A 131366-nucleotide genomic window follows, 5' to 3' on the forward strand; every position below is an offset into this window, starting at 1 on the left:
TTGATTGCATCATTTGTTCTTTGGATGTTGAGTTTGATAAGTTCTTTATAGATTTTGAATACTAGCCCTTTATCTAATATGTCATTTGCAAATATCTTCTCCCATTCTGTCAGTTGTCTTTCGGTTTTGTTGACTGTTTCCTTTGCTGTGCAAAAGCTTTTTATCTTGATGAAGTCCCAAGAGTTCATTTTTGCCCTTGCTTCCCTTACCTTTGGCAATGTTTCTAGGAAGAAGTTGCTGCGACTGAGGTCGAAGAGGATGCTGCCTGTGTTCTCCTCTAGGATTTTGATGGATTCCTGTCTCACATTTAGGTCTTTCATCCACTTGAGTCTATTTTTGTGTGTGGTGTAAGGAAATGGTCCAGTTTCCTTCTTCTGCATGTGGCTGTCCAATTTTCCCAGCACCATTTGTTGAAGAGACTGTCTTTTTTCCACTGGACATTCTTTCCTGCTTTGTCTGGGCTCTCTATTCTGTTCCACTGATCTATGTGTCTGTTTTTGTGCCAGTACCATACTGTCTTGATGATGACAGCTTTGTAATAGAGGTTGAATTCCGGAATTGTGATGCCGCCAGCTTTGCTTTTCTTTTTCAACATTCCTCTGGCTATTCAGGGTCTTTTCTGGATCCATAGAAATTTTAGGATTATTTGTTCCATTTCTTTGAAAAAAGTGGGTGGTATTTTGATAGGGATTGCATTGAATGTGTAGATTACTCTAGGTAGCATTGACATCTTCACAATATTTGTTCTTCCAATCCATGAGCATGGAACGTTTTTCCATTTCTTTGTGTCTTCCTCAATTTCTTTCATGAGTATTTTAGAGTTTTCTGAGTACAGATTCTTTGCCTCTTTGATTAGATTTATTCCTAGGTATCTATGGTTTGGGTGCAATTGTAAACGGGACTGACTCCTTAATTTCTCTATCTTCTGTCTTGTTGTTGGTGTATAGGAATGCCACTGACTTCTGTGCATTGATTTCATATCCTGCCACTTGACTGAATTCCTGTATGAGTTCTAGCAGTTTTGGGGTGGAGTCTTTTGGGTTTTCCACATAAAGTATCATATCATCTGCAAAGAGTGAGAGTTTGACTTCTTCCTTGCTGATTCAGATGCCTTTGATTTCTTTTTGTTGTCTGATTGCTGTGGCTTAGGACTTCTAATAGTATGTTGATAGCAGTGGTGATAGTGGACATCCCTGCTGTGTTCCTGACCTTAGGGGGAAAGCTCTCAGTTTTTCCCCATTGAGAATGATATTTGCTGTGGGTTTTTCATAGATGGCTTTTATGATATTGAGGTATGTACTCTCTATCCCTACACTCTGAAGAGCTTTAATCAAGAAAGGATGCTGTACTTTGTCAAATGTTTTTTCTGTGTCTATTGAGAGGATCATATGGTTCTTGTTCTTTCTTTTATTAATGTATTGTATCACACTGATTGATTTGCAGATGTTGAACCAATCTTGCAGCCCCAGAATAAATCCCACTTGGTCATGGTGAATAATCCTTTTAATGTACTGTTGGATCCTATTGGCTAGTATTTTGGTGAGAATTTTTGCATCCCTGTTCATCAGAGATATTGGTCTGTAATTCTCCTTTTTGATGGGGTCTTTGTCTGATTTTGGGATCAAGGTCATGGTGGCCCCATACAATGAGTTTAGAAGTTTTCCTTCCCTTTTTTTTTTTTTTTCAGAATAGTTTCAGAAGAATAGGTATTAATTCTTCTTTAAATGTTTGGTAGAATTCCCCTGGGAAGCCATCTGGCCCTGGGCTCTTGTTTGTTGGGAGACTTTTGATTACTACTTCAATTTCCTTACTGGTTATGGGTCTGTTCAGGTTTTCTATTTCTTCCTGGTTCAGTTTTGGTAGTTGATACATTTCTAGGAATGCCTCCATTTCTTCCAGATTATCTAATTTGCTGGCATAGAGTTGCTCATAATATGTTCTTAGAATTGTTTGTACTTCTTTGACGTTGGTTGTGATCTCTCCTGTTTCATTCATGATTTTATTTATTTGGGTCATTTCTCTTTTCTTTTTGATAAGTCTGGCCAGGGGTTTATCAATCTTGTTAATTCTTTCAAAGAACCAGCTCCTAGTTTCGTTGATCTGTTCTACTGTTCTTTTGGTTTCTATTTCATTGAATTCTGCTCTGATCTTTATTATTTCTCTTCTCCTGCTGGGTTTAGGCTTTATTTGCTGTTCTTTCTCCAGCTCCTTTAGGTGTAGGGTTAGGTTGTGTATTTGAGACCTTTCTTGTTTCTTGAGAAAGGCTTGTATTGCTATATACTTTCCTCTTAGGACTGTCGTTGCTGCATCCCAAAGATTTTGAACAGGTGTTTTCATTTTCATTTGTTTCCATGAATTTTTTAAATTCTTCTTTAATTTCCTGGTTGACCCATTCATTCATTAGTAGGATGCTCTTTAGCTTCCATGTATTTGAGTTCTTTCTGACTTTCCTCTTGTGATTGAGTTCTAGTTTGCACTGTGGTCCAAAAATATGCAGAGATGATCCCAATCTTTTGGTAGTGGTTGAGACCCGATTTGTGACCCAGGATATGATCTACTCTGGAGAATGTTCCATGGGCACTAGAGAAGAATGTGTATTCTGTTGCTTTGGGATGGACTGTTCTGAATAGATCTGTGAAGTCCATTTGGTCCAGTGTGTCATTTAAAGTCTTTATTTCCTTGTTGATCTTTTGCTTAGATGGTCTGTCCATTTCAGTAGGGGGGGGGCTGTTAAAGTCCCCCACTATTATTGTATTTTTGTCGATGTGTTTCTTTGCTTTTATTATTAATTGGCTTATATAATTGGCTGCTCCCATGTTAGGGTTATAGATATTTACAATTGTTAGATCTTCTTGTTGGATAGACCCTTGAAGTAGGATATAGTGTCCTTCGTCATCTCCTATTATGGTCTTTGGTTTAAAATCTAATTTGTGTGATATAAAGATTGCTACCCCAGCTTTCTTTATTTTATAATTTTATTATAAAAATGGTAAATGGTTTTCCACCCCCTCTTTCAATCTGGGAGTGTCTTTGGGTCTAAAATGAGTCTCTTGCAGACAGCATATCAGTGGGTCTTGTTTTTTTATCCAATCTGATAGCCTGTGTCTTTTGATTGGGGCATTTAGCCCATTCCCATTCAGGGTAACTATTGAAAGATATGAATTTAGTGTAACTGTATTGCCTGTAAGGTGACTGTTACTGTATATTGTCTGTGTTCCTTTCTGGTCTATATTGCTTTTAGGCTCTCTCTTTGCTTAGAGGACCCCTTTCAATATTTCTTGTAGGGCTGGTTTCGTGTTTGCAAATTCTTTTAGTTTTTGTTTGTCCTGGAAGCTTTTTATCTCTCCTTCTATTTTCAATGGCAGCCTAGCTCGATATAGTATTCTTGGCTGCATATTTTTCTTGTTTAGTGCTCTGAATATTTCATGCCAGTCCTTTCTGGCCTGCCAGGTCTCTGTGGATAGTTCTGCTGCCACATAATGTTTCTACCATTGCAGGTTACAGACCTCTTCTCCTGAGCTGCTTTCAGGATTTTCTCTTTGTCTCTGAGACTCATTAGTTTTACTATTAGATGTTCGGTTGTTGACCTATTTTTATTGATTTTGAGGGGGGTTCTCTGTGCCTCCTGGATTTTGATGCCTGTTTCTTCTCCAAATTAGGGAAGTTCTCTGCTATAATTTGATCCAATATACCTTCTGCCCCTCTGTCTCTTTCTTCTTCTTCTGGGATCCCAATTATTCTAATATTGTTTCATCTTATGGTATCACTTATCTCTCGAATTCTGCACTCATGATCCAGTAGTTGTTTATCTCTCTTTTTCTCAGCTTTTTTATTTTCCATCATTTCGTCTTCTATATCACTAATTTTCTCTTCTGCCTCATTTATCCTAGCAGTTAGAGCCTCCATTTTTCATTGCACCTCATTAATAGCTTTTTTTATTTCAACTTGGTTATATTTTAGTTCTTTTATTTCTCCGGAAAGGGTTTCTCTAGTATCTCCATGCTTTTTTCAAGCCCAGGTAGTATCTTTATAATCGTCATTCTGAATTCTATTTCTGACATCTTACTAATGTCCATATTGATTAGGTCCCTGGCAGTCAGTACTGCCTCTTGTTGTTTTTTTGTTTGTTTGTTTGTTTTTTTTTGAGGTGAGTTTTTCCATCTTGTCATTTTGTCCAGAGGAGAATAGATGAATGAGAGAACAAAATGCCAACAGGGTAACAATGACCCCAGAACAATATACACTAAACAAATCAGAAGAGACCTGAAACTGAAGGGAAAAGAAAGGGAAAGAAAGAAAAAAGAAAAGAATATGATCAAATATGATCAGAGTGGTGAATAGATCAATGCCACACACTAGATTTTGGGTGTATTTTGGTCTGTTAGAAGAAAGTGCCTCCCAAAATTTTAAGGAAAGAAAAACTTATGTATGTACAAAAATAAGGGTTAATATGATGAAGGGATGGAATATGACTGTAAACGTGAAAATTATAAAAGATTTTATAAAAGGAATTGATAAGATAAGAAGTTGGTTGAAAAAAGAAAGAAGAGGAATTTTTTAAAAATGGAGAGAATGTGATCAGGCAGGAGACTAGAACAAAGCCATACACTAGAGATTTAGGCTATATTTTGGTCTGTTAGAAGAAACTGTATCCCAAAATTTTAAAGAGAGAACAACTCATATATATATATATATATACACAAAAATAAGGTTAACTACAGTGAAGGGATAGAATATGACTCTAAAAATGAAAGATAAAAAGGATTTAAAAAAAGGATTGATACGATGTTGGTTGAAAAAGGGAAAAAGAAAAATTCAAAAAAAATAGAAAAAGAAAAAAAAAGAAAATTAAAATTAACTTTGAAAGACTAAAGAATCATGGGGAAAAAAGCCATGAATTCTATGTGCTGTATTCCCCTAGTGCTGGACTTCTGCTGTTCTCATTGATCGGTAAACTTGGTCTTGGCTGGCTGTTCTTGCTGATCTTCTGGGGGCGGGGCCTGTTGCTGTGGTTCTCAGATATCTTTGCCGGAGGCGGAATTGCCCCACCGTTGCCAGGGGCTGCGCTATGTAATCCGCTTGGGTTTGCTCTCGGGAGCTTTTGTTCCCTGCAAGCTTTCCGCACAGCTTTGGAGGCCGAGAATGAAAATGGCGGCCTCCCAATCTCTGCCCCGGAGGAGCCGAGAACTCAGGGCCCCACTCCTCAGTGAGTCCCCAGAGAAAAGCAGTCAGTCACTCCTCTCTCCCTGGTCTCCAGCCGCACTCCGTGCTCACCTGGCCTGTGACCAAGCGTTTCTATCTCTGGCACACGACCCCTTGTGGAGTCTCCAAACCCAGCAGGTTCCTGTGGTGTGCTCTCGCATGGCTCCTCCTAGGGGAGGAAGGGGAGTCTCCCCGGATCTGCCACTTATTGGGTCCCTGCTAGAAGAGCAGTGGCCTGACTGAGCTGCAGATCACGGTTTATGGCAACCCCAAGCTGAGAGCCCACGCCTCAGCTCCGTCTCTGCAGCCAGCTTCCCCGCTCCAATACCTGGGAGCTCTGCCACACTCAGGCACCCCTGGTCTTTCTGTGACCCCGAGGGTCCTGAGACCACACTGTCCCGTGAGGGTTCCACCCCCAGCTTAGCCACTGGAGTGACATCCCTCAGCAGAGCCAACTTCTAAATTCCGATTTTGTGCTCTGCTACTCTATCACTTGCCCGAAGTGGCCGATGGAGGCCTCCTCCCCCGCCGTCTATCCTCCTGAATATCGCCTCAGATTCACTTCTCTGCACATCCTACCCCCCAGAACATGGTCTCTTTTCTGTTGAGAGAGTTGCTGCTATTCTTTTCTTCGATCTCTTGTTGTGTTCATAGGTGTTCAGAATTGTTTGATCCCTATCTAGCTGAATTCTTGGGACCAGACGAAATTTAGGTCTCTGACTCCTCAGCCATCTTGCTCCTCCTCCCACGATGCCATTCTTTATTTACTATGTCATTTTTATATAATTGTATTCAAATAATTTTGTGCCCTAAATATTGATGCAAAAGAGTAGGTGGATTTAGTCCACAGTCTTTATAAAATCCAAAATCAAATCATACATTTCCCTATTTGTTTTGCTTCTGTACTTTCTTTGTTCCAAACAATAAATGTGAGGAGTAATTATAGCAGTGATAGGTATATTCTTCATCCTACAATAGAATAACTTGTGACAGTGGTACTCATAAATTGCCCCCAAATTCTCATTCTCCTACATTATTTATTCCTTATTTTTCCACCTCAATTTGCATGGAAATTTAGAAACATAGAATACTAACTATTAGAATTAAATTCCTAGATAGGTACAAATAATCCAAGTAAACTCAAGAAGGGATAGAATACGTGAATAGTCCTATAGCAAGTAGAGATTAAAGAAGTATTTTCCTACAAAGAAAAGCCCAGACCCCTATGGGTTCACTGACAAAGTTATCAAGCATATAATAAAGAATAATTACCAGTCCTTCAGAAACACTTCCAAAATTGGGGAAGAACTAGGAAATTTACCAATTCATATACCAATTTATTTTATGAGGGATGTTATTATCCAGATAATAGAATAAGCAACACCATCACAAGGAATCTATAGACCATGTATCTCATGAATATAGATACATACATTTTAAAAAAAAGTGCAAACTTCTCAGTGTATGAGAAGAATTACACATTATGAATAAGTAGAATTATCTTTCAAATGCAAACTTGCCTTAACATCCAAAAATCAATGTAATGCATCATATTAGGAAGTTATAGGACTAGAAATAATTATTTCAATAAATATAAAAAGCATTTGACAAAACAAAGACCCAATGATTTTATTTTTATTTCATATTTTCCCCAAGTTTTTTTTTTTAATTCCAGTAAGTTAACATAAAGTGTAATTTTAGTTTCAGGTGTATAATTTGGTGATTCATAATTTACAAACAACACCCTAAGACCTGATAATTTAAAAACCCTCAGATAACTAAATTTATAAGGGAACCTTTTGGATCTACCAAAACACATCTAAAAAAACACAGAGCTATTATAATATTTAATCATGAGTAAACAGGTATTTTATTATTTTTTATTATTATTAAAGTTTTTTTAATTTGAATTTAGTTAACAGACAATGTTACATTATTTTCAGGTGTATAATATAGTGATTCAACAACTATATGTTATTATGCTATGCTTACCGCAAGTGTAGATACCATCTGTCACCATACAACACTATTAAAATACAATTGACTAGGGGTGCCTGGGTGGCTCAGTCGTTAAGCGTCTGCCTTCGGCTCAGGTCATGATCCCGGGGTCCTGGGATCAAGCCCCGCATCGGGCTCCTTGCTCGGCGGGAAGCCTGCTTCTCCCTCTCCCACTCCCTCTGCTTGTGTTCCTTCTCTCGCTGTGTCTCTCTCTGTCAAATAAATGAATAAAAAAATCTTTAAAAATAAAAATAAAAAATAAAATAAAATATAATTGACTATATTCCTTATGATGTAAATTTTATTCTCATGACATTAATTTTGTAACTAGGAGTTAATTTCTCCCACTCCCCTTCACCCATTTTGCCCATCCCTCAACCATCTCCCTACTGGCAACTATCACTTTTTTCTGTGTATTTATAGGTGTGCTTCTATTTTTTGATGGTTATTTATTTGTTGCTTTATAGATTCCCCATATAAATGAAATTATATGGTATTTGTCTTTGTCTGACTTATTACACTAGCATAATACCATCTTGGTCCATCCATGTTGTTACAAATGGAAAAATTTCATCCTTTTTTTTTTTTTTTTAAAGTGTTTTTTTGTTTTTGTTTTTTTAATTTTATTTATTTATTTTGAGAGAGAGAGAATGAGAGAGAACACATGAAAGGGGATAGGGTCAGAGGGCAAAGCAGACTCCCCGCCGAGCAGGGAGCCCGATGCGGGACTCGATCCAGGGACTCCAGGATCATGACCTGAGCCGAAGGCAGTCGCTTAACCAACTGAGCCACCCAGGCGCCCTTCATCCTTTTTTTTAAGACCGAGTGATTTGTATTTGACGTGATATGAAGATCCATATTACATCTTCTTTATTCTGTTGATGGACACTGGGGCTGTTTCCATTAAAAAGATCCCTCACCATGATCAAGTGGGATTTATTCCACAGATCCAAGGATGACACAACATTCACAAATCAATCACCGTAATAGAGCATATTAACAAAACAAAGCATAAAAATCATATGGTCATTTCAATAGATGCAAGAAAAGCATTTGATTAAATTCAACATCTATTTGATGAAACTCTCAACAACGTAGGCTTGGAGGGAACATACTTCAAAATAATAAAGGCCATATACAAAAAACCCACAGCAAACATGATCCTCAATGGGGAATAATAGAGACCTTTCTCTGTAAGGTCAGGAATAAGACTAGGGAGGTCTACTCTCACCATTTTTATTCAACATAGTACAGAAAGTTCTAGCCACAGCAATAACACAATTAAAAGAAATAAAAGGCACCCATATTGGAAAGGAAGTGGTCAAACTGTCACTATTTGCAGATGCCATGATACTATGAAACCATTAAAAGTAATGAGTGCAAGCAAAGGAAACAGTCAACAAAACTAAATGGCAATCTCCAGAATGGGAGAGAATATTGCAAGTGACATACCAGATAAAGGACTAGTATCCAAGATCTACAAAGAGCTTATCAAACTCAACACCCCAGAACAAAACAATCCAGTCAAGAAATGGGCAGAAGACATGAACAGACATTTTAACAAAGGGAAGACATACAAATGGTCAACACACACATGAAAAAATGATCCACATCACTTGTCATCAGGGAAATACAAATCAAAACTAAAATGCAGCCAATACAATGGCACTATATTTATATCTTTCAATAGTTCCTCTGAAAGTAAATGGGCTGAATGCTCCTATCAAAAGACACAGGGTATCAGACTGGATAAAAAAGCAGGACCCATCCATATGCTATCTATCAGAGACTCATTTTGAACCTAAAGACACCTCCAGATTGAAAGTGAAGGGATGGAGAACCATTTATGATGAAATGGACCTCAAAAGAAAACTGGGGTAGCAATCCTCATATCAGAAAAATTAGATTTTAAACCAAAGGCTGTAGTAAGAGATGTAAAGGAACACTATATCATACTTAAAGGGTCTATCCAATAAGATCTAACAACTGTAAATATCTATGCCCCCAACATGGGAGCAGCCAATTATGTAAACCAATTAATAACCAAAGTAAAGAAACATATTGAAAATAATACATTAATTGTAGGAGACTTAGGAACACTCCACTCACAGCAATACACAGATCATCTAAGCAGAGATCAACAAAGAAACAAGAGCTTAGAATGACACATTGGACCAGATGGACTTCAGAGATATATACAGAACATTCCATCCTAAAACAACAGGACATTCACTCTTCTCCAGTGTACATGATCCAGAATAGATCACATACTGGGTCACAAATCAGGTCTCAACCAATACCAAAAGACTGAGAATATTCCCTACATATTTTCAGACCACATTGCACTGAAACTGGAATTCAATCACAAGAAGAAATTTGGAAGGAACACAAACACTTGGAGGTTAAAGAGCATCCTGCTAAAGGATGAATGGGTCAACCAGGAAATTAAAGAGGAACTTAAACAGTTCATGCAAACCAATGAAAATGAAAACACATTTGTTCAGAACCTATGGGATACTGGAAAGGCAGTCCTTAGAGGGGAGTACAAAGTAATACAAGCCTCTCTCAAAAGATCAGAAAAATCCCAAATGCACAAGCTAACTTTACACCTAAAGGAGCTGGAGAAAGAACAGCAAATAAAGCCTAAACCAAGCAGGAGAAAAAAATTCATAAAGATTAGAGCAGAAATCAAGGAAATAGAAACCAGAAGAACAGTAGAACAGATCAAAAAAACCAGAAGCTGGTTCATTGAAAGAATTATTAAGATCAATAAACCTCTGGCCAGACTTATCCAAAAGAAAAGAGAAAGGACCCAAATTAATAAAATCATGAATGAAAGGGGAGAAATCATGACCAATACCAAAGAAATAGAAACAATTGTTAGAAATTATTATCAGCAACTATATACCAACAAACCAGGGAATCTGGAAGAAATGGATACATTCCTGGAAACTTATAAACTACCAAGACTGAAACAGGAAGAGGTAGAAAATCTGCACAGACCAATAACCAGCAAGGAAATTGAAGCAGTAATCAAAAACCTCCCCAAAAACAAGAGTTCAGGGCCAGATGGTTTCCTGGGGGGAATTCTAACACACACTTAAAGAAGACATCATATTTACTCTACTGAAGCTGTTCCAAAAAATAGAAAGAGAAGGAAAACTCCCAAACTCATTCTATGAGGCCAGCATTACCCTGATCCCAAAAGCAGACAAAGACCTCATCAAAAAGGAGAATTATAGACCAATATCCCTGATGAACATGGATGCCAAAATTCTCACTAAGATCCTAGCCAATAGGATCCAGCAGTACATTAAACCAGGTGGGATTTATTCTTGAGCTCCACGAGTTTCAGTTTCAATGCACTGTGGTCTGAAAATATGTAAGGAATATTCTCAGTCTTTTGGTATTGGTTGAGGCCATATGGTTATGGAGGTTCCTCAGGAAGTTAAAAATAGAGCTACCCTACAACCCAGCAAATTGCACGGCTGAGTATTTACCCCAAAGACACAGATGTAGTGATCCAAAGGGTCACCTACACCCCAATGTTTATAGCAGCAATGTCGACAATAGCCAAACTGTGGAAGGAGCCAAGATGCCCTTCAACAGATGAATGGATAAAGAAGATGTGGTTCATACATGCAATGGAATATTACTCAGCCATCTGAAAGGATGAATACCTATTATTTACATCAACATGAATGGAAAAATATTTTGCTAAGTGAAATAAGTCAATCAGAGAAAGACATTTATCATATGGTTTCACTCATATGTGGATTATAAGGAATAGTGCTGAGGATCATTGGGGACGGGAGGGAAAACTGAATGGGAAGAAATCAAAGGGGGAGACAAACCATGAGAGACTCTTGACTCTGGGAAAAAAAACTGAGGGTTGTGGAAAGGGAGGTTGGTGGGGAGATAGGGTAACTGGGTGATGGGCATTAAGGGCACGTGATGTGATGAGCACTGAGTGTTAGACGCAAGTAATGAATCATTGAACTCTGTACCAAAAACTAATAATATACTATATATTGCCTAATTGAATTTAAATAAAGTACAGTAAAATTTAATTTAAAAAGAATATATGCATGGTATGAATGCAAGCATTTTTTCTTTGTTGAGGCCTATTTTGTGACTTAACATGTGATCTATTCTGGAAACTGTTCCTTGTGTACTTGAAAAGAATGTGTATTCTGCTGTTTTCAGATGAATGTTCTGAATTTGTTATGTCCATCAGGTCCAGTGTGTCATTCAAAGCTATTGTTTCTTTATATATTTTCTGCTTAGATGATGTGTTCATTGATGTAATTGGGGTGTTAAATTCTTCTACTATTATTATTTTATAATCAATTAGTTCCTTTATGTTTGTTATTAATTGTTTTATATATTTGGTTGTTCCCCTTTTGTGTACATATTTACAATTGTATCTTTTTCCTGGTTTGTCCCTTTTATTATTTTATAGTGCTCTTCTTCATCTTGTTAGAGTATTTGGTTTAAAATCTAGTTTGTCACTGAGGGTTTCAGGAAGGGAGGTAGGTTGGGGGATGGGGTAACTGGGTGATGGGCATTCAGGAGGGCACTTGATGTAATAAGCACTGGATGTTATATGCAACTGATGAATCACTAAACTCTACCTCTGAAACTAACAGTACACTATAAGTTAATTAATTGAATTTAAGTAAAAATAATAAAAAACCAAAAAATAATAAAGTTGTTTGTCAGATATGTGTCACTACTCTGGCTTTCTTGTGACATTCCTTTGTTTGATAATTATTTTTCCATCTCCTCACTTTCAATATGCAGGTGAACTTAAGGCTAAAATGAATCTCTTGTAGGCAGAATATATGTGGGTCTTGTTTTTTTATTCACTCTGACACTGTATATCTTTTATTGGAGCCTTAAGTCCATTTATATTCAAAGTAATTTTTGATAGATATGTATTTATTGCCATTTTATTACCTATTTTGCCAGTGTTTTTGTAGATTTTCTCTGATCCTTTCTTGTCTTTGTCACTCTTGGTCTCTTGATCACTCAGAGTGTCCCCTTAATATTTCTTGCAGGACTGGTTGAGTGGTCATGAACTCCTTTAGTTTTTGTTTGCCTGAGAAACTCTTTTTCTCTCCTATTCTGAATGATAGCCTCGCTGGATAGAATCATTTTAAAGATATAAAGCATTGGGCGCCTGGGTGGCTCAGTTGGTTGGGCGACTGCCTTCGGCTCAGGTCATGATCCTGGAGTCCCGGGATCGAGTCCCGCATCGGGCTCCCTGCTCGGCGGGGAGTCTGCTTCTCCCTCTGACCCTCCTCTCTCATGTGCTCGCTCTCTCTCATTCTCTCTCTCAAATAAATAAATAAAATCTTAAAAAAAAAAGATATAAAGCATGTATCACAAGCCATATCCCAAAAAGAGATGATAAAATGTATTAAATAAAATGACATAGATAAAAATTTTAATATTTTATTTTATCAGTTCATGAGCTGTATGGCTGGCCACCTCTAATTCATGCCTGCTTTCTGTAAATAGCTATCACATACTGAAAAAGTGTATTCCTGCTGGATATATAAAAAAAATTTTCCAATGACAGTCTTGAGGGTGCTGAGCCTGGACAGAAAAGCACCATGTTTCTCATAGGATTCAAGTTGAACAATAAAATGTAAAACACTCAGTTAAATTTAATTATAAGGCAAATAATAAAAAATCATTTTAGTATTTTTATGTTCTAACTATTGCTTAAACATATTATATGCAAGTAAGTAAATATTGTATAGTGGTACAAAAAAGTCATTGTTGTCTTTCTGAATTTCAAACTGATCTGCACCTTGTGTTTATATTCAGTAAATCTGGCAATCCTACCATGGAAAAAAATCATAGGATTTGGAAAACATAGGGTATATCTGTAGAAATGAAATATTTTAAAAATCTATAAAATTGATAGGCTGATGAGAATGTAAAGGGGAACTTGGTACCAGCTCAAATCTTGAAAAGTTAAAAATCTAAATGCACATCTCAGCACTCACTCTGAGAAGAGAAAGCTAGTTTTTCCTGGGGTCAAGGGTGAAGCCCATGAGCAGTCCCAGAAGACAAATAATGCAGTTGAAGTTCCTTCTCATTACTATACCTTCACTTGAAGCTATTCTCAATATTTTAAACCCAAATTATATACATAATCATAGATAAAGGTGGGTAAATATCACCAATAAACAAACCTGGGATGAAACACTCATCATAAATTCTTTGGACTGACATTAAATGTCCAAAATAATGAGGTGTAATGAAAGGAAGAAGTCATTCACAAGAACTCAAGTAATATTTCTCATTAGACTATGTTTTACTGGAGAAAATATAGTTTGATAAAATTATTTCCTCATCTTTAGAAAAAATCTTGCATTTAGAGTTGTATTTTTAATAAGTTATATAATAGTTACACAGTTGTTCGCAGACTGTCACACACACATATATAATATATAATATTTATATTATTGTAAATATATAAAAAGCATAATCTATATGGCAAAGTCACATCTTCTTTTCTGTTTTATTATGTTACTCGATAACATTATATTCTTCATTAATTTTACCATATTCTATAAAAACATTGTAAAACCCCTGATTAGTCATTGACAGCATAAAGTCATTATGAGAATTTCAAGTGACAAGGTCCAGGTAAGTTTGTTGGTTCAGTGGCAATAGTGATACCATGAGAAATAGAGCTGGCAATTTCAAGAAGGAAAAAAAAACTTTTTACATAGATCAGTTGCACAAAAATATTTTTGTAAAAGGTACAAATGCCTAAAGAATAAGTATGTTAAGTATTAGATACCACTGAATAACTGAAAAGCATCTATTATTCTGTGGCAACTGAAATTAGTGCAGAGAGCAGTTTATTTCTTTACCCTTTGTTCTATGTTTTTTTTATTTTTAATTTAAATTTTAAGTAGTTAACATACAGTGCAATACTGGTTTCTGGAGTAGAATTCAGTGATTCATCACTTACATACAATACCCAGTGCTTATTACCTGCCTTCTTTAATACCCATCACCCATCTCCCTCCATCAACCTTCAGTCTGTTTTCTATTCTTAAGAGTCTATGGTTTGTTTCCCTCTCTCCTTTTTCCCCCCTTCCTGTATGTTCATCTGTTTTCTTTCTTAAATTCCACACAAGTGAGATCATATGGAATTTGTCTTTCTCTGACTAACTTAAAACACAATGCTCATTGACAAAGATATCATTCTTTTAAGGCACTATATTCTCAGCAATTTTGGGGAAAAGCATAGGCAGAGAAATCGAGAAAAAGTAAAAAGCATTCAAATTCAAATAGAACATCACAAATATTCCATAAATCTACAAATTTATGTCCTAATAACATTAAATAAATTTACCTTAATATGGTAATGTCAACTAATGGTAGTTATAATTCAATAAGATAGAAGACTGAAAGTATGAGAAGTGAATTCTAATACTTTGACAAAAACTCCCATCTAACTCTTGAACACTCACTGTTAATAAAACTGAGAAATGGTCACTTAACCAAGTGAGACTTTAGAGTGAGTTTGTGTGAAATGAGACTGTAAGTAGTTATAGGGATGTCCTCAGCTCATCTCCTGGTGCCCATTAGTGTCATGTTGCCTGTAGAAGCAGGACAGCCCTAGCTTTGGGATTTGTAGGAAGGAGACAACCACAGGAAAAACTGAAATTACCTGATACCTGGATAACAATAGATGAGGGACACCTGGATGCCAAACTTTTCTATGTGAATGATCATTTTCCTAGGTAATCTTTCTGGTGAGTTGTATAGTCTCAGTACCTGTCAACAAACCAAAAACTACCAATAACCCTACCTTCAAATGAATAGTACACCATGTCAGATTGCCCAATGTATCTCCAGTGGTTCAAGAACTCATTGGCAGAGGGAGGCAAGATGGTGGAGGAGTAGGGGATCCTGTTTCAATTGGTCTCCTGAATTTAGCTGGATATCTATCAAACCATTTTGAACACCCACAAAATCAGCCTGAGATGTAAAAATATATATCTGGATCTCTACAGTCAGAAAAGCGACTGTTTTTTGCAAAGTAGGACATGCGGAGTCCTCAATCTGAGGGGAGATATTGGAACATAAACAGAAGGGGGAGGGAGCCTCCATAAGCTGGCTCCTGGAAAGTGATATAACACCGGAGGGCAAATTTGGAACCCTTAGTGATCTGCTCTAGTGCTCTCCGTCTGAAAGGGGCTTCTGGAAATGAAAAGGCAGAATTCTAGGTGGGGCACTGTGGTCTCAGGGTATGAGGAGTCAGAATGAATGGGGGTGCCTGAACCAGTAGAGGGCTCAAGCAGTGGAGCAGGGAAGCAGGTTATGTTCAGTGAGCCCCTGAGGGGACTCTCAGCTCGGGTCGCCATAAACTTCGAGCTGGGCCAGTTGGTAATCGATCTTTTCCTGAGCAGCCTGAAAAGGACTGGAACCTGGGGGCCGTTTACCATCCCTCAGGAGGGGTGAAACAGCTGTGCCCATGACTGGGCAAAAACTCGCAGGGCGGTAGTGTCCTGGAAAGGACATTTGGGCAACACCCAAACATGATCCAGGAGCTTTGGGTGTGCATGCGAGCCCTCAGCCATTTACAGTTTTAGAATCACAAAGGGCAGTGGCACTCCTGGGCCCCTGGGACGACCTCTGAGAGAGTTCCTGTGGGTGCACACCAAGAGAGGCTGCACTTTTGGCACATACAGAAGTGGAGACTGTTTGTCCCGGGGTGGGTGGTTATTAAAGAGGGCAAACTGTGATCTTTCTGCTCTGGGCCAGAGGTTTGGGCATGGCCATTTTTGTTCTGACCCTCTGAAGAGGCATGGAAAGCCTCCAGGGAACAAAAGCCACACAGAGGACAGTTTGCACTGAGCCCATCCCCTTAGGACAACTCCGCCCGGGCAGGGGTACTTGAGAGACAGTACAACAGGCCCCTCCCCCAGAAGACAGACTGGAAGAACAGGGGGACGACAAGCCTATGGGTCCCACAAGATTGTAAAATTCCAACGCCAGGGGAAAATAGTATATTGAGCTCCAGGTGTTGCCTCATGTCTCATTTATTTTTCAGATAAAATTCTCCTTTTCTTTTTTCTTTTTCTTATGATTTTTCTCTTTTTTTATCTTTTTACCTTTTTCCCATTTCAACTAGATGTTTATTATACCAACTTATATTTCATAGTCACTTTTTAACTTGTATTTTTTCACATCTACGTTTTATAGATATATGCCTCATTTTACTTCTTTTTTCACTCTATTCAGTTATATGTGTGTGTGTGTGTGTGTGTGTGTGTATAAAGTTTTGCTTTCCTCCAATTTTGGGATGTAGTGTCTTCTAAAACACAGACCATAATTCACCCAGGAACAAGTGGATCACTGTGATTTGTCCACATTGTGAGATTATAGTCTCTCTTCCCCTGCCCCTTTTTTTCAATTTTATTCTTGTGTTTCCTTTTGGCTTTGTTTTTCTGTGGTAGCTTCTGACCATTCCGGGTTTTTCTAGGGTGCATCTTGCTTGGGTTCTATTGATATTTTGGACTCTATTCATTTGCCCACCCATCATTCTCTGGGCAGAATGACTAGAAGGAGGAACTCACAAATAAAAAGGACCAGAGGCAGTGTTCTCTATCACAGAGCTAATTGATATGGATATAAGTAAGATGTCAGAGAGAGAATTCAAGATAGCAATCATAAAGTTAATAGCTAGGCATGAAAAAAGCATAAGTGACAATAAGGAATCTCTAAGGGCAGAAATGAGATCTAGTCAGGCCACTCTTAAAAATGCTATGAATGAGATGCAGTCGAAACTGGATACTCTAACAGCCAGGCTAAATGAGGCAGAAGAGAGAATAAGTGATCTATAGGATAGGCTGATGGAAAAGAAGGATTTGGAGAAAAACAGAGATAGTCAACTAATAGCCCATAAAAAAGGCTTGGAGAGATTAATGATGCCATGAAACATTCCAATGTCAGAATTATTGGGATCCCTGAGGGGCTGGAGAGAGAGAGAGGACTAGAAGGTGTATTTGAGAAAATCATAGCTGAGAACTTCCCTAATCTGGTAAAGGAAACAAGCATTTCTGTCCAAGAGGCAGAGAGGACCCCTCCCAAAATCAATAAAAATAGACCAACACCCCAGCATATAATAGTGAAGCCTGCAAATCTTAGAGACAAAAAAAACTATCCTGAGAGTAGCTAGGGAGAGGAGGTTCCTTATGTATGAAGGGAGGAACATCAGAATAACATCAGACCTGTCCACAGAAACCTGGCAGGCCAGAAAGGGCTGACAAGACATATTCAGGGCACTAAAGGAGAGGACTTGTAGCCAAGAATACTTTATTCTGCAAGGCTGTCATTCAGAATGGATGAAGAGACAAAGAGCTTCCAGGAGAGGCAGAAACTGAAAGAATATGTGACCACCAACACAACCCTACAAGAAAAATTAAGGGGAATTCTGTAAGCGAAGAGAGACCCCAAGAGTAATATAGACCAGAAAGTAAGAGACAACCCACAGAAACAGGGACTTTACTGGCAATACAGTGGCACTAAATTCATGTCTTTCAATAGTTACTCGAAATGTAAATGGGCTGAATGCTCCCATCAAAAGACACAGGGTATCAAATTGGACAAAAAAAGCAGGATTCATCCATATGCTGTCTACAAGAGACTCATTTTGAGCTGGTTTTTAAAAAGAATTAATAAGATCAATAAACCTCTGGCCAGACTTACCCAAAAGAAAAGAGAAAGGACCCAAATTAATACAATCATGAATGAAAGGGGAGAAATCATGACTAACACCAAGAAAATAGACACAATTCTTAGAAATTATTACCAGCAGCTATATGGCAACAAATTAAGCAATCTGGAAGATAGGGATGCATTTCTGGAAACTTATAAACTACCAAGACTGAAACAGGAAGAAATAGAAATCCAACAGACCAATAACCAGTAAAGAATTGAAGCAGTCATCAAAAACCTCCCAAAAAAAACAGATGGCTTCCCAGGGGAATTCTACCACACATTTATTTTTTATTTTTTATTTTTTTTAAAGATTTTATTTATTTATTTGAGACAGGGAGAATGAGAGAGAGAGAGCACATGAGAGGGGGGAGGGTCAGAGGGAGAAGCAGACTCCCCGCCGAGCAGGGAGCCCGATGCGGGACTTGATCCAGGGACTCCAGGATCATGACCCACGCTGAAGGCAGTCGCTTAACCAACTGAGCCACCCAGGTGCCCCTCTACCACACATTTAAAGAAGAAATAATACCTATTCTTCTGAAGCTCTTTCAAAAAATCGAAATGGAAGGAAAACTTCCAAACTCGTTCTATGAGGCCAGCATTACTTCGATCCCCAAACCAGACAAAGACCCCATCAAAAAGGAGAATTACAGACCAACATCCCTGATGAACATGGGTTCCAAAACACCCATCAAGATCCTAGCCAATAGGATCCAACAGCACATTAAAAGGATTATTCACCATGACCCGGTGGGATTTACTCCTGGGATGCAAAGGTGGTTCAACATTTGCAAATCAATCAATGTAATAGAGCACATTAATAAAAGAAAAGACAAGAACCATATGATCCTCTTAATTGATGCAGAAGAAGCATTTGACAAAATACAGCATCCTTTCCTGGTTAAAACTCTTCAAAGTACAGGGATAGACGGAACATACCTTGATATCATAAAAGCCATCTATGAAAAGCCCACAGCAAATAGCATTCTCAATGGGGAAAAACTGAGAGCTTTTCCCTTAAGATCAGGAACAAGACAGGGATGCCCACTCTCACCACTTTTGTTCAACATAGTTCTAGAAGTCCTAGCCTCAGCAATCAGACAACAATAAGAAATAAAAGGCATTCAAATTGGCAAAGAAGAAGTCAAACTCTCTCTCTTTGCAGATGACATGATACTTTATGTGGAAACCCCAAAACACTCCACCCCCAAATTACTAGAACTCATACAGCAATTCAGCCACATGGCAGTATACCAAATCGATGCACAGAAATCAGTTGCATTTCTATACACTAACAATGTGACAGAACTAAGAGAAATTAAGGAATCAATTCCATTTACAACAGCACCAGAAACCATAAGATACCTAGGAAGAAACCTAACTAAAGAGGTAAGGGATCTGCACTCTAGAAACTACAGAACACTTATGAAAGAAATTGAGGAAGACACAAAGAGATTGAAAAATATTCCATGCTCATGGATTGGAAGAATAAACATTGTGAAAATGTCTATGCTGCCCAGAGCAATCAACACATTCAAGGTAATCCGTATCAATATACCATTGATATTTTTCACAGAGCTGGAACAAACAATCCTAAAATCTGTGTGGAACCAGAAAAGACCCCAAATCACCAGGGGAATGTTGAAAAAGAAAACTAAAGCTGGGGGCATCACAGTGCCTGACTTCAAGCTATATTACAAAACAATATGGAGGTTCCTCAAGATGTTAAAAACAGAGCTACCTTACAACCCAGCAATTGCACTACTAGGTATTTACCCCAAAGATAACAGATGTAGTGAAAAGAAGGGACACATGCACCCCAATGTTCATGGCAGCAATGTCCACAATAGCCAAACTGTGGATGGAGCTGAGATGCCCTTCAACAGACGAATGGATAAAGAAGCTGTGGTTCATATATACAATGGAATATTACTCAGCCATCAGAAAGGATGAATACCTGCCATTTGTATCGACATGGATGGAACTGGAGGGTATTTTGCTAAATGAAATAAGGTAATCAGAGAAAGGCAATTATTATATGGTTTCACTCATATGTGGAATATAAGGAATAGTACAGAAAGAGAAATCATGGATCGATTCCATTTACAATTCCAACAAAAACCGTAAGATACCTAGGAATAAACCTAACCAAAAAAGTAAAAGATCTATACTCTGAAAACAATAAAAAATTTATGAAGGAAATTGAAGAGGACACAAAGAAATGGAAAAAAATTCCATGCTCATGGATTGGAAGAACAAACATTGTTAAAATGTCTATAATACCCAAAGCAATCTACACATTTAAGGCAATCCCTATCAAAATACCACCAGCATTTTTCACAGAGCTAGAACAAACAATCCTAAAATTGGTATAGAACCATAAACAACACTGAAAAGCCAACGCAATCTTGAAAAAGAAAAGCAAAGCTGGAGGCATCACGATTCTGGACTTCAAGCTATACTACAAAGCTGTAATGATCAAGACAGCATGGTACTGACACAAAAACAGACACATAGATCAATGGAACAGAATAGAGAACCCAGAAATGGAGCCTCAACTCTATGGTCAACTAATCTTCGACAAAGCAGGAAAGAATGTCCAATGGAAAAAAGACAGTCTCTTTAACAAATGCTGTTGGGAAAACTGGACAGCCACCTGCAGAAGAATAAAACTGGACCACTTTCCTACACCATACACAAAAATAAAATCAAAATGGATGAAAGACCTAAACGTGAGACAGGAAACCATCAAAATCCTAAAGGAGAACACAGGAAGCAACCTCTTTGACCTTCACCGGTACAACTTCTTACTAGACACATCTCCAAAGGCAAGGGAAAGAAAAGCAAAAATGCACTATTGGGCCTTCATCAAGATAAAAAGCTTCTGCACAGTGAAGGAAACTATCAACAAAACTAAAAGGCAGATAATGGAATGGGAGAATATATTTGCAAATGACATATCTGATAAAGGGTTAGCACCAAAATCTGTGAAGAACTTATCAAATTCAACACCAGGGGAAAGGACGCAGGGTTTAAAACATGGTGGATGACATGGACTGGCAACAATCTACCAACACTGCAGAAGAGTCCCTGGATCTCATCGGGCTCAGCCTGGATGAGCAAATTTATGTGAAAATGAGAAATGACCGAGAGCTTCAAAGCAGATTATGTGTTATGATCAGCATTTAAATATCATGTGGAGGAAACGGTGACCACTATAGAAATTGATGAGGAAACATACTAAGAGATATAGAAATCAACAAAATGGACTATTCTGATGCTTGTTGTCTGAGGACATGGCGTTGTATTAGTTGTCCCACCATTAAGGGTTGGCTGAAACAAAGAATTTATTGTGTATAGAGTATAGAAGACTTTGTGTGACTGCCTCTTTAAATGTAGAAGACATTCAAAATAGAAACCTGTGTAAATTTTGATATAAGAAATGATCAAGGATTCTTCTAACTACTGAAATGAGTTAATTCGCAGATAACTCAAAAATTCTTAATCTAAAGGGCTTTTTAATTTTTTTCCAACTGTTTCAATAAATGTGATCACCAAGATGCAGAACTCTTTTTTCAGGAATTGATTTGCTCTGTTGTTTTCTCAGACAACTTCTGATTTTTTTTCCTTTAAATTAAATTCGATGTTTCCTTTTTTGAAAAAACAAGCAAACAAACTCAATACCCAAAAAACAAAGAATCCAGTTAAGAAAGGGGCAGAAGTCATGAATAGACATTTTTCCAAAGAAGACATCCAGGTGGCTGACAGACACATGAAAAGGTGCTCAACATCACTCATCATGAGGGGAATACAAATCAAAACCACGATGAGATAGCATCTCACACCAGTCAGAATGACTAAAATTAACAACACAGGAAACAACAGGTGTTGGCGAGGATGCTGAGAAAGGGGAACCCTCTTGCAGTGTTGGTGGGAATGCAAGCTGGTGTAGCCACTCTGGAAAACAGTATCGAGGTTCCTCACAAAGTTAAAAATAGAGCTACACTATGACCCAGAAATTGCACTACTAGGTATTTACCCAAAGGATACAAAAATACAGATTTGAAGGAGTACATGCACCCCGATGTTTACAGCAACATTATTAATAATAGCCAAATTATGGAAAGAGTCCAGATGTCCCTCAGTGGATGAATGGATGGGGAAAATGTGGTAGATATATACAATGGAATATTACTCAGCCATCAGAAAGAATGAAATCTCTCCATTTTCAATGACGTGGATGGAGCTAGAGAGTATTATGCTAAGCAAAATAAGTCAGTCAGAGAAAGACAAATACCATATGACTTCACTAATATGTGGAATTTAAGAAAGAAAACAGATGAACATATGGGAAATGGGAAAAAGAAAAAAGAGAGGAAAACAAACCGTAAGTGACTCAACAATAGAGAACAATCTGAGGGTTGATGGAGCAAGATAAGTGAGGGATCGGCTAGATGGGCAAGGGGGGAACTTGTTGTGATGAGCACTGGGTGTTGTATGTAAGTGATGAATCACTGAATTCTACTCTTGAAACCAATAATGCACTATATGTTACCTTCCTAGGATTTAAAGAAAAACTTGAAGAGAAAAAAAAGAACATTTGCTTATCAAAAAACACCACTGAGAATAAAAAGGAAGGCACAGACTGAGAAAAATATATGTGCAGTAGATACAAACAAAAAGACGTTATACCCGGAGTATGTTTTTTAAAGATTTACAAATCAAAAGACAGACAACCCATTCTTAAAATGGGCAAATACTTGAGAACAATTTCCAAAAGAGGATATCCAAATGGCCAATCATTGTATGAAAAAGCTTGCCTGGCTTCATCCATGTCTGAGTTCTAAACATTGCAACCAGAACCCCCACCTCTCATGGTTTTGACCTATAAATTTATTTTTCCATCCTAGACCTCTCCTCTAAGATCTTGACCCACAGATTAGATTACTCACTGGATGTCACATGGACAGCTCAAAATAAAAGTGTTCAAAGGTGAATTCATTATCCTCACACTCACAGTTCATTTCTCAATTTATTTCTGTAACTCTAAATGGCACCTCCTTCTGTTCTGTTACTCCTGCAAGAAATCCAAGAGTCACCTCCGGGTTCACCTCCTATATCCATTCTCCTCTTCATCTTTAACAATAGAATCCCACATCATGTTTTATTTATGCATGAATTAGTTTATTTATAATATAACGAACACTCTGACACAAGAACTACATATTTCTAATAATTTATATCTCTCTATTGCACCCTGTTCCTATTTTCTGCACCATTCTGTCCCCATACCACCCCACTGGTGGTAAGTGCTATTCTACATTTGTGTTTTTAATTCCTTTGCATCACAGATAAGTAGGGAGGGAGGTACACAGAGATGTATGCCTAATCAACATTGTTTAGCTTTGCTTGTGTATAGTCCTTCTACAAATGGTATTATACTGTACATATTTTTCTAGGACTTGTTTTTTTTCACTCACCATTGTTACAAAGACTCAACAAGGTTGCCACCATTAATTGTGGGGCACTTCCTTTCACTGGCACTACCATTTCATGGTGCAGCTATACCATAATGTATGTTATCTGCTCCCACAAGTGGGCATCGCAGTGTTTTCAATTTTTTGCTACCGTGAACAGTGTTGATATAGACATCCTTGCACACATCTCCTGAGGCTCACGTGCAAAAATTTTCTAGGCTCTATTCATAAGTGTTAAAGTATGCAAGTATTCAACCATCCAAAGTCATCTCAAATTGTTTTCCAAGTAGTCGTTCTAAATCACATTCCCTTGACCCCCAACAATGGATCCACTTCTGTGTTTGGTAATGTCAAATATCTCAATTTTGATCAATGAAGTGTCTATAAAATTATCTTAATGTGGTTTTGGTTTTCATTTCCCTGATTAATAGAAATTAGGGATCGCTTCATATATTTATAGGCTAAAAGCTTTTCCTCTTTTCAGAATTGCCTATCATATCAAAGGGGGGTTAGATGGAGTGAGGTCATATTCTTTTTATAAATCTGATAGAGACCTTGTTATGTAAATGTGAATACTTGAATGTGCTGATTTTCAATGAGGCATAAGTTGGTGGAAAAAAGAAGAAAAGTGAAATGAATTCATGCCAGTGGTCCCAAAAGGTGGGAAGGGTAAACAAGACGTGCTTGGAGAAAAAGGGATGAGAAGGATGAACCAAAGGAAGAAACGGAAAAAGAATCAGAAAAATCAGGGTCATTACTTCAGTGGGGTAAGATGGGTGTTTGCAGCTGCACGTCTGTGTCATCCTGGGGGGGAGAACGGCTAGGACCCGGATCGGAGCCTGTGTCCATCATTCATTCACAGGAGCAGCATAACCAGATCAAGCAAGTCCGACTAGCTGTTTGAGGTCAGGCCTCGCCCAAGACCCTGGTAAAATCCCCAGATAGGGGTCCCTAAGGATCTGTTCTGTGGTTTCAAAAACTCAACTTTCTTGATTCATCCACGAATTAGGAATCTGAGGAATCAATTCCAGCAAAACCCGCAAGAGACCGTGTGAGTGAAAATCCCACCCCTTGACAATTCACCCTGCTGTCGGTAGAGGGCACCCTTGCCCAAGGAAGACCGAATTCAGATGCTCAACTTGTCCAGCAAACCAAGAAATCAAGTCAGCTGGATTATGGGTAAACTATTTTCTTTCCTTTTTTCTTTCTTTTTCAGATCTAGAAGAGTTTATTTTGGAGAAGGTCTGTTTTATTTTCTCTTTATCTTTCTACATTTTACAAGAGCGATACTATGAGCATATATGACTTAAATGATCGGGGGGAAAAAGGTTATTTGAAAATAAAATTCATTCTTCAGCTTTCTAGTCAAATAGTACAAAAACTCATAGGTATTTGCCATATGGCAAATATTAATTGTTGTATCATCTCAGTAGAAGAAATATGAGTCTTCTTGGCAACTAGTCTTTCTTTTTTTTAGATTTTATTTATTTATCTGAGAGAGAGAGAATGAGAGAGAGAACACGAGAGGAGAGAGGTTCAGAAGCAGAAGCAGACTCCCCGCTGAGCGGGGAGCCTGATGCGGGACTCGATCCTGGGACTCCAGGATCATGACCTGAGCTGAAGGCAGTCGCTTAACCAACTGAGCCACCCAGGTGCCCCGGCAACTAGTCTTTCAACTTCTCTGTGGGTTTGAGACTTAATGTAATAAAACTCTGGGGAATATCTTGAATATAAAATTGAGAAAAGTTTTGGGAGAAAAAAAGAGATTCACGTCTATGAATTCAAGGACCACTTCTGCCTACATATTAAAACCAGTCTCTTAGGGCGCCTGGGTGGCTCAGTTGGTTAAGCGACTGCCTTCGGCTCAGGTCATGATCCCGGGGTCCCGGGATCGAGTCCCGCATCGGGCTCCCTGCTCAGCAGGGAATCTGCTTCTCCCTCTGACCCTCCCCCCTCTCATGTGCTCTCTCTCATTCTCTCTCAAATAAATAAATAAAATCTTTAAAAAAAAAAAAGTCTCTTAGATACCCTCCCTCCTAGGTATTGATGAGTAAATGTTGAAAAATTCTTATTCTCAAAGTATTTGTTCAAACATTACCTTCTGATTACTAAAATCTTCTAACATTTCCATAACAGAACATAGACTACCAGGCACTATTGTCACTTAACAAATTACCCCAAAACTTAGCATCATAAAACAACCATTTGAGTTTGCTCATTGTTTGTGGGTCGTTAATTCAGGAGGGGCTTGCCTGGGCAGTTGTCCCTTCGGATGTCCCATGCAGGTGCACCTAGATGTTGGCCAGCTGCAGATGCAAGATGGCTCGCTCACATGGCTGTGGTCTCTCCAGCAAGACAGTCTCAGGGTCATGAGACTTCGGACATGGCAGCTCTGCACAAGACGCCAAGCTGGAGCAGCCCAGCAAACCAGGCAGAAGCTGGGTCCCTTTTCATGATCTAACCTCAGTCCCGCTGCATGGCTTCATGGAGCTGGCTGAGCTGGTTGGTCCCACGGTGTGTTGCTCCTGTTGTCTTCATCAGGAGGGCATCGAGCGCTCTGGTGAGGCCTGATCACCACTCACCTACCCCATTTGGGGCTGATCACCACTCACCTAGCCATTTGGGGCTGAGGGGCTGCTCTCTTTTCCTAAATAGAAGCTTTTAAAAAAAAAAAAAAAAGCAAACATGATCTTCAAGGAGATATTTATTTAATTAATTAATTTTTAAAATTATTATGTTATGTTAATCACCATACATTACATCATTAGTTTTTGATGTGGTGATCCACGATCCATTGTTTGTGCATAACACCCAGTGCTCCATTCAGTACATGCCCTCCTTAATACCCATCACCAGGCTAACCCATCCCCCGCCACCCTCCCCTCTAGAACCCTCAGTTTGTTTCTCAGAGTCCACAGTCTCTCATGGTTCGTCTTCCCCTCCGATTTCCACCCCCGCTTCATTCTTCACCTCCTGCTATCTTCTTTTTTTTGCTATCAGGTCTGTGATTCAACAGTTGTGCACAATTCACAGTGTTCACCATAGCACATACCCTCCCCAATGTCTATCACACAGCCACCCATCCCTCCCACCCCCCCCAATCCAGCAACTCTCAGTTTGTTTCCTGAGATTAAGAATTCCACATACCAGTGAGGTCATATGATACATGTCTTTCTCTGATTGACTTATTTTGCTCAGCATAATACCCTCCAGTTCGTTCATCCACGTCGTTGAAAATGCAAGATTTCATTCCTTTTGATGGTTGCATAATATTCCATTGTATATATATACCACTTCTTCTTTATCCATTCATCTGTTGATAGACATCTTGGCTCTTTCCACAGTTTGGCTATTGTGGACATTGCTGCTATAAACATCAGGGTGCACTTATCCCTTTGGATCCCTACATTTGTATCTTTGGGGTAAATACCCAGTAGTGCAATTGCTGGGTCATAGGGTAGCTCTATTTTCAACTTTTTGAGGAACATCCATACTGTTTTCCAGAGTGGCTGCACCAGCTTGCATTCCCACCAACAGTGTGGGAGGGTTCCCCTTTCTCCGCCAACATCCTGATCCCCACCAACATCTGTCATTTCCTGACTTACTAATTTTAGCCATTCTGACTGGTGTGAGGTGATATCTCACTGAGGTTTTGATTTGGATTTCCCTGATGCCAGGCGATATTGAACACCTTTTCATGTGTCTGTTGGCCATTTGGATGTCTTCTTTGGAAAAATGTCTGTTCATGTCTTCTGCCCATTTCTTGATTGGATCATTTGTTCTTTGGATGTTGAGTTTGATAAGTTCTTTATAGATTTTGGATACTAGCCTGATATGTCATTTGCAAATATCTTCTCCCATTCTGTCAGTTTTCTTTTGGTTTTGTTGACTGTTTCCTTTGCTGTGCAAAAGCTTTTTATCTTGATGAAGTCCCAATAGTTCATTTTTGCCCTTGCTTCCCTTGCCTTTGGCGATGTCTCTAGGAAGAAGTTGCTGCGGCTGAGGTCAAAAAGGTCGCTGCCTGTGTTCTCCTTTAGGATTTTGATGGACTCCTGTCTCACATTGAGGTCTTTCAACCATTTGGAGTCTATTCTTGTGTGTGGTGTAAGGAAATGGTCCAGTTTCATTCTTCTGCATGTGGCTATCCAATTTTCCCAACACCATTTGTTGAAGAGACTGTCTTTGTTCCATTGGACATTCTTTCCTGCTTTGTCGAACATTAGTTGACCATAGAGTTGAGGGTCCATTTCTGGGCTCTCTATTCTGTTCCATTGATCTATGTGTCTGTTTTTGTGCCAGTACCATGCTGTCTTGATGATGACAGCTTTGTAATAGAGCTGGAAGTCCGGAATTGTGATGCCACCAGCTTTGCTTTTCTTGTTCAACATTCCTCTGGCTATTCGGGGTCTTTTCTGGTTCCATACAAATTTTAGGATTATTCGTTCCATTTCTTTGAAAAAAGTGGATGGTGTTTTGATTGGGATTGCATTAAATGTGTAGATTGCTCTAGGTAGCATTGACATCTTCACAATATTTGTTCTTCCAACCCATGAGCATGGAACGTTTTTCCATTTCTTTGTGTCTTCCTCAATTTCTTTCATGAGTATTTTATAGTTTTCCGAGTACAGATTCTTTGCCTCTTTGGTTAGATTGATGCCTAGTTATCTTATGGTTTTGGGTGCAATTGTAAATGGGATCGACTCCTTAATTTCTCTTTCTTCTGTCTTGTTGTTGGTGTATAGGAATGCCACTGACTTCTGTGCATTGATTTTGTATCCTGCCACTTTACTGAATTCCTGTATGAGTTCTAGCAGTTTTGGGGTGGAGTCTTTGGGGTTTTCCACATAAAGTATCATATCATCTGCAAAGAGTGAGAGTTTGACTTCTTCTTTGCCGATTTGGATGCCTTTTATTTCTTTTTGTTGTCTGATTGCTGTGGCTAGGACTTCCAATACTATGTTGAATAGCAGTGGTGATAGTGGACATCCCTGCCGCGTTCCTGACCTTAGGGGGAAAGCTCTCAGTTTTTCCCCATTGAGAATGATATTCGCTGTAGGTTTTTCATAGATGGCTTTTATGATATTGAGGTATATACCCTCTATCCCTATACTCTGAAGAGTTTTGATCAAGAAAGGATGCTGTACTTTGTCAAATGCTTTTTCTGCATCTATTGAGAGGATCATATGGTTCTTGTTCTTTCTTTTATTAATGTACTGTATCACAGTGATTGATTTGTGGATGTTGAACCAACCTTGCAGGCCAGGGATAAATCCCACTTGGTCATGGTGAATAATCCTTTTAATGTACTGTTGGATCCTATTGGCTAGTATTTTGGTGAGAATTTTTGCATCCATGTTCATCAGGGATATTGGTCTGTAATTCTCCTTTTTGATGGGGTCTTTGTCTGGTTTTGGGATCAAGGTAATGCTGACGTCATAAAATGAGTCTGGAAGTTTTCCTTCCATTTCTAATTTTTGGAACAGTTTCAGAAGAATAGGTATTAATTCTTCTTTAAATGTGTGGTAGAATTCCCCTGGGAAGCCATCTGGCCCTGGGCTTTTGTTTTTTGGGAGATTTCTGATGACTGCTTCAATTTCCTTAGTGGTTATAGGTCTGTTCAGGTTTTCTATTTCTTCCTGGTTCAGTTTTGGTAGTTGATACATCTCTAGGAATGCATCCATTTCTTCCAGATTATCTAATTTGCTGGCATAGAGTTGCTCATAATATGTTCTTAGAATTGTTTGTATTTGGTGTTGGTTGTGATCTCTCCTGTTTCATTCATGATTTTATTTATTTGGGTCATTTCTCTTTTCTTTTTGATAAGTGTGGCCAGGGGTTTATCAATCTTGTTAATTCTTTCAAAGAATCAGCTCCCAGTTTCTTTGATCTGTTCTGCTTTTCTTTTGGTTTCTATTTCATTGAATTCTGCTCTGATCTTTATGATTTCTCTTCTCCTGCTGGATTTAGGCTTTATTTGCTGTTCTTTCTCCAGCTCCTTTAGGTGTAGGGTGAGGTTGTGTATTTGAGACCTTTCTGGTTTCTAGAGAAAGGCTTGTATTGCTATAGGAAAGTATTGTATACTTTCCTCTTAGGACTGCCTTTGCTGCATCCCAAAGATTTTGAACAATTGTGTTTTCATTTTCATTTGTTTCCATGAACGTTTTTAATTCTTCTTTAATTTTCTGCTTGACCCATTCATTCTTTAGTAGGATACTCTTTAGCCTCCATGTATTTGAGTTCTTTCTGACTTTCCTCTTGTGATTGAGCTATAGTTTCAAAGCATTGTGGTCTGAAAATATGCAGGGAATGATCCCAATCTTTTGGTACTGGTTGAGACCTGATTTGTGACGTAAGATGTGATCTATTCTGGAGAATGTTCCATGGGCACTAGAGAAGAATGTGTATTCTGTTGCTTTGGGATGGAATGTTCTGAATATATCTGTGAAGTCCATTTGGTCCAGTGTGTCATTTAAAGTCTTTATTTCCTTGTTGATCTTTTGCTTAGATCATCTGTTCATTTCAGTGAGGGGGGTGTGAAAGTCTCCCTACTATTATTGTGTTGTTGTCAGTGTGTTTCTTTGCTTTTGTTATTAATTGGCTGCTCCTGTGTTAGGGGCATAGATATTTACAATTGTTAGATCTACTTGTTGGATAGACCCTTTAAGTAGGATATAGTGTCCTTCCTCATCTCTTATTACAGTCTTTGGTTTAAAATCTAATTTGTCTGATATAAGGATTGCCACCCCAGCTTTCTTTTGGTGTCCATTAGCGTGGTAAATGGTTTTCCACCCCCTCACTTTCCATCTGGGGGTGTCTTTGGTTCTAAAATGAGTCTCTTGCAGACAGCATATTGATGGGTCTTGTTTTTTTATCCAATCTGATAGCTTGTGTCTTTTGATTGGGGCATTTAGCCCATTTACATTCAGGGTAACTATTGAAAGATATGAATTTAGTGCCATTGTATTGCCAGTAAGGTGATTGTTACTGTGTATTGTCTCTGTTCCTTTATGGTCTATGTTACATCTAGGCTCTCTCTTGGCTTAGAGGACCCCTTTCAACATTTCTTGTAGGGCTGGTTTCATGTTTGCAAATTCAAGGAGAAGTTTTTTTGACAGGTTTTGCCATATTGCTTGTACCCAGAGAAGGCTGACCTGTCTTACGGGGTGAGAGAAATTTTAGCTGAATATATGGCTGACACTCCATTTCCTTAGTCTCCCCTGAAAGTTGGGGAGCAAGAACAAGTTCTTGTGAGTGGGAGGTGAGGGAAGGTCTTCTGTACAAATTCTGGGTTCTGTTCTAAAACAAAAGAGGCTTGTCCTCTCCTCTTCTCCTCTTTCCTGACGGGAGCCAGGACACCATCTTTGACTGGGGTCTGGGATCCATGTGTTGAAGATACTAGGATGACAAATGAAAGACAGCCCTGGTGGGTGTGGATGCACTGTAGCAGCCCAGAAACACCACCCACGTGGATCCTTGAGCAAGTGAGAAACAGACCATCTTATTTAGGCCAGGATCATGCTGGGTCTCTATTCCAGCTGCCAGACTGACCCCCTATCAGATAAAGGACCTCTGCTTTTTAATACAGCTGTGCAGGGCATCTCCTGGGAAAAGGCACACAGCTCCATGGGTACATGGCTTGGGCAATGGTCACAAGAATGTAAATCCCTTCTTCTTCCCTTAGAAAGAAAAAGCAGTAGGAATAATAACATCAAAAAAAAAAAAAAAGGAATAAAAACATCAAACATGGAGATCAGTCAGAAGGTACCAGGCCCTGACTTTTCCTGGAAGTTTTCCCACAATAGTGCACCTGCAGGCAGAAGGTCCAGGAAGGATGTGGGGTATAAGGACGGGCGCCTGGGTGGCTCAGTCAGTCAGGGGTTGGGCAGCTGACTCTTGGTTTCAGCTCAGGTCATGATCTCAGGGTCCTGGGATCGAGCCCCACATCGGGCTCCATGCTCAGTGGGGGGATATGCTTGTGGATTCTCTCTCTCCCTCTGCCCCTCTCCCCCCCACACCCCCCGTTTGTGCTCTCTCTCTCTCAAATAAGTCTTTTAAAAAAAAAAACACCTACGGGAAAATAATCTGCTCCCTTGTCAATAAGCATTTCTGGGGCTAAGTGGCCTTTAAGAATTTCAGTTGTCATGTGTGACCCTGGGAAAGCCTTGCCCCCGTAAGCACATTGGCCATGCTTCTCACACAGTCCACTAGGATTAGGGCCATAGGAGGCTTAAAGTCGGCCCCTCTCCAGGTCAAGGTTCCTAACGCACTCCTCAAAATCTCCCCACCATCCTGCCCTCTCAAATCCTCTCTGTCATTGTCCCAAGTTCAGTCTCCCAGGCCAGCGTGTGCCAGAAGTCCCGAAACTTCCCACACAATCACTGCCTTCTTCCTTAGCAAGAGGAATCATAATCTGATTCTGCTGAACAGTTACTTTTTGCAGCAGACTGGTATGTCTGTGTGATCCGATTCCGGCCCAGGAGCTATAATCAGGCTGTTTGCTGGCTTCCAAGAAAGGGGCACTGGCTGCAGGGATTCCCCTTTTGCCCTCCTTCCTTCCTCTTTCTTCCTGCCTAAAACGTGAGCATGATGGCCAGGGCTCCCACAGCCAGAGTGACACCTAGGATGGAAACCTCCTGCTAAGGGGCGAGACGAGAGACAGAAGACAGCTGGGCCCCTGGTGACACAGGAGTTGTTACACAGCCCTCTCCCACCTGACTCTCACTTATATAAGACACCGTGACGAGCCGTTTCTGCTGTATGCGGCTGAACCTAATTCAACATCCTGTCTCAGCATTTTACTATAAAGAGCCAGATTTCAAGTAAGCTGAAGGGACAGTGGGAGAGGGAGTAACAGCCTCAGGACCACCTAGGCCCCTTCCTCTCAACAGCTAAGCCTGTACCCACTCTGCTCCCTCCCACCATAAATAAGGTGGGATCAAAAATGAAACGGGAAAGACAGCACCAGAGACAGAGATTTCCCGAGGACACACACGGTTGCTTTCACACATAATCTTCGCAGTCACCCCAAAGGGAGGCACTACTGTCCCTGCCTCACAGGACGAGGTTCTGGCAGGACAGACGGCTGGTCCAGGGTCAGACATTCAGACAGACAGGCAGTGAGCTAGAGCTGGGTCTCGAGTGGTTCCTTCACATGATGGGACCTAACCACTGGCCTGGTCTCCATGCCTCGGAACGAAAGAGGGGGTGCTCCTCCCCTCCCCTCTGCTCTGCTCCAAGTATAAATTCTCTATGACTTGCCCAGGTGAGCCCAGAAGGTGGATGGGACAAGGTTCAAGGGCCTTGCAGATTCAAGGGCCCCACTGGAGGCAAACCACTGATCTCTACAGAAATCCCGTCAGGAAGCCTGAAATCCAGCATTTGTTGAAGATTATCAAGAAAGAGGGTAAATGAGGAAAATTATGGGGCAGGTAAATATTTGACATGGTTAGGAAACAATGTATAGGGTATATGTAAGTGTTCAACTCATCTAAAGCCAAATAAATATTTCTGTAACTTTGTGGGTTTTATTGATGAATAGATGTTTTATTTATTTATGCAAGAAAGAAACCTGGTAGGTATAAACAGAGATGAGGGGGAATGTGGAAGTGTGAATGTTTTTATTATTATCCACTTCCTGATTTTCTACAATGAACATGTATTGCTTTTGTAATAAGAAAAAAGTAAGTTACACTTTTCATTTTTTTAATTATTTTTTTAAGATTTTATTTATTTTTTTGACAGAGAGAGAGAAAGAGAGAGGGAGAGAGCACAAGCAGGGGGAGAGGCAGGCAGAGGGAGAAGCAGGCTCCCTGCGGAGCAAGGAGCCCAATGTGGGACTCGATCCCAGGACTCTGGGATCATGACCTGAGCCGAAGGCAGCCGCCCAACCGACTGAGCCACCCAGGTGCCCCTACTTTTCATTTTAAAAGGGCATTGTATCTAACATTAAACACAGACCCCTCCAGCCCAGCCAGGGCCCCAGCCTCAGCCCCTGCTCCCATCCTCGGTCCCCCCTGTCCCACTCCTAGCCCTGGCCCCTCAGCCCTGGTGGGATTCTGAACACACCCGGGGGGCGTCAGCTCAGGGACAGCACAGTCAGGGACTCCACCCATGTGTCCACACCGAAGGTGACTCACCTCACAAATGAGATTCCACCAAGATGACCCAGAAAAGAGAGAAGACTGTTAAAAAGAAACAAGAGATCCAAAATGGAGTCCCTTGTGCTAAACCCACGCCACTAAACGGGGCTTCATACCTAACCTGATTGCAGTTTCAATCTTCCCCAGGAATATAGTTTTAACCGATTTGGAATTTCCTGGTCAGCACTGACGGGGTAATCCACCGAAGACCCTTTTGTTCCCCGAAGGGAGGGGACCTTGCCCAAAATAACTTTTTTGTTTGTTTACGACTTCCTTGTCCTGCCTTCAAAAACCTTACCTTCCTGTAGCGCTTTAGAACTCCTTTCTGCTTGCCAGATGGGATGCTGCCTGATCATGAGTCGTTCAATAAGGCCAATCAGACCTTTAAAATTTACTTGAGAATTTGTTAACGACAGCAAAGGACAAGAGACTGGTGGAGGGAAGACTCACGGAGGGACGGCAGACACAGAGGTTCTTGGGAACCAGGAGAAGAAGGGGGCTGGCAGGAAGTGAAGGAGGGGCTGGGGGACACAGGTAGGGGCAGAAGTGCCAAGGCCAAGCCAGACAAGTGGTGGCCTGGCCTGAGGAGCTGCTGGACCCACAACCACACGGCATCCCTGCAAGGCCTTCCATAGGCAGCTGAGACCCTCCACCTATGGGAACTTGCAACGGGCACCAGCCACGCCAGTCGGTCACCAGCTATTTCGGGGAAGGCCCACCTGGCATGGGAGCTGCAGGGAGCTGGGTGAACTCTTTGGATTTACCTTTAAATCTCTGAACTCAAGGTTCATCCTGAAATCTTTAGTACGTGGTGCTTTTGCATTTGGTGTTTGTACATGCTCTGCGTCCACAGGAGGATCATGGTTCTTAAGGGAGAGGAGCTGAGTACACATGAACCGCACCTGAAGATGACAGGGCAAATGTGGCCTGAGGACCTACATGGGAAGGAAGAGAAACGGGACCCAGAGACCCCTGAAGGTTCTCCTTGCTTCAGGAGAACTGAGAAACCAGCAGGTATCTTCGAAGGGTGGCATCTCCTCTCAAATCTCTCCCGGGGGGCTGCCCCTGCCCAGCCCACCACCTCAGGCAGACCATGTGCTGCTTGGCCAGGAAGTCAGGCCCCATCCACGACCCTGGGGCTTGATGGAGGGGAGACCGGAGACTGAGGAGGCCTCCCTGGCGGAAGGCAGTAAAGGACAGAAAGTGAACGGTCCAGTATCAGGTGGTAGTTAACAGCATGCGCCCCTTTCAAACCCCCAGTCCACCCCAACTAGGTGTGTGACCTCGGGCAAAGGAACCTCTATGTGCCCGTCTCCTCACCTCTAAAACAGGAGTTCTTGCCGCCCACAATTGCTCTGAGGATTAAATGAGTTCATGTTAACCACGGAGCACTCAGACCAGTGTGCTTGGTGAGCAATCGTTCAGTGCACTGAGTGTGAAGAACATGGAGTTTGGCAGCCAGAGTAGTCCTGCCCAGTGTGTCACTGGGCCTTTCCCTGCCTGCAAATCATGGGTAACGACCACCTCCCTACCCCCAAACAGGGTTAAACGATCCATCGAGGAGCACATGGGAAGACAAAACTAGCTGTACAGAAATCTGAAAGACTGAACTGAACGTCCGGCCCCGCTCCCCTTAGCACACCCAGCATTCCTAAGCCCAGGAGAAGGGAGGCCGGAGCTACTCCCTTTGGGACCAGGTGACCCCACTCCTCCCCAGCTCACACGTGTGAAGCTCCAGAACGGTATCTGTGAACAAAGTCACCTACCCAGGGGTTTCAAACCCACTAATGAATCATCAAAAAAAAAGAACAGAGAACAGAGACTCTCAGCGTGTGTTTCACGTGCTGTACGTCTCAGAGGACGCTTGCCGCTCTGCGTGTGTCCTAGGCGGCCGTGGGTCGTGGTCAGCACTCTGGGTGCCACTCCCTGACAGAGCTTACCCTGGTATCAGCTCTGCACCCCGGAGCTCAGGGGCAGGCCCAAGAGGCCCAGGCACAGAGCAGCCACTTTGTCAGGGACTGCCTGGGTCCCCACCGACCAGGCCTTCAGGCTTACAGCAAGCTCAAGTCCACCGAGGGTTCACAGCCCAGCTCCAGAGATTAGCAGCAGGGGACTGCAGCCGTGGACCACCCCCCTCCCCCACTTCCACGCCTGGCCCTTCTTTCACACCCAGCCCCCCCAGCTCCCGTCTTCCGGTCATCTGCTTTCCTTCCTTTAGCTGATCCACTTCCTCTTGCCATCCAGGCCTCTCCCTCAGCCCTTGTTCTCCCTTCCTTTTTCTTCTTCCTCTACCCTTCACCTCCTTCTCCAGCCCCTCGTCCTGTTCCAGGATACATAAACACACACACACATACACAGTTTTTCAGACAATTCAGCCTTTATTTTTGAAAATAATTCTATAGCTTCAACTTTCTTCCATGAACTGAGGTCAGGCCAGAAGCAAAAACACACACACTGCTCCCCAACCTGCCATCCTCATCCTGATCTGAGCAGACAGGGGAATGCCTGGGGGGCTGGGGAGGGAGGCAGGAGCCATCCGGTCTCGGCTGCCCACCTACCCTGCCAGGGCCGCCAGAAGCCTCAACCTTCCGGGCGGAGTCTGTGCACCAAACCCCAGGGGAGCAGGGACACAAGGAGCTAACTGCTCTCCCACGAGGCCAGCATGAAACCTCCTACAGCAACAGGGAAGGGATCAGTTTTTAGAAAGGCTGGGGCCCGGGAACAGTCTGTTTCTTTGAGGCAGGGTGAGGGATGCACGTCCCCGCACACCAAGGCTTTCTCCCTACCATGCCTCCCCCGCCCCTTCCCGCTTCTGGGGATAAGCTGACGAGAAGTCTTGCTTTTCCCCTTCAACTTTTCATCTTAGAATCACAAACTGCTAAGCTGCAAGGAAAGAAGAGCAGAGAGGAGGTGAGGGATAAGGACGGGGTAGCAGAGAAATAGGGGTGGGTGGCGGTAAACCCCGAAAGCCCAAGAGCTCCACCCGACTCTGACGATGACACCCCTTTGGTTAGTCTCATTTTGGCCACAGATTAAGTCCCCTTTTCCAATAACCCAACAACCCCTCAAACCGGGGGGAGGTGAGGACGGGGAGCAGATACAGGAGGTGAGCTCGCACCCTGGCTGGAAGGGCCAGGACAAGGGAAAGAGAGCTCAAGCTGCCCAGCTCTCTGCAGGCGCTCTAGGAGAAAACCCGGAACACGGCAGTCTGTGGCCCCACGTGCCCGAGTCCCTCCCGACCACACAGTGGTTTCCTGCCTGACACCGCCCAACACAGCCCAGCGAGGTTCCCCTGATTTGACCCCCCGGACAACAGGAGAATAACCCCCCCCTTTCCTCTGTGCTCTCGAATGCCATTCGGAAAAAGAAAAGAAGACAAGACAGAAAAAAGGAAAGGTAAATGCACCCGAGAGGGACACACGCAGAGGACGAGGCAGCCCGGGGCCCCGGCCCCCTCGCGGCCCACGGGACGGCCAGCAGGGCCCGGCCGCGGCGGGCGGCGCGGCTAGTTCCAGCTCGGGTCGTAGCCGTGCCACGTCTGCGGCGGGGCCAGGTGCACGCGGCGGCCGCGGAACAGGAAGCTGACGATGCCCCGGTAGCCGGCCCTGGGGACCCCGGACTTGAGGTCGTCCATGACCCCCAGCGCCTTGGCGAAGGCCTTGAAGCTGTCCCGGCCGGTGTACTGCACGCGCACCTCGCCCAGCTCGCCGCGCTCACTGGTCCGCACTTTCTCCACCTGCAGGAGCGGGGCGCCGTAGACGCGCGCGAGGAAGGCCCTGTCGTAGGCGTCCCGCCGCAGGTAGGACAGGTCCAGCCGCGTGAAGGGCACGAAGTGCTGGTTCAGCTTGATGAACTTGAGGTGCTGGTCGAAGAACTGCCCGTGGCTCACGCCCTTGCGGCCGAAGGTCATGGTTCTGGAGACCTCGGGGCGCACGCAGGCCCGGCCCTGCCGCTGCTCGGGCCTGCGCATCCAGTCGTCCCAGAAGGCCCTGGGCCACTTGGGCTCCAGCTCGGCCCACAGCTCGGCCAGCAGCAGCCAGCCGAGGCCCGGGAAGAAGTCGGTGCGGTAGAGCAGCTCCGGCCGGCCCGCGTCCACCATCTGCTCCTTGCCGTTGTCGTTCCAGGCCGACACGCACCACAGCGTCGGGTCGGCGCGCAGCAGCGGGTAGGTGGCCTCGAAGTACTCGAAGAAGTCGGGCGCCACCTCCAGGTCGTCCTCCACGACCACGGCGGCCGGGAAGCCGAAGCGGCGGAACACCTGGCCCAGCGCCCAGCGGTAGTGGCGCGCGATGCGGTAGTAGCCCTGGAACTTGCGGTGCTCGGGCGGCACGGCGATGCTGCTCAGGTCCGGCTGCCGCAGGTGCGTCACGGCGCTGCCGTACGAGGCGATGACGCGCGCCGTCTCCTCGTGCCCGCAGTCCTGGCTGACGAGGATGGGGAAGCGCTCGGCCGACGGCCGGTAGCGCAGCAGCTTGTCCAGGCAGCGGCGCACCGTGCTGCGGTCGCACGCGATCACCAGGACGGCGATGGCGGCCGGCGGCGCGGACGCGGGCGCGCGCGGGGGCCCCGGGGGCGCGGCCGTGGGCCGCCGCCCCCGCCCGCGCCGGCTCCAGCGCGCATGGTGCTCGCGGATCTGCTGCAGCAGCCCCCTCTGCCGCTCCAGCTCCAGCTCGGCGTCCTCGGCCAGGCGGATCACCTCGCGCGTGAGGCCGGCGGGGTCGTCATCGAGGGCGCCGTCCGAGGGCGGCCGGCCGGGCGCCGGGCGCGTCCAGAAGAAGAGCAGCAGCAGGGCGTTCCAGGCCACGAAGAGGATGGCGCCCCACAGCACGAGCCCTGCGGACTGCTTCTTCAGCATCCTGGCCCCCACGGGGGAGGCCGGCACGGGTGGCTCGAGGCTGCCCTCGGCTTGCCTGCTGGGCTTCCACCGCCCGAGGGACGCTCCCGCCGGCCTTCGGGGTCAGGAAGCAGCCATGCACCTGCAGCGAGGACAGAGAAAACCAACCTTCATCACAAAGACGGGGGCTGCGCCGGGCCGGAGGCCGGGGGGCCCGAGGGGCGCCCAAGGGGCGCCCGAGGGTAGGAGCAACCGTGGGGGACGAGGAGGCCGGGAGGCTCACCCCAGAGCTCTCTTAGAAGGGAGCTGCCTGTCTCCTGATCCGGGGTAAACAGGACAGGACGACGTACTTCCCCCACTCCACAGTGAGTCCATGAGTCCTCAGAAAAGCAGTATAGTTTGAGGGCGAAGTAGAGAGTGATGTTGTGAAGGAGGAAGCAAGGGAATCCTATTTTCCCTTCCATACCTGGCAGACTTCAGTTCCATCCTCCATCCAGAGTTTGGGGGCAGGGGTGGAGGGGAGCCCACCTGTCTCCCATTCCTCAAATCAAACTGCTCAAAGATGACGGATTTAAAAACCCTAGCATCAGGGGCACCTGGGTGGCTCAGTCAGTTAAGTGTCGACTCTTGCTATCAGCTCAGGTCAAGATCTCTGGGTCCTGAGACTCCGGCTCCGGGCTCACCGGGGAGTCTGCTGCAGTTTCTCTCCCTCTGCCCCTCCTGCCAGTTCATGCATCCATGTTCTCTCTCTCTCAAATAAATAAAATCTTAAAAAATAAAAAATAAAAAATAAAAACTCTAATATAATCACACCTTTAGGCAAAAGCCAGATCCTACCTAGTAAGGAAGCACTAGAGGCCTTCCCACAAAGGTCAGGGGCAAAGCCAAGCTGCCCACCATCTACATGACTATTTAACATCCCAGTTGGAGGGATCAGCCAGTGTGAATGGACTACAGAAGACAAAGGCAGAAGTAGAAAAAGAAGCATGACTATCTCTATTTGTTGATACTATAAGAATATGCCTGGGAAACTCTAAGAGAATCAATGATAAAACAAACTTCAAACAACTGAAGAATTGAGCAAAGTAGCAGGATATAAAAATTAATATGCACAGGGGCGCCTGGGTGGCTCAGTCAGTTAAGCGTCTGCCTTCGGCTCAGGTCATGATCCCTGGAGTCCCGGGATTGAGTCCCGCATCGGGCTCCCTGCTCCTCGGGAAGCCTACTTCTCACTCTCCCACTCCCCCCTGCTTGTGTTCCCTCTCTTGCTGTCTCTCTGTCAAATAAATAAACAAATAAATAAATAATTAACATGTACAAATCAATAGCCTTCATATTCACAAGTAATAATTCATTACAAGTCACAATGGATGAGAAAACCCTATTTACGACAGCCATAAAAATGATAACCTATGTAAGAATAAACTTAACAAGAAATATTCAAAACCTACATGAACAAGACTATAGTTCCTAAAGACATAAAGGAGGACTTACATATCCTTATTCTTGGTTAGGACATCTCACCATCATCAGAAATCTCAAATAAAAATGTTTTTTGGGAGCTAGACAAACCAACACTAATGTGATGAGCACTGGGTGTTATATGCAACTAATGAATCACTGAACATTGTATCAAAAACTAATGATGTACTAAATGTTGGCTAATTGAACATAAATTAAAAAATGAAAGAAAAAAAAACATACAAGACCATCTAGGAAAATAATGAAAACAACGTGTGAAAGAGGGACTAACCCTACCGGCCATTAAAATACTACACATTAAAAAGCTTCTATAATTAAAACTATGTGATGCTAGTAGGTAAATAAACAGATCATCCAAAGGAATACAATTTAAACTACAGAAAATAGACCCAAATACATGTAGAAACCTAATATATGATACAGGCGATATTTAAAATTACTAGGGCCAAAAAAATGGTCTTACTAGTTGTTATAACAACTATGTAGCTATTTGGAAAAACAAAATTAGATCTGTACAGAAAAATAACTTCCAAGTGGATTAGGGATATAAATATAAAAAATATAACTATACAAGTGCTAGAAGAAAATACGGGTCAATTCCTCTATAACCTGAGTACAGATAAAGGCTTTCTAAGTTTGATTCAAAATCTAGATGCAGTAATAAGTAAAACACTTTTGCATGTTATGAACACCATTAGCCAAGTTTAAATACAAACTGGGAGAGAATGTTGCAATATACATACAAATAAAAAGCTAAGAAACAAAGAACTTTTAAACTGAGGGGGTAAAAAGCCAAAACTCCTCGTCTTTAGACAAGGGCAACTCACAAAAAGATATTGAAATGGTCCTTAGACATATGAAAAGATACTCACTTCACTTACAAGAAAAATGCAAATTAAACTCTACTAAGATAAAATTTCTCACCTATCAGATGCAAAAATCCAAACAGTTGTCCTCTTAAGAGTGTCAAATGAAAAACAGAAGTTCTTAATTTTATCTTTGTTTTTTAAAAAATATTTTACTGATTCATTTGAAAGAGAGAGACAGAGCACAAGCAGGGGGAGAGGGAGAAGCAGACTCCCCACTGAGCTAGGAGCCTGACGACTTGGGGCTCCATTCCAGGACCCTGGGATCATGACCTGAACTGAAGGCAGACACTTAACCATCTGAGCCACCCAGGAGCCCCAGAAGATCTTAATTTTAATGGTATTCAATTATCAAGGGTTTCATCTTTTGTGGATCATGCTTTTCGCATTGTATCTAAGGAATCTTTGCCAAAATAACACATATCTTTCCCTATGTTTTCTCTTTCAGGTTTTACAGTTTTAGGTTTTACATTTAGGTTTATGGTTCATTTTGAGTTAATTTTTGTATATGGTGTGAGGTATGGAATTAATGTCCTTTATAGCAGTTTGGTAGTTTGTCAAAATGCCAGAGGGTTACCAAGTCCACTCTTACATATACAGCCAAGAGAAATAAAAACATGCATCCATACAAAAACTATCTGGAATGTTTATAGCAGCTTTCTTCATAATCGCCAAAAACTGGGAAAAACCCAACGCCCATCAACAGAGGAATACGGATAAACAAATTGTGGCTTACCTATAAAATGGAATAATATTCAAAGGAATAAACTACTGACACATACAACACATGGATGAATCTCAAAATACGTGATTTGTGAATGACCGAAAGAAGAGCACATACACTGATTCCACTTATGTAAATCTCCAGAAAATACAAAGTAATCTACAGTGACAGAAAGCAGATCAGTGGTTGCCTAGGCATGGAGGCAGTGAGGACAGTGAGGGGAGGTATTACAAAGAGACAGTAGGAAACTTTGCTGTTATCTTGCTGGGGTAACAGTTTCATGGGTGTATTCATACATACAAACTTATCAAATTGTACATTTTAAGTATGTGCACTTTATGTCAACTATACCTCAATAAAACTTTTCCTTTAAGAAAAGGCATTATTGGGTCAAATGACAAAATTGGAATGTAGGTAGTCAATTAAAGTATCCATGTTGACTGATAAATAGCCATACTGTGGTTATGGAAAATAATATCCCAATTCTCCACCAATTCAGACTGAAGTAATTAGGAGTAGAGAGTCATGACAGATGCAACTTCTCAAATGGTTCAGAAAAAAATATCATGTATACATAGAGAGAGCGTGCAAATGTGGCAAAATGCTAACAGGTGAATCTGAGTAAAGGAATGAGTGTCCTTATACTATTTTAATTGTTGCATCTTTTCTGTAAATTGAAGTTATTTCCAAATAAAGTTTCATAAAATCAATATGGGGACGTGGCCCACAGTTCTGACTAGCTTTGTCCAGTATGGCCCCAGCTAGGCACGTCAGTAGGCGCAATTGAAGCAATCCATTTGTCCTCAACTCCTTAATCACTCATCACACACCTGCTGACTGCCAGGCTCTGGGAAGGGGCTGGGACAGCATCTTACTAGAGAAAGGCATGGCCCTACCAACCCTCTTCCCCTACCAGAACTCCCTACTTGAAAGGATCTACCACACCCTCCAATTTCCAGACAGTTGACATTACGGACCATGCAACTTCTCCCTGGCTTTCTTACTTCTAGTCTCCACTCTTCACACCCTGGAGCTTCAGGTATGTGCCCTGTTGTGCCCGCTGCTCTGCCAGTTACCCTCTGCCTCACGGCCACCAAAATCTCAGGTTCCAGATCTCATCTCTGCACTTCTGGGCTCTTGAGCAGGCAGATCCAGTGTCAAAGGATCAAAGTGTTGATCCTGAAGGATCGCTAAAGGAACCTGGTTCTGTCTCCCTCCTGGGGAGACTCCCCAAGCCCCTGCCAGCAGCATCCCCACCTGTCTTCTTCTGAGAAACCATCCACCTCAACTCCAGAGCACCAGTCCCTCAGAAAACTCAAGTCCAGGAGGGGGCAGAGCAAGATGGCAGAGGAGTAGGAGACTTGGATTTCGTCTGGTTCCGGGAATTCCGCTGGATAGGGATCAAACCATTCTGAACACCTACAAACTCAACAGGAGATCGAAGAAAAGAAGAGCAACAACTCTCTCATCAGAAAAGCGACCGCTTTCTGGAAGGTAGGACGTGCGGAGAAGTGAATCTGAGGCGATATTCGGGAGGATAGATGGCGGGGGAGGGGCCTCCGTCGGCCGCTTCTGGCAAGTGATAGAACCACGGAGCACAAAACCGGAACTTTTAAAAGTCTGCTCTGCTGAGGGACGTCACTCTGGTGGCTAAGCGGGGAGTGGAACCATCCGGGACAGTGTGGTCTCAGGACCCTCGGGGTCACAGAAAGACTGGGGGTGCCTGAGTGTGGCAGAGCTCCCAGGTAACAGAGCAGGGAAGCTGGCTGCAGAGGCGGAGCCCAGGCGCGGGCTCTCAGCTCGGGGTTGCCATAAACCGGGATCCGCGGCACAGTCGGGCCACTGCTCCTCCAGCAGGGACCCAACAAGCGGCAGATCCGGGGAGACTCACCTTCTTCCCCGGGGAGGAGCCGCGCGGGAGTGCACCGCAGGGATCTGCTGGGTTTGGAGACTCCACCCGGGGTCGGGGGCCAGAGATAGAAACGCGCGGTCACAGGCCGGGTGAGCACGGAGGGCGGCCGGAGACCGGGGAGACGGGAGTGACTGACGGCTTTTCTCTGGGGGCTCACTGAGGAGCGGGGCCCCGAGTTCTCGGCTCCTCCGGGGCAGAGATTGGGAGGCCGCCATTTTCACTCTCCGCCTCCAAAGCTGTACGGAAAGCTCGCAGGGAACAAAAGCCCCGGAGAGCAAACCCGAGCAGATTACTCAGCCGGGAGGGGGCAAGGGCGGGGCACTTCCGCCTCCGGCAGAGACATTTGGAAACCACGGCAACAGGCCCCTCCCCAGAAGATCAGCGAGAACAGCCAGCCAAGAACAAGTTTACCGATCAATGAGAATGGCAGAACTCCAGCGCTAGGGGACTACTGCACATAGAATCCATGGCTTTTTTCCCCATGATTCCTTAGTCTTTAAAAGATAATTTTTTTAACTTTTTCTTTTTTTTTTGAAATTTTTTCCCCTTTTTCAACCAACATCTTATCCCTTTTTTTAAAAAAATCTTTTTTACTTTTCATTTTTAGAATCATATTCTATCCCTTCATAGTAGTTAACCTTATTTTCCATATATATATATATATATATATATAGTTCTCTCTTTAAAATTTTGGGATACAGTTTCTTCTAACAGACCAAAATACACCCTAAATCTTTAGTGTATGGTTTTGTTCTAGTCTCCTGCCTGATCACATTCTCTCCGTTTTTTTTTTAATTCCTCTTTTCTTTTTTCAACAAACTTATCAATTCCTTTTATAAAATCTTCTATAATTTTCATCTTTACAGTCATATTCCATCCCCTCATCATATTTACCCTTATTTTTGAACATATATAAGTTTTTCTTTCTTTAAAATTTTGAGAGACACTTTCTTCTAACAGACCAAAATATACCCAAAATCTAGTGTGTGGCACTGATCTATGCACCAGCTTGATCATATTTATTTATTTTTTTAATCTTTTTCTTTTTTCTTTCTTTCCCTTTCTTTTCCCCCGGTTTCAGTTCTCTTCTGATTTGTTTAGTGTATATTTTTCTGGGGTCGTTGTTACCCTGTTAGCATTTTGTTCTCTCATTCATCTATTCTCATCTGCACAAAATGACAAGACGGAAAAAATCACCTCAAAAAAAAAGAACGAGAGGCAGTACCAACTGCCAGGGACCTAATCAATAACGGACATTAGTAAGATGTCGGAACTAGAGTTCAGAATGATGATTTTAAAGATACCAGCTTGGCTTGAAAAAAGCATGGAAGATATTAGAGAAACCCTTTCTGGAGAAATAAAAGAACTAAAATCTAACCAAGTCGAAATCCAAAAGACGATTAATGAGGTGCAATAAAAAATGGAGGCTCTAACTGCTAGGATAAATGAGGCAGAAGAAAGAATTAGTGATATAGAAGACCAAATGATGGAAAATAAAGAAGCTGAGGAAAAGAGATAAACAACTACTGGATCACGAGGGCAGAATCTGAGAGATAAGTGATACCATAAGACGAAACAACATTAGAATAATTGGGATCCCAGAAGAAGAAAAAAGAGACAGAGGGGCAGAAGGTATATTGGAGCAAATTATAGCAGACAATTTCCCCAACCTGGGGAAGGAAACAGGCATCAAAATGCAGGGGGCACAGAGAAGCCCCCTCAAAATCAATAAAATTAGGTCAACACCCCGACATCTAATAGTAAAACTTATGAGTCTCAGAGACAAAGAGAAAATCCTGAAAGCAGCTCGGGAGAAGAGATCTGTAACCTACAATGGTAGAAACATTAGATTAGCAACAGACCTATCCACAGAGACCTGGCAGGCCAGAAAGGACTGGCATGGTATATTCAGAGCATTAAAGGAGAAAAATATGCAGCCAAGAATACTATATCCAGTTAGTTAGGCTGTCATTGCAAATAGAAGGAGAGATAAAAAGCTCCCAGGACAAACAAACACTAAAGGAATTTGCAAACACGGAACCAGCCGTACAAGAAATCTTGAAAGGGGTCCTCTAAGCAAAGAAAGAGCCTAAAAGCAACACAGACCAGAAAGGAACACAGACAATATACAGTAACAGTCACCTTACAGGCAATGCAATGCCACTAAATTCCTATCTTTCAATAGTTACCCTGAAGGTAAATGGGCTAAATGCCCCAATCAAAAGACACAGGCTATCAGATTGGATTAAAAAACAAGACCCATCGATATGCTGTCTGCAAGAGACTCATTTTAGACCCAAAGACACCCCCAGATGGAAAGTGAGGGGGTGGAAAACCATTTACCATGCTAATGGACACCAAAAGAAAGCTGGAGTGGCAATCCTTATATCAGACAAATTAGATTTTAAACCAAAGACTGTAATAAGAGATGAGGAGGGACATTATATCCTACTTAAAGGGTCTATCCAACAAGAAGATCTAACAATTGTAAATATCTATGCCCCTAACATGGGAGCAGCCAATTGTATAAGCCAATTAATAACAAAAGCAAAGAAACACACTGACAACAACACAATAATAGTAGGGAGACTTTAACACCCCCCTCACTGAAATGGACAGATCATCTAAGCAAAAGATCAACAAGGAAATAATGACTTTAAATGACACACTGGACCAAATGGACTTCACAGATCTATTCAGAACAGTCCATCCCAAAGCAACAGAATACACATTCTTGTCTAGTGCCCATGGAACATTCTCCAGAATAGATCACATCCTAGGTCACAAATCAGGTCTCAACCAGTACCAAAAGATTGGGATCATTCCCTGCATATTTTCAGACCACAATGCTCTGAAACTAGAACTCAGTCACAAGAGGAAAGTGGGAAAGAACTCAAATACATGGAGGCTAAAGAGCATCCTACTAATGAATGAATGGGTCAACCAGGAAATTAAAGAAGAATTTTAAAAAATCATGGAAACAAATGAAAATGAAAACACCTGTTCAAAATCTTTGGGATGCAGCAAAGTCAGTCCTAAGAGGAAAGTATATAGCAATACAAGCCGTTCTCTAGAAACCAGAAAGGTCTCAAATACACAACCTAACCCTACACCCAAAGGAGCTGGGGAAAGAACAGCAAATAAAGCCTAAATCCAGCAGGAGAAGAGAAATAATGAAGATCAGAGCAGAATTCAATGAAATAGAAACCAAAAGAACAGTAGAACAGATCAAAGAAACTAGGAGCTAGTTCTTTGAAAGAATTAACAAGAATGATAAACCCCTGGCCAGACTTACCAAAAAGAAAAGAGAAATGACCCAAATAAATAATATCATGAATGAAACAGGAGAGATCACAACCAACACCAAAGAAATACAATTCTAAGAACATATTATGAGCAACTCTATGCCAGCAAATTAGATAATCTGGAAGAAATGGATGCATTCCTAGAGATGTATCAACTACCAAAACGGAACCAGGAAGAAATAGAAAACCTGAACAGACCCATAACCAGTAAGGAAATTGAAGCAGTCATCACAAATCTCCCAAGAAACAAAAGCCCAGGGCCAGATGGCTTCCCAGGGGAATTCTATAAAACATTTCAAGAAGAATTAATACCTATTCTTCTGAAACTGTTCCAAAAAATAGAAAAGGAAAACTTCCAAACTCATTTTATGAGGCCACCATTACCTTGATCCCAAAACCAGACAAAGACCCCATCAAAAAGGAGAATTACAGACCAATATCCCTGATGAACATGGATGCAAAAATTCTCACCAAAATACTAGGCAATAGGATCCAACAGTACATTAAAAGGATTATTCACCACAACCAAGTGGGATTTATCCCTGGGCTGCAAGGTTGGTTCAACACTCGCAAATCAAACACTGTGATACAATACATTAATAAAAGAAAGAACAAGAACCATATGATGCTCTCCATGGGCAGAAAAAGCATTTGACAAAGTACAGCATCCTTTCTTAATCTAAACTCTTCAGAGTATAGGGATAGAGGGTACATACACCTCAATATCATAAAAGCCATCTATGAAAAACCTACAGTGAATATCATTCTCAATGGCGAAAGACTGAGAGCTTTCCCCCTAAGGTCAGGAATGCGGCAGGGATGTCCACTATCACCACTGCTACTCAACATAGTATTAAAAATCCTAGCCACAGCAATCAGACAACAAAAAGAAATCAAAGGCATCCAAATCGGCAAGGAAGAAGTCAAACTCTCACTCTTTGCAGATGATATGATACTTTATGTGGAAAACCCCAAAGACTCCACCCCAAAACTGCTAGAACAAGTGGCAGGATATGAAATCAATGCACAGAAATCAGTGGCATTCCTATACACCAACAACATGTCAGAAGAAAGAGAAATTAAGGAGTCAATCCCATTTACAATTGCACCCAAAACCATAAGATAACTAGGAATCAATCTAACCAAAGAGGCAACGAATCTGTACTCAGAAAACTCTAAAATACTCATGAAAGAAATTGAGGAAGACACAAAGAAATGGAAAAACGTTCCATGCTCATGGGTTGGAAGAACAAATATTGTGAAGATGTCAATGCTACCTAGAGCAATCTACACATTCAATGCAATCCCTATCAAAATACCATCCACTTTTTTCAAAGAAATGGAACAAATAATCCTAAAATTTGTATGGAACCAGAAAAGACCCCTAATAGTCACAGGAATTTTGAAAAAGAAAAGCAAAGCCAGGGGCATCTCAATTCTGGACTTCAAGCTCTATTACAAAGCTGTCATTATCAAGACAGTATGGTACTGGCACAAAAACAGACACATAGATCAATGGAACAGAATAGAGAGCCCAGAAATGGACTCTCAACTCTACGGTCAACTAATGTTCGACAAAGCAGGAAAGAATGTCCAATGGAAAAAAGACAGCCTCTTCAACAAATGATGCTGGGAAAATTGGATAGACACATGCAGAAGAATGAAACTGGACCATTTCCTTACACCACACACAAAAATAGGCTCAAAATGGTTGAAAGACCTAAATGTGAGACAGGAGTCCATCAAAATCCTAAAGGAGAACACAGGCAGCAACCTCTTTGACCTCAGCCGCAGCAACTTCTTCCTAGAGACATCGCCAAAAGCAAGGGAAGCAAGGGCAAAAATGAACTATTGGGACTTCATCAAGATAAAAAGCTTTTGCACAGCAAAGGAAACAGTCAACAAAACCAAAAGACAACCGACAGAATGGAAGAAGATATTTGTAAATGTGCCATATCAGATAAAGGGCTAGTATCCAAAATCTATAAAGAACTTATCAAACTCAACACCCAAAGAACAAATAATTCAATCAAGAAATGGGCAGAAGACATGAACAGACATTTTCCCAAAGAAGACATCCAAATGGCCAACAGATGCATGAAAAAGTGCTCAACATCGCTTGGCATTAGGGAAATCCAAATCAAAACTTCAATGAGATACCACCTCACACCAGTCAGAATGGCTAAAATTAACAAGTCAGGAAACGACAGATGTTGGCGGGGATGCGGAGAAAGGGAAACCCTCCTACACTGTTGGTGGGAATGCAAGCTGGTGCAGCCACTCTGGAAAACAGTATGGAGGTTCCTCAAAAAGTTGAAAAGAGAGCTACCATATGATCCAGCAATTGCACTACTGGGTATTTACCCCAAAGATACAAATGTAGGGATCTGAAGGGGCACGTGCACCCCGATGTTTATAGCAGCAATGTCCACAATAGCCACTATGGAAAGAGCCAAGATACCCATCGACAGATGAATGGATAAAGAAGATGTGGTATATATATATACACAATGGAATTTTTTTTTTTTAAGATTTTTTAAATTTATTTGTTTGACAGAGAGATAGCACAAGTAGGCAGAGCGGCAGGCAGAGGTAAAGGGAGAAGCAGGCTCTCTGCTGAGCAGGGAGCCCGATGCGGGGCTCAATCCCAGGACCCCTGGGATCATGACCTGAGCCGAACGCAGCCGCTTAACCGACTGAGCCACCCAGGCGTCCCTATACAATGGAATATTATGCAGCCATCAAAAGGAATGAAATCTTGCCATTTGCAATGACGTGGATGGAACTGGAGAGTATTATGCTGAGCGAAATAAGTCAATCAGAGAAAGACATGTATCATATGACCTCATCGATATGAGGAATTCTTAATCTCAGGAAACAAACTGAGGGTTGCTGGAGTGGTGGGGGGTGGGAGGGATGAGTGGCTGGGTGATAGACACTGGGGAGGGTATGTGCTATGGTGAGCGCTGTGAATTGTGTAAGACTGTTGAATCACAGACCTGTACCTCTGAAACAAATAATACATTATATGTTTAAAAAAAGAAGAAGAAGAAGAAGATAGTAGGAAGGGAAAAATGAAGGGGGGGAAATCGGAGGGGGAGATGAATCATGAGAGATATGGACTCTGAGAAACAAACTTGAGGGTTCTAGAGGGGAGGGGGGTGGGGGGATGGGTTAGCCTGGTGATGGGTATTAAAGAGGGCACGTACTGAATGGAGCACTGGGTGTCATACACAAACAATGAATCATGGAACACTCCATCAAAAACTAATGATGTAATGTATGGTGATTAACATAAAAAAAGGAGAAAAAAAACCAACTCAAGTGCATTTCCACTCTACTGTGTCATTAAATTCCCATGTTATCAGTGCTCATATACAAATCAGAGTTTCCTAGAAGAAGAGAGAGACAACAGATTTCCAGTTAACTTCCTCAGTCCCCCTCAGGATGTGGTCATTGTTGGATCTTTCCCTCCAATCTCCTGTCCAGGGTTCCCAATCCCCTGAATTCCTGCCTCCTAACTGACTGGGCAGGAAGGGATGGAGGAAGGAAAAAAGAGACTGAACTCCATCATCTGAAATGCTACCTCAAGGTTGGAGGAACAGACCTGTCTCTGACTTATTGATGAGCCACCTCAGACCAGCAAGTTCTCAGACTGGTGGCAAAACCCCAAGGGACCACACATTCCCTACCCTGCAGATGACATGTAAAAGCCTTCACTCTTCTCCAGACATTAGGAACTAGGTGGCCCACATCCACTTCCAGAAGCCGAGAAGCCCTCCCGTCTCCCATCCTTCTAAGCCATGCAGATCAAAGCAATCTTCTCAATCCCTCAGAGGACTGGACTCTAAGCATGTTTATAAGCATCAAGCGTGGCTGGACGGCCCACAGGAAACCGCTGTCCCAGTCCAGCCGAGGCCTCTACCTAAGGGCTCAGGCCCTCGTTCTCCAGACCATGACCACTTTTTTCTAAATTGTGAAACAGAACTTGGTCCTCTTTCCGGAGAGAACGCAACATGTCTATTCCCAAGCCCCACTGCTTCTCTACAGAGTCCTCAAGAGCCAGAGCCATTTCCTACTGCTTCTTCACATACTCCCCAGGACAGAATCGTCCTGTGTGTGTGGAAGTTAATGAATGGTGTGCGTGCACACACATGTGCTGTGCCCGAGGGACGATAAAGCCAGCAAGCCAACACATTCATCGAGGAAGTGCTGCTCTCAGTCCCACCATCAGGAGTTTGCTTGGCACCAGCCCACGTTTCTTCACATCTCTGAAACTCAATCTTCTCAGCTCTGATATGGAAATCATAATAGAATACCTCACCGGACTGCTATAAAGATTGGGTGAGATAATGTGCATCAGGTGTTTAGAACAGTGCCCAGCTGTGACATGTTAGCCAGTCATTCCTCCGTCCCCTCTCCAGCTGGCTCTCTCTGCTCCATTCTACTAAATCCTTCTGAGCCTGCCTCAAGGCCTCTGCATGTGCCTGAATGCCTGGTCTGTTCCTCCCTCCCTCCTTCCCTTGTGCTCTCACTCATGTCTCTGCCAGGGAAGATGTCAGACAATGTGAAGTCTACCCACCCCTTCACAATCACAATCATTGGTATCAGTGCAACTTCTTGCTCAAGATCTGTTAAACCCCCTCAGCTACAAGCTATTCAAGGACGGGGACCAGCTCCCCCAGTGCAGCCAAGCTGTTGTGCTAGGATCTTTGACCATCAAGAGAGATTTACCAATGACCTAAAAAGTGACTTCTGTGCAAATGCCACTCACCCACAATCCCTTAACTGCAATTCCCAAGCCCAAAAAGCCCTGAAAAAGAGAAGCTTTCTACACTCATTTGGCAGCAAAACCTTTGGTGAAATCTGATGTGATCTAATGTAAGGCTATTTATAGTATTTATTATCCATTTAGTGTGACTATTTATACGTTTGCCACAGAAATCAAGATGCTAGATTATCGTGTGCTGTTCCACACTTCATACTATACCATAAATGCACCAGATCATCTTTTTAAAATCCAAAAAAATTCTAAATTCTGAAACCTGTCCAGCCCCAAGCATTTCAGAATTATGAAAATCGAAGAGACAGTTACTCATTCACTGCCACAGTCCCATTTCAAGCCCTTGAACCTGAACTCTCTTTCCTTACGCGATACTGTTTTAAGCCTGAGCTCTTGATGTAGCTTCTCAGCTGGTCTACCTAACGCCAGTCTTGCTCTCCCCTAAGCAACCTTCCCAACGGCACCAAGCATCCTTCTTTCCTAGAGTGCCCAGCTGGTCACAACACTAACCTGCCTTAAAAACCGGCAGGGGCTACCACTGCTCACAGAATTAAACTCCAATTCATTACGACACACAAGGCCTTCAGAACAAATTAACTCCAGCATCCTTTTTCAAGCTCACCCCCAGCCATTAACCTCTGAACCCCATCTCTGGCTTCAGCAAGCTACTTATTTCCCCCAACGAGTACACCTATGTGCTGCAGTCTTTGCTCCAGCTGTTCCTTCATCCTGAAACATCACCCAAGGACCCACTGTCGGAACTCGCACACCCTTTCGAGCCCGGTTCAGCAAATCCTTCCGTAACATCCCAGGTAGAGCCAGGCCTTCCCACAACCACCCTCACACCACACGCTCCCCACACCTCCTGTTTCTCCCCTTCACACTGTAACAGAATCTGTGGCTGTGCTCACGTGCTTCTCACTTTACTCCTGAGGGAAAAAGCCCTATGACCTTTAACGCTATTACAGGGCTTGACACACATATGAAGTTCAAGTGGCTAGCTGGCGGACTGCTTGCATTATTAGCTGAATCAGGGAGAAACCAAACCAGCAGCACGAGAGTGAAGGAGTACATTTTCCGAAGACGATCACCACATATCCCACCCCACGTGTTCTTACAAAAACGTAATGCCATTCTTCCCACTAGAAGAACGCGGGCGATGCGAGGTCTATGCTCCCTCTTTGATCTGTGGCTATGTGACCACGCATGATTCGCAAAACTAGTCCACGGAAGGCAATACAGTTTCCACCAGTTGCTCCTGAGATGCATGCTCTTTGAATGCGGCCACAAAAGTTGGAGGAAGCCCAAGCCACAAGGACAGGCCACCCACAGGTATTCCAGTTCACAACCCAAGCTAAGGTTCTAGCCAACAGCAAGCATCAACAACTGGACATGGGAGGAAGCCTTTCAGATGATCCGAGCCGTGGCCACATCCGACTGCAACCACGTGAACGACCACGAGCAAGAACCACAGAGCTAAGATAGGAATAAAATGATTCTGTTGTTTCAAGCCATTAAGTTTTGAGGTGATGTGTGATATAGTAGTAAGTACCTGAAATAATGAGTAAAACAGAATCTAAGTACCCCTGATAAGCACAGCACTGCTCCTCCTGTCCTCTGTGCTCAAAGCCCCAAGTCCAAAATCTGAGGGTCTGCCTCTACTCATATTCCCTTCCTTATCAATAGCTATTACTGAACAATAAAAACATCTAATGTTCAATAGCTATCACCTATTCTCTCTCACAGTTTCAACAGGTCAGGAATTTGGACAGTGGGGCAGAGCGGATGACCTGTCTCTGCTCCATGACGTCTGGGACCTCAGCTGGAAGACTCAGAAGCTGGGGGGTGGACTCTCCCTCAAAGGCCTACTCGGTCACACGTCTGCAGGTTGATGTTAGCATGCTCTGATGAAGTGCCAGCTGCAACACCTCCACGGGGCCTCTTCACGTGGCCTGGGCTTCCTCTGAACTTGAACTTGATGGCTGGGTTCCAAAGATGAGTGTCCCAAGAAACAGAGTAAACCAGGTGACACTGTATCCGTATTACAATCCAGCCTTGGATCCCTTCTGCCTTTTACTCATAGGTCAGAGGAATCATGAATGCCTGCCCACACTCAAAGGGAGAAAACCACAGATCCCACCACTGGTGGGTGGAGAACAATGTCCAGTTGTAACACCAAGTGGAATGGGACATCTGTGGGGAGACCATTTTGGGAAAATACAATCTGCCACACCTTCCTTTTCTAAAATAGAACAAGAGTCCTTAACCCTAACCTGAGCTCCTGATGTTCTGTTATTAATGACATTTGCCTGCAAGGTGCAGATTCAAAACTAGTTCTGGCTTTAAAATTAAAAAAAAACAACAAAAAAACAAAAAACTGTTCTGATCTGCTAGAGTTCTCACACTCCTTTAGGGAAGTGGCACAGTTGATCCACACCACCGAGTACAAAAACATCTGCACCGTGGTGGAAGATAAGTGAGCATTTTTAGTGTGTAAACCCTTAGCCCAAACCCAGGAGGCTCTGAGCAGGTCCCAACTCCCGTGGGTCTCAGTTTTTTTCCTCTGAAGGACCGCCTAGAAGCTGTGATCCCTTTCCAACACCCTGATTCCATGGTATTCTGCAGCCAGTCCCCACTCTCTGGTAAAACTGTATCTTAAACAGCAAGAGAACACCAGATAGTTAACTTCCCTTCATGAGCAATAATGGAGAAGTCATACTTAGCTTCAAAAAAAGTATGGGAGTTAAAGTAATATTGCAGGCTTTCCCTTCTATCTTTGTCTTGCTTACCATGTTAAAAAACATTGCCTAAAAAATCCCAAGTACAGAATACACCTCAGATAATGGAGACCTAATTGAATTACTTTCTCGTTCATTATTAGACCTCTGCTAGTCTCCTGCATCATGTATCAGGCTCCATACTTTCACAAGGACGGAAGAAATGAAAAGAAGTCAGGGGAGATACACTAAATAATTCAGGAGCTTAGAGAGTAAGACCTAGGAGGAAGGGATGCAGGTTACTCATTCTGAAAAAGAAAAGGCTAAAAGGAAGGACGATGTTAGTGCAGCAAAAAGTATGAAAGCCTGTGAAACGAGGTAACCCTGGGCAAGTCACTTGACCCACTTGTGCCTTGGTTCCCTTAGTTGAACTGAAAAAGAGGTGATTTGGATCTTCCCCAGGTTCCCTGGTTTCTGATGACGAAAAGGACAGGACAATTTCCCCCAATGTCCCAAACCGGAAGTGAGTTTAAGGTGTCACATATGCCCCTGGGGTTAAACATAACTACAGTGCTTTCTAACTCAGGAAAGGACACAGAAGCAGGAATCCAGACGAGCTCCATGGTCTCCAGGAATGGGGTCAGACAGGGGTGATTCACCATGGGAGGCGGGCTCAGGGGATGTAAGCATCTAAGAGAAAAGGCTCCATGGTCTGAAAACTGTTACAAACGACAGAAAACAAAGCTGGCTCTCTCCGCCAGTGATGACCTAAAGCAGAGTGATTAAGCAGGCCACAGGGGCAAGGGTTAACCAAGGTGGAGCCTCACCCTGGGGCTCGCTGTTCAGTACCAACGCAGATCAGCTGGCCACACGGCCCCTCTGCTCCAGTCTGTAAGATGGGGGCTCTGTACGTCTCAGAAGCCCCAGACTCCGGGGCGCCTGGGTGGCTCAGTCGTTAAGCGTCTGCCTTCGGCTCAGGTCATGATCCCAGGGTCCGGGGATCGAGCCGCACATGGGGCTCCCTGCCAAGCGGGAAGCCTGCTTGTGTTCCTGCTCTCGCTACGTCTCTGTCAAATAAATAAATCTTAAAAAAAAAAAAAAAGAAGCAGCCCCGGACTCCACACACGTCAGCGAACAGGTAGGAAAAAGTTTTCTTTCCAATTTACGTATTTTCACATTGAGTCAATTCTTCCTTGCGGCTGAGAAAGAACCCCAGTAACTGGTGGAAAGGACGCTGGGGTGGGGTTGGGCGAAGGCCGCCACCCCCCCTCCCCGCCCCCCAAACCTTCCGCGGTCATCCCACCTCCCACCTCCCCCGGCCCCGCACCCACGCACGCCCTACCACCGAGCTGCACACCCGCCTCGCTCCCCGCGGAGCCCGCCCTCCTCCAGCAGCTGGAGGCCCGGGATTCCGAGAACGGAACGCGGAGCTCGACTTCCCGGCTCGGGAGCGGTGCGCGGCCGAAGCCCGGGGCGGGCCGGGCCGGGTCCCTCTCGCGGGGGCTCCCGGGCACGGGGCTGTCGGGGGACACGCGGCGCTCGGAGAGGAGCCGCTTCGCAAGCCGGGACCCGAGCCCCGGGAGCGCCCTCGCCGCTCCGCGGGGCCTCCTGCGGGCGGACCTCCATCCGCTCCCCGGGACAAGCCTCAGCACGGACGGACGCCGGCGTCCGGGCCCCTACTCACCAGGTCCTCCCCACCACGCGGACCTGCGCGTGGGCGGCCCCGGGGCGCGGGGAACGAGCCCGGTGCCCCGGCGCGTTCCAGCGCTCGCGCGGCCGCCGGCGCCTTCCTCCCGGCCGGCCCTTCCTCCCCGCGCCGGGCCGGCCCGCCAGGCGAGCAACGTGGCCCTTCCCCGGGACGGGCGGGGCGCGGAGGCCGAGGGGCGGGACCGGCCGCCCGCACGCGCCGGGGGCCCCGCTTCCCCGGCCCGCCTCCTCCGCCCGGCGCGGCGGGCACCCGCCGTCCGGACATCCCAAGTTTTGCGGGTCCTGAACTTCAGGAGGCGCTGTGCTGACAGCTGTTACCCTGGGCCCTTCCCCGCTCTCAGTCCCGACCCCTCAGCCCGGTCCGGTCGAGACCTCGGGAGTCCTGCCCTCCCCAGCCCGAGCCCGGAGCCTCACAGAGTCGACGCGGAGAGCCCTGCCTGAGGTAGGCGGGGCAGCAGATGGTGCGTCCACCAAATCCAAGGCCAAGTCTGGGGACCGCGCTCATCAACCTGCTGAACTCCAGCTTCCGGGAGGGAGGAGTTGGGGCAACAGAGGGGCCGCAGGGTGCAGGGATGTGAGAACAAGAACCAAGGTGCCAAAAAAGCAGCCAGAGAGGAAGCACCTGCTGCCAAAAGCAGAAGGGGGACAGCTGTTGTTCTTTTTGTTTTTCACTTTTTTGGTTTTTTTTCTTTCCAGGTGGGTAAGGAGAGCTGTCCACTCTGAGTACAGGAGCACAGGACAGACTTGTCCCTGGGGTAAGAACCATGAGACCTAAGGAATAAAGGACGTAATCTCAGGATGATGTGGTAGCCCTGTGAAAGGGGGTGAGGGAGCCCCCAAGGAAAAGCCTTGTCTGTGTCTGATCCTGGGAAGTGAGGGTGGGGAACTGAGAACTACTGGCTACTCCTGCACAGCCAGTCTAGGGCCAGCCCGACCAAAGTGATGAGGACTCGGTCTACAGGCACGAGGCCCTCCCCCAACCCACTTCCCTCCTGTGTTCGACACAGCAGGCAGGAACTTAGCAGTGTGTGGTTACTGACTCGCTCACTAACTTGTTTCTACCCGAAACCAGGAATTATGAAGGGTTCTAGAGACACAAAAAGGCAGGGCGTGCCCTAAAGGCTCCCCCCTGCCTGGGGCTAAGGAAATAAACCAAGTGCACAGAGGCCTCCGCATGCAGAACCCTCCCAGCAGCTCTGCAGAGTGTGCATTATCATCCCATTCTACACATCAGAGGTGTGAATCTCAGAATAAGTGCCAACTGGCTGAAGGTCCCAAGAACTTAGTGAGGGGTATGGCCAGATTTTAGACCCAGGCATTTCTGCACTCATTCCTTCCACTAACACACCCTTGAGTGCAAATGCTCTCAGATGGCTGCGTGTCCAGCATGACAGGCGCACAGTGGGGCAGCAGGGAAGGCTGCCAGAAGCAGCTGGAGCCTAGCCCTGAAGAAGCAGAGTGAGAAAAGAGCTGACACCTCACTGAGGCTGGACGTGTGTGTGTGTGTGTGTGTGTGTGTGTGTGTGTGTCCCCAAGGTTTCCAGCTGAGCTGACTGCATGGACCATGGCAGGAAATGCAAGCCCACGCCCATGTGCCAGCCAGTAGCCACTGTCTCTGCATCTCTGCCCTCTCTTTATGCTTTCCTTACGAAGGGAGTTGGGGGATACGGGAGACCTACACACTCACACTCCATGTCAAAGTAAGAAGGAAAATGATAATTCCGAAAAGTGTAAAAAGCTGGGAAATACTGGTTTGTAGATACAAGATATCAGGAGCTAAAATCACCCTCCAGGACAAAGGACATGGTAGGATGCTGAAAAGTGGGGCAGACCAACCAGCCCATGAGATGTCACATTCCCACCTCTAATAATAATCCTTCTCTATCCGAAGGCAGTTCAATGGGGACAAAATGGGGAACTGTTTGTGCACCAGAACTCAACATCCAATGATGTTGGATGTTCAACAGTCCTTTGTTGAAATTCCAAGGCTCACAGGAAGATCTAACGGTAGAAATTGCCCGGCTGCAAAAGGACTGTCCCAAGCAGAAAGAGCCTGGTTAGAGAACTGGTTTGGGCTGAATTCTTGGATGGAAACAAGAGAAAACATTTGGTCTGAGAGGTAAGAAGCCAGGGTGATAGGTGCCACATTGACCTGGGAAAAGAAGTCCTGGGCTTCTGATGGAGATTTCATGAGGAGGTGTTATGGAGGGGAGAAGGGGGAAGAAGGACAGAAACAAGGAGCGAGGTACCTGAATTCTGGGAATGAAACTGAAATTGGGATATATGAAAATGGAAGAAACAGGAAGATCTGATCACAAGATAAGAGAGAATTAGAAGCGAAAATACTGTATCCTGCCCACCCCCACTACCTCCAAAAGAGGACTGGAAAGATAAGGAGAAGGAAGTGAAAATTGTTTCAATTGCCTTCCCATAAACCATACCTAAGATACCCTGAATTTTTTTTACAATTTGGAACGAATTCATGCTCTGAACTTAAAAGACAGATCTTGGCTGGAAGAAGTAAAATCAAAGTTTTAAATCAGTGTTGTGTCTATTTTTCCCTCTCCCATTCTCCCAACATCCCCACACCCCTTGGAGACCCAGAAACACAGCTCATCAAGAACAAAGAAAGGAGAAAAGATTAATACAAGGACCAGTGAACAATGTCTGTGAGATGAGACTTCTGGTTATAGCCACATACAATTCCTCTTGTATGACAGAATGGTATGAATAAATTCAGTTAAAACACATCTACAGCTTTTGGTTAAGTCTATCACTGGTCCTGGCTGAGTGGTCTGAGATCCTGGAACCCCTGTGAGAAGGCTATCTTGTGACAGGGTCAGGCAGAGCACAGGACTAGTACTTTCGGTGAAAATGACAGGGGAGAGGAATTCTGGTTCAGTCTAGGGAGGAAAGGTCTTACCAGAGAGGCTGTCTGACGGGGCACTGAATTCCCCTCCCTTAAGGTTTGCAGCAGAATGCAGATGGCCCTCACAGTATCTGTCTGTCCACACTTAGGCAAGCCCTTTGTGCTCAAGGCTTCTGTAGCTTCCCCTTACATATCAAACTGGGGAAATAATCCCTGCTCTCTCTTCCTTACAACAGTGTGGTGACAGAAAAGTGACCCAGCAGCCTGGACACTTCACGTAACATAAGTGCCATATAAATATAGCACAACTCTGTGCACTCACAGGCCTTCCAGGTAAGATGAGGGCTGCAGATGCATTCTGGGACCAGATACCCCTTGCAAGGACTGGCACCAGGAACTTGCTGGGCCAAGCTGGGGGAAGTGACATGCCACCCTGAAATCTGTACCTTCTGAAGTAGAAGCCTGGGCTGAAAGGTACTGCCCCAAGCCAGCCTCAGATCAGAGAAGGAACAGCTCACCACTGGGCTGGTGAAGGAGGGGGAAAAAAAGAAACAAGTCGTAAATATATGATTTTCAGCTTGCAAATGACCTTAGTTATTGCTGCCAACCCCAATGAATGTGAGCTCCAGGTATTACACAGCTAGTAAGAGGCAAGGAGATGCTAGAAGCCAAGCTTCCTGCCCTGTGCCCCCAGGCCACCGTACCCCACTGTCTATCAAAATTCCCAACACACCTCCTCTCTGTTTGTTGTCACTCAGAAAAGCAGGTATCTTGGCGTAGGTAAACTGGAGTTCAAGGAAGGAGCAGGAAGGAGGTGAGAAGGTAACTATGAACAGGTCTTTGGAAAGAGAGCCTGCAAAAATATAAAGGCTAAGAGATGGCAGTCCAAAAAAACCTGTCATCTTCAAGAGCAGGAGAGAATACCAGGATATGGCACAGGAAGAAAAGGCCCAGCATTTACTCCAAGAAATGGAGCTCCGTCTCCTAACCACACACTTGGCCCTTGAGACTTGGACTTTCCTCCACCCCTCTTTAATCTGCTACCCCAAAGAGGGACACTTATCATTAAGTGTGGAGAGCCCTGAGGACCAGAATCCCTCCATCTAAGTTCTCCTAGGACCCATACACCTTTTCCACCATTTGATGGTCCCAGGTATTGTTTAACAGGAACAAGATGAGACAAATTCAGGCCAGGCTTTTAATTGAGGACATCCAAGGGTTTTGCCAATACACTAATTCAATAAGAGAACAGAACTCCTAATTCAGAGTTTTTTTGGATGTACTAATTATACAAGCATCATGAAGCAACGTCAATGGTACTGTTTTCCATGGACACGGCCCTGGATACTTTTCAAAATCTGTCATTTCATTTGCTTCCTGTAACAACCTGTGAGGGACCTGTAAAGTTAGTTATCCCCATTTTACAGGTGAACAGAACATGGCAGAGCTTAACCCATATATCTAGGGTTGCACACTAAGAAAGTCAGAGCTAGAACAAAAATTCAACTGATCTCAAACCTGTATTCTGTTCCTCCGCTATCTGCATAAGGTTTCATGGCCTAAACCCCCTTTAGAGGCAGGAGGAAGAGAGACAATTTAGGAAGTTATCTAGACCATCTTCTACCCTCCCCCACGGCAGTTCTATTAGTTAGTTCCCCCAAAACACAGCAGCCTGCCTCTGCCTAGGTAATCCATCCTAGAGTATTACTTAGCCCAAAATGTGTGGACTCAGTGTTGGCCCTTATAAATAATCCAATCTCTAATCTAACCTCTCCTCAGAAGCCTGAATCCTTTTCACGTTCTCCTAGGCCTAACTTCACAACTGCATTGCACACAACCCCTTACAAGGTACTCCTTCTGCCTGGGTAAAGACAGGCTGGGAACAGTCTGCACCCTGAGAGAGTGGAACAGAGGTGAAGCTTCCTGCGTACCCATCAGGGTAGGGTTCTCATCAGGCACGTCCTAAATGGCAGCGTCCCCGGGTTTGCCCCACTCAACATTCTCTGCACGACAGGAGCCAGACACCCCGTGGGAAGTGAGGCAGGAACCTTACCTTTCTTCTCTCAGCTGCTCCCCTGGAGATCATCAAACCCCCTTCCAGCACTCCATTTCCAAAACTTAGAATCCCAAATCAGATACACCAGACAAAGCGCAGCTTCTCTCCTCTTATCCAGGTCCAAAGTCCATGGCTGAGCGGACTCTGAGGGGGAGGAGTCTGGGGGGGAAGGGGTATGTCCACGCCCCTCCCCCCCCACTGCAGGGTTCAGTGTCCCTCCCAGGGGTCTGTTACATTCCTTCATTCAGCTGGCTTATTAAGCCCCGAGTCTGGTGTTGGGCAGATCCCAGGTTCTATCCCATCTCTCGCTCAGGGAAGGGAAGTCATCCACTGTGAGGACTGGCCGGTCCGTCTTCTGCGGGGGTTCATGAGAAGAAACAGGCCATAGAACCGGCATGGCCAGAAGGCTGATTTCAGTGTTAACCTGTGGAATATTTAAACATTACGACACTTTCTAATCTATTATATACCCAAATGGATTCCTAAGACCAGGTCCCTTACCTAAAAAAAATTAGATTCCTTTACCCTGCGCTACCATCAATGCAGACTGTCTTCTAAGAAACACAGAAAAGAACATCCTTCTTCCGCCTGCCTCTCGTCTTGTTACCGCCACACACTAATCTCCTCCATCTCCCAAGCTTCTTAGAGTGTCCAGTGTTCTGATCGCAGGGTCAGCTCTCCCAGAGCGAACTAAATCCATTCCAGACCCAGACGCTGGCACCTGCCACATGCATTCTCTGCTCCTTTCCCTTCACCCTCGCCTCCCCCTCTGCTTCCCAAACTGTGCCAGGGATGGAATTCCTAATCTCAAACTCCTTCCCAGGGCCACTGAGCGCGCTCTCCTCAAGAGAGGCCCGAGTCCTGCCGGCAACAGCTGCAGACTGTTCCAGTTTCTCAGTTGGGAAGCCCACCCCGGTCGCCCCCTCTCTTCTAAGTTTATTCACACACACACACACACACACACACACCGTCGCCCCCTCCCTTCTAAATTTATTCCTAAACACACACACACCCTTCCTTCCTGTAGGGGCGTGGCGTTCACGTGACCCCCCCAGTTTAACTCCTCCCACTCTTCTCCTCCGAGCCCCGCGCTCGTGTTCACGGGGAAAGGGAGGGACACTGCGACCCTCCTAGACTCTGACCCCCCACCCCTCTACCGCCCGGACGACCCTCACCCCATCTGCGCTGGGTCGTTACCTGGCTCCCGCCCGCCTGGTCTCAGCCGGAAGCCGTGGCCCTCCCAGGCCGGAGAACAGGCCCCAGGCCGGGTCCCGACCAGCGGCCCAGGCCCCACCCCCTCGACCCCCGGCGGCCGGGCCCTCCCCTCGCGCTCCTTCCCTCCCCCGCCCCCATCCACCGCAGCCACTTCCGCCCGTGCTCCGGAAGTGAGTCCGCGGCCGCTGCCCCCTCCCTTCGTCCCGCCTCATTCTTCCAGCCGCCCCCGCTCGCCCCCCCCGCCCATCACCACCGCCACCGCGGGAGCGCGGGACGCGGGTCTGCACTGTCCACGAGACTGGAGACGCGGTGCGGGCAGGCCCGCGTCTGGAAGAGAACCGAGCTCGGGGCGACAGCACGAGAGGGGGCGGGGCACAGAGCACGGCGGCAGGGGAGCGCGTCACTCCGCGCCGCGCCGTAGGAGGAGCGCATGCGCCGCGGCGCCTCGCCGGTCGCGGGTGTCGACGCCCGGCCGGCCCGGCGGGGTGGGACTGGGGCGGGCGGGGGCAGGGGAGCTTGGCCCCCGGCCCGCCCCCGGCCCGCCTCCGGTCGCCTAGCAACCGCCGGCGGACCCGGTGCGGCCCGAGGCCCCGGCAGCTCGGCCCTCGGCTGTGGGTCCCCCCGGCGAGACGCAGTGCGGGAAGCGCCGAGGCCTGCGTTAACCGTTCCTGTGCCGGCAGCTCCGTCGCGGAAGCGGAGGGAAGTCTCACTGTGTTCATCGCTTACTTTCCCTCGCGGCTTCCCTCGTCCAGCAGGACGTCTCCTTGGGTGAGGAAAGAGAAGGGACAGGGTAAGAGCGCTCCAGAACGAACGCCCCCCCCGCCTTCTGCGCTCGCTGCAGCCGCCGGGCTACGCGCTCCACGAGTGTCCGTGCGCGCGGCGCTGATGCCTGGTCCGCAGCCCCGAGCAGCAGGCAGCCTGCCCGTAGGGGGCGGAGGGCGGTGCAGCGGCCCCAGCCCCCGGCCTGCAGCGCCGCCCGAGACCTGTCCGAAGAAACCTTCCCACTCCTGCGGCGGACTTGCAAGTCCCAAAATGGCCCCGCCCCCCCTTTTTTCTAAATATTTTGGCCTGACTTGCTCTGGAGTGCAACTTGAATCCAAGAGGAGCTACTGCTCGTTTTTGGAGTTCGGGTGTCCTCCCCTTGGTGACATGCCCTAGACTCTTGCCAAGACTGTGAACGGACTGGCAGCCTCTGTTTTTACCTCCTTTCTGAAAACGGTAACCTAGGCTTCGGTCTTCTGGCCTACCTTACGAGATGTTACGATTTATAAGAAGGAATATGTATATTTGGTCTTCATTTCATTCCTGGCGCAAAGTTCCTAAAACCCTCGGAATTGCCTGAGTGATAAGAGCACTGGGAGCATCTTCTGTTCTAATATTTGGTCGTTGGCTGTGGTTGCATTGGTTCCAAGCTCTTGTATCCCTTCATCTGGCTGTTCATCTGTATCCTTTATTAATAATGTCCTTTAATAAATTGGTGACTGTAAGTAAGTGCTTTCCTGAGTTCTGTGAGCTGCTCTAGCAAATAATCAAATCCAAGGGGAGGAGCCAAGTCAGACAGAAGTTGTGGGTAACTTGGGGACCCGCCACATGTGATTGGTATCTGAAGCGTGGTCAGTCTCTTGGGACTGGGGGATCTGATGCTAGCTATCTCCAGGTAGATAGTGTCAGAATTGAGTTAAATTGTGAGACAACCAGCTGGTGTCAGAGAAAATTGCTAGGTTGGGGGGGAAAAAACCCCACATACTTGGTGTCAGAAGTTATCAGAAGTGAAGAGTTCTATAGAATAGGAAAGAAGACATGGAAGGAAAGCCTGGGTTTTTCCTACTACGTATATTGGTCTGACTTGCTCAACTCCAAGCTGAATCCAAGAGGAGCTATAACTGATTTTTGGAGTTCACGTGTTCCAGAATATTGCCAGGACTGTGGACGGATTTGCAGCCCTCGGTTTTTTCCCCGTTTTTGAAAACTGGAATCTAGGCTCCAGTTTTCTGGCATATCTTCTGTTCCCATGATTTCTCCAGATTACTAGCAGTGACTAACGCATATTTTCAGTACTGGGAACGTAATAATTGCTGAATCAGGAGTCTTGAAATGATTTATTTGGAAAGATGTCATCATAATATTAGAAACATTCTTAAAACAGAGTTTATATTGCTGTTACACTCAAACATAACAGGTCCACAAATAAGTTCTTTCCCCAGCTCAAACCTCCATCCAGCTGTCTTTCTCATCTGAGCTAATGGCAACTCCACTTCCTTCACTCAGGCCTAAACCTTAAGAGCCATCCTCATACACTTCTCTCACATCCTCTACCCAATTGGGAAATTTTGTTGACTCTGCATTCAAACTATATCTAGTATCCAACACCTCAGCATCCCCACAGCACCCTGCATCCCTCACCCAAACAACCAGGTCTCTGCAATACTGCCCCTCCCCCAAAAGCCTAATGTCCATACAACAGCCAAAGGGATCCCGGCATTTCTCCACTTAAAACCACGCAGTGGTTGCCCAGTTTACTTGGAGTAAAAAGCCAAACTCCTTACAGAGCCCAACACCAACTAACTGCCCTGCTTACCTCTGACTCAGCCACACTGCCTTCGTTGGTTTTCCTTGAACCCATTTCAGGGCCTTGACACTGGCTGTCCGCTCTGCTTATAAAGCTCTTCTAGATATTTGCCTAATTCACTCCCTCACCTCTTTCAAACCTTTTCTCAAATGTCACCTCAGTCAGGCCTTCCCTGACCAACCCGTCGTGTAACTAACCCTCCTCCTCACTCACAGCAGTGCTAGTCTATGTTAATCAGCTCCAGTTTTTCCACAGCACTCACTTACCAACTAACATATTTACTGTGCTTGCTACTTACTGACTGTCTACTCCTGCTAGAATATAAATTCCATGAGGGGAGCCATATTTGGCTACTTGATTCCTTGCTGTATCCCAAGTGCCTGACCCTTAGTAGGTGCTCAACAAATATTTGTGGAATAAATGAGCTAATAAATGAACAACTATTTTCATGATAGAGTATTCCCATCCAGGCCTTTCTCACATGTAGATACATGATCTAGTATATTTTGCATTCTGATTTTTTTTTCTCAACATACCATAGATACTGTTCATATTTCTAAATATTCATAATATGCTTTGTAAAGATACTTAGATTTTTGCATGCTTGTTCTAATAAGTCAAACAACACAGACTAGCGTCAAGAAAAACTTACCTTCCTTCCTCCTCTAATCCCACCTGCTGAAGGGGACCGCTTTTAAATTTAGTGGATATCCTTCCAAATGTCTTCTAGGCCCCACAAATATAAACACATAACAGGTACAGATTTCACAGTTCAAAGACAGATAATGCCTGAATTGTGACTTTTTTCTATAACTCAAGTCACTTTTTATTCTAGGCCTTATTACTTCTGATGGCAGAAAAACTAAATCTAATTAATTCAAGGTAAATGCCAGCACTTTATGATTTGTTCATTTATTAATGATCAGTTACAGTTTAATTCCAGTGAATTCAGAATTTATTAATGCCTTTACTTCTATCCTTTTATTTTCATGTAATTACCCGCTTTTAAAAATTATTATAAAAGAAATGGACATTCATTACAGAAAAACAGTAAACCATAAATAAGCAAAATGAAAAAATTAAAACATCCAGAAATAATCAAATCTTAAAAAACAAAACAACCCAGTGATAGTCAAATCTTAAAATCTTAAATCTTAATCTAATCAAATCTTTAAAAAAAAGCATTTTATTTACTTATTTGTCAGAGAGAGAGGGAGGAAGAGCATAAGCAAGGGAAACTGCAGGCAGAGGGAGAAGCAGGCTCCCCGCTGAGCAGGGAGCCTGATGCAGGATTCAATCTGAGGACCCTGGGATCATGATACTTAACCACTGAGCCACCCAGGCATCCCACATGGAACCTGTTTTTATGTCACTTTTGTGAATTGCCTACTTTTATCCTTTATATTCATGTCACTCATTTGCTAGAACTCTTTATAGAATATAATATAAGGGGCTCCTGGGTGGCTCAGTTGGTTAAGCGACTGCCTTCAGCTCAGGTCATGATCCTGGAGTCCCGGGATCGAGTCCCACATCAGGCTCCCTGCTCAGCAGGGAGTCCCCTTCTCCCTCTGACCCTCCCCCGCTCATGCTCTCTCTCAAATAAATAAATAAAATCTTAAAAAAAAAAAAGACTATAAAATAAAATATTGTTACTTATGTTGCCAATATTTTCCCAGTTTGTTATTTGCCTTTTAAGTCTTTGTGCTCATTTGACACATTGCAGGTGTTAGGCCAGAAGTCTGGTCTTGCTGCCCATGCTCTGCCTTCAGAATACATTAGTACTTAGGAGTAGACTAGAGACTTTTGTATCTGTTTTTGCCAATGTGATATAAGGAGTGAATAAGGAGACAAGACCATAGTCTCCACGGAAAAGGCCACAGAATCCCCAGATGAAGGAGGAGGCGTTTGGGGACAATTTGTGTTTTCTGGAGAGCATTGATACCCAGTGCCATCCTAGATTTTTGGAAATCTCAATTTTAAATGATCTGTCATCCCTATTAGTTATCCCTCTCCATACACACATAATTATCACACCATGATTCTTCTGTCAGGTGAAGATAGTCCTGACTGTGGGCATGTTCTGGCTTTGTCTTCTCTCACTCTCTCTTTGGCCAGGTCGGTATTCTTTCCTAAAACACCCTCCTCCTAAATGTCTTTCTTAGTATCTGATTCATGAGTCACCACACCATTCTCTAAACTCTACTCCCTTCAGCAAATCCAGGAGGTGAGGGTGGGCTTTTCTGGAACACTGAACACAGATATCCCCCACTCCCTTTTTCATGTTCCTTGTGGCTTAAAACAAAAAACAAACAAAAAAACGGCAGGAGGGTGCGGAGCACCAGAGGTTGCACTGCAAATACAGGACTGAAGAGGATGTGACAAGCTCAGACATCACCATAGCTAAGTGTAAAGCTGGACTTCTGATAGACACGTAAGGAACCCTAGTAAAAGCTGGAATATAAAGCAGAGACTTGAGATGAAGGTTAGGTGGCAGGTAAAGTACACTGGGGATTTCAATTCAGTTATGGGATGAAAGCTGCTTAAGTACACTTAGAATCATAGCACTTTCTTCATTTCATTTCACAGTGAAGGATGCACTGACCCTCTTGTATCTGGTCTTTCCTTATTAAATTGTATTGTTAAATTATTTTAATTTTGAGCATTTCTCCCCAAATGGACTATGAGTTTCTTTAGGGCAGAGACCTGTTTACCTTAAAACACTCATATATTTCTGTATTTGTTTAATTCAGTTAAAACAAATTTGTAATTTGTTTAATGCCAGCTCGGCTCCTGGCTCCTCTGATTTTTGTGGTGGAAGATTTGGTTACCTTTTCCAAGGTGCAGATAATGAAATGTATCCTTCACCCCTGGCAAGGTATTCATGAGGATCAAATGAAACCAAGGCTGTGAGAACTCTTTTAAAACTGCAGACAGCAATGTAAATATCTATGGGGTTTAGAAGTTTACAGATAGCAATCGGAAAGTGCCAGGGTGGTGGTCACATTGAGTTTTCGTGGGAGATCACTTAATGCCCTCTCCATCTGAGAAGAGAGAAAGCCCTGAGGCCCACCTTCCCCCTTGCCCCCTTAGGAAGCTACTCCTGTTTCTCATCTGGCCTGTCCCTTTTTCAGGGCTCTCAAAGTATGATTAGGCCATAGTGAAAGCTGGTCTGCCTTTAAACACCTTTCTTTAACAATTACAAGTTCTGACTATCACTGGGTTGTTTTTAAATCTGTGAATTTGCATTCAAACCAAGAGCAGCTTGGGCCAGCATTTCCATAGACCATCTCCATTAGTGAGGGTTGTCCAGTTACCTAGTGAGGGAGAAACCTTGACTCCTGATGCCAGGAGGCTGTTTCCCTGTATGAGTCAGTACAGATGGTGGGTGTAGCTGGGAGAGCGGAGGAGAGGGCGAGGGAGCAGTCAAGGGAGCACTGTCCAAAACAGAAGTACCTTTTGCCTTCAGGATGTATCAGTCACAGGGAAAGAGGAGACTTATTCTCAAAAAGAACAAAGAAATTTTCAAGTAAAAAACTGAAGTACTGAAGAAGTGTTTAGAGGGACAAAAGAAATGAATCCGGAATATCTCCAGGGGTTCAGTGGGTCACCAGCAAGGTCTTAAAGGCAAGGAGAGAGTAACTCCTGGTTTGGGGTCATGCATGCTTTACTTCAAGCAGAGCCAAGTTCAAACAGGAATATTCCTACTCCTTATAATCTACGCTGGTTTTTGTGTCAGGGTTCTTGGACTCTAAAGGTCCTGACTGCAGCGACCAGCTCTCACACACCCCAACCAAATCCTTCAAAGCTCCTCATACAGGAGCCGTTCAAAGTACTTGGGAGAAGACGATTACAACTATTATCCCCAAACTATCATTATAACCTTATCATAATTCCTAACCTTATCATAATTCCCTTATCTTTTTTGAAATGGGTTTTAAAGCAGAATAACCATTTCTAATTATTGGAAACATTTTAAATAACTTTTAGAATGACCTTTATTAGTCATAAAAAGGAAAGGACATACATAAATCTTTCAAAGTACCATCTCTGATCTTTTGCTAGATGTGTGATTCACTGTTTTCCATCTTACTCTGGGACAAGGTGTCCACATGTGTCCCCCCATTTCCCCCCACCCCACCACACCCCCACCATAGGCTACTTTGGAATATTGGAAGAATGTAAGTTAAAGGCAGCCCAGCACCCCTGCAAACACTCGTTAGGAATCATCTGGAAGCTGTTTAAGGAAAAAAAGAAAGCCACAGGCTTCTGGGAGTTAATAATCCTTTCCTGCGCCTCCCAAATGTCTCACTGCAGCGTGGCAGTCACCTCTGTGTTGGGTTACACACTGATTGATTCCTAGTACCTGTTAAAGGGCTGACCTTTTCAGATGATTGACCCTGCTGAATAATCAGACCCGTGTGAGATCATGTCTGTGGAAATACCAGGATTGCATGCTTGCATTTTTTTTTTAAGATTTATTTATTTATTAGAGAGAGAGAGAGCATGCACACAAGTAGGAGGCGCAGAGGGAGAGGGAGAGAGAATCTCAAGCAGCCTCTGCACTGAGCATAGAGCCTTATGCAGGGCTTGACACGGGGCTAGATCCCCTGACCCTGAGATCGTGATCTGAGCTGAAACCAGGAATCCGACACTTAACCTACTGAGCCATCCAGGCGCCCCACATGCTTGCGTTTAACATGCTTTCTTGAGTGGGAAAGAACAACTGGAATTTCAGCAGAGAATTGGGTGTGTGTTTGTGTCTGTATGCTATTTTATACATACACATATGTATTAAATAGATCAGATATACTCAGCTACAACCTAGAGTGAGGAGAATATCCCAAAGAAAAAAAAATAATTTACTCTTTTCTGGACTTTGACAGTACCTAGGCACTTCATTCCAGGGAAGAGACCGGGGATCTTTGCTCTGAGGGACACGGAGACTCCGAATTCATCTCCCTCGCAGCCTGGGCTCCACTCTGTGCTTTTCTTTCCCCCGGAAGATCTTCGGAAGTCTTCCATTACCAGCCCAAATGCCACCCCCTCCTTGAAACCATGGTAGTTGTCAGCACTGGTTCTTCTTTGCCTTGTGTTGGAATTCGTCGCGGTGCAGCTGTCGTCCCTGGTCTTACTCCTTCCCCTCTTCCTCAGTTCCACCCAGCCCCCAGCAGAGACTGGAGTGGGCGGTGAATGGCTGTAAGATGTAGCTAGATGTGAGCAGCCACTGAGGAAACCAAAGTTTTAGTGAAGCGCGGTGTGGAAACCCTGCTTGGGAGGCTGTGGAGTCAAAACCAAGACAGAAGGGTAGGAGAGAGACAGAGAATGTTGAAGACTTAACCTGATCAATTTTGAGTAAATGAGGAAAGAAACATGACCTAGTGAATGAGGCAGGACTTTGGGCTTAAAAGCTGAGTGAAATTTACAGATTCCAGTAAACCAAATCCCTAGAAAGAGATACAGCCATTGTTCCATAGATACATAGTTTCTAAAATGTTAGAAACTGGGCTGCAAAATTGTGCCAGTTTGAACCCAGAGGACCCAGTTTGTAGGGTAATGGAAAATAGCAGAGGCTTTCCAAGAACAGTATATGGCCTCCCCGTTTACAACGCAAGGAAGTGCAACCTGCAAAGTAAGTGTGGGAAGGCCCGCAGAGACGCAGGATGGACGTGTGTTGTGTGCACGTGGCAGCTGCCGCCTCGGGTTTATATACCCGCTCCAGCGTGGGGTGCTGTGCGTGGGCTGGTTGTCAACCCCACGCCTAAATTGCCCCACCTGCAGAGGGGGAAACGAAGATCTCGTGGTATTCTTACGAAGACCGGAGGAGTTGCCAGCAATCCTGCCTGGCGCAGAGTGAACACAGTATCTTGTTATTTTATTATATAAAATTTGAACAATCTATTTGGAACAAGTAAGGAAACTTTAGGGAAAATCTGATCAAATGCTCTGATTCCACATCATTAGATGAGCTTTAGAAGCCGTGTAAAAGGCGTCTTATTATCTCCTAGTCTTTTAGGGTCGTCCTGAAAGGGCTTTGCAATGTATTCAAATCCTGACTTCCACTATGAGTCTTGAATGCAGGTACTTGTGTCTTAACCTTACGTGACCCTAACAATGCTAGCCCCAAATAGCAGAACTTCATAAATGTCTATGAGGGTTTTGTTGTTGTTGTTTTTTAATAGGGAATTGCAGATTTAGCCCAGTGGCAGCCATTTGGACATCAGTTTTGTTGTGTTTTTTTTTTTTTTTAATAGCACTTGGGACAACCCAGACGGCCCTGGCAGAAAGGTCTGGATAAGTAAGTGTTAACGAGGGGAGAGAAGGCCCCGGAAGAAACTGTGGCCTGGGCAACAAGTCTTGATGGATCTCGGCAATCAGAAGGAGGAAGGTGTGTTTCCTGAAAAGGTCTTAGAAAGCAAAAGGAAGGGACGGCAAGGATCATGGCCCATACTTTTCAACTGCCCCTCTCTGTCCACCTGCAGCAGACTCTCCTTCATGTACTAATTCCACAAATGTGGAGCCCCTGTCCTTGTGCTGCTCACCGCCCACTGAAGAAACACAGTGACTACCTCACAACCCAACCCAAGCCACGGAGGGAGGCCCTGGAAGGCCCCCAAGCTCACTACTCAGACTCAAAGCCTTTACCGGGAGGTGAGATTTATTCTTGCCGTTGATCAAACGTGAGGCACGGAGGCAGAGAAGATCCCAGGACCTCCCTAAACCATCCATTTGTGAGCAATTTCAGGCAATGACCAGTTGTCTTGGGGTGGTGTGTGTGGGGGGGCAGTAGTGAGAAGAAACACCAAGTCCAAAGGTGCTAATCCTGAGGGGATGAAGAGGCTTTGAGGGAAAGGCAAGCATGCATCTTCGAGATATATAGACTTGGAAGCACTCAGGAGGCGTGGAGTAGGACGCAATTCTCTGTGCTCCCTGTAGGCTGTCCCTCACGGAGAGGATCCCTTATGGAGACTCCAGGAGCAGGGCTTGAGCAACCTTGCCTATCCAAGGGTGACTGCTGGGCGGGAGAACCCTGAAGGGGGCTGTGGGGCACATCGCCAGCAATTAAAACTGAGGAGAGCAGAAGGAGGCTAAGCCAGAATGTTCCCCCTCCCAAGAGCAATGCCTGCATCCTGTCCAGCCTAGATCTATCCTTAAGATTTAAGATGTTCCGGCGCCTGGGTGGCTCAGATGGTTGGGCGTCTGCCTTCGGCTCAGGTCATGATTCCAGGGTCCTGGGATCGAGTCCTGCATCGGGCTCCCTGCTCCATGGGAAGCCTGCTTCTCCCTCTGCCTCTCTCTCTCTCTCTCATGAATAAATAAATAAAATCTTTAAAAAAAAAAGATTTAAGATGTTCAAAGGGAAACAGGGTGTGCAGCCACTCAGGTTGTCGGATATAAAACAAAACACCCAGTTAAATGTGAACTTCAGATAAACAAGGAATTATTGGTATTGCAGAAGACATACACTAAAGAATTATTGTTTATCTGAAATTCAAATGTAACTGGGCGTCTTGGTTTTGTTTGCTTGCTTTGCTCTGCTAAATCTGGCAATCCTAGTGATATGTCAACATGCTCAGTGAACCTGAACATTTGTGAGGATGGAATTAAAGGAGTAGTGGCAGCTTCTATAAATAGCTCTGAGTCCTCCAGGCTCCAGGGTTTGGTTACTGATTCTGGGGTGACAGTACCTTCTCCAAGCACTGAGCCTCTCCTCCTTCTGGGAGCTGTGGAGCAAAGAGAGAGAATAGGTAATTGACACAGGCTGGTTTGATTGTCCAGCCAAAGCAGTAAGCAGTGACAGCTTAGGGACTTCACACCGCCGGTCTTACAGGGTATGAGTGCAAGCATGCCCGCATTTGGGGGAAAGGAGGGGATAGAGTAGGTTGAGGGGAGAGGGTCAGAGTGTTTTGCTTGTATTACGTCTCATGAAACTGCATCTGTGAGTGGCTGTGTGAATACATGGCTAATAGTATTTCTTACCGTAGTTAGGGTCGAAGATGCTTGGAAACCACTGACAAGAGGTTGATGCTTGCAGGGCATTATCGTGAAAACTGAGATGGATCAACAGCCAGGATGAGTTTGCTTCACACTCACAGGCAAGGGTGAGCTTTGCCTTGTTCTGGAACAGTCACCTTCCAGAACCACCTTACCTTTTCATGGAATCTGCAGTCCCTTGCGTATATGGATGGCCAATGCTTCATTTGAAGTGGAGTTCCTGGTTTTGTGACTTTTGTTCATTTTGCCGCAATCACTTACTAAAAACATACACTGGGATCCAGCATTGTTGCACCCAATCTTAGGCAATAAATCTAATAATAGATAGTATACAAATACAATAAATAATGTGGGACTAAACACACTGTCCAAAAGACTCTAAATTTTATTTATTTCCTCCTCTAAAAGAAAGATTTTTCAACTTTGAAATCTCTGGAGCTCACTTGGCTTAATTCCTCAGAACTATCCCAAATGGTTTTGAAAGAGTCATTATTGGGCGCCTGGGTGGCTCAGTTGGTTAAGTGACTGCCTTCGGCTCAGGTCATGATCCTGGAGTCCCGGGATCGAGTCCCACATCAGGCTCCCTGCTCAGCGGGGAGTCTGCTTCTCCCTCTGACCCTCTTCCCTCTCGTGCTCTCTGTCTCTCAAATAAATAATAAAAATAAAATCTTTAAAAAAAAAAGAGTCATTATTTCTCTCATGCACTGAACACACAATGCTCTTACTTAGGAAGAGGAAGAAAAAAGTGTTTACAGTCCCACTCTGTACATTAAGAAATGTGTATAACATTAGCTCTTGATTCAGAAATTATAAATAAAGCTGTTTTATCATCCAATGTTACTGAAACATTGTGTCCTGTGATGTTTTAGTCTTTATTGTTCCAGGGATTTCATTTTTATTTTGCACTTTTTTGGTAAGAAATAGCTTCTTAATCCTAAGCCTAAATATTTGTTGTCCTACACCACTCGCTCTGATCTCCAACGTTTCTGTGAATTTTGCTTTTGTGCATGGATGAAATGGGTTTGCTGTGTGTTTTTTTTTTAATGGACAGTACCAGATACACCTGGATCTGAAATTAATCCCGACACACAGGAACACTATGATTTTGAAAGGCATACAGAAGCTTGAAGCCTCAGTGTCCTTTGCTGTAAGATGGGGATAATGAAAGTACCTCCCTTGTAGAGCTGTGGTGGGATTTCCATGAGAGAATGAACGTGAAGTCTGGAGTGGCAGAGACAATACTATACATCTCACCAAATGCCATTTCTGTTTCCTCTTCGTGAAGAATGAGACACAGTTCCAACCTCCCTTGTGTTGGCTTGGGGCCACGGGACTGGGCTCTGGCATGACTACTCAGCTTGGTAACCATGGGGGACATCTGTTCCAAGTCACATGGCTTTAGGACACAGGAGGTGTCCTACCCCACACAGGACTTTATGTGAGCAAGACGCCAAACTTTATTTGTAAAGACTTGGGGGTTTGTTTGTTACTACAACCTTGCCTGGCCTACCCTGACTAATACACTGGACACACATATGTAGTAAATAGTTAATGGATTTTAGCATTTGACTTAAATCTATGAATGAGTGTGGAACAATTCCTTGTGTATATGTTATTAAAAGAAAAAAATCAAGACAAAGAGGGCACCTGGGTGGCTCAGTTGGTTAAGCGACTGCCTTCGGCTCAGGTCATGATCCTGGAGTCCCGGGATCGAGTCCTGCATCGGGCTCCCTGCTCAGCGGGGAGCCTGCTTCTCCCTCTGACCCTCTTCCCTCTCGTGCTCTCTCTCATTCTCTCTCTCAAATAAATAAAATCTTCAAAAAAAAAAAATCGAGACAAAGAATATACAGTGTTCTGCATTTGTGTAATAAAGAAGGGGAAATTAAAATGTATATATTTATATAGAGAGATACATAATCGCTATATAATAATCCCTATATATATATCCTTGTATACATAAATATATTCCTAGTTGTGTTCCGGAGGAGCCTAGAAGAAATGACAGCCTAGTACAGTTGCAGTGGGTACGACTAGCCCCATACCTTGCAACTCCCGATGTAACAAGTGGTTCAGGCAAGAATAATCGGTGGGTAGTAAAACCAGTACATAAAAATAGTTGGGCAATAGGATATTCCTATAGGGGCAAATTGTCACTCCACAGATCATTACTAGTTTCAAAGAGAAATATGTTCCTTTGGGCATTGGGTCCAGTGTATGCCCATTCCCACAGATGCGTCTGTCTGGCCCTGCCTGCCTGCCTCTCGGGACCCGCTTGCCCTGGTGAGGTCCCCGTGATGGAGGCAAAGCTCCAGGCTCCATCTCGTCACCTCCCCTCCTGCAATGATAGACGTCTGTGCCTTCGGCAAGGCTGTTGTTACACCGGAAAGGTCTACAGAAGCTCCATACCCAAGTCAGACACAGTGGGACCCACAGAAGCCCTGGCTTTCCCAGTGGCTGCCCGGGGGCACTGGAAACAATCCAGAAGTACAGGGCCATTTACACGCGGTGGGCTTTGTGCCAGAGAACAACTCTTCCCATATGAAACGGTGCATAGAGCACCTCCAAAGACGCCCCACGTGACCAAGTGGGGCTGCCTACAAAACCATGACCAGCTTGGCAACAAACCACGTTGCATTCATTTTCCCTCCTCTTCTGCTTCAATTCTTTTCCCCCGCCTTTTTTGCAGTCATAGGATTGCATCTGTCATAGAACATTAGCCTGCGAACTTGGCCTCAATCTCCGTTTCCGGGCAGACCATTCTCCGTGGAGGTTTCGCAGTCACTTTCTCAACCAAGTCATCACCTTCAGCATCTCCACTAGTGGAAAAACCCGATGCATGAACATTCTTCTGAGATGCCTGCAAAGTATTCCTGCAAAAAAAAAAAAAAAATGGTTTACCTAAACTTAATCGAGTCTCCAGACCTAACTTCCATTTTAAGGATAATACAGGCTTAAAAGCAAATGTTAAAGAACACCATCCAGATACAATCAGACAAATGAAGAATGGGTGACTTTCTTGAAGTTACTTGGCCTGGATTCTTGAAAAATCAGCTTCATAGGTCAAAACCAAACTGAAGTTAGTGTGGGGGAGAGTTTCGAGATGAACCTCCAGGTAGAATCTACAAACCTTGATTAGATCATGGGGGAATTGCCTAGAAATCTTTAGGAGACAATTGGGAAAATGTAAATATGGCTTGGATATTAGTTGTGATTGTAGAATGATTGTTAATTTTCTTGGGTGTGATGGTGGCGTTGTGGTTATATAGGAGATTGTCCTTGTTTTTAGGAGATTCGTGCTGAAGTATTTAGAGATCATGATGTCATATTAGTAAGTTATTTTCAAAACTGGTGTATTTTGGTATGTTGGGAGGAGGGAGAGAAGGAGAAAAAGCAAATAGGGTAAAACATTAACAACCACTGAATCTAGATGGAAAGCATTTGTGGTTCTAGTCTTTCAACATTTTTAAGTGTTTTTAGATTTTCAAAACACAGTAGGAAGATAAATACCAAAAAACAAAACAACAAACAACAAACAAGCAAAGACAACCTAGATAAAATTTAGGTTGTATTTGTATTTGAAGAAATGTTTTAAGCTATGTTTTATTTTCCTCAGTTTCAAATAAGCAGCCAATACTTTATCAGGGACGAATTCATCTACCTCAGAATGGATATTCACCCCTCAATCGCTGTGCTTTCAAAGGCTTTTTACCTCTTGCATATTTCTAGCAGTTTCCCACGTAGAAAAAATTCGATGCCGAGTCTGTACACCCGAATTCTTGGCAGAATAGTCAGCAAGTAATACGGAGAACTGCTTCCTTTAAAAGGCTGCATTTATCATGCAGATTGTGAGTGCTGAGGAGCCGAGGCACCTTGGAGAAATGATCCTTTAGAGGTAAAGTTTGATGGATCCCACAGATGCAGCAGCTGTCCTCCTGTGCATTCCTAATCTTGTATAGGATGCAGACCAGAATGGCAGCTTTCTCCAGCTATACCGGCAACAGACAGACACTGATTAATGATTTAATACAGTGGAGCACATTTATTTCAGGCTTCTAGTATTAGCACCATCTCTTGCCTCGCAGAGAAAACTCTTCCCAAACTTTGTTTAATATGACCGTTTTATTCGTTAAGGCACAGACAGAGGGGCTCCCGGTGTGCTCTCACCATTCCAGTTGGCCCAGGTCAGCCCATCTCCAGTGCTTCCATCCACAAGAGAGTTCCAGGAACGTGCTCCCCCTTACGTTATATTCATGCAAACTGAGCCCTCCATAGCTTGGGCGGTCTCTGCTTTGTCCAGGAAGGACCCCTCTCATCCCCACGGAATTCTCATGGTACACTAATGTGTGTTCTTCCCTTCTTCTTCTCCTCCTTCTTTTTAAGACTTTATTTATTTGAGAGAGACAGAGAGAACCCAGAGGGAGAGGGAGAAGCAGGCTCCCCATTGAGCAAGGAGCCTGATGCAGGACTCGATCCCAGGACCCTGGCAGACGCTTAACAACTGAGCCACCCGGGCACCCCATGTTCTTGCCTTCTTTAACAGTAGAACTCCTCAGTGAAGGCTGACCTCATGGCCACTGCATGAAGGTTCTGCCACAATGATGTGGCCTGACAAGTAACCCCAAATCTCAGTGGCTTCTCCTCCCCCCACCAAAAAAGCCACTTATTTTTCTTGCAGCTCTGCTTCAGGCCATGAACAGATTTAGGGGGGCTCCACCTGTCTTATCCTCTGGACCCCTAGCTTCCTGCAGCAGGCTCTTCTCATGGAGGGTGGCCCCTGTGCCAGTGGGATGGGGAGGAACATGAGAGGCCACTTAAGGCCTCGGCTCAGAACGGACACATTGTCACTTCTGCCCCCATTCCCCTGGCCAGAGCTGAAATCAGTGGGGTAGGGGAGTACCCCCCGCCTTGGGGATCCCTGCCAAGCGCAGGGAGGGGAGGAATAACGGCAGCCCCATAACACCATCAGCCTCCATCTCCCTTGTAGCCTGATATGTGCTTGCAACTCAGTTCTGGCCAAAAGGATGTGAGGGAAAGCAATGAGTGCAACCTCCAGGCCTTGCACTTGGAAGGACTGGGCTTGTTCTGACTTTCCCCGCTCACCAGCCCAGGACGCGGTGGGCTGCAGCAACCACCTGGCCCAGTGGCACATGGTAGGACCCCAGCAGTCCTACCTCTGGACTGTTGTAGGTATGTCACTTACACTGGCGGCTTTTTGCATCTCCTTTGCGGCTTCTGAGAACCCTCGCTAGCACAGCATTCATCCATTCACTCAACGAGCATTTGCGGAGGGTCTGCTTTGTGGCAGATGTTGCTCTGGCAGCTGGAGGAAGGGAGAGTGAACAGAAGCCAAGTCGGCCTTTCTGCGTCTTGACGGTGGTGGTGGTGGTGGTCACACAAATCAACACGTGATAAAGTTGCACAGAACTAAATAACATACACATGAGTACAAGTAAAATTGAGGACATCTGTACAAGATCTTGGCCTTGTACCACTATCGACAGCCTAGTTGTGATATTATATTAGAGTTTTGCAAGATGTTACAATTATGGAGAAACTACGTAAAGGATCTCTGTTCTTGCAACTGCTTATGAATCTAATGATCTCAAAATAAGAAGTGACATTGGGGAGGGTATGTGCTATGGTGAGCGCTGTGAATTGTGCAAGACTGTTGAATCTCAGATCTGTACCTCTGAAACAAATAATGCAATATATGTTAAGAAAAAAAAGAAGAAGAAGATAGCAGGAGGGGAAGAATGAAGGGTGGGAAACGGAGGGGGAGACGAACCATGAGAGACTATGGACTCTGAGAAACAAACTGAGGGTTCTAGAGGGGGTGGGGTGGGAGGATGGGTTAGCCTGGTGGTGGGTATTGAGGAGGGCACGTTCTGCATGGAGCACTGGGTGTTATGCACAAACGATGAATCATGGAACACCTCATCTAAAACTAATGATGCAATGTATGGTGATTAACGTAACAATAAAAAAGAAACAAAAAGCCTTGGACTCTGATCTCTTTGTGCTTACAGTCTAGAATGGTGTCAAGAGAAAAATCCAGAGAGACTTACTTGATATGAATATTTTATTGAGCCAGAAAACAAACTATTTGTGAACAGGACGACTTCAAACCGTAAGTGGTTATCGCCTACCTCTCAGCTGTTCCAGGGCAACTTAGCATGAGGAAATACATTGTTTTCTCTTGTGATTGGTTTCTAGAAACTGATATTCCTTCTAGCTTAAGTGTGTGTAGGTGAGTAGGAAGCTATAGGTTATGCTGACGTGAAGAAAGCTTAATTTTGGTTAAGGTGAGAATCAGCATTATTGAAAAATCAGGACAGTTTTATGTTTCAATTACATGACTAAGAGTGCTTGGGCTAGGGGTATATTCAAACTGTGGCCTCCACTTTGGTCTTTCTTTAACCATGGGAATCAGAAGACTAAAAAGTCAAAAAGTCATTGGGGCGCCTGAGTGGCTCAGCCGGTTAAGCGACTGCCTTTGGCTCGGGTCATGATCCCAGGGTCCTGGGATTGAGCCCCGCATCGGGCGGGCTCCCTGCTCCGCGGGAAGCCTGCTTCTCCCTCTCCCTCTGCCTGCCGCTCCTGCTACTTGTGCTCTCTCTCTATCTGTCAAATAAATATCTAAAATCTTAAAAAAAAAAAAAAGTCAAAAACTCAGGGCGCCTGGGTGGCTCCGTTGTTCAGCATCCGACTCTTAATTTCGGTTTAGGTCACGATCCCAGCGTGATGAGATCAAGCCCTATGGCAGGCTCCGCACTGGGCATGAAGTTTGCTTGAGATTTTCTCTCTCTCTCTCCCCCTCTGCCCCTCCTGCCCTTGAGCACACTCACTCTCTCTCACTCTCTCTCTCAAAAAAAAAAAAAAATCGCTGATGACAACCTCAGCATGGCAGCAGCTCAGCTCCAACCATCCCGATGACAGCAGTGCCCTGAAGCTTGCAGAGGACAGAGCTGCCAGGCAACAGAGCTCACTTTGGACTGGGAAGTGAGAGAGACTTAAAGTTCTTTTTTCCTTAAATAGGGCGTCCCTATAATTTATCATCCAAACTGAGACACCTGCAAAAATAATCACACTGGCCCAGCTTGTGCCAACAGATCAGTCGGTTGCTCTAACAACATTGCATCATTGACTCTCTTTGTTCCAGCAGCCTAGCTTCCTCCAACCAATGGAGGCTAGTGGGTGCTGCCTCTGTCAGCACAGACCAGCCTAGGAAGCGAGTTGATGTGCTTTAAGGTTTATTTCTTGCTCATACAGTGTCGAATACGGTGCAGGTGACCCTCCTCCATCTTCTAGTCGACTCATTTTGAGTATGAACTTCCCAGGCGGCGGGAACAGGCGAAGAGAGAGCTGGAGGTCTACAGAAAATGTTGTGGGCCAAGCCAGGAAGTAGCTTACATCATACCACCCACCTTTCACTGACCGGTCACATCATCACCCCTACCTGCAAAGGAGCCTGGGGAAAGTCGTCCCCCTACGAGCCCAGGAAGAGGACCTCCACCACGGATACGCGATTACACACTGGGAGAGGACACTACTCTGGCGCCAGCCTCTTTACCTAGCTCACTACCCCCTGTGCCATTCACAGAGAAACCACTGAAGATGCAGGAAAGCAGTTTAGTATCGGGAGCAGGAGCAGTTTACTCCTCACACATGAAGCAAATCAACTTCACTTCCTCTCTGGTTCTTTCGGTTTGTGATCTACCGGCACTGATCTCTGCGAACACTGTTTTCTCCAAAATCTGCAGGCTGGAGACCCAAGGAATAGCACTGATGCTGGGGTTGAAGTCTGAATGCTCAATGCTGGCAGAATTCCTCTTGGCTCAGGGGAGGTCAGTCTGTCTGGTCTACACATGCCTCCAATTAATCGGATGAGGACCACCCCCATTATGGAGGGCAATCTGCTTTCATCTGTCAATGTAAACGTTAATCTCTCATCCAGAAACATCCTCACAGAAACATCCAGAAGGATGTCTGGCCACATATCTGGGCACCATGGCCAGCTAAAACGACACATAAAATCAGTCACATCCTCCAAGGCCAGCTTTTAATACTTTATATTTCTTGTCTGAAGTGGAAGGAAGGGTGGTATGGGGGTGGGGGGGGAGGAAGGGTCAAGGCTGGGTTCAAATCCCTAATCTTACTCTGAACTCCAGTCTCATTTGTAAAGTGTGAATAAGAATGTTCACCTTGAGTAATCCTGTAAAGATTAGATGCTGTGTATGGGAGACTCCTAGACCTATGGCTGACTCATAAAGGATGGCAATTATTAACATTTCAACTTGAAAAGAAAGTCTGCTAAACACTTTACGTTTCTTTTTACAGCTGCTTCTTACCTGGAGGTGACTCTTGACATTTTCCGTTTTCCCTGAGGTTTAGCAGTGTCTCAGCAGGAAGGTCCCTGCTCTCGTGCGGTGTCACCATCTCCTGGTACTCAATCACCATCAGCCAGCTATGTCCTACTTTTCCATGAGCCGTCACTGCGGACCCACGTGATGTCACATGTTTGAACAACTTGTGTAGGCACTCCAGGGAAAATCCAAGGGGAAAGAGGAGTGAGGAAAATTCTCCTTATAAATAAAGAAAGAAAGGTGGGAGCTAGCAGGAAATGATGCAAGAAGAAAAGGAAATAGAAATCAGATTTTCTACTGATTTCCTTTGTTTTCTTACATCATTTCAGAAATTAGCATCTACATTGATGCCTGATTGGATGATGAACCAACTCTTCTGATCCTCTCATTCAACAAACCTGCAGACTTCTTTATTGGGGGAGGGTGTTGAGGAAGTTTTAAAAGTGGGCCAAATACAGCCACTTTGGAAAACAGTGTGGGGGTGCCTCAGAAAATTAAAAATAGAGCTACCCTATGACCCAGCAATTGCACTCCTGGGTATTTACCCCAAAGACACAGATGTAGTGAAAAGAAGGGCCATATGCACCCCAATGTTCATAGCAGCAATGTCCGCAATAGCTAAATTGTGGAAAGAGCCAAGATGCCCTTCAACAGATGAATGGATAAAGATGTGGTCCATATATACAGTGGAATATTACTCAGCCATCAGAAAGGATGAATACCCAACTTCTACATCAACATGGATGGGACTGGAGGAGATTATGCTAAGTGAAATAAGTCAAGCAGAGAAAGTCAATTGTCATATGGTTTCACTTATTTGTGGAACATAAGGAATAGCATGGAGAACATTAGGAGAAGGAAGGGGAAAATGAGGGGGGGTGGAATTGGAGGGAAAGATGAACCATGAGAGACTATGGACCTGAGAAACAAACAGGGGTTTTAGAGGGGAGGTGGGAGGGGATGGTTTAGCCTGGTGATGGGTATTAAGGAGGGCACATACTGCATGGAGTACTGGGTGTTATATGAAAACAATGAATCATGGAACACTACATCAAAAACTAATGATGTAATGTATGGTGACTAACATAACATAACATAACAAATAAAATAAAATAAAATAAAATAAAATAAATAAAATAAAATAAAATAAAATAAAAAATAAAATAAAAGTGGGCCAAAGCCACATGGGAACACATGTGAACATAAGTGAAATGGCCTTCCATACGTTGAGCATGGCTGAGGGCTGAGAGTAGGGAACGTGTAAGTTATCAAACTCGTCCTTTGAGCCTTGGTCTCCTGGTTATGCAACTGGCTGAGCCACTTTCCAAAAAGACCCAGACACACTGGCTTTAACGAGACCGACTCTCCAAGGTCACGTCAATGATGCTGATGTGTTGGTTTCACGTCGTCAATACGTAATATCTACCCGTGGGTTCAAGAGCCACTCCAGCTGTCCCCTTTCCCAGCCAGGTGCAAGAAGTAAAGGAAGCAGAGGACTACGAGATTTCTTTTCAGGGAATCACCTGAGAGTTGCCCTTTTACTTCTGCTCACATCGCGTTGGCCAGAGGCCTGAGGGAAGCTGAACAGGTGCCCTGCCTGAACTCTGCCGGGTGGGGTCTGACTGCTCAGCGAAGAAGGTGAGCCCGGTGCCTGGGAGTGGTCAGTAGTTTCTGCCCTACCTGGTTCTTGGGAGGTGATTCAGCTCCCCCTGGAGAGCCTGTCAGACCTGTGGGCAGCCCCCCAACCCCCCACTCTTAAGAAAGAAGCCCTACTTGCGTCTGAGAGCAATATCTAAATTTCTATCTGAAAAAAAAGTAAGTTTCTACACATAAACATTTTACAGATTCGTGTGCCGAGGCAGGAAGAGAAGCTCAAATCAATGAAATGACAGCCAGAGGCACTGGCTACGCCCCGGAGCTGGCCACCACGTTCTGACAAGCAGAACCCGAGGTAAGGGGGTAGGTAACTGTCCAGAGCCAGGCCGCACCTCCTCACACATGAAGCTCAGCTGCTCTGCCACCCGATCCCTCTCCCACACTCATACCAAAGAGTTCTCGATCTCCGGAGAAACTAAGAATCCCAACGTTGAAAAATCCCATCCTGCTCTGAGTGCAGTCACCAGGGGTGGTGAGCAGAATCAGGGAGTGGAAAGATACACATGCGGGCTTAGGCCATCTGGGTTTGCTAACTGGTGCTTACGGAAGCCAGGCTCCTACCCTCCTAAGGAGCCGGGGAGGCAGGGCCCTCATCCTCACGTGTTGGCTAGAAGAGCTGGAGGTTGTCCCACTCAGGAGTTGCAGAGGGCTGGAGGAGCCGTCCCGGGGACACGGCCTTGACCTCTTGGAAACTATGCTAGCGTCTACTCCAGTCTCCTAATGCAGGGCTTGGACGAAGTGGTTATGTGCCAAGAGCTGTTCTGCAGGGCTCACAGCCCCCTTCCCCCACTGCCATATCTGGGATCTTTGTGGGTGGGCCCCAGAACAGCTCAGCCCTTGGAATAGGGAGACTGAATCCAACCCAGGGCTTCTCTGCTCGCAGCCCCACACATCCCTGCCTTCTCCTAAGCTCCTCCGCTGGGATGGAAATCTACCCCCGCACAAGCTGGGAGACAAGGAGCCTTGGTGGCCATCACCCATCTTCTCGGTCGTCCTTCCATTTTTACAAATTAGAATGGGCTGGTAGTCACAACCCGGGTCCCCAAACTTCCTAAAGCGGCCGAGCAGGGCGCAGGACCCCAGGTCACACTTCTGGAGGCCCCTAACTGCTTTGGCTGGGTTGTGGGTTTGAGCTCCTACTGCAGAGCACGGCCGGGGGCGGGGCCTGGCAGGCCGCAGAGCTTTGCAGAGGCGACAATCCAGGCTGTCTTAGGAGTTCTAGCCCCCTGCCTAGCACACCTCGCTTCCCAACGCTTCTCCATACCCTAGCTCCAACCCCTGCCCTGTCCCTGGAGCACTTTCCTTCTTTTACACACATCCTTGACCCACCCCAGTTACCACGTGTATTTGCTGGTGCAGCCTCTTTCTAGTAGTGTGTCTGCCTGTAACTTTCTTCTTCCTCCTTGGCTTGGCTAATGCCTCCTCAGCCTCAGCCTCAGCTGTCAGCTAGAACACTGCTTCTTCGTTGTGTCCTTCCCTGAGGCCCCAGACCAGGTCAATCTCCGCTCCCTCCCATCTCTGGACTTCTACCAAAATGAGGCCCCAGCTCATGTGGAGTCTGATTGTGGAAAGAGGCAGAGGAATAGAGAAGTGGTTTGCTGGCTCAGCAGAGCGAAGGCAAGGCTGACTCAACACTGGGGTCAAGGCCAGCAGGTTGGAAAGCGGAAGCTAAAGTGCCAGTGGAGAGGAGAAAGCTGAAGAAGCTGGTGAGGGCAGTAGAGTTGGAGAAGGAGCCCTGGTTTAAAAAGGCAGCAAGAGAGAGGAAAGTATGCCCAGCAAGACAAAAGAGGCAGGCATCCCACAGGCATTCATTTCCATCACCTGCCCTGTACCTGTTGTCCAATAAATGTTCAAAGGGAGGAGGTGAAAAACGATGGTTGCCTATTTCAGAGGACCCTGGTCTTCTTAGAGAAGTAGGAGGCTTAGGTCTTATAAAATATGGGCATTAGGAGTCAAAGGCCTATGAAGAAATACTCTCATTTGTTGATGTATTAGTTAGGATTGACTGACTACTGAGGGATCAACTACTAAAACAAGTAGACACAAAATGCAAGGCTCTAAAATGTAGTGTCTGTGCTACGGAATTTTAATTTTTGCTCACTTAATAGTCCAGGATGGGTATTCAGGTCAGTGGTTACCCAGGCCCCCCGTCCTCTAAGGTCCCAAGGAAGCAGAAAGAAGAGGAGGAGCATGCAAAGGAGGTTCTTGCAGGCCTGGTATGGAAAGAACACACACTTACACTCACCTTCCTTTTGAGAGACCTCACCCATTCGCAGAAAAAGACTGGAAAATGCAGTCTAGCTGTGTGCCCCTAGAAGGGAAGGACAGAGTTTGGTGGACAGCTAGTGGTCTTCACTATGGTAGGCAGAGTAATGGACCCCAAAGATGTCCTAATCCTCAGAATCTGTGAATACGTTGCCTCACGTGGCAAAAGGGACTTTGCAGATGTTTAGGATCTTGAAATGAGGGTGTTATTCTGGATTATCCCAGTGGCCCAATGTAATCATGAGGTTCTTGTAAGTGAAAGAGGGAGTCAAAATTGAGGCAGCATGAGAAAGTCTTGTCTGGCCATTGTTGGCTTTGAAGATGGAAGGGGGCCATATGAGCAGGATGCAGACAGTCCGTAGAAGCTAGAAAAGACAAGGAATGGATTCTCCTCTACAGCCTCCAGAAAGAATGCAACTTCTGCTGACCTCTTGATCTTAGGCCTGAGATACCCATTGTGGACTTCTGGTCTCCAGAACTCTAAGATAATAAATGTATGTTGTTTTAAGCCACCAAATTGTGGCAATGGGAAACTAATACAACCACATTTAGTACTTCCTTTTTTAAAAACACGACCTACTGGTAGTAGGAAGCATCATTTTAAATTCTTTTTTTTTTTATTATGTTATGTTAGTCACCATACAATACATCACCAGTTTTCGACGTAGTGATCCATGATTCATTGTTTTCGTACAAAACCCAGTGCTCCATGCAGTACGTGCCCTCCTTAATACCCATCACTGGGCATTATTTTAAATTCTAAGAAAATAAGACTACGTCTTCACCTTCCACCTTGTGCACAAGCCTACTGATGCATGAGCAATCAGGGGCCAGTCAGGCTGGTGGACTTTAATGTAAAGAGGCTCTAGAACAGCGGTTCTCAAAATGTGGTCCCCGGACCGACAGAATCTGAATCAGCTGAGAATTTTCTGCAAATTCTTAGCCACTCCCTAAATCAGCTCTAGGACCCAGTAGTCTGTGTTTTAACAAGCCCACCACATGATTCTGACACTTGCGCAAGCTTGAGAACCACTGTTCTAGGATGGGAGCACTGTTCTAGATTGAAGGAGACCAAAAAGATGCAGATACTAAGTTAACAATGCAGGATTCTGAACTGAATATTTTTATTCCAAAGGACATTACTGGGACAATTAAAGAAACTTGGATGGGGTCAGGACATTGGATGGTAGTACTGAGTCAATGTTAATTTTCTGGTTTTGATGATTTTATGGTGGTGATGTAGAAGATTCTTGCCTGTAGGAAATATACACTAAAAGTATTCAAAGGTGATGGGGTGTCTGGTCAGCCACTTAGCTTTCAAATGGTTCAGGAAGAAAAGGAGTTTTATATTGTACTTTCTATTTTACTTTGAGACAGTTTCAATATTTAAAAAACCAGTATAAGGCGCTTGGGTGGCTCCGTCGTTAAGTGTCTGCCTTCAGTTCAGGTCATGATCCCAGGGTCCTGGGATCGAGCCCCGTGTCGGGCTCCCTGCTCAGCAGGAAGCCTGCTTCTCCCTCTCCCACTCCCCCTGCTTATGTTCCCTCTCTCACTGTGTCTCTCTCTGTCAAATAAATAAATAAAAAATGTTAAAAAAAAAAACCAGCATACACCATTTTTCAAATATCAGCTTGTCAAAGATGAAAAATGTTGATAATACCTAGTGTTGGTGAAGGTGGGGGAAATAGAAAGTTCTATACGCTACTGTTGGAAGTATAAGTTGTTGCAATATTTTTGGATAGCAAGTTTATACTATCAAAAATTTAAGGCAAATTTTGACTCAACAATCTGTCTTTAGAAATGTAACCTTCAAATGTAGCCAATGATATTGTAATAGTGTTGTATGGTAAGACTTGTGCTAAGCATAGCATAAGGTATAAACTTGTCAAATCATTATGTTGTACTCCTCAGACTAATGTAATATTGTGTGTCAACTATAGTCAGATACAATTTTTTTTAAAAACCAAAAAAAAAGTTTAATTTTTATGATTCTAAAAAAAAGGAAAAAAATGCATCCTTCAGATAAATTTCTGTAAGGGTGAGAAAATATATTTTATTGCAAAACTGCTTATACTAGCAAAAAAACTGAAACAACCCGAACGTTTACCACTGGGAACTGGTTCAGTTATGGTAATACAGTAAGTTACCAGGAAGCCCTTAGAAAGAATGCAAAAGATGTCTATGTCCTTTTGCAGAAAGGAGAACCACCACATTAATGCATGAAAAATCGAAAGCAAAAGTTTGGAAGCAAAAGTGCCCCCTTTGAACAGTGCAAAGCGCCATCTCAAGTAGACTTCGCTTCATGTGCTCCTGGTGCTGCTGGGTCGGTTCAGGACCAGTGAGAACCTCTTGTCTGTTCAAATTCTTGAAAGTATAACTGCACAGATTATTGGTTTGGATTCCAAAACAGTTATGTTATCTTGAGTTTAAAATGGTTGTGTCCTGACCAAAAAAAAAAAACCAACCTCCAGATCTGGTCAGATCCTAGCCACTTAGGGACCCTGGGCACCAACGTGAACATCCCTGTGATGTGCTGAATCCTGCCCAGATGCTATCTTGCTTCTGATAAGATTTTGAAGCTGGTTGGGGCACCTGGGTGGCTCAGTTGTTGAGCATCTGCCTTCGGCTCAGGTCATGATCTCAGGGTCCTGGGATCGAGTCCCATGTTGGGCTCCATGCTCAGCAGGGAGTCTGCTTCTCCCTCTGCCTGCCGCTCCCCCTGCTTGTGCTCTCTCTCTCTCTGACAAATAAATAAATAAAATCTTTTTAAAAAATATTTTCAAGTTGGTTAACTAAACGAGGAACTTATTCTAACCCTACAATGGGTGTATGTTTCTGGTACCTTCACACCAGTCTGCAGCCCACCTGAAATACTGCAGTTCGGGACTGGCTAAAAGAGGTGAGCAGGGATCCCCAGATGGAGGCCCCATTTAGTCATCAAGACTATGTTCTGTGCAGAAGTTCTAGGATGGTGTTTGTCTGCTGTCCCCTTCCCCTGACTGATTAGGCACTAAGGCACTGTTAGTCTTGGAGAGTGGTCTAAGTCGAGGGCTGGTGTGCCCAAGGGCAGATCTCCGCACAGGCCACGAGAGGGTCAGTTGACTTCAGAGAGGGCTAAGGGGCTGGGGGACGAGGAAGGCCCTGAGGTTGCTCCTCAAAGCCCCACTAGTCAGCATTTCTCCAGACAGAATAAACTAGGTAACATCCAAGATTCTAGATGTGGGGGGAAGTGAGAGCAAAACTGGGGAATGATGTAACTCTTCCTCTTAAAAGTAGCTTAAAAATGGGGCGCCTGGGTGGCTCAGTCGTTAAGCGTCTGCCTTCGGCTCAGGTCATGATCCCAGGGTCCTGGGATGGAGCCCCGCATCGGACTCCCTGCTCAGCAGGAAGCCGGCTTCTCCCTCTCCCACTCCCCCTGCTTGTGTTCCCTCTCTCGCTATGTCTCTCTCTGTCAAATAAATAAATAAAATCTTTAAAAAAAAAAAAAAAGTAGCTTAAAAAAACTTTTTTTTTTTTTTTTGGATGGGGAGGAGGGTAGTAAGATCACAGGAAGAAATGTTAGAGTATTGCTATTATAGTATTTCTGTTGTAACATACTTTTATCTTTATTTTTAGAGGGAAAAAACCCTCCTGATAAGGAAGCTGGAACCTAGGAGCTCCAAGGTTTGTGCTCACTGAAGTGTCTTGTTTTGTTTTGTTTTAATTGTATCTTCAGACGACAGGCTCTAAGAAATAACATTTTTTTTAATAAGTGACTTTGATTGAAAAATTTTAAATATGTAATTGAAACAGCTTCAAGATGACTTAACGATTAGTAAATAACTAACATATGTATCTCAGATATTGTTTTGTGGAAGGAGAAAGGGAACTTGCCTGATGACAGGCCAACTGAAACAAAATTGGGAGGATGGCAGTGTTCCCCCCAAAAAATATTATCCAAAAATTATTTACTAAGCCTAGGGGTCTTTGAGAAGGGATTCTTTTTTCCAGTTTGTGTTCACTTTAGACTCCTAGCTTTAGACCACAAACTTTGTAGTTCCTGAATCAAGTTCCTTTTTTTTTTTTAAAGATTTTATTTATTTATTTGAGAGAGAGAGAATGAGAGAGAGCACATGAGAGGGGGGAGGGTCAGAGGGCAAAGCAGACTCCCTGCCGAGCAGGGAGCCCGATGCGGGACTCGATCCAGGGACTCCAGGATCATGACCTGAGCCGAAGGCAGCCGCCCAACCAACTGAGCCACCTAGGCGCCCGCGAACAAGATTTTGTTTTCTTTTTCTCAGGCATCTCCTCTTGCTGGCCTTTTTTTTTTTTTTTTTTTTTTTTTTAGATTTTATTTATGTATTTGACAGAGACATAGCGAGAGAGGGAACACAAGCAGGGGGAGCGGGAAAGGGAGAAGCAGGCTTCCCGCTGATCAGGGAGCCCGACATGGGGCTCGATTCCAGGACCCTGGGATCATGACCTGAGCCGAAGGCAGTCGCTTAACCAACTGAGCCACCCAGGCGCCCCTGAATCAAGTTCCCTTTTGCTGAAAGTTAACAAAATATAAAGGAGAGCTTTAGGCAGTGAAAAAAAAACTTGTAGAAAGTTGTAAGGCCCAGGGCTGAGAGCTTGGCAGATAGCAGTGTATCAGTCAGATGCCAACTAGGAAAACAGAAACCACTCTAAGTATTTGGGCAGCGGGAATCTAATACAGGGAATTGGTGACACACTCAGAGATCAGCATCAGAGAAAGCCCCTGCCAGACGTCATCAGATACAGCTTTTAAAATAATGTTTAAGCAAAATAAAGAGACATATTTGGCATACTATAAAAAAGGAAACAAATGGAAAGTCTCTAACTGAAAAATAGGGTATCTATTTAATGGGAGATTACACAGCTAACGAGAGACTTGGTGAACTGAAATACAAGTTATATCCAGAGTGAAGCCTGGGCAGGGCGGGGGGGACAAAGGGATGAAAGTGAGAGGTTAAGGTTACTACTTAACCACAGGGATTACGGTGAGAAGGTCCAATATACCTTCACTGGAGTCATAGAAGGAAAGAGAAAGAGAATGAGGGTGCCCAACGGCTGAGAATTTACCCAAACTGAAGATACGGACCCACAAATTTAAAAGCCCAAAGAATCTGAAGCAGCATTACTATAAAAAAAAAAAAAATCCACACCTAAACATACCATAGTAAAACTGGAATAAACCAAAGACACAGGAAACAAACTTAAAAGCATGCATTAAACAGAAAGATGAACAGCCAACTGCTCACCAGACCGTACGGAGGTCAGACCTTGGTGGCTTGATGCCCTCTACTGTGACAAAAGGGCTCAACCTAGAATTCTATTCCTGGGGACAAATATCTTTTAAGAATGAGGTGGAATAAAGTCATTTTTAGGCAAACAAAAATTGGAAGGTGTTACCTCTAACAGGACAGAATGTCCTAAAGGATGTTTTTCAGACAGAAGGAAGGAAAATGACCCCATATGGAAAGTTGAGGAGGCAGAGAAGGAGTAGATATGAAGATAAATCTCAGTAAACATTTCGTGTAGAAAACAGTAATACTGTATTTCAATACATATCCATACACCTGTATATGTACACAATGAAAGTTCACAAAAACGATAGCATATAAAATGACAGGTAAATGAAGGTAAAGTATTCCGAGATCCTTTCATTGTCTAGTATGAAGATAAAAGTGCCAATTAACACGAGGCTTTGATAAATCAAGAATGGATCTTTTAAGTCCTTGGCCAGTAAAAGAAGAGAAAAAGTGTGTAACGTCCAGACCAACAGAGGGAAAAGTAGAATAATAGACTAATCGTAATAGAAGCCTAATGGAAGATTTCTAACCCAATCTGAAAGAAGTCAAGAGAAGAGATCACAGGGCCGCCTGGGCGGCTCAGTCGGTTCAGCGTCTGCCTCGGGCTCGGGTCATGATCCCAGGGTCCCGGGATCGAGCCCCACGCTGGGCTCCCTGCGCTGCGGGAAGCCTGCTTCTCCCTCTCCTCTGCCCCTCCCCCTCTGCCCGTGCTCGGTCTCTCGCTTTCTCTCTCTCTCAAGTAAATGAATAAAATCTTAAAAAAAAAAAAAAAAAAGAGATGACATAACCTAGGTCAGGAAAGCAGTGAATAAGATTTAAGCCCAAACGTACTGGAAATTATACATGGAAGGCTTAATGTTCCTGTTAAAAGAAATTATCGGACTAGATTAAAAGCACAACATGCTATTTCCAAAGGACACATATCCAAGAGACACATCTAAACACATCTTTGGGCTTTTAAATCTAGTGAAAGAATGGAAAGATATGCCACGTAACAGTAATTTTTTTTGATGTTATTAACAGAAAAAAATAGACTTTAAATAAGAAAAGGCATTACTACAGAGAGAGGCTTTCTTCTTACAATTTCAATTCACCAGGAAGATGCGACAATTCTATACTTACATGCATCTAATAACATGGCCTCAGATACATAAAGCAAACTTCACAGATCTGTAAGTGGAAATCATTAAATTAAATTAATTACGTCATTAATGGACAGAAAGCAGATAAAAATCCATTAAGGATAGAGAAATCTGAACAATGCATTACAAACTTGATCTAATGCTTTATCTAGACAAGTGCACCCAGCATCTGCAGAACACACATTCTTTTTCAGTGACCATGGAAGCTTCACTGAGATCAAACACGTGTTGGGCCATAAGCAGATTCCAGCAAATGTCAAAGGGTAGCAATTGTGCAGATACGTTTTCTGACCACAATGTGGTAATAGAACTAGGAAGGCCACGTACATTTTAAACATTTATTCTATGGGATCTGTTGTGATTATTTGTGGTTTTTATTCTTTCTTTATTACACCAGAGGTTTATCAATTTTAACACTCTTTCCAAAACACCAACCTAACTTTTGATCCTTTCTATTGTGTCGTTTTGTTTCATTAATCTTTGCTCTTATTTTTATCTCCTTAACTTTAAAAAACAAGACAGATCACTAGTCAATTTAACAAGGATGTTCGTATAGAGATTTGCAAAATACAAAATGCTTTTTCATGAATCCTTAAAGCAACCTTGTGAGTTGGATCATTTCCCTCATTTTACAGATGGGGAAATTATAGACGGGAAAAGAGATTCATAGTTGTTGCATTCACTGGAATGCTGGCCCTAAAGTTTATATCCAAGACCAGAGGAACTTCTGCTCTCCTCCAGGGCTTTGCCCTGCCAACCCCTGGACCTCTTCTTATTCTTTGAGATCTTAAGGGACACTCACCCCCAAACAGCCATGGTTAAGATGGTGGAGGCTTGACTCCCACCAACCCTTTGTGTATTAATTTCTAGCCCATCTATTGCCAGGAAAACAGGGGGCCGGGGGAGAAGCAAAATGCACATAGTATGAGTGGGCAGGATGCCTAAGCTGGAGAAGCAAGTGTGAATCAGCCCTGGTCCCATCCAACACTCTTGGTCACTGGAGGAGCTGGAGGTTTCTTCTGCTGACCTTTTCCAGCCTGAAAAAGCAAAGCATCGTTGCTTAGAAACAATGGATTGCTTGCTTAGAAGCAAGATACAGCTGAGTAACCAGATCTAAACAATCATTTTTCTCGAATCTCATCTTAGGTTGTATCTGTGTGTGGGGTGGTCCTTGGGATATTTTCTTGGCTTTCAGATGGGGCTGCCTTCCACTACCTGACTGTCCGGTCACTAGTCCTGGGACAGGGGCCACCACATGGCGAGACTTACTTCACACACCTTTATGCTAAAGCTTCTCATTCCAGGCAGACTTCTAAGGCCTCTAATAACACTAACTTCTCCAACTCGCTACTATTATTATTCCAATAAATGACAGCTGAGGACACACAACATAAAACAGAAGACTTACTTGCCTAAAGCCATCTGGGATAAGTGAAAGAGCCCTTGTTTGCATCTGGGCTTTGTGGTGGAAAGACCACATTTTGACCACAATACTTTGTAGTCTCTCTACATGGGACTCACACAAACTCCTTCCTGAGTATAAGTGATACTCTCCACAGCCTGAGAAGAACTGCCACGTCTAAATGGGAACACCCTGTAGAAAGAATTGTGTTAAAATTTGTGACTTCTTTCTCCACGTCTCCAGGCTGAGGCACTCAGCTGAGGCTGGAAAAGAGGCATGGAGAAACCTACCAGCCCGAGTAATCCCCTGGAAGAGGTTATACCCAATTTTTCAAGGTCCTGAGGCAGACTTCATGTCCCCACTGTCTGACCTCAGCTAGCTGGTCCTCAGTTGACCCTCTCTCGTTTTTTAATCCCATGAGAGAAAAGTTCCCTTGCATTGCATGACTGGTACTCAGTACCACCTCACCCCTAGAATGTCCATACATAAACACAGATGAAATTATTTTTTAGGTTTTCACTTTCAAATTCACTAATAGAGAGTGCATGCCTATGGAAGGCTTTTCCATACTTACTATTGATTAAGGTTTCTCCTTCTGCTTTTTTTCCTCTCCCTCCTCTCTCCTCTTGCTTCTTCTTCGAGTTCCCTAAGGACTGAACTCACTCCATAGTCCTTCCCATACACTCCACATCTATAAGATGTGAGACCCTTAGTTAAGTTTTGGTTAAGTTACATTTTCCTAGGAATTTTTTAAAAATTTCATATAACATTTCTAACTTATTGTAATAAAATTATAATATAATTAATCTTAGTGTTTTAATACCTGTAGCATTTGTAACATCAAACTTTAGAAATTCTCTGAGACTTCAACTCCAAGGGCCTGGGTATTTATTCAAATGGTTGCAGAGGAACTGTCTCTCCAAACATGAGGAATGAGATGGGTTTTATAAGGGAAATAAACTAAAGCAACAGTGTTCACTGCAGTTTGGGTGGGCTTTGGTTATGTAGGTGGCAATCTTTCAGAAACGGATTGTGTTTCTTTGTGATTTGGCTCACTCATGTTACATCCTGTTCTCAGAATTGTTGACTCAAGGAATTTAGAGGGAGTGGGTTATTCTCTCAGTAGCAGGGAGTGAAGAGGTCAGTGCATGTTCAGAGAGTAGAAAATTTTACAGTTCTCCTTATTCCCCCTTTTTATTCCTGACTTTGGTTTTCTTTTTCCTTTGATCAATCTCACCAGAGGGTTGTCAGTTTTATTAGTCTTTTCCAACACACACACACATGCATTTGGTTTTGTTGATCCTCTATATTGTGTTTGTTTTCCTATTTCATAAAGGTCTACCTTTTATTACTTTCTTATTTTAACTTTTTGGGGATTTATTTTGATTGTTCTAACTTTTTGAGATGGTACTTAGGTGATTAATTACTAGATTTTCTGATTTTCTTAAATATCTTTTTAGGCTATAAATGTCTAAGCACAGCTTAAGCAATATCCCACTGGTCTTGATTACAGTAGTCAGATCAAAATATTTTCTTCCTTGGGCGCCTGGGTGGCTCAGACGGTTAAGCGTCTGCCTTCGGCTCAGGTCATGATCCCAGGGTCCTGGGATCGAGTCCCGCATCGGGCTCCCTGCTCCTTGGGAGCCTGCTTCTCCCTCTGCCTCTCTCTCTCTCTGTCTCTCATGAATAAATAAAATCCTAAAAAAAAAAAAAAAAAAAAAAAATTTTCTTCCTTGAGCCATGATTAAGAAAAGTATTTGTAAATTTCTGAATACAATGGGGATGGCCTAAGTATCTTTTCATTATTAATTTCTAACTAAATTGCATAGTCAAGCTAACATACTCTGTATGATTTTAATTCTATAAAATTTGTTAATGTTTACTTCATGATCCAGCATATGATCAGTTTCTGCCCCAGCTTGAGATATAATTGACATGTAACATAGTGTAGGTCAATTTTTGAAAATGTTTCATGTGTGCTTGAAAAAAAATGTGTATCCTTAACACAGTGGTGCAGGGTTCCATGTATTAGATTGCTTACTAAATCAGTGTTCAAATCTGTAACTTTACTAATTTTTAATATTCTTGTCCTATTAATTACTGAGAGGTATCAAGAAATCTCCCATCATGATTGTGGATTTTATATTTCTTCTTTTAGTTCTGCATATATTTGCCAACTCTGAGCTATGTTATTAGGTAGATACTAACTCAAAACTGTTACATCTTTCCATTATGTTCTCTCCCCTGGACATTTTGTCTTAATGTAATAAATGATTCCCTTTATCTGTAGGAATAGTTTATGACTTAAAGTATCTATTTCATCTAATATTAGTAGAGCTACACCAGTTTCTATTGATTACTATTTGCTTCAAATAACTTTTCTATTCTTTCACTTCCAAATCTTGAGTCTTCTCATATTTAAAGTGAGTCTCTTGTACACAGTATACAATGGAGTTTTATATTTTTGTCTGCTACAGTGTGAATGTTTGTATTCCCCACAAATTCACATGTTGGAATCCTAATGCCCAGTGTGGTAGTGTTAGGAGGTTGGGATAGTGTTAGGCGGTTGGGATTTGGGAAGTGATTAAGTCATGCGAATGGAGCCCTGATAAATGGGATCAGTGCTATTATATGAGACCCCAAAGAACTTCCCAGCCCTTTCCACCACATAAGGGTACGATTAGAAATCTGCAACCTGGGGCGCCTGGGTGGCTCAGTCGTTAAGCATCTGCCTTCAGCTCAGGTCGTGATCCCAGGGTCCTGGGATCAAGCCCCACATCGGGCTCCCTGCTCAGCGGGAAGCCTGCTTCCCCCTCTCCCATTCCCCCTGCTTGTGTTCCCTCTCTTGCTCTCTAATAAATAAATAAAATCTTAAAAAAAAAAAAAAAAAAAGAAAGAAAGAAAGAAACCTGCAACCTGGAAGAGAGCCCTCACCCAAACATGCTGATCTCCAACCACTCTGATCTTCAACTTCCAGCCTCCAGAACTATGAGAAACACATGTCTGTTGTTGATAAGCCACCCAGTCTATCGTATTTTGTTATTGTGGCCTGAACTAAGACATTGTTTGACAATCTTTGTGACTTAAAAAGAAATACTGGTATTTTTGGCTTAAGATCTACCACTGTTTTTTGATTTTTAAAAATTCATTTTTCCTCTACTAGTATTAAAAATATACATTGTATTTTATGATTCCCCTAGATTTTACAATGTGTATGAGATTAACCAAAGCTTTACCTCATATAATACTTAAATTCTTTTTTACTCTCTGGACAGATATTATTGTTGTCTGATATTTTGAGTCTATCTTAACAACTCTAAATCCTTATTGTTTTGTATAAAAATGTTCATTTTCATGTGCCTACATAGCTATTAACTCTTCGCGCTTCCTTCTTGCATCTCAGAACATCATCTGGGATCATTCTCTTTCTGTATTAAAATGCATTCTTTAGAATTGCCTTTAGTGAGGGTCAGCACAGGAAAACAAAACAAGTTTTGTCCTAAAATGTATTTATTTTGTCCTCACTCTTGAAAGCTATTTTCACTGGGTATAAATGTTCAGGCTGACAGTTATTTTCTATCTTTATACTCATGTTTTCATTCCACTCTTTCATCTGTTGTTGCTGAGAAGTCTATTGTTCTTTGAAGGTAATTTGTCTTTAGCTGTTACTGCAGTTACACTATGATGTGTGTAGATGTGATCTTTGTAAATGCATTCTTTGGGCTTTTAAATGTGTAGCCTTGGGGCGCCTGGGTGGCTCAGTTGGTTAAGCAGCTGCCTTCGGCTCAGGTCATGATCCCAGGGTCCTGGGATCGAGCCCCACGTCGGGCTCCCTGCTCCGCGGGAAGCCTGCTTCTCCCTCTCCCACTCCCCCTGCTTGTGTTCCCTCTCTTGCTGTGTCTCTGTCAAATAAATAAATAAAATCTTAAAAAATAAATAAATAAACGTGTAGACTTGTGTTTTTCATCAGCTCTGGAAAATTCTCAGCCCAGTCCCTTTGGCCCTTTTCTTCTGTCCTCACCTTCTGAGACTGTGACTTTACATATATTTATATGTAAAACTTCCCAATGAAATCTTCCCTTGTCTATTTTCCCGTATTTTTCTAACCCCATGCTGCATTCCGGGTAATTTTTCCACCTTTATCTTCCAGTTCACCAATTCTATTTTTAATTTTGTCACAATCTGTAGCCAAATGCATCTTTAAATATTTTAAACAAAAAGTTTAAAATTTTTAAATTATAAAAAACCCGTATCTGATAATTTGTGACGTCTACGTCAATCTGTTCTGCTCTAGTTTTGTCACGTTGCCTTTTCCCCCTTGTGTCTTACTAATTGCTCCTGAAAAATTACCTTTAAATTCCCTGAGGTCTAGATTGAAGAAGGCCTCTTCGCAAGGTGCCTTGTGTTGCTTTGGCCAGGGCCCAGGTTGTGCTTACCCGGGTCACAAGGGCCACGAGGTGTCAGGGACATTTTCTTTTCCCTTTCTTCTCTGCTGCTCTGCTCGGTTACATGGCCACTGTCGGTACAGCCCCCAGGGACTGAGGGATGCCTTCTTTTGAGGTTGTAGCACTTTGGGAACCCAGGTTAACTTCAGAAAGGTCTCGTTAAGACTCACCACCTTAGGGGGCCTGGCCCTGACGGTCTCTCTCACTCCCTGTGGCTGGTTAAGTGGGACCCAGCTCTGCAGCATCAGCTGACAGGTCAGGACAGAAGGTGCTTTAGTGTTCCCTTCTCTGATGACAGCATCTCATTTTTAAACTGTCCTGTTTAAACTACAGTCTTTTTATCTTCAATGCTCTCTTGAGAGGAAGGGGTGGAATGCTATCTACAATTTTTTAAAAATGAAGTCTTTCATTGTTGTTGGTATGATATTGACCCAAGTAACCTACCTACCTTTACCAGAAGGTACTGTCCTGCCTTTTCAATGTTGTTTTTTCTCCTTTCCAGACTTCGAGGTTTTCCAGTCCAGATCTTTATGTACTTGACTTCTATCCTTCTGGTCTGCCCATGACATTTTACCATACATAGTTAACAAAACCCAGAGCTAAAGGCATCTTGACCTCCTCAGAAATAATACCAAGCACTTTAGGCCACTTTCATGCAGATCTTCCAGCCCTCAATTTAACCTACTATGGTCTAACATTTCAATTCTACCTTCAGTCCTTTGAATTAGACTCTGCCTTTTTAAAGAAGTGTTTTGATTTACCTACATGTTGGCAAGTTTAATTCTCTTCTTGCGCATCAGGCATTTTCCCTGGGAAGAGGTGGGGGATGGTGCTCCTGAAACACGCTCCAGGTCTGAGGTTAAGCCTGAACAGCTCATTGAATCTGTACCACAAACTCCACCTGGCACAGGAGGAAACCATCTGAGAGCAGCTTAAGCGGCATGTTACTGGCCCCGGTGGACTGGAGGCCCATTTCCTGTGGGCCAGTCAGTGGAGGCCTCAGTAGGAGCGTGTCCTACTGCTCAGCAGGCTGGAGCACTTGGAACCCCCACTTGAGCGGTAGCCACCCTCTCTCGTTATTTCATCGGTTTCTCTCCCAATTGTAGGTGGCACGTTAGGTCCAGGTGGAGCTCACGTACATGGGTGTGTGTGCCTGGAGGAGTGGTGCTCAAGCCACTGGTGACCTCAAGTGAAGGAAAGATGGATAATACCTGGGGACTCCTTGGAATGGATATCCTATGGCCTTCCTTTCTGCCCACTATGCACCAACCCTGAGGACGAGTGAACTTTTCTGATGAGGCTTTTCATCGGACCATCCTACTTCCCACTCCTCCCTCTTTAAAAACCCAACTGTCCCACCCAGATATCACTGCTGCCTCCCTCTTCCCCATTGGTGGTGGCCACTGTCCTCTCAACACTGCAGTGTTTGGTTCAGCATCCATTAGTGTGGTTTTCCTTGTGGACCTTCGCCCTTACCTAGCCTTTACTCCTGCTGCCTAGCTCCTAGGACAGGGGATCGTGCCTAGCAGAGCCTCAGCAAGTTATTTGCTGAATCCATCAATCCAAGTCTGTGGAGAGGGCCAGTGTTCTGAGAAGGACAGAACAAGCGTGGCTGTGGCGTTCCAAAGGGGAGCTGAGTGGCAGAAATGCTCTTTCCCTCTCCATCAAAACCTACTGGTGGAGGCTTGGAGACAAAGTGGAAGAATTATACCCCTAGAGAGAGGCATGGAAATTATGGGAGGCTAGAACGGGGCTAGAGACAAACCCTAGAAAGCCAGGAAACTATCTAGGTAGAGACTGCTCTCTGGGAAGGAGAGTGGATTTTGGACCCAGAGAGACAGGACAGGCGCCATCCGGAGTATTCTTGGACAGCTTACCTGACTCTCAGAAGACTCCTTTTACCCTTTGAGTCACCTAGCTAACAGCTTTAACACATAAACAACATTTTCTTAAATTCTGTTCCCAAAAGAATGATTTCTGTGAGGTGACACATCAGTCCCACAGCCTGCCCACTTCCAGGAGCTATGATCCAGGCCCAGTATGAGGATCAATCCATTTTGCACTTCTCCCGGTGGAGACGCCACCTAATTTCTTGTGAAACCTGAGCTTCTAGCCCTACGGGAAAGTCCCCTGCTGCACTCCCTGCTTTGCCTTTGGTCTCACTTACCCAACAAAGATACGGCAAATTGTTTTCTCTGTGTACTGCTCCATCTAAAGTCAGTCAGAGCCTGTTTACTTTTGAGGAATTTCTTTATTGGAGTTCCGCCTTACCTCACCATGACTATCTGGCTCTTCATGGCCAAGACAGAGTGGGCCCTGAACAAAGTATTCATAACATTTTACAACAGACAATACACACATGGAGTGCATGAAATCTTTACAGTAACACATTCCAAAACAATCAAACATTTAACAGACTATTAAGAAGCATGAATTTCCTCCAATCCCTCAATTATCAATAGCTACTTAGCTTTCTAGCTCTTCAATAAAATCACTTTCTTAGCATTCCTATTCACAGGAATCCCTGAATCAATTATTTTTGTGTAGGTGCAAATTCATGTCAAAGACGTGTTCCGTTAGTTATTTAATGTGCTGAATGTCTGTCTACGGTAGAACCTTGTATTTGTAGCATAATGTGTGAGGTCTTCACTCATCACACTTCATTCATTGAGGTTCATTTGAAATTTTTTAAGTTTTGCCCATTCAACCAGTGTATTACAACATTACAACCGTATCGTCCAATCAACTTACTTTTTTAAATGACTACTTCCTGCTAGATTCAGGTCTACACTTTTTACTCTTCAACAAAATCCAATTTTGTTTCAAAATTTATCACCCCTCACAAATTATTCAATTATATCAAATTTATACTTCATGATCACTACTATTAAATAAATTTATGTTCCCTGAAGCCTATCTCTCCCTGAATGTGCCTGTTGGGAGGCTCTCCTTGTATTTTTTCCCACTGACCAATGTATAATTAGGATTCAAAGCTATACCTGAATTCCCCCCATTTATATTCACAGAATTTACCCAAGTAATGAACTTTCTGTTGGTAACTACATGACCTCTAAGTGAAATCCCTTCCTCATCCATGTGTTTTATGTCCAGAAAGTTCTGCTTATTTTGAAGGTTTTTAAATCACTTTGTCACTTTGATAGGTTTTACCCCCAGTATAAACTATTTTGTGTTCCATAAAGGCTCAACTACCTTGACATTGGAGGCTTCCTTGCTGGCTATAATGAAGATCACACCAAAGAGTACTCATAGTTTCCTTTATGTCAATTACAAGCCATGAACAAAGAGCTCAGATATTCATACATTCATAAGGTTTTTCTTCCATTTGAGTTGAGACTTGGTAAGCTCTGCCTCCTACAGATATGCTCATCTTGGTCCCATCCCGAGCATTCCCTCCCTCGTGAGTTCTCTTCTGTGATATGTCGCTGTGACTTCCCATACTTGTCACATTTAAAGATTCCTCTCCAGTATGGGTTCTTTTATGCTTGGTGAGATTTGATCTGATATTAAAAGCCTTCCCACACTCATTACATCGGTATGGCTTCTTTCCAGTGTGGATCCTTTTGTGTTGGTCAAGAACTGATCTGTAATTGAAGGATTTCCCACACTCGCAATTATAGGGCTGCTGCCCACGGTGGACGCTTTTATGGTTAATAAGACTTGAGTGGGAGATGTATGCCTTCCCACACTCATCACATTCATAGGGTTTCTCGCCTGTGTGAATCCTTTTATGCACTGTGAGGCCTGAGCTGTTCCTGAAAGCTTTTCCACACCTATCACATATATAAGGTTTTTCCCCTGTGTGGATCCTCTTGTGTTGAGAAAGGAGTGAACTGTAATTGAAAGATTTCCCACACTCAATACATTTGAAAGGTTTCTCCCCAAGATGGACTCTCTTATGGCTTATAAGAGTTCTGCTTGAGAAAAAAGCTTTTCCACATTCATCACATGTGTAGGGTGTCTTGCCAGGATGGGTACTTTTATGGTTAATAAGGCTTGAGTGTGAGATGTAGGCTTTTCCACACACATCACATTCATAGGGCTTCTCCCCGGTATGGATTCTTTTATGCACTTTAAGGCTTGAGTTGTTTCTGAAGACCTTCTCACACCTGTCGCATTCATAAGGTTTCTCTCTAGTGTGGACCCTTTTGTGTTGAGAAAGGAGTGAGGTGTAATTAAAAGATTTCTCACATACATCACATTTGTAGGGCTTCTCCCCAAGATGAATTTTTTTGTGGTTTATAAGGGTTCGGTATGTGATGAAGGCTTTTTCACACTCGTCACACTTATAGGGCTTTTCCCCAGGGTGTACACTTTTATGATTTATAAGGCTTGAGAGTGAGATGTAGGCTTTCCCACATTCTTCACATTTGTAAGGTCTCTCCCCAGTGTGGATCCGTTTGTGCACTTTAAGGCCTGAATTATTTCTGAAGGCTTTTCCACACTCATCACACCCAAAAGGTTTCTCCCTTGTATGAATCCTTTTATGTTGTTCAAGGGCAGAGCTGTAATTGAAAGATTTCTCACAATAGGTACATTTATAGGGCTTTTCCCCAAGATGGATTCCTTTGTGGTTTTTAAGGCTAGAGCGTGAGATATAGGCTTTCCCACACACGTCACACTTATATGGTTTTTCCCCAGTATGGAGCCTCCTGTGGACCTTTAGGCCTGAATTGTTCCTGAAAGTTTTCCCACACAAATCACACACATAAGGTCTCTCTCCAGTATGAATGGTTTTATGTTGAAGAAGGAGTGAGTTATAGCTGAAGGATTTTCCACACTCCTTACATTCATGAGCTTTCTTCCCAGGGTGAATGCTTTTATGAACTGCGAGGCCCGAGCTATAGCTGAACGCTTTGCCACAGACCTCACACTTGTAAGGTTTCTCTCCCGTGTGGATCCTTTTGTGCACTATAAGGCCTGAGCTGTTCCTGAAGGCCTTCCCACATTCATCACATTCATAAGGTTTCTCTCCAGTGTGGATCACTTTATGCTGAATGAGGAGAGAGCTATAATTAAATGATTTCTCACACTCATCACACTTGTAAGGTTTATCCCCAAAGTGGATGCTTTTATGGTTTAGAAGTGTTCTGCAAGTAATGAAGGCCTTCCCACACTCATCACATTCATAAGGTTTCTCGCCTGTGTGGATCCTCTTATGGACCCTAAGGCCGGAGCTATTACTGAACGTTTTCCCACAGATGTCACATTCGTAGGGCTTCTCCCCTGTGTGAATCCTTTTGTGGACTCTGAGACCAGAGCTGTTCCTGAAAGCCTTCCCACACTCACCACATTCATAGGGCTTTTCTCCTGTGTGGATCCTCTTATGCTGGTCCAAAACAGAGCTATAATTGAAGGATTTCCCACACTCATCACACTTACAGTTCTTCTCCCCAGAATGGGTGCTTTTGTGGTTTATAAGGCTGGAGTAGGACATGTAGGCTTTCCCACATTCCTCACACTTATACGGCTTCTCCCCAGTATGGATCCGTTTGTGGACTCGAAGGCTCGAGCTGCTCCGGAAAGTCCCTCCACAGTCATCACACTCATAGCGTTTTTCCCCCGTGTGCATAATTTTATGTTGAACAAGGCGGGAATTATATTTGAACGATTTCCCACACTCATCACATTTGTGTGATTTCTTAACAGCAATGGTTTTCTGCTGTAGACCAGGGTGAGAGGTTCCATTAATGTTCTCCACACATTTGTCTTGTTCACTGCTTATCTGGTCTACAGGGACAGTCTGGTGTATAACATGTTTTGAACTTGGACATAAGCTTTTCTCAGATGCCTCGTCTTCCTGTTCTGTCTTTATATTTGCTGTGTTCTTGGCTTTGCCAATCTTTTCCCTGATGCCACTTTTGTCTTCCTTCATTCTTTTTCCCTCAGGATTTTCCAGTTGCTTCTCTACCTTGCTATTCCAATCACAAGTTTCACCAACCTTATATTCCTGTATACGATCCTTGTGAAGACCTTCCACTTTTGGCCACATAGATTCTGCATTTCCAACATTTTCATACTTTTCAGTTGATTTCTCATCCTCAGTGCCCCTCGTCTTCAAATGTGACACTAAACCAAGAAAATGAAAATGATACCTGTTCACTTTGAATAGAGGAAACTGGAAGAATTACATCCAAATTTACTCATTCACTTGACAAATGTTTATTGACTGCATGCTGTGTGATTAAGTATCATTTTTAACTGCAGGGGATACAAGAGGGGACATGCCAAAATTTCTGCCCCTGTGGAGCTAATGTTAAAATGTTACAGCCCTGGATTTTCAATGGAACGAAGAATTTTTCTATTCTTGTATAACGGTTTAGCATGAGGGCAAGTTGAAATGGGTTGAAATGATGCACAGAACCAAGGACAACACTGATCAGTTTTTGGAAACGATCACCTGGTCATGAAAAAAACAAAGAGAAGAAATCTCTGAATAAGAGGAAACAGAAAAATTAATAAGACAAAAGAGACATAATCAGCAGAACTAAAGAGGCAAAGCTAAAAAAGAGAAGAAATCAGTACCTAAGTGGTGGTAGTGGGGCGATGGTAATGAAAGCACGAAGAAAGTCATGACAGACATGAGAAGGAAAGCAGACTGCAGCTTCCTGGAGTTGGTCTGGCCTCCTGGACTTCCCCTCCAAGGAAAACCTGCTCCCAGGAAGCGGGCAGTCAGGGAGGTAATCCATATGGAAGAGCATGCCCCAGCATGCCAGGCAAAGAGGCTTCCATTCCCACTTCATGAACAAGCTAACTGCAGTCAGAGCATATTGAAGCTAAGAAGCTAAGATACAAACCACCAAGCAAAGGAAATACTACCACAGGGTTCAAGTACCCAGCTGCATGACCCTGAGTTATTTAAAGTGTTGTGAACAACACCTACTACTTGGTGAGTTCTATATGCATAATTATTACTGTTTATTATTTGAGGCTGGGTTATTTGATCAGGGTTGGAACCTAGGTATAAAGCACAGGACTCAGGAAAGGTAAACTCCTTCCTAAAACAGATTTTAGGGCTCAGGCGGGGATTCTTTGTTCCCCCTGAAAGCATCCACTTGTCTCTACTACTCTGGGCACAGCGGTCCATGTTGCTTAAATGTGAGGGCTCTACTGGGCAGGCAGTAGAATTCCATCACCATCAACAGCAACACGCCTTTCGTCTGTGCTCTGAATCCTGCAATCAGGGCCCATGCTCTATTCATTCCCTTTGGCCTTGGCCCCTCCACCTCTATTCATCCTCAGCCCTCAGGAGAGAAAGATGTTCAAGTTCCTACAGCCATAAAACCAAATCCTCCAAAATAAACATACAAGGGACACCTGGCTGGCTGTCGGTAGAGCATGCGACTCTCGGTCTCAGGGTCGTGAGTTCAAGCCCTATGTTGGGCCTGAAGCCAACTTAAAATTAAAAAAAACAAAAATAAACACACAAATTGAGAGAGAGAAACATAAAAGGGCTCTGAGTGGGGACTAGCCACATTGGGGTATTGAAATACACCACGAGGCCTCTATAACTAAAGCAGCATGGTACCAGCGTACAGACAAAAGGAACAGAACAGAAAGTCCAGAAATAATACTAATGACACACAGAAATCAAGCATATGATGAAGATGATAGATCAAATTATTGGGGCAAAGATGGTCTTTAGAATAGTGTTGGAAACAACTATAAAGCCATTCTTTACACCACACTCAAGAATATAACTCCAATGGAGCAGAGCTCTAAATATAAAAACATGCTGCCATACAAATACTAGAAGAAAACATGAGTGAATGCCTCCTGAGTACAGAAAAAGTTTTCAAACTATGACACACATGCAATAAAAGAGGATGAATAGGGCGCCTGGGTGGCTCAGTTGGTTGAGCGCCTGCCTTCGGCTCAGGTCATGATCCTGGAGTCCCGGGATCAAGTCCCGCATCAGGCTCCCTGCTCGGCGGGGGGTCTGCTTCCCCCTCTGCCCTCTTCCCTCTCATGCTGTCTCTCATTCTCTCTCAAATAAATAAATAAAAATCTTAAAAAAAAAAAAAGAGGATGGATAAATTTGACTGTATAAATATAAATTACATGGCAAAAATGCTATAAGCAAAATTGAGAAATGACAAATCAAAAAATATTTGCAACGTGAATCATATATAAGAGCTAATATCCCTTATATAAACATTTTTCAAAAGTTGAAAAACATAGACTAAAATTCCTATAGAAAAATGTGCAAGAGACAGACAATTCACAAAAAGAAATATTAAAATGTCCCTTAAACATGTTTTCAATTCCACCCATAAGAGAAATGCAAGTAAGAACTACACTAAGATACCACTTCTCATCCGTCATATTAAAAGAATGACAACACACTCTGTTGGGAGAGGCTGTGGCGGAAACAGGCACTCTCATATATTAACGGGACTGTAGAGTGGCGTGACTCCTGTTAAGGGGCATCTGCCAATGTCTAAGTGAACTGTATGCATTTACACTTCAATCCAGAAATCCCATCTAGGAATTTATACTGAAGATCTATTTCCAACAAAAAAGTATATGTGCACAAAGCTATGCATGGTGGCCTTCATTGTAACTAGAGAATCTAGGAAACTACCTGAGTGTCTCAGCATAGAAGACTGGTTAAATAAACTATGGCACATATATGCAACGGAGTACTAACCAAGAATGAGGAACATCTCTGTCAATTGATTGAGAGGGAGCAATTTCCAGGATACCATGTAAACAGAAAAAGAGCATATATGCTATGCTTTATGTATGAAAGAAAAATAAGAAAACAAACATGTAACTGCTTATCTTTACAGTACTTAGAGAAACCGAAATCAATAAAGGTCCATTACCTGTAAGTGGTGGAGTGGGGAGAACAGAGCAAAGGGATAGGGAAGAGAGACACTCTAAGTATATATTTTTGCATAGTTTTTACTATGGAAGCATAATGTTCTGCATATTCAAAGAATAAAATTAAATCAATGAGAATTGGAAAAAGGAAAAGCAGCTAAACCACAAAGCAAACAGAAACAAATGAACTCATAGGAAGGGAACAAAAAGAAACAAAGAACTAACCCGTAATTTAGGCATATATCACAGAATATGTAACCATATACTATATTCTCTGTCTTGGCAAGGCTGGAGGGGTGGTAGGGAAGCCCTGAAAACAACAGAATTTTTAAGCAGCTTTGTTTTCTGCAGAGGTATGGACAAAGTAATTTAAAAGAATTTTAGATGTGTTGAGGGACTGAGTAAATGTGTTGATTTAGTTGCAAGCCAGTGCTCTCCTGGAGAAAGAAACATAAATATGGAATAGGGGAAGGCAAGAGAGAACCCTGTGCGAATTAATCAGAGGTTATCGCATGATTTCCTAAATTACGTGTGTGCGTGCACATGTCTACGCATTCACATGTATGTATATTCATGTGTGTGTATATGTACACATATTCCCTAGCTCTCTGCTGAAAAGCTAAGAAGCAAAAAACACCTAAGTAGTAATAAGCACATCCAGCACGCTGTTCTTGGTCTCCCATTGCCTACTAAAAGGAAGCAGAGCTCCTCAGAGAAATGGCAGATTCTAGGCTGTGGCAGGATACACACAAGATGAGTTCTTCTCTTTCCTTACCCTTCCGCATCCACAAGAGCCCTAAGACCAGCTGATTCTATTACCTCAACAGTTCTCAAGCCCCTACCCCTAATTCTATTCCCACTGCTAAAGGCCTTAGTTTAAGCCTTCCTAAAGTATCCTTCTGAACTTCTGCCATAGTCTCCCTACCTTAAGTTTTGAAAAATGCACACCTGGTCACTCCCCAATATCGTCTTCCCAGGCTACTTAGTGTGGCACTTGGAGCCTTCTGCATCTGGCCACCTCAAGTGACTTGCTGGACACCAAACGGGCCATGCTAACCCACCCCTCACTGCTACTGCATTCACTGATCCTTGGCCCAGCTGGACCCTTCCCCTGACTTTGATAGGCTAATGCTTCATCCACTTCACACTCTCTGGGATTCCTTGTGTGGCTCTGGACTGGTCTAGTCTGCATGAAATCACAAATATTTCACTGCTTATCCCTCTGACCTAGGCAGACACCAGGAGTCTCCCTGTTTCAGGCGTGCTTAAATTAACCTCTTGTTTGGATGGAGGCACAGTGTACTATGACCCGATGTAGCTCACCCAACCTCTTAATGACTGAACTCAAAGCAAATATAAACGTGCTTCTTCACTGAAAATTGACGGTTTGCGATGAGATTCATATTAATCAATGCTAAGTCTAAGAAAACGTCAGTCAAAACACAGGCAGAGAAGTGCCAAGACATAAAAAGCCAGCAATAGGATAAATGCTGCTGCTATGGTCTGAATGTTTGTATCCCCTCCTCCCAAATTCATGTTACAATCCTAACCCTCAAAGATTATGGTATTGGGGTGGGGGTGGGGCTATGAGAGGTGCTTAGGTCATGAAAGCAGAATCTTCAAGAACGGGATTAGTGTTCTTATAAAAAAGTCATCACAGAGATTCTTTGGTGCCTTGATCTTGGACTTCCCAGCCTCTAGAACTATAAGAAACAAATTTCTGCTATTTATATACCATCCAGTGTGTATTTCGTTATAGTAGTCCAGATGGACTAAGCATCTGCTAAAATATAAAAACAACCAAGAGTTTCTGACAAAATATTAAGTTATCTTTACAAACAATAACATGTACTCTAGTATCTGCTATCTTTGAGGTTTCATGTTGCCCAAAGAATTTAGATTATGATCCATATCCTGTGTTCTTTCCCCAGGCACTGGGCTGGTCCTGCGGATGTAGAGACAGGTAAGATCTTGTCATCAAGGAGCTGGCAGACTAATAGATCTGCAGGAAATAAAAATCTGGCAAAAAAAAAAAAATAATAACTAACACATGATAAAAATAGCAGACACAGGACACAGATGAGGGAGGAGAGGGAAGGGACTGACTGCTTTGAAGGATTAAGGGAAGCTTCAGAAACAGAGTGGTTTCAGCAGAGGGAAGAACAGGTGCAAAGGAACTAGTCTGCACTGCCCTCTGCAGCAGAGGGCGGTGGGCCCAGCTGAACAGGTGGACAAAGGTAAGGGCTGCACCAGGGTTTGCCCTTCACACTCAGGAGTCCAGACTTGATCCTGCGTTTTAGGCAAAGGAATAGCAAACTCAGATATGCATTTTGGAAGATCACATATTCTTTTAAATCAGGAGTTGGTAACCTTTTCTGCAAAGGGCGAAATAGAAAATATTTTAGGCTTTGTGGGCCATATATGACTCTGTCACTAATTTTTGTTTGCTTTTAAACATCCTTTTACTTCTATTATTTTTTTTTTTCTTATTTTTTTAGAGACAGCAAGTACAAGGGGCAGAGGGAGAGGGAGAGAATCTTAAGCAGGCTCCACGCCCAGCATGAGCCCGACATGGGGCTCGATCTCACAACCCTGAGATCATGACCTGAGCGGAAATCAAGAGTTGGTCACTCAGTCAACTGAGCTACCTAGGGCCCCTTAAACATCCTTTTAAAAATGTAAAAACAATTCTTAGCTTGCAGGTCATACAAAAACAGACTGCAGGCCCAGTAGTTTGCCAACCTTTGATAGATAATATCAAAGAGTCAGAATTAATTTAGGATGGTGTGATAATGGCACTATGGCTATATTAGAAGTGTCTTTTTTTTTTTTTTTTTGGTAAAGTATGCTAGGATGAAATGGCATGATGTCTGAAATTTCCTTCAAAATAATTTAATAAAGGGGGGCCTGGGTGGCTTAGTTAAGCATCTGCCTTCGGCTCAGGTCATGATCACAGGGTTCCTGGATTGAGCCCCACGTCAGGCTCCCTGCTCAGCGAGGAGTCTGCTTCTCCCTCTCCCTCTGCCTCTCCCCCTGGCTCATGTTCCCTGGCATGCTCTCTGTCAAATAAATAAATAAATAACATCTTTAAAAAAAATTTTAAGTACTTTAATAAAGAAAAAATAAAAAGGGAAAGGTGAGACAAATGTAGCAGAACCATGATAATTACTGAACCTGAGCTATGGGTGTATGGAGTTCACTGTACTATTTTACTTTCCTGTGTGTTTAAATTTTTTCATAATAAAAAATAAAAGAAAAAAGGATCACTCATACTAGTTGCAGTGGATTAATGAATGGAGAAGAGAACTCAGTCATAGAGTCTGGAGGAGATTATTATAAGCCAATCAAGAAGACTGATGTGCCCTACAAAAATACCAACAGCATTTTTCAGAGATCTAGAACAAACAATCCTAAAATTCGTATGGAACCAGGAAAGACCCTGAAAAAACAAAGCAACCTTGAAAAAGAAAAGCAAAGCTGGAGGCATCACAGTTCTGGACTTCAAGGTACATTAAAAAGCTCTGATGAACAAAACAGTATGGTATTGGCACAAAGACACATAGACCAATGGAACACAATACAAAACTCAGAAATGAACCCACAATTATATGGTCAATTAATCTTTGACAAAGCAGGAAAGAATATCCAATGGAAAAAAGACAGTCTCTTCAACAAATGGTATTGGGAAAACTAGCCAGCAACAAGCAAAATAATGAAACTGGACCACTTTCTTACACCATACACAAAAATAAATTAAAAATGGATGGGGCGCCTGGGTGGCTCAGGTGGTTAAGCATCTGACTCTTGATTTTGGCTCAGGTCATGATCTCAGGGTCATGAGATGGAGCCCCACGTCAGGCTCCCCACTCAGCGGGGAGTCTGCTTGAGATTCTCTCTCCCTCTGCCTCTCCCTGCACTTGCATGCGCACTCTTTCTTGATCTCTAAAATAAATAAATCTTTTTAAAAAATGGATAAAAGACCTAAACATGAGACACGAAACCATAAAAGTCCTAGATGAGAACAAACAAAGTAACTTCTTTGACATCAGCCAGTGCAACTTCTCTCTCAATACTCTCCTGAGGCAAGGGAAACAAAAGCAAAAAGAAACTACTGGGACTTCATCAAAATGAAAAGCTTCTGCACAGGGACGGAAATAATCAACAAAACTAAAAGGCAACCTACAGAATGAAAGATGTTTGCAAATGGCATATTTGATAAAGAGTTAGTATCCAAAATATATAAAGAACTTATAAAACTCAACACCCAAAAAACAAATAATCCAATTAAAAAAATGGGAAGAGATAAACAGACATTTTTCCAAAGGAGACATACAGATGGCCAACAGACACATGAAAAAATGCTCAACATCACCCATTATCAGGGAAACACAAGTCAACGGTACAAGGAGATACCACCTAATACCTGTCAGAATGGCTAAAATTGGGGCGCCTGGGTGGCTCAGTCGTTAAGTGTCTGCCTTCAGCTCAGGTCATGATCCCAGGGTCCTGGGATCGAGCCCCGCATCAGGCTCCCTACTCACTGGGAAGCCTGCTTCTCCCTCCCCCACTCCTCCTGCTTGTGTTCCCTCTCTCGCTGTGTCTCTATCAAATAAATAAATAAAATCTTAAAAAAAAAAAAAGAATGGCTAAAATTAACAATACAAGAAACAACAGGTGTTGGTGAGGATGCAGAGAAAGGGGATCCCTCTTGCACTGTTGGTGGGAATGCAAGCTGGTGCAGCCACTCTGGAAAAGTGTGGAGGTTCCTCAAAAAGTGAAAAATAGAGCTACCATACGACCCAGCAATTGCACTACTGGGTATTTAATCAAAGCACAGTGATTTGAAGGGGCACATGCACCCCAATGTTTACAGTAGCATCATTTACCACAGCTAAGATATAGAAACAGCTCAAGTGTCTGTTGACTGATGAACAGATAAAGAAATGGTGTAGATGTATATACAATAGAATATTACTCAGCCATAAAAAAGAATGAAATCTTGCCATTTGCAAGGACATTGAGCTAAAGTATTATGCTAAGCGAAATAAGTCAGAGAAAGACAAATAGCCGTATGATTTCACTCATAAGTGGAATTTAAGAAACAAAACAAATGAGTAAAGGGGATAAAAAAGAGAGAGAGAGAGAGACGCAAACCAAAAAACAGACTCTTAACTCCAGAGGACAAACTGATGTTACCAGAGGGGAAGTGGCCGGGGGACAGAGGAAACAGATGATGGGAGATTAAGGAGGGCACTGGTCGTGATGAGCACCGGGTGTTGTACGGAAGTGCTGAATCACTGTATTGTGCACCCGAAACTCGTATTACAGTGTATGTTAACTAACTAGAATTCAAATAACTTAAAAAAAAAAAAAAAGACTGATGTGTTGGCTAAATCATATATCCCCCACGACACAAGAGAATAATCACTCTAAAAGCACAACCCCTGCATAGAGCAGGCTGGAAAGGTTCAATTTCTTAAAAGTTCTACAAGCTGGATGGGAAACTGCCCTCTAACTCCTCTCTAGTTGTCAGCAGGAAGCACGACCCAACAGCCAGCTTTAGACCCACTCCTTCCAAATTACGCATGTCCCACCACCTCTGGACCCCTCTGTACTTGTTGCTCATATTCTACTACCAATGCCCCAAAAAGCCCGTGTACAGAGTGAGAACCTGCCCCTAATTCTTGCTGTCCCTGCCCCCGGAGTCAGGAGCCACTTCTCAAGAGCCTGGACAACGCACAAGAGAACTGTGGCTCGCTCTGGCCAAAAAGTCCTGCCTATTAACAGGCTGCAACAAGCAACACATCTGCAGCTGCTCTGATTTCCAGATTCCCTAACCCAACGTTCCACAAGTCAGCCGGCCATCGAGTGGGACACCTGGATTCTGTACCCTAAGTTCTTGGATACTGCATTTAACTGGAAATGACCAGAGAAAGAAGGAGGAAAAACAAGGCATGTGAGCACAAAACGCTTACCAATTCAGAAGAAAGAATACCCAGGAAGTTGGAGAATGAGACAGACGAAAGATGGGACCAAGAAGCGAGAGTGATACACAGGCGAAAAGAGAGAATATGGTGTGTGCTTTAGTTATTACTGCGTTTAGTTATGAATAAACTACAAATGGTTAACATGAGTCGGTGCTATTCCTTAAAAGCGGAAGCAAGGATTAAAGTAAAAACTGAAACGGAACATTCTCGTACCTGGTAGCGGCGAAGAGATTTCTAGCCATCCTGGGGGAAAGGTAAGCAAAGGAGAGTCTGAGAGGGAGGCCGAGAGGTTTTCTAGGGGCAGACAAGGGCCGGAAGGGAGTCGGCAACAGTTGGGTCACTGGCTAGCGCACGGCCCAGCACCAGGAGCACGAGACCCAGGAGAGAAAACTACGTGGTTTTACTCGTCCTTCAAACACCCTGCAGGAGCCGTTATAACGCTCGGCACACTTAACATTTACCAGACACCGGCTGAGTTTAGGTAAAACAAAATCATTCTGGTGGATCGTCCTGTGAAGACACTCGCTAACACGTGCCCCGGGAGAAGAGTCGCCGAGTGCGCCCTGCTGCAGCAACAGAAGCCTGGAAACAACCCACACGGCTCTGAACAGACCTGAAAGTAAGGCGCACTCAAAGCGCCCGAACGGCAGCCACCCGACGCCACAGCGCGGCCGTTTGCTGGGGCGCTCGTGCGCTGATGCTCCCGACACACGGCAGGGGATCGCAGCCCGGGCCCAGCGCTCCGGGGAGCCCCGCGGCCCGCTCCCGCCCGCCGGCGTCCGCAGCAGGGGGCCGACGGGCGTGGGAAGGGGACCCGGCGGGGAGCAACCTGCTCGCTGGCATCCGCTCGTAGTCTAGACCCCCGAACCACACGAACGTTAAACCAGCAGCGGGCATGCTTAAAAACTTACTAACAACACCAAACCCTCGCGCCTTCGGGGGGACAACAGCCCGGTGGCCGCCCGGCCAAACGTCGGAGCAGGCTGCGCACCGAGCGCCGGCCCCGCCCGCCACCCTTCGCGACCCCCCGGCCGGCCACCTCGGCTTTGGGAGCCGGGCACGCCGCTCCCGCCCCGACCGCACACGGGTGAGCTTCCCCAGGGCGGGGGCTGGAAGCGGCCGCCCGGGGCTCCCCCGCACCTGCGGCAGGAGCCTCTCAGCACCCTCCGCCAACCGTGGGGGGGGGGGGGAAGGGAGGGGCGGGGGGCTGGGGGATCGAACCGGTCACCCCGGGGTCCCTCGGACGCCCCCAATCACTCTCGGGGCCTAGGGCCACACTGCACTGCGGGCGGCACCCCACGGTGTTCCCGCAGAGCGCTCTGGTCCGGGGCTCCCCTCCGGCCCGCTCGGACGGCCGGAGCCGGGCCCCAGAGACGCCGCCGTGCCGCAGGGGCACGCCCCGCACCCCCAGGCCGGCCTGACGTCCGCCCGCCGCTCCGCTCCCCGGGACGTGCCTCCTGGGGTGCGCAGGGCAGCGGGGACGCTCCCCCCACCTACCCCGCCCGAGACCCGAGGGGCAGCGGCGACCCCGCCGCTTAGGGAAGGGCGTGGCAGGCGAGGGCCGGGGGCGGGCGCGCGGGCAGCCGCGGACTCACGTACTGGCTGTGGCGGCGCCCCGTGAGCCCGGCCGCCGGAGGGACAAAAGCGCGGCCGGCCCGGCCGGAAGTGCCCGCGCCGGCGCGGGGGCACTTCCGAGTCCTCTCTGGGACGCCGGAGGACGGACTCGATGGTCCCTCCCCGTCCGGGCACGTGACCCGTGCTGCGCTCGGAGGGCGTGGGCGGGGAGCGAGGCTGGTTTGTGTGCGGCGTACCCCGTCCGTGCCTCGTGTCGGGCGTGGGGCGCAGCCGGGGAAGTGCGGGGAGGCTTTAGGTTTTCGGGGAGTTTTATGCGGGGTGGGGCTGAGGGCAAGGCAAAGGAGTGGCTGGGTAAACAGCGAACGGCCTGCCTACCTGAACACAGAGCCCCTTACAGAGTGAGGCCGCGGGGGCGCCCCCGGGAGGAGGCGGAGCGCGGGGGGCCCCTCCGAGAGCTCGGCCCGGGGCGGGCGCGGCGGCCGGAGAGCCCCGGGCCGCGGAGGGCGCCCGGAGAGGAGCCCGGGCTGCAGGGGCGCCGCGCGGGGCGGGAGCGGCCCGGGACCAGGCTGCACCCCCGCCCGGGAGGACTTTAAAACTGATCCTCTTTCAATGAAGTAACGTCTAGATGTTTTTCCTCTGAAGTCTGAGTAATTGCAAAGGACGTATTTTGGCACCTGTGAATGCTGCCATTTAAAAAAACAAAACCGCTGATTTCAGACGTATACAACGGACTGAATCCACGACGATTTGATACTCTCATTCGCTTTTAACAGAAAAGTTTTACATCGTTTCAGATTTTTCCTTGAGCCTATCTTTTTAATTTTATGTCCCTCACAGGATTTCTGTCTTAACCTAAAATATTTTCATTCTCACTGAATGTTAACCTAATGTAAAATAGTTTAATGCCTTAAATTTTGTTGTTTAGCATACATCTCTGTAATGAAATCAGAAGTTTACTTTTTTTTCTCACTCAAATGTTAATTGTTTTCTGGGTTATTAGCAAAATTACGTATATTGCTAAATTTTAATATCAGTTCTTAGACAAAAGTTGAAATGTTTGGAAGCAAACTTTTAATAAGGAACATTTTAAAAAACAAGTTGGGCAAAGTGCTTGGATGAATGTCACTTCTAGCTGGAGTGAGCTCATGTTCAGCATCAATTCTGTCTAATTTTCATTTTTTATACACGTAGGTGCAAGGTAAATAGAGGGAATAGAGGGGGTTTCCTTGTAGCAATGGGTTCTTGATCACATTTGGCTCCATGCCAGAACTCCACGCCTCTCAGAGTGGGTCTGAGCCAATATGATGTGTGTTGTGTGTTAGAGGAGACCAAGACAGCTGGGAGACCCTAAGAAGGAGCGGAGACCCGGCCCTTTCTCAAGCCATGCAGTTTTAGGCAAAAGCACATACAGGGATTGAAGTCTGGGAGTGGATTCCCCTAGAGCTCCCCCAACAGGTACCCTGGCCAGTATGTAGCCATACAGAGCCCTTCAAATGGGACTCGCGTAGCTGAGGATCTGTTTGTTTGTTTGATTTAGATTTTATTTTATTTTTTTATTTAAGAGAGAAGGACAGAGATAGAGCATGAGCAGGGAGGAGAGGGAGACGCAGGCTCCCTGCTGAGCAGGCAAGCCGAGGTGGAGCTGGATCCCAGGACACTGGGATCATGAGCTGAGCAGAAGGCGGATGATTAACCAGCTGAGCCACCCAGGTGCCCCTGAGGACCTGTTTTTAATTATCTTTTATTCAGATATGCACATGTAGGGGTGCCTGGGTGGCTCAGTCCCTTAAGCGTGGGACTTGGTTTCGGTTGGGGTCATGATCTCAGGGTTGTGAGATCAAGCCCTGCCTGGGGCTCCCTGCTCATCAGGGAGTCTGCTTCCCCTCTCCTTCTCCCCCCCCCCCTTTGGGGCATTCTCTTTCTCTCCTCTAAAATAAATAAATCTTAATCATAAATAAATAAATAAATAAATAAATAAATAAATAAATAAATAAATAAATAGGCACATGTAGCTAATGTTCTCCATACTGGACAGCACAGCCCTAGAAGTTGCTTCAGGCGGTCCTCATGAAATGCTGCCCGAAGAATTCACATGATGAAAGCTTCTGGTGTTAGTCGGCCTGTCACCTATGGCAGGGAAGACTGGGTGTTTCTCTTCAGGCAGCAAGGTGCCTAATATTTATGTCCAGGTTGGGAGGTTTTGCTCAATGAAAGATTGTATGCGTGTGGAAGGAATCACTGGGAAGCTAAATAAGTCATCTTAATTAAAGTGATACTATTTTATTTATTTATGTTATTTTAGGTGATAGTTTTTCCTCCATGAGCTTTGTCATACTTCAGGCACCCTTTGTTTGGCTTTGTGTCTACACACACACATGCTAGCCTTTTCCAGTACCTGTCTCTTCTGGATATCTACAAATCAGAGCAGAACGTCTAGCCCTGCCCAGATCAGTATGCAAGCCATTTTTTATATATGGCTACTAAGCACATGAAATGAAAAAAAAAAATAAGCACATTGAAATGTGCCCAGTCTAAATTGAGATGCGCTGTAAATATAAAATCCACATCTGATATTAAGACTTTGTAGAAAAAGAGAATGTAAAATAATATTTTAAAATGTTGATTACATGCTGAAATAATATTTTGGTTTTATAGGGTCTGATAAATATATATAAAAAATATCATTAAAATGATGTCATTTTATGATAAATCATTCAAATGAATTTCACCTATTTCTTTTTATTTTAGGTGTGTTTACCAAAAAATCGGAAGTCATTTATAAGGCTCACATTACATTCTATTAGATGGTGCAGCTCTAAGAGCCCAGTAGATACAGCCATGACATCGTTCTGAGTTTGCTCTTGCTCTGGAGCTCATCTACCTCCTTTGAAGTAGTTCAAGTACAGATGAATGTTAAGTCCCAAAGGAACTTAATACCAACTCCACTTTTAGTCATTGAATTTGGTCACGAATTATTAAAATAAAAGTCCCCCTCCCACTATAACATGTATCAAGCTCATTATATAAAATTTGGAAAAGAAAGAAAAATTAGAAACACTTACCACTTTTAATCCTGTTACCTAGTGACAACTACTGTTAACATCTTAAGAAACTTCCTTTTCTACTATTAATTTGCAGATGTTTTTCAGATGGTTGTAAGAGCACTACATCTGCAGTTTTTATGTAATGTTTTTACAAATACTATACAGTATCATTTTCATGTAACAACTCTTTGTGATGCTCCATTGAACTATGATCTCCTTTTTTTTTTTTTAAAGATTTTATTTATTTATTTGAGAGAGAGAATGAGAGAGAACAGGGTCAGAGGGAGAAGCAGACTCCCCGCTGAGCAGGGAGCCCGATGCGGGACTCGATCCCGGGACTCCAGGATCATGACCTGAGCCGAAGGCAGTCGCTTAACCAACTGAGCCACCCAGGCGCCCTGAACTATGATCTCCTTAACTCTTCTGTTGTTGATCTTTGAGATGCTTTCCAACTGGGTCTCAATCAATCAATCAATAAATCTGTGCTGTAATAAATAGTATACAAAAGCTTTTTCCATGCTTTCCTTGGAACAGTTGTCAAGAAGATTAGAGAATCAGACAAGGATGAAACCCATCACTACCATTATTTCCTACTACAGATGGATAAGGGGGGAAAAAGTAGAATATAAATAATGGAAAGCAGGAGTATAATTATCCTATTTGTAGATAAGAGGATTTTATTTGTGGAAAGCCCATGAGACTCATCAAAAAAACACAAACAAACCAAAAAACCTCTAGAATAAACAATAAAAGAATTCTGTAAGGGGTGTGGTTTCAAAATTAACATGAAGAAATCAATATTTTCTTTATGTACAAACTACGATTAAAGTAATGGAAAGATTACATTAACAACAGAAGCCAACAAGCAAAAGACCAAACACCCACGAATTAAGAAGACACATCCAAGACCTACGCAAAGAAAAGTTGCAATGCTCTAGGAATCACAAAAGATGAAATAAATTTATGGAAACATTCTGGATGCACTATTTGCATGAATGGAAAGGCTTGTTATCAGAATGATGTCATCTCTTTCTAAGTTAATCTATAACTGTAACGATCCCAATAAACAATAGCAATGAAATCTTCAGCAACACACAGTTGCAATCTGAAGACTAAAGTTCATGTGGAAAAAAAGACCATTTGTTTCTATCTAGAAAGTGCCTGAAAAAATAATACACATGATGAGGTTGGGGCGTTATTATAGCATATGAACAAGCTGGTGTAATTCAAAGACACAAAGTCTAAAAATAAATCCAGTCAGGTCTTCAGTGTTTGATAAAGGTAGCATTTCAAATCAGTGGGGAATAGATGGTGTAAAGACAACTATGAAGCATTAAGGAAAAATGAGGTTGGATTTAAACCTGTCTTTATATCAGGATAAACTCCAGATGTATCAAAGACATAAAATGTGCCCACATTATGGGGCGCCTGGGTGGCTCAGTCGTTAAGCATCTGCCTTCGGCTCAGGTCATGATCCCAGGGTCCTGGGATTGAGCCCTGCATTGGGCTCCCTGCTCAGAAGGAAGCCTGCTTCTCCCTCTCCCTCTTCTCCTCCCCTCTGCTCACATGCTCATGTGATCTCTCATGAGTGAATAAGCAAATTTTTTTTTTAAATGTGCCCACATTAATGATCCATAAAAGTAAAAACATACTGCTGCTTCTACCACCTCCATAAAAGTATTAGGGGAAAAAAAGAACCACAGACACACATACACAGGAGATTTCTTTGATCATTTTAGAGTGGGGAAGGTTTTGTTTTGTTTTCTTCTCTGCTATAACACAAAATCCAGGAATCATAAAAGTAAAAATTAATTCATATACATAAAAACAAAATATTTTTGTATGACAAAACCACCATAAGTAAAAAATATATATATTTGGGTCTTATATCAAAAAAGATAAATTGAAGGAGCTTGGGAAGATGTCAGACTAGGAGGACCCTAAGCTCACCCCCTCCCACATTTACAACTAGAGATCATCCACATCCAAGTCAGTAAACAGGAAAGCAATCTGAAGACTAGCAGAACAAACTCCACAACTAAATACAAAGAAGATGCTGCAGTTGAAAGGTTGGGAAGGTCAGTGAGGTAGAAGGAGACTGTCTGCAGGGGGGAGGGAGCTGGGTACATGGAGAGGGCAGAGAAACAGGCCCTGGCACCAGAGAGCTCACATGGGTTAGACTAATCCCCATAATGTTTGGCTGTAAAATCCAGAGGGACTGAATTCCATGAGTCTGTAAAACAGTGGGACTTGAAAAGTCAGTAAAAACCTGGAACTTTGAAAGTCAGCTCAGCCCGCACTGGACAGGCAGGGAGGGTGAGTGATGGCAGGGTCACCACCCTTAAAGAGACAGCAGCCTGTGTGGAGAGGCAACCTAAAAATGGCAGTTTGCACAATTCGAGGGGCAAACAGGAGACAGATCTGTTCACAATGATTTCGGAGAGTGCTGGGAGCCTTCTCCAAAAACAAGGGAGCTGGCAGGTGCCATTCTCCTCCCTCCATCCCCAGGATAAACACAGAGCCATCTAAGGGAGTCTGAAGACACCTGCTACCTAACTTGCTAACAGTGCACCAAGCCCCACCCGTTCTCCTAAAGACTCACCCACTCCAAGCCTGCTAGCCTCAGCCCCGAGCTCTGGGTGAATTTTTTTTAAAGCCATGCCAACATCCAGACCAGTCACCTGGCACACAGCTCCACCCACTGTAGGGCTTTGGGGGAGCTGACATAGGACTAGTGGCCCAACTCAAATATTACTAACACCGCAGCCCCACTCCCAAATTCCCCAGCAGCCATGCCCCCTCGGAGCTGGCCTGCCTGGGTCCTCCTAACACCACAGAGAGCAAGCACAACCCACAACAGGAAGACAGTCAGCACAGACAAGAAGGGCACTGAAAAGAAAAGTGTCTCAGACACAACAGCAGGGTGTAAGCAACACACACAGGATACTCTCCTGAAATGCCAGGTTCTGGGGAACAGGGGGCACCGAATGCCAGGGCACTCCAGGATCTCTTCTTCATAAAGTCATTACTTTCAAGAGTGGAAGACACAGCTGACTTTCTTTCTTTTTTTTTTCCTTAAGATTTTATTTATTTATTTGTCAGAGGGAGAGAGAGACAGAGAGAAAGAGAGTGAGCACAAGAAGGTGGAGCTGGAGCGACAGGCAGAGGGAGAAGCAGACTCCCCGCTGAGCAGGGAGCCTGATGCAGGGCTCCATCCCAGGACCCCAGGATCACGACCTGAGCCGAAGGCAGACGCTTAACGACTGAGCCACCCAGGTGTCCCATATAGCTGACTTTCTTAACGTACATAAACAGAGAGGCAGACAAAATGAGGAGACAAAGAAATTTATCTCATATGAAAGAATAGGACAAGGCCACAGCCAGAAATCTAAGTGAAACAAATATAAATAACATGCCTGATAGATAATTTAAAGCATAAGGAACTCACTGGACTTGAGAAAAAAAGTGGAAGACATGAGAGAGACCTTTAACACAGATATAAGGAAAAAACATAGCAGAGATAAAGGGCACAATAAACGAAACGAAAACCCACTTGATGGAATGAACAGCAGGCTGGAAGAAGCAGAGGAATGAATTAATGATCTAGAAGATGGAATAATGGAAAGAAAGGAAGCTGAACAAAAGAGAGAGAAAAGAGTTATGCAAAATGAGAATAGACCTAGGGAACTCAGTGACTGCATCAAACATAATAACATTTGTATTATAGGAGTCCCAAAGAAGAAGAAAGAGGGGAACCTGGTGGCTAAGTTGGTTAAGCATCTGACTCTTGATTTCGGCTCAGGTCATGATCTCAGGGTCATGAGATGGAGCCCCCTGTGGGGCTTCATGCTCAGCAGGGAGTCTGCTTGAGGATTCTCTTTCTCCCTCTGCCCCTCCCACTCCTGCTCTCTCTCTCTCTCTAAATAAATAAATCTTTTTTTAAAAATGGGCAGAAAGGGGCGCCTGGGTGGCTCAGATGGTTAAGCGTCTGCCTTTGGCTCGGGTCATGATCCCAGGGTCCTGGGATCGAGTCCTGCATTGGGCTCCTGCTCAGCAGGGAGCCTGCTTCCTCCTCTGCCTGCCACTCTCCCTGCTTGTGCTCTCTCTCTTGCTCTCTCTCTCTAATAAATAAATAAAATCTTTTTAAAAAATGGGCAGAAAACATGAATAGACATTTTTTCAAGAGAAGACATACAGATGGCCAACACACACATGAAAAGATGCTCAACATCAATCACTCCTCATCAGGGAGATGCAAATCAAAACTACAATATCACCTAACACTTGTCAGAATGGCTAAAATTCATAACACAAGAAACAACAGGTGTTGGTGAGGATGTGGAGAAAGAGGAACCCTCTCACACTGTTGGGGGGAATGCAAGCTGGTGCAGCCACTGTGGAAAACAGTATGGAGGTTCCTCAAAAAATTAAAAATAGAGCTACCTTGGGGCACCTGGATGACTCGGTTGGCTGTCTGACTCTTGTTTTCAGCTCAGGTCATGGTCTCAGGGTCATGAGATCAAGCCCTGCACTGGGCTCCTTGCTGAGCGTGGAACCTGCTTGGGATTTTCTCTCCCCCTCTCCCTTTGCCCTTCCCCCACTTGTTCTCTCTCTCTCAAAAAAAAAAAAAAATAGAACTACCTTATGGGCTCCTGGGTGGCTCAGTCGTTAAGCATCTGCCTTCAGCTCAGGTCGTGATCCCAGCGTCCTAGGATCAAGCACCCCATCAGGCTCCCTGCTCCGCAGGAAGCCTGCTTCTCCCTCTCTCATTCCCCCTGCTTGTATTCCCTCTCTCGCTGTGTCTCTCTGTGTCAAATAAATAAATAAAATCTTAAAAAAGGGCGCCTGGGTGGCTCAGTTGGTTGGGCGACTGCCTTCGGCTCAGGTCATGATCCTGGAGTCCCGGGATCGAGTCCCACGTCGGGCTCCCTGCTTAGCAGGGAGTCTGCCTCTCTCTCTGACCCTCCCCCTTCTCATGCTCTCTATCTCATTCTCTCTCTCAAATAAATAAATAAAATCTTTAAAAAAAAAAATCTTAAAAAAAAAAAAGAACTACCTTATGACCCAACAGTCACACTGCTGTCTACTTACCCAAAGAGTGCAAGAACACTAATTCAGAGGGATACATACACCCCTGAGTTTATACCAGTATTATTTACAACAGCCAAGATATGGAGGCAGCCCAAGTGTCCACCCATTGATGAACAGATAAAAAAAAGTGGCGTGTATATATATACATATATATGTATGTATATATGGAATGCAATTTTCTTCAGCCATAAAGAAGGAATGAAATCTTGCCATTTGCAATGATATGGATGAAGCCAGAGAGTATTATGCTAAGTCAAATAAGCCAGTCCGAGAAAGACAAATACCATATGATTTCATTCATATGTAGAATTTAAGAAACAAAGCAAACAAGCAAAGGGAAAAAGGGGGGGGGGAGAGACAGAGAGATAAATCAAGAAACAGACTCTTAACGAAAGAAAACAAACTGATGGTCACCAGAGGGGAGGTGGGTGGGGGGATGGGGGAGATAGGGGGTGGGGATTAAAGAGGGCACTTGTCATGATGAGCACCAGGTGTGTATGGAATTGTTGCATCACTAAATTACACACCTGAAACTAATATAACACTGTATGTTAACTAATTGGAATTAAAATAAAAACTTTTAAAAAAAGGGTAGGTGTCCCCTATACACAAAGAGTTCCTCCAAAACTGATAAGCAAGACCAACAACCCAATAGAAAAATACATTCACAGAAAAGTATTCAAATGACTCATAATAAAAAATGCAAACCCCAAAAAACACAGAGATACCATTTTTCTCTCATCAGAATGGCAAATATCCAAAAGTTTGATAACAAACTGTGGTTGTGAGAACAGAGGGAAGGCCCTTTCCTTGCCCTGCTGGTGGGAGTGCAGACTGTCTCAACCTCCAAGGAGGTACTGGGCAGAATGGGTCATTCACACACACACACACACCTTTTGCTGCATCAGTTCTGCTCTAGAAGTCCACCAGGGCTGGTGTAGTTTACACACCCGTGAAATCGTGTGTGGAAATTTTTGTCACTTAAGCATTTTTAAAAGTAAAGATTGAGAAAAACTCTGAACGTCCCAGGTAAGGAAGTGATAAAAGAAATTATTATAGTTCTGTGTGTATTAGTTTGCTCGGGCTGCCATAACAGAGCACCACAGACTGGGCGGCTTAAACAAGAGAAATATACTGACTCAAAGTTTTGGAGGCTAGAAGACCAAAAGCAAGGGGCCAAGAGGCTTGGTTCCTCCTGAGAGCTGGGAGGGAGCATCTGTTCCATGCGTCTCGCCTGTGGTGGGTTGCTGGCAATCTTTGGCGTTCCTCGGCTCGGGTTCGTAACAACCCATCTTTGCCTTCATCACCGTACAGAATTCTCCCTGTGTGCATGTCGGTGCCCAGGTTTCCAATCATACTGGGTTAGGATCCCAACTACTCCCAAATGACCTCATCTTAAATAATGATGCCTACAGTGACACTATTTCCCAATGAGGTCACACTCTGAGATACTCAGAGTTAGGACTTCAAAATGTGAAATTTCGGGAGGACGTGATATAACCCATAACGCCATGCAAAGGGCTAATATTCAGCCATAAAAAGAACCAGGAGGCCCTTCATGAGATGGTGGTGGGAAAATCTGTAAGATGCAAAGAAATCAATTCCAAATTACACTATGCTATACTTTGTGCAAGAAAGGATGAAAAGGACATATACATATTTGTATGTGTTCATAAAAATATCCCTGAAAGTTTGCACCAGAAATCACTGACATGGGTGTCTGCGGGGAGGTACCTGGGTTGCTGGAGGAGAAGGATGGGAAGCAGAATTTTTAGTGCATATCTTTTTTATACTCCTTGCATTTTGAACCATGAGAATGTACTATTTATTAAAAAATACATTTATGCATAATAAAATAAATTTAATCAGATTGCTAAACTATTCTCAAGAAGAATTATACCAATTTATGAAGCCCCCAACCATGAGTACAGAGTGCTTTATATGCTCGACTCTCCAGGATTGGGTTTTAGCAGGTTTGTTTCTTCCTAAATCTGCAGGCAAAAAAAAAAAAAAAAAAAAAAAAAAATCATATATGATTGTTTAATTTACTTACCCTTACAGTGATATCCTCCAGGGACCACCTTCCCTCCTTAGATCAAGTATAGTCTTTTTGTCTGTCATAAGAACACATTCTGTTATCAAAGAAATTCACCTTTTGAATTTGCCATAAATGTTGCTAATGTTATTAATGTCAGTGAGTTCCTTTCGCATATGGAAGATTTAAAGGGATATGTAAAATCTGTGTGTGGCAGGCACACCGTTGAGCTGCCAGAGAGAGAGGAATGAACCTGGAGTTACTTGAATTATCAGCGGTTCTTAAGGATTACTCAGAATCCCTGGAAAAAGATCTAGAAGGAAGAGGAGCCCAACTACCATTCTCATTTGTGGGCCCTGTGCAAAAGGGGATGTGTCTTTTTTGCAGAAGTCCTGACTGAAACTGCATCTACAATGATAAATAACAACAGTGAGCACTTTTGGGTGCTTATTTGGTGCCAGGTTCTGTTCTAAGTGGTCTGCATATATGGGCAAACTACTTCTTAACAACCCTATGATGAAGGTACTGTCTATATAATCCTATTCTACAGGTGAGGAAACAGAGAAGGTAAGCAATTGCCCAAGGACACACAGCTGGGCAGTTTTGACACTGGGATCTTTAACATCTTTCGGGGACACCTGGGTGGCCTCAGTCGGTTAAGTGTCGGAGTCAATTTCGGTTCAGGTCATGATCTCAGGGTTGTGAGATCCAGCCCCACATCGGGCTCCACACTCAGCGCAGTCTGCTTGAGATTCTCTCCTTCTCCCTGTGCCCCTCCCTCTTCTCTCTCTCTCTCTCAAATCAATCAATCAATCAATCAATCTTTAACATCTTTCAAATGCTCTGTCCTGAGAACATCTTTGGCACCTGCTGGTCCAAGCCCAGCTGCCTGGTCTCCTCTTGGAGATGCCATTCTTCTCCATTCGTCACTCACAGACCACAGGGCACCAATACCAAGAGGCCATGGAGATGCCACTTGGCAGGAGGAAGGAAATGTTTTTTAAAAAGAGGCAGAACTGAACTTCCTGTTGTATACATGGGCCAACTCACAGTTATATAAGGCTTTGGAGAAGTTGAAAATCAGAGGAATTGTACTTCATTCCCCTAATTCGGAGGGTGAGCTCTTGGAAAATGACATCCTGCTCTAAGGCATTTGTCTTGAGTCAGTGTTGGGCTCTGGGTTTCTTTTTTTTTTTTAGTTCTTTATTTAAATTCAATTTAGCTAACATATACTATATTATTAGTCTCAGAGATAGAATTTAGTGATTCATCAGTTGCATATAACACCCAGTGCTCATTCCATCACGTGCCCTTCTTAATGCCCATCGCCCAATTATCCCTTCCCCCCCCACCACCCTCCAGCAACCTGTGGTCTGTTTCCTAGAGTTCAGTGTCTCTTATAGCTTGTCTCCATCTCTATCTTCATCTTATTTTATTTTTCCTTCCCTTCCCCCATGTTCACCTGTTTTGTTTCTTAAATTCCACATATGAGTGAAAACATATGCTATTTGTCTTTCTCTGACTTATTTCACTTAGCATAATACCTTCTAGTTCCATCCATGTTGTTGCAAATGGCAAGATTTCATTCTTTTTGATGGCTAATATTCCACTGTGTATGCATGTGTGTGTATATATATATACCACTTTATCCATTTCATCTGTCAGTGGACATCTTGGCTCTTTCCGTTTGGGTTCTGGGTTTCTTATGGGGCCAGGTAGCTGTGTAAACAAACCTACATTGGTACTTCACTTCCCTGGGTCTCAGCTTCCTCACGAGGATAATAGGTAGGAACAATACCTACTCTGTAGGGTTGTTGTGAAAATGAAATTAGTATATGTAAAGCACTTACAACAGGCCTACCATACAATAAGCATTACATCAGTAGTAACTATCATTGTTGCTGTGGTCACATTCCTACAGACACTGGGTCTTGAAGGGAGTGGATCATCCCCCTTTATCCACTGGGGAAGAGATAGGACCCAAGGACTTGGAAGAGAGACTTTATGCTGGGTCATAGTTTGACTCCTTCTTCTCCTTGGATCTGGCTCTTTTGGAGTCCAGAGAAGCATGTAGGGGAGCAGGCCAGGAGCTAGCAGGGGGTGCCCTGTAGGGGCCCTTAAGACTACCCAGGGTCTGTAGGTGTTGAGTCTTGTGAAACATGATAGCCTGGTCTTGGCCGGGCTATAGACTATCATGGTCAAGGCTCAGGTCCATATTTGTACCTGCATGATGGGCACCATGGTCCCTACCACTCTGGTGATAATCTGTCTATACAAAGAACCGTAACTAAGCTGGAGCGAACAGCAGTGTAGACACACGCACAACTTGGGGAATATATGGAATACCCCAGTGACCCAGAGACAAGCCCTAGAAAGTACTAGTCCTAGAAGTACCACAGGTACTACTTGTTACAGGTACTAGAAAGGGGCAATGGTTTCATCAGGATGGGCTAGACTAAGTGGCAGTAACAAATAAACCCTCTATCTCAGTGACTGAACACAAGGTTTATCTGTTACTCATGTAAAGTTCTGGGCAGACCAGACTGTCCTTCTCCATCTTGCAGCCATGAAATCTGGAACATGTGAACTTCAGTGTTGTCACGGTAGGGGGATAGAAAGCTGGAAGATCCTCTGGGATATTTTTAAGGGACAGGCCTAGAAGTGCCTTATATCCCTGAGGCCCACGTCTCTTGGGCCGGAACCAAGTCATAAAGCTCCCTTCTAACTGCAAAGGTGGCTGGGGGTATGGAGCTTGTGGATGTTTGAACACTAATAATCTTGCCACGGTCAGGGAATCTCAAAAAGAGGGAAAGAGAGAGGCCCTACGGCCACACTGAACTCTTGCACCCTGACCTGGCATCATCCAACGAGGTGGTCAGGAGGCCTCATCCATTACATGGGATGGTGACACTTACATTCAGGTACTCAGGAATCTTTCATTAAACTTTGGAGGGTTCTTTCCTCTCCAAGGCCCACTTACGTTATATTTTCATTTATTTATTTTTTTTATATTTTGCTGTTCTTTGTATTAGCTGTGTGTGGCTGTGTAACAGACTACTTGGTAGCTTAAAACCACTAACATTTGTTAACTCACAGTTTCTTTGGGTCAGGATTTGAAAGCATCTTAACCGAGTGGCTCTGACTCAAGTTATCGTATGAGACTGTCGTCAAGATGTTGACTGGGGCTGCATCCCCTCGGAGGTGCGCCTGGGGGTGGAGAATCTGCTTCCAGGATGGCTCCTCACATGGCTGTTTGCAGGCAGCCTCCGCTCCTCACCCTGGGTCTCTCCGTGGGCCTGCTAGGGTGTCCCCCTGGAATGGCAGCACGTGATCAGAGAGAGAGCAAGGCAGAAGCCATAGTGCTTTTTATGCTCTAGTTTCTGAAGTTGCACTATGCTCTTTGTTAGAAGCAAATCACTAAGTCCAGCCCACCCTCAAGGAGAAGGGAATTAAGCTCCATTGCTTGAAAGGAAGAATGTAAAAGAACTTGTGAACATATTTCAAAACCACAACAGTCTTCCTAGAATTCATTTTAGAATATGAATCTCTTTCCCTTTCGAAGAGCTGATTGCCGCATTTTTGTATCCCCTATTGATTTGAAATACTTTATTTCATCATATAAATTATTATTTAGCGGGGCGCCTGGGTGGCTCAGTTGGTTAAGCATTGGACTCTTGGTTTTGGCTCAAGTCATAGTCTTAGGGCCATGAGATTAAGCCTTGTCAGGTGCCACGGTCAGTGGTGAGTCTGCTGGAGATTCTCTCTCTCCCTTAGTCCCTCCCCCGCTCTCTTCCTCTCTCTCTCTCTGTCTTGAATGAATGAATGAATGAATGAATGAATCTTTTAAAAAAATTCTTTAGAAAAGGGTCTGCTATAGGCATTGACCTGTTAGCTAGTCTCATGTTTAAGTAGCATTATTTAGTGCAGCAGTCCTAAAACTAACCCAGACCACAAATTCCAAGTATTCTAGGCTTTAGACATATAAGTTATTGCAATATACAGTACTGAGTGCAACAATAAAGTGGTAGCATGGGAATTGGGAGAGGTGGAATGTAAAGGCTCCCCAAGAGAGAAAGTTAACACCAACTATCCTTGAGGGCATGGAAACTAGAGTAGGCCTGGCAGTGATCATGCCCAGGGTGAGGTAAACCAGGTGTGTGTGTACATGTGTGTGTGTGTGTTTTGAAGGAAGAGCTCCACATACAGGACTTGGTGATAGATCAGACAGACTATGGGGGAGGTGGCAGGAACAATTGCAGTTGGACTCCATCTTTTGTTAGAAATTCTGAACTTTAGGTCCTGGGACTTCATTCTTCAGGTGTGGGGCACCATAAAAGATCTGAATCATGAAAGCAGCAACATCTCATCTGCATCCCGCAGAAATGGCCCCTGGTCCAGTCTAAGACAAGGCACTGCGTGGGGCACCGGGTCAGAAGATGGGATGGTACGGGGAGAGAGGTGGCTCAGGCATCACCTGTGAGCACATCCAGGCCATTGGCCAGGACCAGCGTGGGAGGGTAAGGTGGGAGTCTTCTGATTGCAACAGGGAGGGACCTGCTCTGGAAATGAGTGGTTTGCCCCGGGATCTGGGCAGATCCACAGAGCCACCAAGACAGATGATCAGTGCCAGGACCCCCATTTTCCACTTTGAGAAGGACACCCTCCCCCAACCCCAAGAGACACAGAAACAGGAGAAAGAAGGCTGCCATCTGGGTTTGAAACTATTGAAGTTCAAACATAATAAAGAGAATTAACTTTTAGAAAACAGCCAAGAAATTGTCTATACAAATGTGATTGAGTTTATGAACATCCCAAACCCTAAAGATGCTAAGAATGCAGTCTCAGAGACGCAGGGCTAGATTGAATTTTTTTCTGTTTGTGAACTATGTCTGATACTGTTGTATGCCCCACCCCCTCCCTTAGCCATTCCATCTCCCTTCTCAGCTAATGGAGCCCCCAGATTATAAAGAGTAGCAATACTCCCAAGCCAATCATGATTAGTGTAAGATGACCAAATACAATGATTCTTACTCTCCTTTAACTGACACTCAATTTCCCACCCCCCACCCCACCTCTTTGCAACCAAAGGCCAGGTGACCATTTGGGGCCATTGGGGTGTGTGAGGAAGTCTGCTGTGGACCTCAGGAATGGTTTTTCTTAGAACAAAAACAAAAACAAAAGAAAAGAAAGAAAACCAGCGCAGAAGAGAGCCGGCTGGTACTGCCTGTTCCCTCTTCTTCCTGCTTCAGGGTCCGTATGATGCCTAGAGCTCCTCCTGCCTCCCTGTAAGCATAAGGCAGCACACAGCAAGACCTAAAGGCGACTCGCTGGTGATGGGGTGTGATGGTTAATTTTGTGTCCACTTGACTAGGCCACAGGATGCCCAGATACTTGGTCAAACATTACTCACATGTCTGTGAGGGTGTTTCTGGATGAAATTCACATTTGAATTGGCAGACTGAGCAAAGCAGATTACCCTTCCTGATTTCATCCAATCGGTGGAAGGCCTACATTGAACAAAAAGGCTGACCCTTCTGCAAGTGAGAGAGAATTCTTCCTGCCTGGTGGCCTTCAGACTAGGACACTGGCCTTTTTCCGTACCTTTGCATTGGAACTGAAATGGTGGCTTTTTCTGGGTCTTAAGGATGCTGACTGGGGCTGCAGATTCGGGGACTTCCTGGCCTCCACAATCGCCTGAGCCTCCGTCTCTGTCCCCTACTGTTTCTGTCTCTCTGGAGAACTCTAATGCACGGGGCAAGCCTGATTCTCCATTGGTGCAAAGGCAAAAATGCACGAGGACATGCGGACGCTACAGAGATACGAAGTGTTGGGAGAACAGACTGAGGTTTTCCATGGAAACGCAACCGCAGACTTCGCAGCTTTCAGAGCACGCTCCAGCATCCTCAAGGATGGATTCGGCCCGCGCGCTTAAAAGGAATTTATGGACTGGGAACTACGCATCACACGTGCCAAGGGGACACAGACTTTCCCTCTGGGCTTAGACTTGGCGGCTACAGCACGTGAACTCACGACAGACAGACAAACAGGCGGAAAACGGCAGAAAATTTTACGCAAACTCTGCACACGGGGGCGTCCACGGAAATAAGCGCGACTGCACGAAGTTCGACCCGCGAGCTTACGTAACGTTCCCCAAGGAAGAGGTTTTGGGCTTTAGGGCCGTGACGGGCAGCACGGGGAGGACCGGAGCGGACGAGGGCTGCGGAGGAGGCCTGCTCGTGCGGACTTCGCGGCGCCCCGGCCGTCGCGCAAGCCAATCCCCTCCCGCGCTCGGGCGCCCGGCGGGGCGGAGGAGGTCCCCCGCCGGGCGGTGCTCCGCCACCTGCGCTCCCCCGCGGCTGGAACGGCCGCGCGGAAGGCGGGCGGCAACGCTCTCCTCCACCTGTCGCCCCCGCCCCCACTTAAACAACTCCTCAGCCGTCCAGACGGTGAATACGGCAAAATTCCACCCCGCCGCGCGCAAGGCTTTCTCCGCCGAGGCCGCCCCGCGACGCCCCCGCGCAGGCGACTCGGCGGAGCCCCCGGACGGACGCGGCGGGAGCGGGGCAGAGGCAGCTTCCGGGCCAGGCCCCGCCGCCCCGCGCTGGGGTTCGGGGCGCCGGCCTCCGCCAGCCCTCCGCGCCGCTCGGCGCAGTCGGAGCGCGCAGCCGCCCCGGGAGACGCGTGCCCGCGCCCGGCCTCCGCAGCCCCGACGCCGCTCCGGCGCCTCAGCTCCCGCCCTGCGCACGCGGAACCAAGGCAGAGGGGCTGCTGCGGCGCAGCGCTCGCGAGGCCCGCCGGCGCACTTCCGATGCCGCTCTAGGAGGGTGGGCGGGCCGCATCTCGCTGGTGCTGGCCGCCCTGCTGCCCTTTGACCCAGAGAGCGTAGGATGTCTTAGAGGTAAACCTAAAATGGAGGGTGGCTGTCATACTGTTAGGAATGGTATCGTAACTAGGGGTGGAGAAGTGAAAGGTTTGTGGATAAGAATGACTATGTAAATCCCGTTTTGCACACAAAGGAACTAGGGGTCTCCAGGAGCAATGACTGACCGGGAGGGGGCGAGCCTGACGTCCCTGCTGCAGGCAAGAGGAATTGGGGTCCGCCTGAGGCAGCTCCCTTCGGGCGAACGGATCTGAGCTTCAGCGAGAATTATAAGTGCAATGGACTGAAACACATCTAGTATGTTTAGATCTACCACCTCATAATGGCACTAAAAAAAAAAAATACCTAAAACCTCATTTGGTGCTAGGGAACCACGTCATTATTTAGAAAACTGGTAAATAAAGGGAGAAAAAGTCAGGCATTTATCCTGTACATGAGTATAACCAAATACTTAACCAGAAGTTTCTTTTCTAAACGCTTCCCTGATAATCAGTGGGGTAAGGATGAGGTTAGGATTGTCACTGAACAAAAAGTGCACGCTGTTTGCAGGACATCAGCCAGTGGACCAGCCCAAGTCTCTTGGTTTGAGAAAAAAAACTTTTTTTACTACTTGCAACAAGTAAGGAGACAGGGAAATAGTTCTGAAAGCACTGTTTCCCTTTGGGGTTAGTGCAGGAAAATTTTATTCACTGTGCTAGGGGGAGGGACAGGGTGCTTCTCAATATT

General features: G+C 44.4%; 4 protein-coding genes, 1 long non-coding RNA gene and 1 pseudogene across 16 annotated transcripts; 3 read left to right on the forward strand and 3 right to left on the reverse strand.

Annotated features, from left to right (window-relative positions):
• The first annotated feature begins 20025 nt into the window (after positions 1-20025).
• LOC123852127 (U6 snRNA-associated Sm-like protein LSm3) lies at positions 20026-21289 on the forward strand (annotated as a pseudogene).
• A 14637-nt stretch (positions 21290-35926) lies between these two features.
• MGAT1 (alpha-1,3-mannosyl-glycoprotein 2-beta-N-acetylglucosaminyltransferase) lies at positions 35927-62898 on the reverse strand. Of its 9 annotated transcripts, XM_064595728.1 has the most exons (4): positions 62021-62176; positions 60821-61247; positions 38869-39169; positions 35927-38544 (listed from the first exon to the last, which is right to left on the reverse strand). In XM_064595728.1, the coding sequence occupies exon 4, from the start codon at positions 38421-38423 to the stop codon at positions 37074-37076; it is 1350 nt and encodes a 449-aa protein (XP_064451798.1). In that variant the 5' UTR covers positions 38424-38544; positions 38869-39169; positions 60821-61247; positions 62021-62176; the 3' UTR covers positions 35927-37073. The 9 variants fall into 9 exon arrangements, with proteins under 9 accessions (XP_064451798.1, XP_064451800.1, XP_064451796.1 ...); XM_064595730.1 differs by lacking the exons at positions 38869-39169; positions 62021-62176 and adding an exon at positions 62765-62898; XM_064595726.1 differs by lacking the exon at positions 38869-39169.
• Positions 55202-56609, forward strand: LOC135365325 (uncharacterized). The gene is made up of 3 exons (XR_010412934.1): positions 55202-55329; positions 56240-56340; positions 56595-56609. It is a non-coding gene; the product is annotated as an uncharacterized LOC135365325 (long non-coding RNA).
• On the forward strand, positions 59380-73445 carry LOC135365310 (WAS/WASL-interacting protein family member 3-like). Its single transcript, XM_064595644.1, has 3 exons — positions 59380-59410; positions 62214-65489; positions 70859-73445. The coding sequence occupies exons 1-2, from the start codon at positions 59380-59382 to the stop codon at positions 63194-63196; spliced, it is 1014 nt and encodes a 337-aa protein (XP_064451714.1). The 3' UTR covers positions 63197-65489; positions 70859-73445.
• Positions 71957-103271, reverse strand: LOC123854795 (uncharacterized). 4 transcript variants are annotated; one of them, XM_064595734.1, is made up of 9 exons: positions 103144-103271; positions 93314-93430; positions 92140-92374; positions 91318-91365; positions 84864-84929; positions 80948-81137; positions 77800-77919; positions 76309-76585; positions 71957-75469 (listed from the first exon to the last, which is right to left on the reverse strand). In XM_064595734.1, exons 4-8 carry the CDS (start codon positions 91321-91323, stop codon positions 76542-76544), a joined length of 426 nt encoding a protein of 141 aa, XP_064451804.1. In that variant the 5' UTR covers positions 91324-91365; positions 92140-92374; positions 93314-93430; positions 103144-103271; the 3' UTR covers positions 71957-75469; positions 76309-76541. The 4 variants fall into 4 exon arrangements, with proteins under 4 accessions (XP_064451804.1, XP_064451806.1, XP_064451805.1 ...); XM_064595736.1 differs by having other exon boundaries at positions 80948-81181; XM_064595735.1 differs by having other exon boundaries at positions 80948-81181; positions 84864-87623.
• ZFP62 (ZFP62 zinc finger protein) lies at positions 99416-113686 on the reverse strand. The gene is made up of 2 exons (XM_045890280.3): positions 113615-113686; positions 99416-103271 (listed from the first exon to the last, which is right to left on the reverse strand). Coding segments are annotated over exons 1-2 (2781 nt in total). The 5' UTR covers positions 113616-113686; the 3' UTR covers positions 99416-100491.
• Positions 113687-131366: the final 17680 nt, after the last annotated feature.

The sequence above is a fragment of the Mirounga angustirostris genome, unplaced genomic scaffold, assembly GCF_029215605.1.
Source record: "Mirounga angustirostris isolate CCGP_5_RB_7025 unplaced genomic scaffold, mMirAng1.0.hap1 SCAF_7, whole genome shotgun sequence".
Taxonomy (NCBI): domain Eukaryota; kingdom Metazoa; phylum Chordata; class Mammalia; order Carnivora; family Phocidae; genus Mirounga; species Mirounga angustirostris.

Bases quoted from the DNA above. Each gene is read 5' to 3' on its own strand.
- MGAT1 (XM_064595730.1), bottom strand. From the start codon at position 38,423: ATGCTGAAGAAGCAGTCCGCAGGGCTCGTGCTGTGGGGCGCCATCCTC.
- LOC135365310 (XM_064595644.1), top strand. From the start codon at position 59,380: ATGAATGTGAGCTCCAGGTATTACACAGCTA. The intron at 59,411-62,213 runs GTAAGAGGCAAG...TCCGGAAGTGAG, and splicing joins CTCCAGGTATTACACAGCTA to TCCGCGGCCGCTGCCCCCTC.
- LOC123854795 (XM_064595734.1), bottom strand. The intron at 81,138-84,863 runs GTGAGTGTAAGT...TTTTCCCTGGAG, and splicing joins TGAGGTCTCTCAAAAGGAAG to TGCCTACACAAGTTGTTCAA. The intron at 77,920-80,947 runs GTAAGAAGCAGC...CCCTTCCTCCAG, and splicing joins ATGTCAAGAGTCACCTCCAG to CTGCCAGAGCAACATCTGCC.